The following is a 129,234-nucleotide window of genomic DNA, read 5'->3' as shown; positions in this document are numbered from 1 at the left end:
GGGGAGGGTATAGTAGTGGGACAGGGAAAATGAGCATCAGCAAGTGGTTCCTTGGACCCAGAAACTGCCCAAGTGGACTAGAAATGTCGCAGGTGAACTGGGAAGGCAGACGAGGAGGCTGAGGAGTGGGGATGGCAGCATAAGCAGCGTATTTCTGAGGACTGCTGGGGCTGTCCCTCCCTTTTTCAGACTACCTGCTGCGTACTGCTCTGCTGCAGCTTCTGCTTTCTCAGCTCCCCGTGTACAATTTGCAGGCTGTTGAAGACATACAAAGCAGAAATGAGAAGTTCCCAGATGTGTAAATAAATTCATGCTGTCGGCTCTGTTCCCTGAGAGCATCACCTGCTCCCTCCTGCAAGGGAATGAGTTGAGTTCAGCCGAGCTGGGTACGGAGGCGTACCACGGAGGGTGCTGCCTGCTCACTGCTTGCCACCAAAGGGCTGCTGGAGGCTCTGCCACTACCATGAAACTGCATTTTCTTGCAGAAAATACTCCGTTCACCTCTCTGCAAAAGGTCCTTAAATGATGATACTGTGAAATTTTAAACCCAAAGCATGATTTACTGTCACAGAAAACCATGTTTAAAATTGCTTGATTTTTCCCATTTTCCCATCTAATCTCATCAACCAGCTAGACATTTCAATCAACAACAAATATATATTTTTTTCATTTATTACTCTTCTGGTGTATTTAATTTGTTCTACTAAAACTATTACCCTATATAGTTTTGGTCTATGTAGTTTCTTGTACTAGCCTCACTTCTCTAATGTGTAAACAATTTTGAGTGATTCATCCAATATTATGAATTTGTTCCACGTGCTTGGTTCTTTCTCTCTTACCACAGGGAGAACTGTATGTGAAGTTTTAGCTTTGTTGCTATGTGCTATTGTTTTATTTAAAAAAAAAGTATTTCTATTTATATTAAAAATAAATATATTTAAAATACAGGAAGGCAAAAAAATTCTTGTGCATGAAGGAACATATGGAAAACTGCCTCCCCAACCCCCTATCTTTCTCTATCTTTTTAGAAAGATGCTTTATTCCTGAGGAGCAGAAATATCAAGCTTAAACTTGGAATTTAAGTGATCCTTTGGCCATAGAAGTTTGTTTGTCCTCAAGAGTAAGAGAAAGACTTTGCATTCAAATTGAGATATTTTTTGTTTTTTAATTAATAAAATATCAAATAAATCTGTTGGAATATAATAAGCACTTCAAACTAGGCACACAAACTAATCCACTTTGAGAGCTCTTTGTATGGTGTGTCCCCTCAGCTGTGGAATTTGTAGAAAAAAAGTCCTCTGTTGCTTTGAGACATCCATTCTTTAGGACTGTTGAAAAAGATCTTTGAAATGGTAGGTGATTGTAAGCTGTGACAGCTGTAACACGTGATTTTTCTGCTATTATAAAAAAATATTGAATTTTCTGAAATACTGAAAAAAAAATACTGATTTTTCCATTTCAGAGAGTACTATTATAGAATAGTACTCTCTGAAATGGAAAATTCAGTATTTTTGCTGTGCAATTGACCAATTTTCTGCAGCTAAGCTATGCTACTTTTGTTTTATTTCCCTGCCCTCTAGAATCTGCCTATAGATGCCTGTTGTTTGGGAGCTTTCCTTGCAAGATGAAGGCTGCAGTGTGTGCACTCTGTGCTAGGCAGCTGAGAGAGGAAGAGTTTTGCTTTGTGCTTGAGCTTTGCTTTGTGCTGCTTTCAAAGTCTACTTTTACCTAAGTTTGGACTAGAAGGCCTTGGAAGAACACTGGCATGGAGTGTCAGGTCAGCATGGAGATCACTGTAGTCATCATAAATTGGTGAGGTGCTCCATACCTGCACAGGTCCTCAACACTCAATATGTAATTACATATCTGCCATCATTTGTGCCCATGTGTAACAGTAGTCATTTATTTCATTGAGAAGCCAAAACTACATGCACCAAAGCAGGTAACACCATTCAGATATCCATGTAAGCAGCAGGCTCATAAAAAATAAATATAATAAATATGTATGAAGAGAACACATTTACTTCTGAAAGTATTTGGGATACCATGTTCTATTTTTATTTTATTTTATTATTTTTTTTGGTGATGCATCAATACCACCTGAAATATAAGAATAAGGTATACCCACTGGATTCATTTAGATTCACTGTGATGTTTAACTGTTACTGGATTTGTTATAAAAATGTTAGGTCTTCCACATATTCTAATAACTTTGTGGTTTTGAAAGTTCTATGTTATCAACTGTGTAACTAATATACTTGGTTTCTTCTTTCCAAGTGCAAACACAGTAATGTCCTCTACTTGCTATGGCTATATTGTGGGCAATTTTACTGTTTATTTAAAAACTGTTTATCATTATTATTTTTTCTGCGAAAGTACCATGTAGTTTTCCAAACAATAGTAGATGCATAAGATCTCTACATATTCATGTAGGTGGTCTGAAGTAAGATTACCAAGATGCTGGTGGCAATAGCTATTCTAGTTCTGCAGTCTGAAAATAAATCAACAACTTCATCAGCAAGCCTGAATTTTAAGGACAGCTACACTAGGAACTGATGTCAACAGTGCTGGAAGATGGGCTTTGAGCCTTAAGTGCTGAGGCTATAATTTGCTTCCAGTGAAACCAATGCAGTTTTAGAGAAGACTTAATGGGAAGAGGGGTCTTTATTTGAACTTTTCACTGCTGCTTTTTAATAAACTAGATAGTGTGGCCTCTTTAACACAGTTTCTGCTTCTACTCTCAGCCAAATGTGATGCTATAACAAAATGAAAGTAATAAGAAGACAAAATATTAAGGATTAAGTCAAAGTAACGCAAGTATTTAGTTTCTAGTATGTGTATTTAGTTTATGTGGCTAAAGAATTAGTTAGTATGTTAATAGGCTTGATTTTGTATGTCTTCCTTAAGCAGCTTCCAATTAATTTGGAGTTTTGCTTGCATAAGGAATGCGGGATTTACGTCTAATTCCTTATGTTGGTGTTTTCATTACAGGGAACAGGACCTGTATTACACACAAGGGACGCTCTTATCCCATAACTTGCAAAATTGCTTAAGTTTTCACTTCTGTGCACCATCTGAATTTGAGAACAAATCAAAAGAGAAAAACAAACAAACAATATTGAGGTAAACAAATGGAAAATAAATTAGCTACCCAGGCACCTAAATTTACACAGAGTGGATGTCCTTTTGGAGGCCAGCAGGATACTTACCTCTTTCCAATAATCCCATAGGAAACTATTCCTTTTGAAAGAAGAGCTTAAAAGAGGTGCAGGTTTCATGACTAGATTGTGCTCACTGGATACTCCTGAGTGCTTGTTTTTGGGTTTCTACTTGTAACAGTGAAAGTGCTCTGGGTAACCCTAACACAGCTGCCAATTACTTTTTGGTTGGAATCTGACAGACTGTTTTACACAACGGCTGGGTATGTGAAAACCCAGTGTGTGTCAGAACTGAATAGGACATTTTTTCATCATCAAGTCAGAGGCTTAAAATGGGAAATCTGCCTGACCAAGTCTGTATTATTCAGCATCCCTAAATAAACACCGAAGAGGCTGAAGAAAATCCTTAAACTGCAGTGGGTTTCCTTTAATGCAGACAGAATCGCATTTTTAAAATTTCAGACAATAAGAGATTCTCCTTATAAAAAATATTTTAAATCATCTTTGCCTTACCCTGAATCTGAGAATTAATTCTTTTTGTGGTTCAAAAATAGATAAAAATCATAGATACATGGATTTGACAAGGTTTTATGTGGTTTCATTTTATTTTGCATAGTAACAATTTGGGGGTTAATGAAGATTTTTAATTACCTACAGATCACTTGATAAGAAAGGATCCTATTCTTTAATACTACGCAAGTACAAAATGGATTAATCTCAAAAGAGTATAAGAAATGCAGCAAATATGTTATATGTAACAAATTTTCTTCTTGTAAATTGGTTTAGTGGTAATAATTTCCAAGAAAAGAGAACATCAATATCTATACACATAGACAGCCTGATGAACTGGTTTAGGTGTTTCTGAAGCTCAAAATTTAAATATGGTAAAGATAAACATTACACTAGGAAAAGGAAGAAGGGTTCCTTGTGCAGCAGAATACACTCAGTCTACAGATTAATTCTACTTTCTCAGCCCTGATGCTCAATTTTTCAAATCTTCCCGTCTCTTTGTTTGGAAACAATCAGGCAGTGGCTGAGCTGAAGCTATGTTTATGCTGATCAGCCAGGATGTTTGTGTTAACTGCTTGGTTGCTGCTGCTCTGAAGACAAAACTGGCTGAGTTCTGCTTTTCTTTCCCAGCCTCTCTCTCTCCTCTTTTTTTCCAGGCTCTAATTTCTCAAATTTATGAGAACTTGTTAACAAAGAATTGTAGAATCACAGAATGGTTTGGGTTGGGAGGGACCTTAAAGATCACCCAGTGCCAAGCCCCCTGCCATGGGCAGGGACTCCTCCCACCAGACCAGGTTGCTCAAAGCCCCATCCAGCCTGGCCTTGAACACCTCCAGGGATGGGACATGCATAGCTTCTTGGTCTAGCACTGGTCAAATACTCAAAAATTATCAGTGTTAAAAAAAAAAAAGTCAGAAAACTCCAGAGCCTGAGAATGTCAGGCACAATGTTTTAAAGCACCTGGAACATCTTCTAACATGGTGTACGTGTGGCATCCTTTCAGAGAAGTCTAGCACAGGGACAGAGCAGATCCTTCCTTAATATGTAGCCGGAGAAATGATGGATGCTCAGGGACTGAAAATAAGATATATAATGGAAAAAGGAAGTAGCGAGCATGTTCTCTACTGCATCCTAAACGTACTGAAGAAGATGCATGCAGTGAGAGGCAGACCTGTCAAGATAAATTAAAGATGACTGTGAAGTTTTATCTCTTGTGTACTAGAGATTTGGACAGGGAGGTTGGGAACTAAATCCAGTATCCAAAAGCACAAGTGGAGCCAGAGTGCCTTAGGATGTCACAAGGGATGTAACCTCGCTATTTAAATAAATTAACACCGAGAGACGGAGAATGTGTTCCAAAATAGCCCCCTGAACCTCTCTTCAGTGCATGAGTCATGCTTTACTCACTGTGGAGCCTGAAGGAATGTAAAGGCTAGCACAGAACATTTACCGTGCTATTTATAGTAAATACAGAGGTATCTGTGCATCACAGTCAGAAAAAAAGTCTCAGCATAACCCGGCTGGCAAATATTTAATGAGCCAATATGGAGCAGAGAAAGTTTCTGCAAAACAGTCATCCAAAGGGAAGGTGGATGCATGACACAAATACACCGCAACGGAAGTGTAAACCGGTCAAGACTTCTGGGAAAGCCAGGTCAGTGGAGGAACTGAGTTAAGTGATCTAAAAACTGCGTAAATTAAAGTTTTGAAAAATATTCAAGCAGAATTTTTTACGAAATTGAAACGTAAGAAAACAAGTTATGAAAATATATATAAAGACTAGAATTCAATCAGACTGATGATGCAAGCAGTAAATAAGATTATGGATAAATTAAGTAAGAGCTGGGAGCAGAGAAGGGACATTTTGTGCTAATCCCTGCTATCCACCGAGGTCCAAGCGTCCTAGGATGAATGGGGCAGTCTGAAGGAGAGACAAGATGCTGGCATCACCCCCGTTTACTTTCTTTGTAGGAGCTGTAGATGTGCAAGTAGAAAAGAGCTGGGCTCCAAAGGAGTAGCACTGGACACTGCTAGTTGGCATAACAACAGTGGGAGTAGAAAATGTGCAATCATACATATTTAATGCAAAATAAGAAATCTTTTTGTTTGTTTGTTAATTAGGTAGCACAACAGTAGGAGTTTGGGGTATGCTAGATGGGACTGTGCTTGGATGGGGTGATGGGGACAGTTTGATAGCTGGCCATATGGGTATTGTTGCAAAACATTTGTGAGGTGGGTTGTTGGGAACATCAACCATTCTGTAATAAAATATACTCTAAACCAGACCCTACTGGTCATGTTGCTGTGGAAATGACGAAAATATAAATGAAAAAAAGTAAGCAAAACACTATCATGAGAACTATCACCATCTACAGCTTTTGATAAATAGGTCAGTAAGAATGTTTGGGTCATGACACTGAATTGTGGTTTGGAAACTTTTCCCCCAAGATGATATTTTTTCACTTCTTTGTCTGCTTTCTTTTCCCAATAAAAGTATTTTTGTGTGAAAGGGCTGGCAACCCCCCTCATAAGGTTTTTATACTGTAAGATTTGAGTCTAGTAACATAGATGTTAATTTTGCTTCTAATTCATATGGCGTTTTGGCTTCTTTTCTTTCTTTTTCTTTTCTTTTCTTTTTTCTCTTCTCTTCTCTTCTCTTCTCTTCTCTTCTCTTCTCTTCTCTTCTCTTCTCTTCTCTTCTCTTCTCTTCTCTTCTCTTCTCTTCTCTTCTCTTCTCTTCTCTTCTCTTCTCTTCTCTTCTCTTCTCTTCTCTTCTCTTCTCTTCTCTTCTCTTCTCTTCTCTTCTCTTTTCAGTTATGCCTGTGTAAATAGTTAGTTTTAAAAAAGAAACAGATTAGGTCTTCACCTAACTTCAGACAATTTGAATATCAGTACTCAGCATTAGAAGGAAAAAAAAAATGAGTAGTGCAACAAAGATAGAAAATGGAAGGCACTGACATAGCATCTGACTCGTGAAAAATCAGCAGGACGTGGTTCAACAGAAGAAATGGTGATAGCCAGCTAACTGCATACCATGGGTTCTAAATGTGTGGTACCACTGCTTTTGTGCCAAGCCCATTACTTTAAATTAAAATTAAAAACATTGCTGGTTTCTGCAGAGGGCCCCTCAGCATTGTCAAACTTCTCCCCCTCCTGTCCAGGTCATGTACAGCACTCAAAACAAATGTGCTGGCTCTCACCTTTCTCCTTGACCTGCCCTGGGCCATGTGCTGCCAGTCTGAGTAAGATCTCTTGGGTATTAAACGACTCTTGGGAATCAAACATCACGCTGCCAAAAGCAAAACTTCTGCCCCCTCTTTTTTTTCTCTTTGTGGGTATAAACTGCACAGTAGTTCTGATTTTCCATTCCTTTATTCTCTGGCTTTGTTGCAAGATGATCAACCAACATCTCTGGTTTGGAAGTGGCTGGATGGTAGCATTCAAAGAGTTGTGATCAATGGCTCAGTGTCCAGGTGGAGATCAATGATGAGTGGTATCCCTCAGGGGTTGGTACTAGAACCAGAGCTATTTAATGTCTTTGTTGGTGGCATGGACAGTGGGATTGAGTGCACCCTCAGCAAGTTTGATGATGACATCAAGCTGTGTGGTGCAGTCGACATGCTTGAGGGATGCCATCCAGAGGGACCTGGACAGACTGGAGAGGTGGGCATGTTTGAATCTCATGAGGTTCAACAAGGCCAAGTGCAAGGTCCTGCATCTGGCCCGGGACAATCCTGGCAATAAAACAAAGAGGTTGGGAATTGCGCTCACTTTCTACTATGAAGAGCATTGACCATTTTAAGTGCACCAGAGGACCCCTTGCGTGGATGCCTTAACTTTTGGAGATAACATCTCAGATACCTGAGAGATGATGGATTTATGCACCATGCTTTTATGGCCAGGTCCCCCTGAATGGATATCCAGTGCTGGCTGTGGTCTGGTACTACTGAACAACTCTACCTGGCTCAGTTATTGCTATCTGAAATTACAGGAACTACTCACGATTGCAGTTTGGCTTGTAGGGAATCACCTGATTATACTGATATTCAGCATACAGGACATTGAAAATGTCTCAGGACAGACAAGTAGTGGAAATTACTGCCATGACAGACATGGCATGATGAAGTCATCCATGAGACTTCCTGAAAATTCAGTTTGAAAAAAAAAAAAAAAAAGAAAGAATATTAAAAAAGGGGAAGAATATTTTACATTTTATGGTTTTTATTTATATTTTTTCCCCAGAAATGTGTGTCACTCTGGGTGAGGATGGGGTGGAGGATGCCACCACGGGGCATTCACCTCCTGCCACCATCACCACCACGGGCAGCTGCACAGGGGACGAGGCAAAGCCGCCGTGCAGGACACACACACACACCCTGCTCGACCAAAAATCCTGTCACGACTGCGAAAAAACCCGAGGCCACCGCAGTTAAAGCAACCCCTGTCGGTGCCACCCCCCCGCCACGCCTGCTGAGGCAGCCACCACACAGCTCCCTCAGCGCCTAGAGCGGCTGTAGCCGGGGCCGCCATCTTGAGTCCGGGCAGGGGCGGACGGGGCGGGACGGAAGCGGGCGGGGCGGGCGGTGCGCGGGAAGCCGGAGCGCGGCGGGACCGGAGCGGGACCAGGTGGGGGGGGGGGGGCGCGAAATGGCGGCGGGGATGGGACCGGGGGGGGGAACATGGGACGGGACCCAGGAATTTTTTCTCTGTCCCTGTGAGGGCCTGGGGTCCCCTCCCCGGCCCCCATTTCCCCCCCTGCCCCGTCGCTGAGCGGCCGTGTGTGTCCCGCAGGCTCTCCGGCCGGCGGGGATGGAGTTCAGCAGCAGGGCTCGGCAGCGGCACACGCGGCTGGCCGGGGACCGGCGGGACCCGTACCCACACAGCCTGCAGTTCTACCAGGAGCCCCCCACCGAGAGCATCTCCCTCGCCGAGTTTGAGAGCTTCGCCGTCGACCGCCTGAGGCGTGAGTAGGGTCCCCGGGCAAAGTCTGTCAGCCCCGGGGGTGCCGGCCCAAACCTGCCTCACTTGTTTTTTTTTTTTTTAAGCGTCTCTGTGGGGTTTTGGGTTCTTTTTGGCCTAATTGTGTGCTCCTGACAGACCTGACGTGCCCTGTCTGGCTGCTACTGACAGAAATTAGCAGCCCATGCACACTAAAGTTCACCCCTGTTAACGTAGGACGTGGTGCTGTAGATATTTTGAAGAGCTACAGCTGATTTCACAGTGAAAGTTTGGTATGTAACCAGTCAGGGTTTATGGGTTTGGACTGTAGGGTTGTGTTTTATAAGAATATTTCAGTTTCTGGGTTTCCAGGTGTCTTTACTGGACGTCTCTCAGTGCGGCGATTAAAACTGTTGTGAGCAAGGGTTCCCCTGAACTCCCCCAAATAGTTGAAGCTAAGTTTTTTTTTTATAGCCAGTATCGTGAAAACTGATATTCTTAGGCTGATCCATCAGTCAGGTGTTTCTGCTTCTGTACTGACTGCGTGGGTCTTGGAGTTGGGTGAGCTGCGCAGGTCTTGTGGGCCACGCTCTGTCCTCCATATTTTGTAAGCTTTTGCTCACCTTACCACAAAAAGCAGTTTATGTGGCTTTACCTTTCTGTTCATTTCTCAAGTCATGATATAGTAAGATTTAATTTCAAGGTGTTGTCTCTAATATTAACTCTCTTTTTTTTTTTTCTTTCCTCCCAGTGCTTAAAGTAGTCGAAAACCTTGGTGTGAGCCATGTGAGAAGTAGCGATTCATACAAAACGAAGCTGGAGTCTGAGTTCCGCAGACTTAAGTTTCCCTACAGAGTAAGTATAAATGAGAAAGAGGAACTCTTTTTTTTTTTCCCCACTATTTTCTGCACACCATTGGGAAATTCTGAATAAGGATACAGGTGATGAAATACTATGCCTAAAACTTAAATTCTGGTATTCTGTCAGAGTTCTAGTTTGTCTTCAAGGGTACGGGTGTTTTTCTTCTGTCTATCCTCTTCTTTGATAGTCTTGTGTTTGTTGTCCTAAATGTGAGTGTAAGTATGTTAAGCGGCCGTGATAGATTAATTGTGGATTTTTTAATCTGCAAGAGATCAGTTCTCTGAAATAATGTTTTTTGTAGGCTTTGGCAGAGGATGATTATGATGCAAGAAGAAAGGACCATATCTCTCACTTCATACTACGCCTTGCTTATTGTCAGTCGTAAGTACTTTTTGGATTGCTCTGCAGTCTTATTAATAACTTTAGATGTAGATGTTGCGTTACATTACTTTATCATAGGTTTTACAGATACTACTGAGCTGAGTGGGTACTAAACAGAGAGGTTCAATCATGCTTTTCTTCTAGAAGCATGATTTCAACTGTGATGAAAATGCATATTCAGGGTGAAGATTAATGTCCAGATTTTGAAAGTAATTCTTATTTTTATTTTTTAGTTTTGTAATATATAAACTTGTGGGTTTTACACACTGAGCATTGATTTGAGCCTATTATTTTTGGCATCTCTTTTTGAGAATAAAGTGCAGCAGTTTATTAGTCATTGTTTCAATTATACACAATTTAATTTAACTTAACTGCTGCATATGCTTCAGCTGTTTCTTAGTGATCGAAGAGCTACGTAATAGGTTTTCTAATATTGTCAAAAGAGAGCCTTATTTTTGGGAAGCTAAAAATACTGCTTTAGTTTGAGGCTTTCTCCACTGACTGTTCTTTCCTTCTAAAAGAAAGATGCTTTTTTTTTGGATGCTCGCATACTGTATTTTTTTTTTTTTTTTTTTGGCCACATGTAATCTGAGGCATGTAGTTGGTCCTGTCAAGTACTTTTGTTTTCTTTCAGCTGCAGCCTTTGGATGATGGAGGTTGTTGGTGCTTTATGTCTATTAGCAGCTTTGTTATGCATCAGTATGAACTCCTAACTCCTTGCCATTGCTGTCCTGTTTTTCTAATTAAAACCAGCAAATACAAATGTGTTTGGCTTGAATTACTGATTCAATTGCACTGTAATGAAGTATCATTTCTTTAAATTTGATGAGAGTGGTAGAATGTGTACTGTGTTACTGGGATAGCTGAGGTGACTGAATTGCTGCTGTGGATGCACACAAGCTGTAAGGGAGGACCAGGCCAGGAAAGCGAGGAGGGACTGAGCTCTAGGCAAAGAGATGGAGCTGAAACGGATGGAGATTTGCCTTGGAATAGGTCCTGGGACAGGTGAGAGTTTTGGTGCAGAGTGGTGGAGAACAAACCAGAGCAGACCAGGCACCTTGCACGTAGTTGGCTACAGCCTGCCTGAGCAGAATGGGACATAGCAGAGGCCTCAGAAGCCTCCAGATGGAGAAAACCTCACCATGGCCCGTGGTGAGGCCCTTCTCTGGCATAGTTTATAATCCTGAAAGAAGGAAATGACATGAATAACACAGTTACAAGTGAAATTCCATCTACTGTTCTCTGTTATACATGTATGAGATTCTGAATAACTAGTTGTTCATTTCTAGTGTTTATGTTCTTTTTGATTTTCTCGTAATCTCTTAAAAATTGCTCTGGAATCTCCTGGAATTAACGACAGATGCAGATATTTGGACTGTTTTCTTTTTCTCTGTGACTTTTTAAAAGAAGGTCCTCATCTGTTGTATGATAGCTCATTTGGTTGGGGTGTTTCCTTGGGAAATGGGAGACCTGGTTCAAACCCAGTGTTTGGAGGAAGTATCGTTAAGAGCTGGGCTTATAGGGCAGGTCAGAGGTGAGCAGCTTGTTGAGGGTGAAATGTGGTGCAGAAATGAATATGTATTTTGGTGGGCTGCAGAATCAGCAGGACAGAGCTTGGCTTGGTATGCTAGGGGGAAAAACCCCTTGGGAAGGGGAAGGCTTGGGTGGGGTCCAAGGCACTCTAAACTTTAATTTGCAAATGTATTTTCATATGTTTGTATGCAGGTAGCTTTGGTACAGGGCTGCAGTACAGAAGCTGGCTAAACAGTTTCTGCTTTAAATAGCTTTTTTGTTTTTCTTGAGAAGGTGGACTTAGTGCTTCCTCAGAAAGTGGAAAATGGTATCACAAGCACTGAGGTGACACTGCGTCCTGTATATTCTGTCCTGAAAAGCGGGTATTGCAGGAATGAAATATTTCTATGCTCTAAAACTGTCACGTTCTCCAAAAGAAAAACTTGGGAGGCAAGTAGAATACCTTACTCTGTAGGATTTTGCTGTATTAGGTCAGAAAAAATGAGCTTGGCACAAATCATTAGATTAGGTGGTGAAAGCTACTCATATAGCAAGTGGTGTCTGAAAAGTGTGCTTCAATAGGCGTAACTGCAAACTAGCTTGATTCAATTCCCTGTGGCCTGGCAGAGGGTGTGTTGCCAGGCGTGTGTTTTCTTGCTGCAGCCCCTTTCTAAGTTTCTAGTGGTCCAACAGTGCCACCCAGGGGTACAAGTTTTCATCAGCTTTTCCTGATAGGTGTGCACGTTCCTCCAGCTAGGGGATACCCCAAAAGTAATGTTTAAAAGGAGTAGGCTTTGTAATGCATCCTTAGATGAACTGTGAAGTTAATGGTGCTACCAAAAAATATTGTGCCATGGGGAAGAAGAAAAGCTGTCCTTTAAGGAGAATGTTATCTGTGGGTGGCTATCCTTATCTAGAACAACTAAGAAATGATGAGACTAAAAGAGGTAAGAGATGGTTAATATACCATTTAAAAGAGGCTAACAACTTCAGTACCTGCAGAGCAGTTTTTAGTATTGAGATTGACTACCTCCATTCTTCTGAAATGTGCACAGTCATGCTTCGTTAGGTATCGTCCCTTCAAAAATCTTCTGATTAAGTGCTCCTTCCTGAAGGCTTCTTGCCTTCTCTTTCAAGCTCCTCAGTTTGTGGGTCCCATGACAAAGTCAGCACTGCATTTAACGTTGTGTTCACTGTGCTTGACATCTACTTTATTTTGAAAGAGAGAACACACAATCAGAAAACATATGCTGGTTTTGGTAATTTCTCTGCAGCGAGGAACTCAGGCGTTGGTTTCTTCAACAAGAAATGGATCTCTTTCGATACCGCTTCAATGAACTGACCGAAGGTTTAAGGCAGAAATTCCTGGAGCATGTTAACTTACAATTTGAAGCTGTAAGTATGTTACTTTCTGGATTTGTGTTATGTAGTGTGTGCCTGATGTTTTTAAAACTTTCCTTAAAGGTAGTTTGAACTTGAGGTAGTGAACTTGAGGCTTAAAAAAAACACATACGGAACTCCTTCTGAATGTGGAGAATAGTCTTGGCACAGAAATGAGGATTAATTGATGTAATTTTGTGCTGCAACTGAAGGAGCTCTGTCTGCTTTATCAACCAACATTTAACTGCAAACTGTGTAATTATGAAAACAAGTTAAACATTTTTTACTAAAGCTTATAGGAGGTATCTGAATCAAGATTGTAGATGGGTTACTGTGTCGTTCAGGTAAGGCATTTGTATATTTCAGCTGTCAGTCAGAGCAGCTAACGCTCAGGTTGGAATCGCCCTGCTTTCTTTTGCTTGTTACCAATGAATTGTGTGAAATACGCTTCCCTCTTATTAAAGGTTTCAGTGACAATGTGATGGCTGTGTTTTATTCTAACCAGAAGTATGTACTGTGCAATCCATTCTCATCAGTTTACTTAAATTGGGAAATAGCCTTGGTCAGCATATGTCTTCTGCTAATAAACTTTGTTCTAGAACCTTTGCAGTCTACTAATCTTAAGATGTCAGCTTCTTGCTTTAGCAACCAAAACAAATTACACTGATCTGGAGATTTTGTAAATCTTGCCATTTCATGAATACTGAAACCTGGAAAACTGAAAACTAAAAAGAAATGCTTTCAAGGAATACTTAAGAAAGCTGTCGAGGACATCACTAGAATATTATAATGAAATTAAGAAAATCCTGTATGGATTGCTCAAGCATGCAACTTGCTGCATAAGTGTCCACGTAGGTGAAAAAAACAGGTTTCTGTTGTGCAAGTGGATTTCTAACACGTGGTTGCACATTTGTGCATGCTAAAATCAGTTTGATTCTGCTCATTTGTTGCTTCAAATTACTGGAATGTAGATGTGTAACCAAAGCTATTGTTTACTTTTTATTTAAGCTATTAGATGCAGTTGTTGAAGAATTTATATACAGTTTTAAATCAAATGCTATTAATGTACACATAAATAAGTTTTATACAAACTTTATACCCAGGCATAAATATGAATTATAGGGTATGAATGTACAGATATTTAAAATATTTTAGCAAGTGGGGAACCTTGGAAATCTGACTTGTATATAGTTATTCCTCTTGGTATTAGATACTTGGTAACTTGATATCTTGTTATGGGATGAAATTAATCTTTTGCTGTCTTTCTGTTCTTCTCATTCTTACTCTGAAATGGAAAATGGATATTGCAGTTTCTGGATTAATGATTTCAATAGAATTCTGCATGGCAGCCACAAACTATTTTGTTACAAAGCTCCAGGTTTGCTTGTAGTTCTCAGAATAAATAAAAAAGATGTATCATCGTAGCTACACTGAATAAAAACTCTCTTAAAATACTACTTAATCAAAAAGACAAAAACAACACCCTTAAATATTCTAAGATGTAGCTGACTTTATGTGTAATTGTGTTGCTGAGTTGAAAGATGTGGAACTGGTACGTATTGATGATGAAAGATGACTTGTGTAGTATTGAGAATGAATTTGTTTAGCTAAAGAGTGGCTCATGGGCTTTCCTGGGTCTTTCTGAGACTATGATAAATGTCATTCCTTGGTTCAGCAGACATTTCAGCAAACGCTGTGTTTGTGGAGCTGTATTTCTGCCGCTTATTCCCCAGTCTCATATTGTCCTGTCACAGTTTCAGCACTCAGGTTTGTGAGAATAAATTAATGTTTACAGGCTGCTGGAAATAGCTAGGAGTATGGCTTGATTCTGTGCTATTGAATGTGCCTTCAGTTTATTGAAATGATGAAGAAGGTATTCCTTTCTTATACCTAGCAAGGCAACAAAGCATCAGTTCATTGAAAATCCTCTTCTGTCACGTGTGAAAGGTTGCCATACGTATCTGAGAGAGGTCTAACCTCTGGTGGTATGTAGGAGCCATTAAAAATAAAGCCGCTGTAAAAACTGTGTTCTTGTGTTGTACTTGTAAAAGGCTTTAGAAGGGAATTAAAGATGAACTGTACTGTTCATACTTTTCTGTTGGAAGTTATAATGTTTTCATGCCTTACTGTGCATAGAGCAAGATAAAGCTTTGTATTCCACCGCTTAGAAATAGGGGTCCTCTCTAGTGAAAGGAAGTTCTGAAATTAATACTCAGTTTCTGTCTTGGTACACAGATGGAAATTCTCCTGTTGGATTTTAATAGCTTAAGATATCCTATGAAAGCTAGTTACACTTTTCGAAAGAGAAGACAGCACCTTGCAACTTCTAGATAATGGCTCTGCATTTGAGAATTGTAATCTCAGATAAACCAGAGCTCCTGAAGTTCAGACCTTGATCTAGTCTGGCATAGCAGTGTCTCTAGTTAAACTCCTAAGAACCACTGTAAGAAGCGGTTCCTCAGTATTTAATTGAAGAACCAGTCGTTTTTTATTTTTTATTTTTTTTTGTGGTGGAGTGGGAATGGTTGGATTGTACTGTACAGTTTGGTCCCAGTTGTCTTTGTTTACAGCACAAAGTGAAGCTAAATATAAAGAACTCAGTAGGTGTCACTTATCTCCTTTTCATGTTTGCTTACATGTATAAGGAAACAAGACGTGTGTTCTTACAACTTTCTGCAGAGGTTCTGCAGACTACTTCTTGAGGTTGTGTGAATTTTGGATCGGGAATTACTGCTTTACAGAATCAAGAAGTCTTCAGTCTCAGTCAGAAATAATATTTAAGCAGCTGTTAAGATCTTTGAAGACAGGCACTCTCTAGCTTTCTTTTTTTGAAAAATGAAGATGTTAATAGCTAGGAGAAAAAATACCAGGCTTTCTGAATTTTTTATGACAGCTGTGAAGAGTTTGAAATGATAGGACTGATTTCACGATTAAAGAGAATTTTAATCAAAGCGCAAGAACTTTCTGAAAATAAAAATGGAAATGAAATCTAATGAAAATGAATGTCTTCACTTTAAGTTTTTTTTGTGCATTTTGATTGACACTTATATTGCTAATGGAGCAAAATAGCTGGGAAAAGGTTTATTTCAGTAAGTAAATATTTGCTCTGCGGAATTTTACCTGACTATAAAAAAGCCCATTAGTTATAAATGGGAGACAATAAACTGTTCAAAGTATTCAGAGAAATATAATGACATTGGCATAATGAATTTGTATTTGAACATGCATAGGATTATGATCATTCAAAATTTATACCGTATTTGTGTAAAACAAAACAAACCACAAACATTAACAGTCTGTTATGGAAATTTGGAACGTAATATGTTCTTGAGATGTTTTTACAAAGCTGCCACTGGATTGAGATAGTCCATTCATCCTCAGTGATTCCGTGAGAAACCTCTGAAAACCTCTAGGCTTTCTCAACTCTAAGCTTGCTTTGAGTGTATCTTTGAGACGCTCTTTGTGAACTACTAAAAGGTAGATTGCATTTCCACTTGTTGGAAATAGCTTTGACCAATGTTTTCTGGCAGGTAAGTGTACGAGATCCTGGACTTGCTGCTCAAGCAACTGGAACTGAGCTTTCAGTGATCAACACTTTAAGCACGTAACATTTTGGAGCATTATATATAATCCTGCCTCCTTATGCCGGCATGGGTGAGAGGTAGTGCGTGCGGTTTTGAATAAAACATCAAGAAAGGAGAAGGGTAAAAGGAAGGCAAGAGTCAAAGTGGATGAGCAGGACTGATAGACCTCGTTCTTGCCTTTTTTTTTTTTTTTTTTGGTTAGTGGTGAGCTGTTAACTGGTGTTAAACCATCACGTGAAATGACAGCCTCATTTGGCTCCTTATTACAACCTTTGCATGCTATTAATTAATTGCTTACACTTTTATTTTAAACTCTGTAAATGTTTGTAGGCTTTTATTGTGATTGCGATCCTGCTGGAGCCTTTGACAGCTGACACAGGTCCAGTTAGCTGTGAATGGTAGAGGGGGAAAGCGTTACCTAGATGGCAGCAGTGGCTTACTTCTGTTTAAGCAAGAGGTTGTTAGGTAAAAAGAGATTGTTAGGACTGTGGTGGCAAGGGCTGAGGTTGTGCTCAAGAACAGAGACCGATGAGGAGTATTTGAAACTTTACTATTGTTAGAATTTGTGTTTGAAAAACTCAAACTTAATGGTCTCAGCTTCTGAGAGTCTCTATTCTATGTCTCTGACAATAACTGGCTTCAGCTTTTAGTTCTTGGCATTAGTTTGGGACAGTAATGAAATTGCTTTCTTGTTCTGTTTTGTCTAAAGCTTTCATAGAACCATAGAGTCACTTAGGTTGGAAAAGACCTCTGAGATCATCGAGCACAACCTGTAACCTAGCACTGCCAAGTCCCCCGTTAAACCATGTCACTAAGCTCTACATCTACGTGTTTTTTGAATACCTCCGGGGATGATGACTCAATCATTTCCCTGGGCAGCCTGTTCCAATACTTTACAACCCTTTCAGTGAAGAATTTTTTTCCTAATATCCAACCTAAACCTCCCCTGGTGCAACTTGAGGCCGTTTCCCTTCGCTTGGTGCTGTTTTGTGTAGTGTAACAAGTTTTTGGCTCTTAATCAGAATATAAAACAGCTTATTTGGCAGAAAAAAAGAAAGATTGCTTTAATAAAGTCCTGTTTTGACTGCAAATATTACAAAAATAATAGAAACTAGTGTGCTTTGTAGTATCTGGGAGCAGCTGTCTTAATTGGTTCATTTCCATTATTTATTGTCTAATGTAATACTGACAGCTTTTAGAAAATAAATGATTTCAGATTTGTGCTGTTCAGACACACGAGCTTTGATAGCTATATCTCTGCATTTTCGATTGGTTTTTAAAAATTAAAACTGATTAAATTTTGAAGATTTCTATCTGAAAATCATTTGCATGCCTTTCATGAATAGCTTCACCCACAAAATTGTCTTGACAGCTATCGACTCAATTCAGAATTTAGCCTGTGTTTTCTCAGGAAGCAAGTTCGAGTTGAACCATGGTGTCAAAAGCAATGTTTACAACATAGCCTTCTTTCCAGTGAGGAGAAAGACAAGGAAGAAATCTAGTTTTTGAACTTCAGAAAGTACTTAGAACTTTTAGGGTCGAATATAAATGATTTTATACACATGTACTCACTCTGTGATATGTTGTTGGATAGAAGTTTCATTTTCTTGTGCTCCTGAGAGTGGAAAAACACATGAATACGCACTCAGCCTTTGAGTATGTTGAGATGTGAGAGCTTCTTGCTTGTGTTTTTGTCTATGGCATTTCTTGCCACTTTAGTAGGGGACATTCAATGAGAGAAGAGGATTCTGCAATATAGTTTTCTCCCCCAGTGTACAAGAAATACCTGCTAACCAGTTTCTAAAGCTTGCTTATTTTTAGCCTGTACTCTTTAAGGCTATTCTTCCCTGATGTGTTGAATAGTTGCCACAACAGCAGAAGAATCGCGGAATGATTCAGGGGGTATTTCAGTGTGTTTCGAGTCTGTTCTGTAGACTCACAATGCACATATATTTCATGAATAAAAGAAAGAAAAAAGGTTTTGAAGGGATAGTGCTGTTACCATCATTTAAATAAATGTAGGAGCTTTTTACCTATAGCAGGTAATTTTCAGCTCTCAAGGCACATTAGTCTGTGTGTAAAGTCAGTGACATAGGGAGCATGGGAAACCCTTAAGCAGCACTCGAGGGATCAAGGCTGACATTGAAGGTGACAGAGCCCATCAAAGAGAATACACAAACACAGGTGTGCAGTTCAGATTTATATTAATTTAGGAGATTAAACCATTAGAATCTTACTAGAAATGAATAATTACAGCTGTGATGCCTGACAGTTTCAGGCAGTAAAAGCTATTAATATATTTTAAAGATATTTAAAGGGAAGTGTAGTGAATATTTTAAATACCCTAGCCATGGAAGGAAGTATTTTAATCTCAAAGTTTTTCAGTATATGAAATAATTATATAAAGTATATGGTTTTGCAGGTAAATGATGCTTGGTTGTTAACTGGGATTTTTTTATTTCTTGTGACACCTGAGGTTTTCCTTTATTTAATTTAGGGGTTCCCAATTGTGTTTCTGCCAGATTATGCTATATGACCACTTTAGAGTCAGTTGATGACGTTGTGCCCAGGCCCTGCTTTGTCATGAACCTTTATTGCTGGGGTTTGCTGGCTCTGCTTTTTCACATGCCCTGCTCTCCCTGTGCCCCTCATTCTTCCCCCTTCACCTGCATCAACTTTTTCATATTCTTCTTGTAGATGGTTACGTGTACCTGTATCAGAAACCCTTGAGAAATTACCACTCTGGGACTTTTTTGTTGTAATACTGCTTTTGAACCTTCATAGTGTGAGCTAAATCCTAGTTTATTCATCTGAACTTTTGGTGTTATAAGAATATTTATGGCAATTGTCGTTATACCAAGTTATTGTTGAAGAGCTTTCAGTGTGTCTGTAAGTTTAAGGAAAGCCACAAGGTGTCTGGATCAGCAGTGATCCTAGAAATTCCTGAATTAAGGTGTTGAGCTGGCTGTTGTTCATGTATTTGCTGTTACAGGACTCACAACTGGTTAATTAATTAATCACATTGATGACAACCTGAAGCCATAAAAGTGGAATAATTTCATTTTTTCCTTCACTCTCTGCTGTTGATCTTTTTCTTTCCCTTCAAAGCTGTGTCTGCATGTCACGTTACATGGTAACTCCTAGATCTTAGTCTGGGTGTTTACATGCTTCTGAAATAAAAATAGACCTCTAATATATTCAGCTTCTTTCAGCCACTTAAAGGTGTTTTGTAAGTGATGAGAATACTCTTTTAGAGTATTCTTTGCTCTTTTTATATATGCCAACTTGTCATTTAAAGCATTAAAAGAGAAATTGGGTCAAAAAGTATCTAGCCATACTGGTCTTTTGGGTTTGCTCAGTAGTTAGAAGTAGAGTCCCCTGGATTGGTGACTGACATGTCAGTTACCGTGCATTAGTATTCGAGTAATATTGCCTTAGAAGGAAATGTCACTAGCAGAAGTCTAAATTGGCTTTCTCTTCAGTCCTTGTCCATTTAATTTATATGTTAATTCCTATAATCATTAACACTTCTTTCTTTCCATGCGGTTGACTTTGTCCTCAGCTGTTGCTCGATCCTTCTGTTTGCTAAAGTAACAACGAGCAGAACCTGCCTCTTTGCAGCCCTCTTCATAGAAGTGTCACTGTAGGGGCTGTCACTGAACTGTCTAATTTGTCTTTAGACAACTGCCGTGTTCTGGGGCTTTTAACTTCTAGTTCCTGGAATGGCTCATTTTATCATTCTCTTCTGTTTCTCTTTTTTTCTGTTTTTTTTTAGTTGTGAAGTAACCCTCTGTAACTGACCCAGCTCATTTTTTTGCATTCATCCTTCCTGTGTACAAAGCTCTGTAGCAGCAATGCCCGATTTTGCTCTTAAACTCCAGGAGATTCTTCTGCTCCTGCATGGACTCCTCAGGCTGCAGCGTGGAGATCTGCTCCATGTGGGACCCATGGGCTGCAGGGGGACAGCCTGCTCCACCAGGGGCCTCTCCACAGGCTGCAGGGGAACTGCTGCTGCGTGCCTGGAGCATCTCCTGCCCTCCTGCTGCACTGACCCTGGGGGCTGCAGAGCTGCTTCTCTCTCATTTCTCACTCCTCTCTCCCTGCTACTGTAGCACAGCAGTTTTTTTTTTTTCCTGTTTCTTAAATCTGCTCTACCAGATCACAGTATTCCAGCTGAACCACTACTAATGCTAAAATGATACAGAGACAAAATTCATGTATCGTCCTTATTTTTTTTTTTAAAATCTTCAATATTATAATAGAGCAGCTCCCAACCTTGGAGATGGGGAGTTTTCACTCAACTCCTTTTTTCAGAGCACCCAGTCGATCAGCTTTTCCTGTTTGTACAGAGTTGGCTTAGAGACAGAGCCCTGCAACTTCGGTAGTGAAATACAGCCTTCATTTTTAGTGGAGATTCTCTCTTCTGATCCCGTTCTCTAGAGGCCTTGCAGTATCCCAGGTCTCATGGCAATTAAAGGTGCACCCTGTTCCTGTTGTAATGACCAGGTTGGTAACTAAAATATCAAATAGCAAGTACTGGGCTGGATGCTTGCAGAATTTGGCTTAATCCTCCTTTCTGTTTTTGAGGTCAATTTTTCCATGCATGCTTTTTCCAATTGGTTTTGTGCCCAGGACGTTGATTTGATCTGCTTTATTTGTTTGTGAAAAGTGTCAGATGAGAGTGACTTTAAGGGCTCTGGACACAATATAATGTTTGCATTTTTCCCATCCCGGAGGTTCTGCTGCACTTTCATGGAGGCAGCGAGATTGGCTCAGCACAGGTTGGCTTTGACACATCCAGGTGGGCCGATAATTGTCACCTGTGCTATCAGATACTTTGTTTTATTGCTGTATCTTTCCAAGAATTGAACTTGATATACTGGAATGCAGAATAAAATGTAAAGTTTTATCTCAGAATGTATTTTACTGACATTCTGGTGATTGCCTTGATTATTCTGATCTCCTGTGACCGTTCTTTCATCTTGTCTTCAGGCTATTGGCTCCTTGAAATGTAGCTCCTTGTTGTTGCTTCCTCAGGAAAATGAAAATTAAGAATTACAATCATGTCCTTATCTGCTGTATAAGGATGATGTGTAATTGAATTTAGACTCCCTGTAATGTTTCTATTTTGTATTATTTGTTCTGCACAGTGAAGAAAGATAAACTTCAAAGCGTGCTTTCTTCTCTGATATGTTTTTCTCTGTTGCTGTTACCTCTCCATAGAGCATGAAAGATCCTGTTTAAATCATCTGAGAACTCCTTTACCTCTGAAAAGCCTCTTGAAATCTAAAGAAGGATTACGTCTTTTTTTATAACTTCTAGGATAGATGCTTTAATTTTACCACAACTGGCAGTTTCCCAGAAATAACTATTTTTTTTTTTTTATTGCTGTTATGAAATGCACTGTTTTAACAAAATGCTTTGTATCCCAGTAATGGGGAAGGAACAGCAGGTGGGAGCAGTCAGCTGGGGGAGCCCATGCTCTGTATGCATCGCTGGCATTTGAGAGGAAAGAATAAGAACTGCGAAATAAAAGGAAAGAGCAAAATGCATTAGTGGAGCTAATTTTTTTTTTTTTTTTGCCATTGTGCTTCTTTGATGTTGAAGTTAAAGTGCTTTTTTTAGCAGCTTTAATCGGTAGAAATTAAACTTCTTTAATTTCCATTTTTATGATCACAGCATTCCTGTGAGAGACTTTCTGATTATTACTGTTATGCTTTCTTCAGAAAGCATTTATCTCAGTAGTGGGGCAGATGGATAAATATTTGTGGTGTAGCTTCGTGGAGAAATGTTTAATGGCTGCCTTTTTAGAAGGTAGGGAAGAACCTGAAGTCAGATTTGGATTAATGAGAATGGGACTAGTTTGTGTCCTCAAGTACAGATACAGGTGAAGAAAAATAGTCAATATTGTGTCTGTCTACTGAAAGGTCATGGCTGTAATTAGTCATTTTGATGCCAGGTGTATAAACCATGATGTTCTTCTCTTTGGGTTTATAGCTTTGCATTTCAGAGGCTTCAAATAACATTTCTGCCGTTCCCGAACAGAATGGGGAGGAATGCTTAAAAGTAAAAACTGTCTAAAGCCTAAATTTATGGTATGGAAACATGTCAAGCTCAAACAGTAGCTGTGTTCAAGTAGGCTGCAGTTTGTGCTTGTAAAGGAAATGGCTCAGAATTTTACCTTCGTTTCCTGCTACTTGGATCTTTTTTCCATTTGTGTGAAAGCCAGCAATACTTGTACAGCTGCTAGCAAAGGTCAGAAAAAATACATGGCTGAGTGGGGAACAGTGTCTTATTGTCGTTGTAAGCTAAAAATATATGTTTTCTGCCACACTTAAAGTCATAATAGAAACAAAATTGTATGCGGAAAAGCTTAAGGATGGTTGAAGTGCTGGAGTTTGCTACGGCAGTGAAACCTACACCATGAGCACTTCAAAAAAATGTGACAGGTTACTTTTCATCCTCAAGTACCTCTTTGCAAAGGAAGTAATTTCTCTGTTTAATCATTCGAGGGTCAGAAGATGGATTCGACTTAAATCGAGTGAAAACAACCAGCTCCGTTGTCGCAGACAAAAATTGGTTCTTGGCCCTGATAGAGAGAGAAACGTGCTGATCTCTAAGCCTGTGGCTACTTGCAGTTGACTGAAGTCATGTTTTAGGGGAAGAAGACCCCCAGGAGACCTCCCTCCCTCCTTCCTCAGCACTGTTAGCAGCAGGGGACTCAGCCAGTTCAGCCAGCAGGTGGTACTCTTGGGCTGCTCTGCTGCAGTCCCAGGCTTGGAAGCCCGACTGGCAGCTCTGTTCGCAAAGTAATAGCACAGCAGTGTTTTTTCCAAAGCAGTCTTACTGACCGGCTGTATGCCTTATTCCCAGCTCATCTTAAAATAATTGGCTTGACTGCAAAGCAACTTGAGTTTTTTAGCGAGTTAATGTTATAAGGGTTGGGGAGATGGGGTAAAACATAGATAAAAAATGGCCATGTTTAGACTTAAAGCTAATTGTAGTATTCTCTTACAGACATTTTTAATAGAGCTTAATTCACAGGTGAATATAAGCACATCTCGTAAATCTAAGAGGCAGAATTTTTGAATGGAAGGAGGGCAGAACATGCACTTGCCACTGTTTTTGTATTGACAGGATGAATGAGGAGAGGTCTATATTTATCCTTTTAATGATCCCTTGAACTATAAGCACGGCTTAGCTTCTCCACGACTAAACAAGCATTTTGCTGCAATAATTCTACTTGCATATATTTATTTGCACATATGGTGTTGGTGATGTACTATAAAATGGTGGAATTAAATAAGGAATAAATGTGATTGAGGAATATAGAGCTGCTGGGGACGTCCCTTTTCACCTTCGTAAACATACGAACAACAGTTTATGTAAATTATGCAAAATGCTAATTAAAAGTTTTGATTTGGTAATCATTGAAGTTTGATTGGAAACAGATGCTGATTATCTGCCGAAATCTAAACGGACCCTTGTAAGTTAGCTTTTATTGCTTAAAATTGACTCGTGAAACTAATTAAAGTCAAGCTAAAACAGAAACCGTACAGCTAAGTCACTTATGACCCTCTTAGTGGACCATGATTCTTATTAAACAGCTTCGTGCAGTTCATCATTTCGATTACAGTAGACTCCAAAGGCCTTACTTAAGGTTGAGTTCTTCTGTACTGGATACTGTGCACACTCTTTTTGCTTTGAAATATGGATTTTTCCTGCTTTGAAAAAGTTATGTGCTTGGAAATAAAAATTGCAGAAAAGGCTGCTATAAAAATGAGATGATAAATACATTCTTCCACTTAATCTAGCTGAAAACAACTAGACAGCGGCGTTCGGAGTACAGTTTGAATCCGGAGCTGCCTCGTGTTCTGCTGCAAGCCTGGCATCCTGAAGTGAGGTGAAATGGCAGCTGTGCCAGAAATGCAGGGCAGGATGGGCGTCTTCTGCACCATGTTCTTCAGCTTATAGCAGGAGAGGTGGAAGGGGAACGGGCACTGGTTGTGTGCTGATGTGCTCTAATGCTCTGCGGTTGACCAGGTGACACTTGACTGCCATTATCTGATGGCTTGGAAATGAAAAAACAGCAAGTCCTAACCTGATCCTTGGAGATCCTCAGTTCTTAGCAAGTGGCAATTTTGGATTTTATTGGAAGGAACCTACTCTAGACAAGGAGGAGGATCTCACAAAGTGTCCTCTCTTTCTATAAATATTTTGGTCATTCTGTTTGGCCATAAAGGAAAAGAAAACTGGGTAATCAATAGTGGCTGGTCTCCCCCCGCCCCCAATGGTATCCGTATGTTACTCCAAAACCTTTACTTTCTTCTTAAGTGTCAAGTTGTCAAGTTTTTTTTTGTAGTGGTTAAGAGTGATTCCAAAATGAATGTATTCTTCACGTAGCAGTGAGTGCAGTAAATTTGGAAATGTTTATTTTGTTCTTTGATACAGCTGCGTGAAAGCTGATAGGATAATTTGGGCAGTATGTAATTAAGCTGCAAGTATGACTTACTCACTGGTGTTTTGGATAAAAGCTTCATAAAAGCTTCTGCAAACACAGAAATGCTCTTCCCTGCTAATCCAGTGATTAAATCTAGATAAACATTTGTTAACAAGTTTCTGTAAAATTAGTCTGACGTTAGCTTTCTGATTTGTAAACAGAGGAAAATCTGTTGCCATATTTCTCATAAGTTTTCAACATAAGGTTTTTAACTAAAAGAGGAGAGATTTGCTTTAGAGGTTAGAAGGAAATTTTTCACTGAGAGAAGGATTTTCATAGTTGACAATGGTCCTTAAAATGTCTTTCCATGCCCACTGTTGTCTTTGAAATAAATACAACTGCATGAATGTATGAGAGTACATAAAGCCAAGTGCAGCCCTTTATATTTATACAGATGCCTGCAACTGAACTGGAGCTAAAATAGTAAGTTCGAGTACCATGGGAAATAGAAATTTCTTCTCACTTCATCTGTGTCTGGCCAAAATGGACTTTCTCTCTTAAGAAGCCTTCTTGTGAGATTGGCAAACAGATTTGGGAGCCTCTGGAATGTTTTATTTCAGGCTTTTCATGCTCTAGGACATTTGGGCGTGATTTCCTTCCATAACCAAGTGGAAGTTAATTAACTACTTGAATACACTTTAAACTTAAACTTTAAACAGTATGTAAGCTAGTATGGTGGTATTCTAGTAGTAGCTTACTTTGTGCAGTGCTGTGTGCTAATGGAAAAGATTGACTAAGAAAGATAGTTTTGTCTCTTTGATACTTAAAATCGCAGTATAATAATACCGAGAGACTGACACTATCGCTTTTCGAGAAGGGTATTACGCTATTTAAGCACTACCTGCTCAGTAACTAAAAGCAAGCTTTAAAACTTGCACTCTCCATAGACACCAGTGACATGTGCCTGTAAATACCTGGGGCTGAGTCCTGGAAAAGGAAGAGAAGTTCTTGTTCTCTCTTGGGAGATGTAGTAACAGCACAGTTAGGAAGCGTGGTGCACAGTAGTATAATGGGTGAATGTGTCTTTATCCCTTCCTTAAAACAGTAGGGATGTCACATTTATTTGAAGTTTTTTTTTTTTTTTTTTTTTTTTTTTATAACCTCACTACTAAAGTTTGTCTAACCAAGTTCTACATCTTGAATAATTCATCTTTCGATCTGAGTTTCTGTGTCTCTGTTTCCAGGATAATTCTGTGATCAAAATCAAAGAATAAACTGTATATAGTAAGCAAGAAAACTGGAAGCGATGCAACTTGTCCTAGATCATTGTTTCCTTCCTTATTTCCTTCTCATGCTGCTGCCTTTTTTTGTTTTATGTCTTGTTTTTTCTCATTTTTCCAAGTCTCAAAGACTTGCGATGAGTTGCTGGACCGTTTCAAGCTACGGTATGTGACCTGCTGTCACTGAAAAGGGAAAAGCCTTCTCCTGGCGTTATTGTTCTTGCTTTTGCCTTGGGCAGACTTGGTAATGAGCAGTTGCAGTTTAAGAAACTGGCAATGAGCTCGGCAGGCAAAGCTGGTGAGTTGTTTTCTGTGGGTACACAGGTTGCATCAGGTCCGTGCGGAGGGTGAGCTGGGTGCCAGAGGCAGAGTGAGGAGAGGGCAGAGCTGCGTGGCTATGGGGAGGAGAACAAGCCCTTGGTGCTTTGCTCTTGGGTCAGATTGGGTGCTTTGTGCAACTTAAAATTCAGAATTGCTCAGTAAAATCTGCCCAGTTCTGCTTGCTAATGCCTTTTTTTTTTTTTTTTTTTCCTTTTTGTGCCACCCTCAGAAGACTTCTGTTGATCTTCTTTTATCTCTGGAACATCAGAGTATTTTGTCTGTGAACATCTTTGAGTGCTGTCGAAAGTTAAGCAGTCTGTTTATCTTTCTGATCTTGATTAGAGTCTTAAAAGCTGTATTTAAGTGTCTTAATTTTTTAATGATTACTGGAATGTATTAATGCAGGTGGCGTTTTAGATACAGAATTACTGAACGTACAAAGCATAGTGTTGCTTTAAAAGAAAGAAAAGCTTTTCCAGCCTGCACGAACCAAGAAAAAATGGGATATATGTCTCATGATGCTCCATGTATGGATGTGTATGTATCACCTACATTTTAGATTATAATGTGGTAGTTATTTTCATGACATTACACCTTCAATCAATTTTAAATTATTTTATGTTTTAAAAAAAGTGCAGTCCTTAATGCCTATGCAAGGTTATTTTTAATGTTCCACTCTTTAGGGAAGGAAGTTTTATTTTTATGTGCTTTAACTGCCATTAATGTGTTCTGGAGTTTTCACCCAGCTTTAGTTAAGGGCTTAGGATATCCCTGTTTCCTCTTCTGCTCTCCATTAGCTGAAAAAAGGAGAGCAAGGGGAATTTGGTCACAAAGGGAGGTGGAGTGTTCGTAGGGCTGCTGTAGAATACTGAAATGTTTTTCCTAACCTCCAAGGTATTGGAGGCTCTGAGAAGTAAATTATTTAACAGCTTCATAAGCATTATTTACTATTAAAATAAATATGTTTTATAATAATACTTATTAGTGTTTAAAAAACTATTTTTTACAGTTGTATTTGTGGACAGGGCTGTCAAACTTATCCAAGACTTCAGTCCTGGCCTATTAACCTGTTTTCTTCTGGAGTTTTCACCAGGATCACTCTTACCCAACAGTGTGATTTTTTTTTTTTTGAAGGTGAGATGCAAGAAAATGTGCAATCACTGGGATTTGCATCTGCACAAATTTTAGACAGTTGATTACAAATAAAGAAGGATCACGACAACTCATGAGGCTTGGATGGAGTCAGTATAATTGTTTCAGGAGTATATTAAAAATTAAAATTGAAGGTAATATGGAGTAAGATGGCTCTGTGGATTAAAATCAACTAATTGATTGTTTCAAAAAGCAAAAGAAAGCAGTTACTGCCTTTCCCTGTTTTCAGTCTTCCCCCAGTTTGCAATCCTGACTATAAAACAGTAAGTGCACTGTGTTTTAATGACTTCCTACTTAAACAAATAAAACCAAACCACCACCAAAAAAAACACCCAAAACACCCAAACCAACCAGCCAAACAAAACTTTCTTGGCTTGGCTGCCCCTCCCCTCCCATGAGACTACCCTAGAAGAAGCGATATATTGTCCTGCTTTTTTTCAAAGACTGTTTTACTATGGGGTTGGAATGACATGGACATGGTAGACTGGGCTCTCAAGCTATTTCTATCTGCAAGTGTACCATATATTTAGAAATCACAGAACTGTTAGGTTTGAAAAATGGAAATCACTATTTTGGAACTTTGGTCTATAATGGGTGAAAGCTCGCAGGCCGATATGGTGACTTAGGCTGACACAAGATAATGAGATTTACCCAAGGAATACATCGTTTAAAAGTAATAGAAATGTTTTGGTAGCACGCAGTGACGTTTGTGTATAGTTTCAGAGTGTTGTGCTTTAAAAGCTGGAATTGTTCTTCTCAAAGACTAACAAAAATCAGGTCATTAATGAGAGTATTGTTGTGGACTGTTTTCCTTTATTGTTTCTACAAACTCAATCAATTGGTTTGGTACAGCTACTTTGTTAAAGAAAAGTGATTTACTTACAGGCTCTTTTTTTTCCTGACTATTAGACTTTCATATGCAGAAATATAATGCTACTGCGGATTTCCTCTGCCTTCCAAGTTACATTCTTCTGTCTTGCTGACCACGTTATGGATGGATGGAATCATTAAAATGTTCTAATTTAAGTGTGGCTTTTCTCCCATGTTTTGGTGCTGTTCAAAACCTATGTTATTAAGTAGTTGAAGAACATAATATGTATGTATTTGTATATGTCTGTATTTGCATATTTGTATTCAATAAATTGCTGTTAGGAAATGTAGTATTTTTCATGATTTTTGTTTCAAGTTAGAAATTTTTTCTAAGTACTTCAAGACGTTAAATTAGAGTATTGCTGCATAATTCTCTAAACCTGTGAAAGCACTAACACATGGTGAACAATAAATGTCCCATTGTCCTCATTCTCGAAGAAAAAATCCATACGTATATGATCTTTTAAAACTCTGGTTTTAAAAATGAGCTGATACTGGTACTTTAAAAAATCTAAGATAATTGTTTAGGATTGTAAAACAATTTTGTCTTTCCAATTGCCATTCAGTTACCATGCTTTGTTTTAGTGAATGCAGTAAATCTAGATATAACCAGGGATCATCACAGAGGCTGATTTTAGAGAGGCCAATTTTTGAAAAGCATGCTTTTTTTTTTTTATACTTGTGTTAATGTATAAAGTATTGTTTTTGTATTATACTTTGAAGTCTGTATTACTACTTTAAAAAGAATGTCATTTCACACTTTTGACCACTAATGCTTTGCTGGTTTATGCCTAATTATTAGAGATCACTTTTTGAATATATAATTGTTCATTTTATCTTACCAACTGAAAAAATGATATATTTACAGATCAAGTCATCTTTTAGCTCATTTAAAAAACAAAAAAAAGGTGTATTTGAAGTATTTCAGTGGTTTTAAAAGAAGTTTTTTATTTTAGATTAGTGAAGACCTGAAAAATGAATTGGCAAATGAACTGTTTACATCAACCCCTGGCTTCACTATGACTAAAGTAAAAGAACAAATGTTCTATAAGGTAAGTAGATAATAAATAAGTGCAACAAACTTACGTTCTCTTTAAAACTTCGAGTTACTAATTTTAAGGTTATACAGTACTATTATGAACAGTAAATCAAAATATCTAAATTAACTGAGACTAATGAGAGTTCTTTTTCACGTCAGTATGAGGGTAGAGGGAGAATGAAGGGAGCTTCAGACTACCATTAACATCTTCTGTCAGCCCCTGTCTTTCTTGACAAAGAAGGTCTTCTGTTTTAACGTGTCCCAGACACATCACTTGACTTAACTGGCTGACAGACTGTCGTGACTGAGGCATTCTCAAATACCTGTTACTGAAACTAGGTTTAGTCTGGTATTAGTGTGAAATACTTTATGGAAGCGATCAAGAAGAGAAGAAAGAAGTGATTGAAAGTTACATGATCATAGAATTGTTTAGGTTGGAAAAGACTTCTAGGATCATCAAGTCCAATCGTTAACCTAGCACCACCAAGTCAACCACTAAATCATGTCCATAAGCACCACATCTACACGTCTACACCCAGCCTGTACTGACATTGGGGTTTTCCCCATCCCAGATGCAGGAACTTGCATTTGCCTTTGCTGAACTTAATCTCAGGCTGGTCATTGTAGATACAAATTCTAAGGTAGCTTGTATAGCCTAGTTGTATGACTTTCTGTAAGCAAATAATATTTTTCCATCAGAAATCAACATTTGCTTTCAGAAACCTTTGTGTTTTGCCTAGAGCTTTGTTAAAAGACACAGAATGACCTAAAGCTCTACTGGTCCATATTGAATCCTAGGGTTGTACTAATTGTTACTGCACTGTTTTTGCTATTCTACAGTTGTTTTTTTTTCTTCACTTTCTCAGGTTGGACTTTCAGATGCTGTTGATCTATTCAGAGCCAGAAGAGTGTTTATTAAAGATGGCTTTGCATTTGTGCCTCTTAAGGACATTGATGCTATTGTTTTGAATAACTACAGACAAAAGTTATCTAAAGCACTGGCGGTAAGTCTGATTTTACAAGTTTTGTTGCATTGTTTAATGATGATCTTGAACAGTAGCCATTTGGATTTAAAACATATCAATTTGTTTTTGTCAAACTCTATCAAAAGTGCCTACAGATCAAAACAAAACAAAAAAGCCCTTCAGTAATGAACTGAGAGAATAAGCTGAGTTTCTTAATTTTAAATGGGATTTATCATACCTACAATATTAATTGTAAAGAATTTTCAAGTAAAGGATTTTAAAATTATTTCCTATATACGAGTAATGTGATTCTTCACTCAAAATATTACCCCAGTAACATCTGTTTTCTTTGTATCAATGTTTTCCACAAGATTTTGCAACTTTTTTTTTTTTATTTGATTTGATTGATGCCCCATGAGCCTTTGATTTTCCAGGCTACTTTATAAGGAATTCATTTAATCCAGATTAACTCATTAGAGCCAATAGCTGCTTTATAATAAAGAACTACTTCTTTCTCATCCCCCATAATCATAGTTTAGAAATATTAACATTCTCATGGGTCTTTATCATTATCTTCTATAGAACTGGTATGTTTAAAGTTACTGCATTATTTCAGGCTTGCATTATTTTTTTTGTTTTATGATGTAAGTTTTTTTTTTTTTTTTATTATCATTCCCCATATTTTCAGAGTAAGAAATAATAGATTAGTGATTCCTGTCCTATTTCAAAACTGAAGTCATGGGCTTCTGATTGCTAATTGAGTTTGTGAAAGCACATCGAATAAGCTGTTCCAGCAAATTTTAACCTGTACAGTGCACTGGTGAGGGATGTTGGTGATGCTATTAAATTTAGTCTTTCGGAAATGAAGGCCAAATATCCAACATGTTCTACAGGTGTCAATCTAATGTTATTCTGTCATATCAAACAACTGAATATACAACTGGAGTATTACATTTGGTGGCTGGATAATTAGTGTAGTTTTCAATGGAACAAAACCATAACAGATCAATTACACCCACATAAAATTCTAAGTATTTCTGTTTCAGATTTTGGGGCTACACTATTCTCATTTAAGCATACATTTCTCTCTAACTTGTGATTGGAAGTTGTTTTCTGCAATATCATATGCTTTGTGCAATGCTATGGTTTAAAAAAAAAAACCACAAACATTTCAGTGAAAATGTAAGAATATACTGTTAAAGAAAAGATTGTACATAAAGGGTCTTTTTTGCATAAAAGGCGATAGTAGTTGCTGTTCCACAACAAAGGAATTAAGAGGATAATCTTTAGCAAAGCACCTTTCTTGCTCAGCATTACCTGAAGTGAAGAGATGCATTTCTATTGAAATTATAACAGTCACATGCTTTTAGTAGCATTTGTGAAAAGTAGTTGTTGAAGTATTATTTGGACTGGGCTTAAGTTCTTCCTATATAGCTGGTTTAGTATTGCTTAGCAATGCTTTTTGTAGCACATGGGTGTTTGTATGTCTGCTGCTGCAAAGAAAATGAAGAAACATGCTGAATTCAGGCTCTGTGATTATATGGAGCTCTTCATGACTTGCTACAGAAGTTGTGCATAAAGGCTAGAGTTAGCTAAGAAGCATCACTAAACAGCATCATTGATTTGTCATTTAATCTGTCTGCTAATGAATGGATTTGACAATAGTACTACAATGAGCATATGTATGTATGCTTTTGGGAGTCTCTTTTAGTGTTTTTTTGCATCATCTGGTTATTTATGCTTTGTTCTCAGAACTTTCTTATAGACAATCCTTCTTTGATTAGAATTTGATAATTAAGGACCTTAATGATGCGATAATCCAAATTAGACTCAGATGCTGTTTCTAAAGATGGGATTTGCCATCACTGCGTAACATCAAAAAATTAGGATGAATATTCTATCTTATATGTGGTAGTTGCCTCCTAGGCTTTTGGACTGTCTGTTACAAGCTTCTAAGGGAGAAAATGCCCTCAATATAGGTAGTGGAAAGATGGTCTTTCTTTCAGGTATGTAGTTCTGAGGAATCTTTCTGTGCTTATGGTTCTCATTAGCCATTCAGTTTTTAAATGCTAAAGAAGCACGATTTCTTAATTTTTGGTCGTTTGAATGGTGTTACTGATTATATGTACTCTGTATGTTTTGGAACCAGGAGGTTCTCTGGTGCTACGCGCAAGGAGTTGCATGCATACATTTTTGGAAGGAGATATATACAGCAATTATTTTATGATGAAGGCCTGCCCTGCCTTCTCTAAGATGCTCTGAAGCTGTTATACCCTAAGGTCTTGTAGTATGAACTACATTCTCAGCTCACCAAAGCACTGAACGGTTGGAGTGGTGGCCTAGCCTTACTGTGGTGCCTGCTGAGGCCACTGCCCACCTGTGTGTTACGGAGTGGTTCTGGCCAGGCTTCTGAAGGAAGGGGAATAGCATCTGGGTGAACAGAAGGAATAAATTGTTGGTACTGATGTCTGAGAGAATAGTAAATAACTCACAATACATACTTTTAAAAAGGTTTTATGTTCACACAAATTCGTTTTGGCTGGAGTTGTGCTTCAGTTGCTTACTAGTCAACTCCACAAAGCAGTCATGTGTTGTTTCATTCTGTTAAAAATAAGTTTAACATCTTGAGTATGCCTCCATTCTTTGAGGCTCATCAATAGGGGGAGTTCATACTATTCAAGCCTTCTTGATGGTTGCAAATGCAACTGAAGCTCATTATACGTGCAAAATCAATACTGCAAGGCCCTTCTTTCTGTTTTTTCTGACCCATCCATTGGTAAATGATTGCCTTTGTCCCATTAATGATGATTAAACAGTAGAAAGCCTAAATATTTTCTGTTGTTCCTCTAAGTTGTAATATTAGCTCTACATTTGTTTTATAACTTCAAGCAAACTTTTATTAATTCAAATTGCGTTATGTTTTATTCATGAAGACTTCACTGGGTTTACGCTGACACGCAAATGTTTCTGCAGTAATACTGTGCTGTGTTTTGATTTTCATTTCAGTTACGGTGACGCAGAGAACTTAGGCTCTGAAATTATTAGCAGTGCTGGATCTTTTTTGAGGATAGCAGCTTTAACTTCTGATTTCTTGAATCAAGCAACTTGGAATTTGACTTCATACTGCTTTAGCAGTTGTCTGGCTTGTTTCTACTGGAGCTGATGTTGGACAAGTTTGCCTCCACAATTGCAGTCTTGTGTGATTAACCAAAATATATTTATATTTTATAAATACATCAACACAAAAAGGAGGACTAGGGAGAATCTCCATCCTTTACTGGATGCAGGGGGAAACTTAGTTACAAGAGATGAGGAAAAGGCGGAGGTGCTTAATGCCTTCTTTGCCTCAGCCTTTAGCAGCAAAACCGGTTGCTCTCTGGATACCCAGAACTGGTGGAAGGGGACGGGGAGCAGGATGTGGCCCTCACCATCCACGAAGAACTGGTTGGTGACCTGCTACGGCACCTGGATGTCCACAAATCGATGGGGCCGGATGGGATCCACCGAAGGGTACTGAGAGAACTGGCAGAGGAGCTGGCCAAGCCCCTATCCATCATTTATCAGCAGTCCTGGCTATCGGGGGAGGTCCCAGCTGACTGGCGACTAGCAAATGTGACGCCCATCCAGAAGAAGGGCCGGAGGGCAGACCCGGGGAACTACAGGCCGGTCAGTTTGACCTCAGTACCAGGGAAGCTCATGGAGCAGATCCTCTTGGGAGTCATCATGCGGCACTTGAAGGGCAAGCAGGCGATCAGGCCCAGCCAGCATGGGTTTATGGAAGGCAGGTCCTGCTTGACGAACCTGATCTCCTTCTACGACAAAGTGACGCGCTGGGTGGATGAGGGAAAGGCTGTGGATGTGGTCTACCTTGACTTCAGCAAGGCTTTTGACACCGTCTCCCACAGCATTCTCCTCAAGAAACTGGCTGCTCTTGGCTTGAACTGGCGCACGCTTCGTTGGGTTAGAAACTGGCTGGATAGCCGGGCCCAAAGAGTTGTGGTAAATGGAGCCAAGTCCAGTTGGAGGCCAGTCACTAGTGGCGTCCCCCAGGGCTCGGTGCTGGGGCCGGTCCTCTTTAACATCTTCATCAATGATCTGGATGACGGCATTGAGTGCACCCTCAGTAAGTTTGCAGATGACACCAAGCTAGGTGCGTGTGTCGATCTGCTCGAGGGTAGGAAGGCTCTGCAGGAGGATCTGGATAGGCTGCACCGATGGGCTGAGGTCAACTGTATGAAGTTCAACAAGGCCAAGTGCCGGGTCCTGCACCTGGGGCGCAATAACCCCAAGCAGAGCTACAGGCTGGGAGAGGAATGGTTGGAGAGCTGCCAGGCAGAGAAGGACCTGGGAATGATGGTGGACAGTCGGCTGAATATGAGCCAGCAGTGTGCTCAGGTGGCCAAGAAGGCCAACGGCATCCTGGCTTGTATCAGAAACACTGTGACCAGCAGGGCTAGGGAGGTGATCGTCCCCCTGTACTCGGCTCTGGTGAGGCCGCACCTTGAGTACTGTGTTCAGTTTTGGGCCCCTCGCTACAAGAAGGACATCGAGGTGCTTGAGCGGGTCCAAAGAAGGGCGACGAAGCTGGTGAGGGGCCTGGAGAGCAAGTCCTATGAGGAGCGGCTGAAGGAGCTGGGCTTATTCAGCCTGGAGAAGAGGAGGCTCAGGGGTGACCTTATTGCTCTGTATAAGTACATTAAAGGAGGCTGTAGCGAGGTGGGGGTTGGCCTGTTCTCCCATGTGCCTGGTGACAGGACGAGGGGGAATGGGCTAAAGTTACGCCAGGGGAGTTTTAGGTTAGATGTTAGGAAGAATTTCTTTACTGAAAGGGTTGTTAGGCACTGGAACGGGCTGCCCAGGGAGGTGGTGGAGTCACCATCCCTGGAAGTCTTCAAAAGACGTTTAGATGTAGAGCTTAGGGATATGGTTTAGTGGGGACTGTTAGTGTTAGGTTAGAGGTTGGACTCGATGATCTTGAGGTCTCTTCCAACCTAGAAATTCTGTGATTCTGTGAATTCTGTGATTCTGTGAAAATGGCTGTACGGATGGATGTGTCTCCCACCTGATGAAAGCGTTGCAGTGTTCAATGTGAGCTCCCTTGTCCTTGTCATGTCTCATCCCCAGGACTGACATAATCTTTAAAGGTGCATTTAGTTTTTTTGAACTACTTTTTTAGTAGCACCACTTAGTGTCAGGTATAGCCTGTCTTCCTGTGTGATTGAACAGGATCCTTTATATAGATTATGGTGTTAGATTGAGCATGTAAAATGCTCTTTTCTTTGAAAAGAACAGGGGTAGTCTTGACTAAAGCTGTGAGCTGGGTGTGTGTGTCAGGGTGCTGCGGGGCGGCCTCTGTGAGGAGAGGCCAGGGCTGCCCCGTGCCAACCCCAGCCGGTTCCAGCCGGCTCCAACAGCCCCACCGCAGGGCACAGCAGCCAAAATGGTGGTGCCTCTGGGGAACGTATTTAAGGAAGGGTAAAAGGGAACCAAAAGGCACGAGGGAGGGAATGCCAAGGTCAGAGGACGAGCTTTGTGACACTGCAGCAGATGTTCATGGCACCTATGGAGGACCGCGCTCTGGAGCAGGGGGATACTCCCTGAAGGAACTACAGCTGGTGGAACCCATGCTGTAATAATTACTTCTTAAAAATATTATTCCTGAAGAAACCGTGGCCAGTGGGAGAGAGCCCATGCCAGAGCAAGATTAAAATGTGACGGGGTGGGAGCAGCGGAGAGGAGCTGGTCTGTACTGACCATAACTTCCTCTGCTCTGCTTGGGTCAGGAGTCTGGACTGAAGGAGTGTAGCCCATCTCGAAAGAGAGGGGAGGAAAGGTTTATGGCCTGTCTTTGTTTTTCTATGCAAGTCATTTTTCATTAGCAGTAAACTAAATTAATTTTCCCCAAGTCAAGTCTGTTTCGCCTGTATTGCGATTTCCCTGTCTTTACCCTGACCCACGAGCCTTTTCACAGAATCACAGAGTAGCCGAGGTTGGCTGGGACCTCTGAAGATCACCCAGTTCGACCCTCCTGCTGAGCAGGATCCCCTAGAGCATGTTGAGCAGGATGGCATCCAGGCAGGCTTTGAATATCTCCAGAGAAAGAGACCCCACAGCCTCTCTGGGCAACCTGTTCCAGGGCTCTGTCACCCTCACGGTAGAGCAGTGCCCTCTCATCCTGCTGTCTCCCCTGTCCTGGTGAGGAGGGGGAGTGAGGAGTGGCTGGGTGTGTGGCTGACCTGTAGCTGAGGACAGCCCACCATAACCAAAGGTTTCAGTCCCTGGCCTTGTAGGCCTGCTGAGGTTGGCTACTAGAGAAAAGGAGGCTTGGCACTCTGGTTCCAGCACACATAGCAGTGTTAGTTCAGCTTCCTGGTGTTGTTGACTCCTCTACTGAAGCAGTTCTTTGATAAATTCCAGAGATGGGGATAATAGATACTGTAAAACCTGATTTTGACTGGGATGCTTGTGCTCGTGGCAGATGTTTGCCTGAACTAGAGTGAATCATAATGTAATTTTTATCATAATGAGTGTTACAGCTCAGAGAATGTTTAGTCTTTAAGTTTTAGTGCTTGTTAAATGTTACATTGTTAAGCTATAAGCAAATGCTTGAAAATGTAAATATTCCTGTTTAACATGAATGATTTCATTGTGGGTTTGAAGAGTTTACTTCACAAAGACTTGTAATTATCTTTGGTTGCAATAACCGAGCTTTACACTCATTGCCTGATGGCAGTTTTTCAGTGGAATGCCATATTTGTGTTAAAACCCAGGCCCATTTCCCCCATCTCGAGCCTATCAGTTGAAGATATAGCTTGTGTGGTCTTTGTATTATGAGTCTACTGCAATAAGTTGCTTTTGTGAAAATACTTTGTCAGAACATCACATAGGATCTAACTTTATGCAAATTAAACTATTGACTAAAAATAAACTGCGAGAATTCAAGATTCCTGTTGTGATATGTATAATCTTGATAGCATGTTTTCCTCCTAACTTGATAAGAGCACGCTTTTTACCTTGCAGTGTGACCTTGTTAATCTGATCAAATGTCTACAAATCAATTTTTGAGGGCTTAGTGCAAAAGGAAGGCATCATTGGCTTTTTCCAATTTTTATCTATTTTTTTTTTTTGTTTATTCATTTTGCCGCTTAGGATGTGATCTTCAAAATTGTTAGAAATATTGATCAAGTAAGTTGCTTTTAGTTTTACTAATAATTCTGGTGATTTGTCCTTTAAAATTAAACATCAGTCAAATACACAATTCTGGTTGATGTATGCAGTGTGTTCAAAGAACCTGCTAATCTGGGACTTAGCGGGTTCTTTACACCACCATAACACCACCTGCAAAACATTTTCTTCCTAAAACATGTACGTTTTCAAGCAGTGAAGCAGAAGGCTTTATGTAGTGGCATTAATGCTGAAAAGGTATGATTAATGATGGTCTTGTCACTTGAAATTCATTTCAGGTATTGTGTTCCCAGTGTTAACTTAAAGTAATTCACTGTAACATAAATGGATGATTTTTATAATATGCACATACAAGGTTAGTAAGGTAATAACTTTGGCACCATAGTGTAAAATGTGATTACAGTGACTTTGTCCTCTGAATCTCCCACGTGAAAGTTTTGCTGTGAGAGTTTTGCAGAGAAGAAGCTGGTCTTCGTTTCTTAATATTTTATTGTAAGGTTGTATAAGGAACAGCTCTACTAAAGAAAATAGTGGCGTTTGGGATGAGAGAAAGACAATCAAGGGAAGCAACTTTGCTTGTGTGATTCTGTGTCAGAGACCTCGTTCCTGTATGCAGAATAGATACCTGCAAGGTAGTGAAAACATTGCACTTTTCCTTGTGGACTGACGTTTTACTGTGTCCCCTTAATCGTTCCATTGTTGACTGTTTCTCTGAAATCATTATATGCCATTTTATCCCTTCTACTAATTGAAGGATGTGTTTATTTTAGCAACGTATTGGTTTCTAGCCTAAAGTAACTATTAAAAACATCAGGAGGCTAAATGAAATTGACTTCATTCAGTGTTTTGGCTTCCTAATTCTCCTATCTGCTACTTGCGTTTACTACAAAGTATAAGATTTTTGGTAAATACTAAATGTGCCTTTGCTGTCTAAACCATTGCTGTGGTCTCTTTGCATGGGTCTTGTTTGGTTTGATTCAGATGGAACTAATCCCATCCTCAAATGAACTGAAGTATTTTGTGGTAGTAAAATAGCAAATCAAGGTGTACATGAATTGAAATGCGTGGAAGGTTTGCTTAACTTTTAGTTACTCCTTAAATTTCAGAAAAATATTTTTGGAATAGAATACACAAGCAGGAAATACAATTTATATCTATTTTGTGTAATAGAGGTAATAACCAGGAAATACCTCAGTTAATATAATGTTTGTTTAATGTCACAGGACAACGATTATCTAACAATTTATTAACATGCTGAAACAGTAATTTGAGAGTGATGCACTCTAGTCAGTAAGAATGAAATGTAGAGGCATATGAGGTCAATAAGTAGACCCAAGTGTCTGTTTTTAGTATGATTCTGTGTTAGAAATTGAAGTTTTCTCCTGACTTTTTTTTTTCTTATGGCTGCCTGTGACCCATAGAGAGTATCTAAGTGATAGCAGAAGTAGCGTTTGTTTGGAGTTGGTTTACAGCAGAATTAATGACAAGTTACCTTGTGAACTGCCTGTTTCGTGGAGAAAACTGCTTAACTTTTCAGAAGGGAGCTGACAAGTGATCTAGCTGATGTTTGCTTTGGACCACGAATGGAGCAGGACTCCAGTGACCAGGAGAGCCATCTAAACTGCCAGTGAAGATGTACCTTGTGTCTTCCTCAGCATCCCAGTGTTTCACTGTGGGCTGAGACTGATTTGTGTATGCAGTTGTTTCCACTGGAAAACAATTTGTATGTCTCAACAATGCTAACTGAATCCCTTCCACTCTAGTTGAGCTTTGAATTGCCCATGAGCCTATACGTTAATAGAGATGAGAAATCCCATTATTGAGATCCAAATTTCAACCACTTACCAGTTTTGTATATGATTCAAGAGGCACAATTTAGCTACCATTACCATGTGCAATTAATCATAAAATTCTCTCGGAATGAATATATCAAATCTTTGCATACAACTGCAGAATCCTGTAAAGGAGCATCAATCTTTGATACTCTTTGTCTTAAACAATTCTTTCAAGTGCTGCAGTTGATAGGCTGCTTTTAGAAGAGAACAGTTACTCCCCGGGCTTAAAGAATGGATTCTTAAATCGGTGATTGTTGAAAAGCAGTATTGCTACCTCACTGAAACATTTAAACAAACATGGTCAAGTCCTGACAGTTACTTTTTATGACGTTTTTGAAGTGTGTGCCACTTTTGTCCTAAACTTTCAAGTTGTTTATGGCTTAAATCTTCCAAGTACTTATGCTAGCTTACTTATTCTTTCCCATTCCAAAAGAATGTACGTAATGCTCTTATTCTTGCTTGCTTCTTTGTTTAGTTGCTCGACCAACTCATCTCATCACTTGCCTATTTCTTAAAGCTGGAGTTCTTCCTCCTGCTTCAGCTCATCATCCATTCTGTTCTGCTAATCTCAGTAGTTCACGAGAATTTGTTTTGTGCTTCTGTTTTTCTTCATTATGTTTTGAAGTGCTCACCTTGTGTTTGCTTTTCAAAGCGATTCTTTTCCTGTTTTGCTTATTTGCTAAAAGCTACTCTGAAAAAAACTTTCTGAAAGCTTTGCAACGCAATCCTCAAAAAATCTATAATCACGGGAAAAACATAAAGAGTAGATGCACCTGTATTCATTCATTATTCATCGCCTCTATTGTCTAACCTGTGTTTTTCATGTTCCTCGGTTAGATGTTACATTCTGGGTAGCATATCATGCATTTTTATAAGCCTACCAAACAGGTATCCCCAAAGTTGCACCTTGTTTATAAAAAGTTCTTAATATCCCACCAAATACAGATGCTCATAAGACTGGCTGTTTCAAATAGTCACAGCAAAATGACCAAGTCTTGTAGCTGTACAAATCAACGTGTTCAGCAGTGCGTGTCAGACTGGGCACTGAAGGAAGAGCTGGAGTCCAGGAAGTTACCAGATTTAATATGCAAATTATTTTGAGACCTAAATTCAGCTGTAGTGTTTGCAGTTTTGGTTGCAGTCGTGTTTGTGTGAAGCCAAATTTTCTTGGGTTAAAAGCAAAAAAGGCTGCAATAAACGTAGAATGCAGAAGGACAAGAAGAGGGCATGTTCTGAAACATTTAAGTCTAAGATCAGGCAAAGAGAAATATGCTAAATGTTTAAAAATTGTAGTAACTACCTTTCAGTGAAATATTTTTTTGGCATATATTTCGCCTTGTATTATGGAGAGGGGCTGTTTCCATATGTAATGTTTTATGATATCCCTAACCAGTGAATGCACATTGTATTTGAGATGTTAACGTGTCTTTTTTTGCCATTCCTCCTAATGATAAAGATTGTATGGCTGTGAGAGGACTACAGCCTAAACCCTTCCTTTTTAATCCCCGGGAAGAATGGGAAACTAATGTTAGTAGCTCAAAGTTAGATATGGAATTGAGCAGCTGGTTGTTGTATCAGATGACACTTTAATTAACAAAGTATGTAGGCTTTCCAGAGGTTGGAGCACTTCTTTAAGCAGCAAGTGAAAGGAAAAAATTAAAGTATGCACGAGTCTTATCTCAGAAATGCCTATACCAAGACTTGTTGAAATTTTGCTGTAGGACTTTTTAAGAAAAACACTTTTTAAGGAAAACACTAATTTTACTGATTGCACGGTTCTAGTGTTTTGAACTTTTAAGAAAAACAATAGCTTTTCAAACTTGTTTTTTATTGTTTTAAACTTCTAAATATAGGTGAAATGACTTGTTTTTTTAGAAGTGCTAGTCGCTGTCAGTACTGCTGCAGCAGATTTCTGGGTGGTCTCGTTGTGTGGCTTTCCATTTTACTGCAGTTCCCCACAGGGAGGTTCATCTGTTAATGGATTTCTTCTGCAAATAATTGCTAATCTGCATAGTTAGGCTTGAGAGGAAATGGACCTTTTTTGTGGTTCTTTTAAATGAATATTTGTCAGAATAATTTTGGCTGGTAATAGGAAAGTAGAGTGTTTCAAAGGCCGCATAATTAAACAGAAATTTTACAATAAAAAGGCAAAGCTTGCTGCTGCTGCTTCAAAACAAAGCAAACACAGACCTATTGATATACAGCACTTAACCAGAGTTTTTGCCCCAAGAATAGTTTTAAAACTTGAGCATGCTGTGTAAAAACACACCCCAATGCCTTACAGGCAGCCTGTATGGGCTGTTGTGGGAATCATGGTGTGCCATCTCCCTCTCTTGTATCCATCTCATCCCTCTGGTGCTGCCTCATTGTTCTGAGGGAAGAGGTAAAAAAAAACGAATAAAATATTGTAATATACATGTTCTATAGTAAAAAGGATTTTGAAAGGTAATGAAGGATTATTCTGTATCCAGGGTTACAGGAAAGTTTCCGGATAGAAGTGAAAAATGTGCTCTGTAGATTTTGAAAGGACACTGAATTAGCTGTTCGGCATCTTGAGTTATGGAATAGCAGAAAATATGGGGAAATATCAGGGAAATGGATGAATGCAGATATACGGCTTCAATTTTACATTGTAGCTTGTGAAATATCTTTTTTATTATAATTTTCTGTATTTATGTAAAAAAAGAAAAATCCATTGTATTTAAATAGTTGAATTACCCTAAGGATTGATGTTTAATTTAAATATTCTGTTGTCTTGAACAAATATCAGAATGCAAAGTTTTTTTTTATTATAATCTGTCACGAGTTAAGCAAAATGATATGGTTTGTTATGGACTACAGCCTTTGTTTGTAAAGGTACATGTGAAAGAAAGGGAATAAATGCGGATATAGTGTTTAAAGCTTCTTAAGTCATAGGAAAAAAAAACATGATTTTTTTTTTCTCCTACTGATGCTGCCAAAATGAAGTGAAGGTTGTTTTGTTACCAGCTTTGTTGATCCCAAAGGTTTGGGTTTCTTTTTACTTCAGTCTTTCAATGTGTAGACAATAAAAATACAATAAAAGCCAATCTGAATGTTTGATCTGAAGCTATTTTGGGAGGAAGAAAGGGAAGCATTGTGGGTTATCTGCTGATGGGCAGTTGCTTAAATTTAGACTTGGGTGTAAGGCACAATTCTTGTCATCCACTTGCTAGTGGAAAACTAGTGGGTAGCACTGCTGTTCATCTACGTCTTTCTTATTGCAGGCTTTACCAGCATTATGCTATTGTCAGAAGAGCAGAGATGCTTGAAATAATAATTTGAGGAGCAATTAATGATGAGAAATCCTTCCAAGCTGCAGTGCTTGGAGTCAGCACTGGTTACATCAGTGATTTTGGGTAACAACTTAGAGCTCAGAGGTGACAGTAATTCTTGGGAAGTGTAGTCCACAGCCTACCACCTTTAGTTACGCAGTTTGAGTATTAGTTGGAAATGGTACAGTAATTATAATTCTTTGCATGAGTGGACTAATCTAAAAGCTTCTCTAAATTTGCAGGATCCAAAATGCAAAGGGTGGAAACTGCAAGCTACTTATAGGTAATTCTGTCAAATTTTCTGTTAGCTTTACTTTTTTTTTTTTTTATTAATGTTTTGTCTGCTGTCTTTATTCATTTCTCTGAAGTGAGCTCTGTGAAAGCATCATTTTCTGCATTAGGCATGAATTCAAGGAACCTTTCAGAAAAGCAGATGCAAACCCAGACAAAGACCTGAAAGTTAACGCTACGTACCAGCTTTCTCTTGAGGTCACTGCAGCTCTGTTCTTATCTCTTGCAGTCTAATCAGATATTTTGCTTGCTGAGTGCGGAGTTTTGAACAACTTCATTGGTTTCATGTTTTACAAACTGACTCAAACTGCAGTAGCAAGATTCTGTCTTGCTACTGCATCCAGTCTCACAATCAACCTGCCAACGTATTCTTCTTATGGTTTTCGCCCCTTCCATGATGGTTATTTTGTATGTATGTGTCCAGATGTTTAACTGGCCGGAGGGGTTAAAGCTGCACCTTGTGCCTTGGCCATCAGAGGGCACCGTGAGAGTGCTGAACAAGGTTATACAGAAACATGTGCCTGAAATGTAGCTTTTCTGTGTTGCAACTGCATTGCTACACACAGGGAGAAGGGAAGACATTGCACTAAGTTCCTAATTCTGAAGAAAAATGTGTTTTATTTGGTGTAATGCAGAATGTGTGCAAATGAGGTTGATTTTTTTTTTTTGCATACACTAAATGCAAATAAACATTCCATGAAATGTCAGTAATTTGTTGTTCTGTGATTCATTTCTATGAATCTGTCAGTGTGAGCTAATAAGTAAAAGGATAAGTAAAAGCTTTTTAAAATCTGAATATGTTTTAACTGTATTATCATGAATCTGCTTGCCTCTGTCATTCACGGTTATCAGACTTCTATGTTTTTGTAATGTGTAGCCATTCTATTTTTAAATCTGCTATATCAGATGTTACCTGGTGCATTTGAAGTTTTCCATGTCAGTTAGGTACCAGTGATTTTGTCCAGTTAATGTTATGACGACAGAGGTTAATCCTGGAGTCATGAGATTTCTTTTTATGAGGTTTAACATCAACTAAAATCTGACCATAAATGAGCAATTATGTTTTTCTCTTATTAATTGTCTAGGTTGCTTAGCATTGATTTTATGTGGGCAATTCCAGTTCTTGTTTGTTCTCTTAGTGTCTTACTTAACTTTGTTCCTAGTCTTGTTGCACTCCTGCTAAAAAGGCATTGCTTGTTCCTTTTTTAAGCATTTACATGAGAAGTGTTGTATCATCTTTAAAAAATCACTGATTCTTTCTCTCAGATATTTTTTTCAAACCAGATAATGATTTTTTCCAAATAGCATTAATTTCTTTATCCATAGAGCAGGAAGCTGTGTTACTTAATCAACGAGCAATTCATCTGTTTTGAAAACTCTGGTCTTCTGATTTTCTTGTATGTTGGACTTCTTAAGGTTATTATGTGGACATTTTCCTTCAGTGTCCTTCTGGGTTCCTTCAAGGCTTGTACAACCTGAGATATTCTGTGTTGCAGTGTTATTATTGCTGATGCATCATCATCTGGACATCAGGCTGTAAGGGACATCCTGTGTTTAAAGCTCTGTTCTTGGTCTTGATGTTGTTCTAGTCATCATACCTAAACTTAATCTAACTCATAATCTAGACAATCTTCTGTAACTGCTTAAGGTTTTGTGTGTGTATGTTGTGATGCTCTTGCAAATGTAGCACGTTGTATCCCTACAGATAGCATTTCACCAGTTGGATATTCAGAGATTTACTGCGTTTTATACTGCCTGAAGAACTCAGACTGGTGCTGATGCTCTGGCATCGTGGTGGTTCTGCTCTCAGTGCCAGATCTTTTTATTCTTGTCAGCACAGTTATGAAATTGCCTTTTCTGCAGGAAACATAACATGCAGAAATATTACAGGTTTTAGCTAGAATCACAAAGCTGTGTCTTAGACTTCTCAAGGAGAGGATGTAACATTCATAACCCCAGTTTGAAGCTGTTGTGTTTTTTTCACTGACCTGACCTCCACAGGTCCCCTGTCTTCAACCCATGATGGGCGGGGGCCTTGCAAGCAGTTTGCAAAAGGCCTTCAATTTCAACTGTATCATATGGGGTCATACTGGCAACTGGGGAGGTTTATTAGAGTTTGGGATAGTCTTTTTGGAAACAGTTTATTATGAAAACCAATCTGTTTGTATGTTTCAGTGTTCAATATGGATGTGCGTACCTGTATGCAACCGTATGTTTCCACATGCAGTCTGACTGCATACTTGTACAGTCACTGTTCCTTGTTCTTGTACCTTCACACACATGCAAGAATGTGAGTTAGTAAGTTTTGCACAAGTTCATTTAATTTTCTTGGCTCTTCTATTAACCTTCCCTTATACAATTGCTTCATGTGGCTTCTTCAGCAGTAGACATTTGACGTGCCAGATTATGTGTTTTAGTGGACTTCTCATGCTCAGCTTTGCAAGCCGTTGCTGCAAAGTCCTGCATTTATTCCTCCAAATGTTTTATCACTTTCTCTTGATCGGTTAGTGAAACAGATCTTTTTTCTTTTGCTAGGCCAAGAAGAAGATTTCAGATCAGCTTACCAAGGCAGTTGACAAATAAAGCGTTAATATTAGAATCGTATTTCCCACACGCTCATACCCTGTTTGGAATAGTTCATCAGGTCTGTCCTTGTGTATTTCTCACCTGGCAACAAATCCAATTCTGTTGTAAGCTTTAAGAATTTAAAAAAAATAGAAGTAGCTACATAGGGAGCTGAAAGTAGTAGAGCCACCTCTGTGTTATGTCACGGTCTGGCTGATGACTTTGAGTAGTGAAGGGAAGTAGCAGCAGATAGACTTCCATGCTAACATAACTTTGTCCTTAAGATTTATCTACAATGGTATCCCTAGTGAGGGCTGTACTTGTCTAGCATGGATGGAGGCAGCTGTGTTTCAAGCATGATTCCTTATATAATGGCTTTGCTACATGTAAGCTGAAACATGTGCAAACATTTGCCTTCAATTCAGCTCAGGCCCACCGGATTCAAAAGGCAGTGTAAGTTTAGGTTGTTTTACACATGGGGAGTGGGTTGAAAGCCTGTTACTGCGCATGTTCTAGCTGGTAAACCCAGGAATTGGTAGAAGCTTGAGTAACAAAAATCCATCCGTTTGGAATGTGTTCAGCCGGTTGGGTTTATATATCTTTATCTGATTTTTCAGTTGTCTGCCCTTGTGGCAAGATAAAGCAATGAAATAGACTTGAAAACATATTTGACACATTTGCTGGCATAATTTGTCTGTAAGAAGCACTTCTTATATAGTTCAGTTCTGCAGTTTTCCTCCAGTAATGAAGTTTCCTCCTGCAGTTTGCCATGGTCTTTCTCAGAGTAATGGAAGTAATGAGAGAAATAGTACTTCCTCAGGAACAGAATCTGACTTTATGAATCATAACCAGAAGATCTTAGTGTTACAAGTTGGCTTTCCTTTGTTTTTTCAGTTAGTATCTTGTATTTATAAACCATGTTTGTGACCCTTGAGTCGGATATTAGCTCTGTGTTGCCTACACTTGTGTTCTGCATTGAACTGAAAATACAGCCAGCCCTGTTATGATTCAGTTAAGCAGCATTAGATTAGAAGGACCCAGGTGGGTTCCAAAAACCGTGGTGTCTGGAGATGCTTCAAGCACTTGAAAAGGCTTTTTTATGACCATTGCTGACTACAGACCCATTAATCTGAAAGCCTTTGTTCTTGAAGAGTGGTGTCAGGTGTGATTACTTAATTGTTATTCAAAAGAGAAATTTCCTTTAGCTGCGGGATGAAGTGAAATGTCCTCTGCATACTGAGTGGCTCTAAACCAACCACACAACTGCACCTCACGAGCTGAAACCAGCTTGCAAGCTAGTCCTGGTGAAATGCTGTTTCTGCTTACAGAAAGAGTTAATCACCATTCCTGATACACCTTACAGGGAATTTCAGTGCTTGTAGTATCAGTTGGAGATGTTTTCAACTTGTATGCCAAGGTTTGTTTTTTTTAGTATTTAAAACTTCAATCAAAAGGAAATGCTAATTTAGGAAAATGAAATGTCTCTCGGTATAACAACTGAATTTACTATTAAAGTTGCAGGTATGTGTCACTGCTGGATCAGGCTCTTACTGTGGAGGAGGCAGAAATGCATTTTTACAAATCTGCATGATTTTGTTATTCAGCTGGCCAGAAATTTGTACTTGGTCATCCGAGGCTCAACTATTCAGTCAAGCTCGTGCGATTTCTATCAGCAGTCTGTGTCCAGCCTAAATCCTTGGTGGTACAGTTGAGTTCTGTGACTCTTCTCATGCTTTCTGTTGCTTTTGATCTCTCCCTTGTTTGGTACAAGACTGCAGTGCCTTACTCCCCAGTTGTGTTCACACAGAAGCATTGTTCTTACAGTCCAGCTGAAGGTTAGTTCACTCTGTTGGAAAGTGCTTTAGAGAATTCCAGCTCCAGAGCAAGGCGAATGGTCCTACAACATCACTTTGTGCCCAAAACCTACCTCGTGCTACGTGGTACAAAAGAGCTGCCCATCTTAAATAAAACCAGTTTGTTCATGGGACAGTTTTTGTGCTTTGTGTTTACCTACAGTTTATTTCATTGAAGTTAGCGCTAAAAGATGAGTTGATAAAATCAAACCCCTGCAAAATAGCATAACAATAATACGCCTTTTTGAACACATAGTTAAAAACATCGCAGTATGTTAAATTATTAATACTGCATGCTGACTTTTATTTTCTTCAGTTTTCTGCGGAGGGTATTTGTTCAAACTAATGTGTACAGAGAAATGTTCAGCTGCAGTAAGCTGTCTCTTATGTACATGAACTAGAGGCCTCAGGGTATGGTTATTAGAGAAATGGGAGGGTGATCTGGGACCCTGGGAGGGTCTCCGTTGATGTTTTGGCTTCTAGGTTGAAGAAACACACGAATCACCTCCGCACCCCAGAGTAAGTCAATCTCTTCCCACTTTGCAAAGCATTTTTCCCCTTAATTGAGGAAAATACGTATCCTAGGACTGAGGTAGTTGCAAATGCTGAACTGTACCATTCAGTTGCATAAATATTAAATTGTATTTACTATGTGGGAAGCTTATAGCAGGCAAATAATGATTTCTGTTTGCCCTGGGCGTAGGTGGCAAGGTTTTGGTAGTGGGGAGCCGCTTTCCTGCGAGAAGGGGCTGGGGCCGTCCCATGCCAGACACCAACGGTTCCAGCTGGCTCCAGTGGCCCCACCACTGCCAGCACTTGCATGGGAGTTGAGCATTAGCTGAGGTCGACCCATCACATTGCTTTAGGATTTCTGTTTTGTGACCTACTCTCACATTCTTTGAACAATACAGACTCGCATCAAACCAGGCGGCTTCACCTCAAGTCAAGCTGTCACTGGCACCGTGGTCTCCAAACAGGGCCCTGTAGCTGCTCAAGGGATCCAGGTCTTGGCTGGTGGCCTGGCTTCCGTGCATGCTGCTTCCCCCTGGGCTCAGCCATTTGTGGTGTTGGAGCTGATGGTTATCACCTCCAGGGCTGTTACTTTTCACTTAATTTGTTGTTTTATGATTTAGACACTCGGTGCAAGTTGTCAGTGGCCTGGTTGGGGTGTTGCCTCTTTGCCCTTCTCCATAGCTAAAGCCCACTTGCTGTTTGTTACCTGAGGTGCTATCGGATGTGTTATAAGAACGTAAAGCTGTGAAGAGTTCATCCATACTCCTTCGTTTTTGTTGTGTGAGCACCTAAACCATTAGAGCAAGGCAACGTAGTCCAGAGTTTATTTTTCCAAGCATACCCCATTGTAGTCATCTGTGCTCTCCTCGTTTTCCCAGCATGTGCTCGAATCATCTGATAAATTAGAGCTGGGCAGATGTTAGGCAAGGTCTCAGCTTCTCAGTGATGCTTCCAGGCAGGCTCAGGCAATATACAGCTACTTGCATCTGTCACCCATTAAAGGCATGAGGTGCAGAAGGGTTGAAATAATAATAATAATAATAAAAAATACAGTAGCGTTTTGTTGTGTGTGCCCTTCCATTTTGACTTACCGAGTTGCCCTCTAAGAGCAGAGATAAGCTTTTAGACAAATAATTTCCCATTAATCCTTGCTTTCTTAAACAGTGTCATATATGGACTGTGATTGGCATTTTGTCAGAGCTATTTTCTGTTTTCTCCTAATCTCTTCAATTCTCTCTTGTACAGATTTGAAAACAATTTTATTTTCCCAACCTCAGTAACCTTACTGCTCTTGTCCCAGATGGTTTTTCTCCTGCTTGCATATTCTGTACAGGCTTAGCCTTGAGGAGGTCATAAGTTAGCGTGAAAAGAAGCTACTTTTGTTATGCAGGATGGAGAGTAGGGCTTTTCACACTGTTTTCAGTAACTCTTGGAGCAAAGTAAAAAGAGAAATTAAAGTCCAAAAACAGCGCTGATTTGGAGTCCGGATTTTTACATTCATAGGGATGATGGAACAGAAAACAAAAATTGGAAGGGATCTATGAAGATCATCAAATCCAACTGCAAGAATGTACTAAGTGCTATAGAAAGTATGTTTAGTAGGACTTGTCATCAGTGTATTTCAGGAAATAAGAAAATATTTGGGTATTTAAAAAAAATGAAACACACCTGACAGAATTTAGTGAGAAGTTCACCTGAGCCTTTTTGGTGTCTACTTTTCTAATAATTGCTGTTCTGAAAAGAAAGGTGATGTCTGATTGTCTCAACTGATGTATTTACAGCTTTTTGCTCTTAAATAAAAAACAAAAATAACCCTACTGCTAGATAAATCTTAAAGATGTATGATTTAAAAAAAAATAGTAAGCTAACTTTCATTGTCAAGTGATTATTTGTTACTACGGTGATGATAAACTACAGAGAAAAATGACTGACCCATCAGGTCTAGTCACTTCCCAATTAATTGTATGCAGGCATTATTTTGGATGCTGTATTTAAAAATGACTTTGAACCATCTATAAATCAGTTTGTTTATTTCAGGTAGCCATCCTCTACCCAGGTTATTTTCACAGAGTCGCAGAATGGCTGAGGTGGGAAGGGACCTCTGGAGGTATCTGCTCCAACCCCTACTCAAGCAGGGACACCCAGAGCAGGGTGCCCAGACCATGTCCAGGCGGCTTCTGAAGATCTCCAAGGATTTTCTGTCACGAGAGCTTGCTACGAGGAGTTGTGAGCAGCTTAGATCCTTTGGGGCTTTGTGATTGCTCAGCTGCTCGTGCCCCAGGGGCAGCGAACTGCTGCAATTCAGGAGGAACCAAACTTCTCCTATCTGGTGCCATTGAACACTTTGCCAGTTCTCATGGGCTGTTCCCAAGGGACCGTGAGCTGCAGTTTGATGGGCGCTGAACTAAGAATACAAAAGATACTCACAGCTTTTTGCTCACTGTATGATTACCTTGCTTTTAAAAAGGTGCAGGTGCTGTTCAAAAAGCACAGCGATAATACCTGGCACTTGAGCTGTGTATTCTTTTGCTCCAGTCCCCTGTATCTTTTCTATGCGCTGTTGGTTTACGGGCTGGATAGTCTTCTTACAGCCCTTGTGCTGCAGTCACGATGCACCTGTATTCTTTTGGGGTCTAATTATTTCATCAGTCATCTTACAGTAAGTCAGATACGCTAAAGATGAGATTTCAGGCTTTCTTCCAGATAGCTAATAGTTGCAAAAAGTACAGGCTGGTGAGGGTCAGGGTCCTACACATTGTTTGTAGTGCCCTCTGATGCTTTGCTGGGGTCCTGTTCTTGAAGTTCGTCCTTGAAAAGTGCGAGGTGCACTTCAGGTCCTGGTTAGTTATTCTATTTCTGTCTGCTGTTCTTTGCAGTTATGTGCTATCTGGGCAGGAGGCTGTTTCCTGGGATTGTTAAACTCTGAAGTATCAGCACAAAACCGAACTGTCAGCTCTGAAATTCTCGTCTGTTTGACATAGGATGCGTTTTCCTTTCGGAGTCTGCTGCTCTGCACAGTTTGTGTTTGGTTCTGAGACATGCCGGCGTCTCTCACCTAGTATTTTTCCCAAGAAACTTGTCAGGAGTTGGTCTCTTTTGGGTTCTTTTCTCTCTCAAATCTGGTGGGATTGGGTAAAATGGTCAGAAGTTATTAATTCTAACACTCATCTGTGAGTGTAAATAGCAAGAGCACTCTAGCCTCATTTCTCTGGGAAAAACGTGCAGAATAGTTGTCATGGCATTTACTTCGTGATTTTTCTTGACTTAACTTGACTATTAGCAATGTGTGCTTGTGGCAGAGGGGGCAGAGCATTTTCACTGCCAGCTTCCAGGGCTTTGAGAGGCATCTTCTGGGATTACCACAGCCTGTGGCAGCTACAGGAGGCCACAGAGGTCAGCCACAATGTGCTGATGGATCAGGCTGTTTGTATGGTTTGTATGCACACTGTGTGTGGTGCCTGCTCTGGGGTCTGTGGTGTTCTTCAGTCTTGCTGCTGCCTGGTGTGGGGTCAGGTGCTGGCAGCAGCCTGGCTCTGGTGGGCTGGGAAGGAGAATTCCCTGGGCTTGGGCTGCACTTGAACAGCTTGCTCCCAGGGCAGGGAGGTGATTGTGCTCCTCTGCTCTGCCCTTGTGAGGCCCCTCCTGGAGTGCTGCATCCTGGTCTGGGGCCCCCAGCACAAGAAGGACGTGGGGCTGTTGGAGTGGGTCCAGAGGAGGGCCACAAAGAGGATCAGAAAACTGGAGCACTTCTCCTGTGAAGAAAGGCTGAGAGAGCTGGAGATGTTCAACCTGGAGAAGAGAAGGCTCCGGGGTAACCTTATTGTAGCTTTTCAGTATTTAAAGGGGGCTTATAAAAAGTTGGAATGAGGTGGTCTTTAAGGTCCCTTCCAACCCAGGCCATTCTGTGGTTCTATGCAGTGGAGGTCCTACTACCTTACTTACGTTCTCAGGCAATGCTGTTGTGTTCCATAATACCCGTTAATTAGTTTTTATGAAGTCTTAGTTTTCTGCTTCATGCACTTGAAACCTGGGGGTAGTGTTTCTTACAGCAGCCTGTTTTTATTCAGAAGGAAAATACATGTAGTATTTGTAAACTTGGATAATTAACATTTTAAAAAGGATTTTTTTTTTTTAAATACATGTTTTGTTAGTGATTTTCCGTAATGTGAGTGTCCTTCTTTGATTGGGAGAGAAAATATTTATATGCTAAGTCTTACTCATAGCTGGGAAATGTCATTGCTGGCAACTGAGAGTTGAGATTAAGTAAAACAGTTAAAAATGGTGATAAGTAGGCTCAGATTTATGGTATCTTTTTAGGAGCATGAGATGGGAGTGCCTGTCATGTTTTTAGCTGCATTTACTATAGATAAGAGTGTAGTAGCTGATACTTGAACATATGGGGAGCTGGGGCTTAAAACTCTTTGAAGGGTTGGCAACATTTGAAACTACCACAAAAAAAAAAAAGTCAATATTGTAAAATATGCGTAACTAAGCAAAAATGTACCGAATGCCTTTTTCTTTTAGAAGATGGATGTTTTCTAAATCTTAGCAGTGCAGCAGTTATTTCCAAGCAGTACCCACGTGTGGAGAGGATGAAACACTGAAATTCAAAACTGCCTTCTTTTGAGGTTTGAAAGTAAGAGGCTGGCATTGCGCAGACTGTTAAGGAAAAGTTTGTATTACAAAACATTACTTTCATTTATCTGGAGTGGTGGAGTAACTTTCTCAAGGAAAAAAAAAAGAGTAATTTATGAAGATTTGACCAGCTCATTAAACAGAAAACGATTGGTGGTGGAATCCTTTTTCCTTTGATATTAGGGTCTTCACTGTAATTTAAAGGCAGAATAGGAACATAGCCTCAGGCAGTGTAGACTGGGTAAATAATTCTGGTCCCTAAAAACAAGTATTTTTGTTTTTGTAAACCAATTATTTTTAGTTAATTATTTTTCTCTGAAACCAAACTAAGAGGAAGATGCTGTCTTGTTTCTAACAACTGGTTTCATTTTGTGTTTATAACTCCTGAGTAAGCATTTAACAGCCTTGCTGCAATTGCTGAACATCGGTACCTGTGAAAATTCCTCTGCGTCACAGATGAAAAATGCAGACTTCTGGGGATGCTCTGAGAATCTGCGATCTCGTAAGGAAAGCAGGGATGCTGCTAGCAGTTCAGAAATACTTGCTACTGGGCTAATTTATTACGTAGTGGGTGTTTGGCTTAGACAGCTGGGATTCTGTTTGGCCATCTTTGGTACGTGGGCAGCTGAGATCAGAGGATCAGCAGAACTTGTCTGATCTCCTGTGCTTTTTGTTGTAGAAAAATACTGGGCACAGCTTTTGTTTCTGAGGCTGTTTCCGAAACGGCACAGCTTTCCTTACAGGCTGTAGCTATAAGAAGTCCACACGGTGTCGTAGAGCAAATCGCCGAGAATTCAGGTCAGCTCTGGCATGAGATAACCGGGACCACATTTTGACATGTAAGGAAAACTTTTTTTGAGTGCAGTAATAAGACACAAGGACGGAGTAATTGGTTCCTAGTAGTAAAATCCTATTCAGAAAATGAAATCTCTGAAGATAATAAAACTGTGACTTTTATACAGTGCCTGACCTATTTATTTCCTGCGCTGCCTTCCAAACCACATAGGGCTTTAGTAACAGTTTGGCAAGATTAATGATAAATATGTAATACCTTTTGTCGTGGTTTAACCCGGCCGGCAGCTAAACACCACGCAGCCGTTCGCTCACCCTCCCCCCTCCCTCTCCGGGACGGGGGAGAGAAATGGAAAGTGAAGCCCGTGAGTTGAGATAAAGACAGTTTAATAAGACAGGAAAATAATAATAACAAAAATAATAATAACAATAATAATAATATGGTGATAATAGGGAAATAATAATAATATATACAAACAAGTGATGCACAATGCAATTGCTCACCACTCGCTGACCGATGCCCAGCCTAACCCCGAGCAGTCCGGCCCCCTCCCCCCGGCTAGCCACCCCTATATATTGTTTAGCATGACGTCAGATGGTATGGAATACCCCTTTGGCTAGTTTGGGTCACCTGTCCTGGGTCTGTCCCCTCCCAGCTCTTACTGCACCCCCAGCCTGCCCGTTGGCAGGACAGAGCAAAAGGCTGAGATGTCCTTGGCTTAGTATAAGCACTGCTCTGCAACAATTAAAGCATCGGGGTGTTATCAGTACTCTTCTCATCCTAAGCCAAAACACAGCATTCCACCAGCTACTAGGAAGAAAATTAATTCTGTGCTAACTGAAACCAGGACACCTTTACAACTCTTTTTTTTTTTTTTTTTTTTTTGTGATTTCTTCCTTTGCAGAGCAGTAGATGAAGCCACGTCGTAGTGCTAATGACTATGGAAAATGAGATCTTAATGGTGTGGATTGGATGGGGCTATAGGTGCTAGTTTCTTCTCTTGGTCTTTGCCTTTGGAGAAGCTTTGCTGACATGGATTAGGGTTGTTCTCAAAACAGTTTTAGTGCTACTGAGCGTAGAATTAGTGCTAGACTAATGCAGTTTTTGGTTGAAAAACCTGTCATGATTTCTGATGTGACTTAATGAGGGTGCTTAATGAAGCAATAATGAGTCTTTCGTGCTTTCTGGCTAATTGTTTCCTCTGCGATACTGGTTAGTAAATTTTTTTTTACTGGGTTATGCAAGGATGTTATTTTTCTTAATTTTCTTCTCTTGAATGATGGGAAGAAGGCTCACAATGATAATGTTAAGACCTTGAGGAAATCACTGCCTTGTGAGAGAAACCACCTTTCTCCCCACTGCTTTGACTGCTCTCTTGAAGCAGGTTAATTACAGCAGCAATGAACCAAAGAACAGATCCCAGTACTGGGAGCACTGGGATATTCAGTCTGTGGAACTGGGATCAAGACAGCAAACAGTCAGAAGCTTCTCCTCAGAAATCCTGCTAGAAAAAGAAACAAAATCCGCATGCAGCCAAAGAGCAGTAAGCAATGTTTGAAGATGAGTGAAATGCTTGTATCAAACTGGTGGTGATCTAAAGCAAATTATGTTATTTTCCAGTCTTGCTGTGAAGACCAATGCTCTAGTGCACTCAACTTAGTTTTAAAACCACTAGATACCTGGAACTAGATAGCAGAAAGACTGAGAGCTAAATTAAAAGTTGAGCAAGCTACTGGTAAAGGCCAAATCAGTGGTGAAACGGTTGCTGAAATTCCCAAATCGTCCTAGTTCTGGCAAGCAGCATTACCAGAAGGTTGGGATTTGCTGACAAGGTAGCTTCCTGAGTGGCTACCTCAATCTCCATATAATTAAAGCCTGAAAGACACTGTATTAATTCCATTTTTCCTGCAATATTGTAATCTGTTTTAGGGGAAAAAATATCTAATGAGAATCTCGGTATCTGTCAACTTTAGCTTTACATCAGAATGCAAAAAAATACATGAGATGAGTTAATTTACATACTTGTGCCCAGACATGCAAGCGAAATGAGTATTTCCACAAGTAATGATGCAAAAACCAGCAACAGTTCACTTACCAATTAAACAAGGTTTAATTATTGAAAAAACTCTGCTTTAAAGACTAAATATTAATCTTCAACCCAGATGTTATTTATACCACAATGTGAATATGAAAGCTAGACATTTGCAAATGGAAAAAAAGAAATCAATTTCTTTCAGACGCAAATGCCTCAGGAAAACATTAATTATTATTCTGAACGCATTCGGCAGCTGCTGAGCTGAAATTAGTCGAGTTCGGTCTCTTCAAAGTTCTTCAAGTATTCGGGAAGTATCTAGGACATGCTGGCAATCAAGGTCTTCACGACTGCTGGTTTGTTTCTTCTGCTATGGAGCCACCTGTCCTTTGGCAGCTTGAATTGACTGCCTAAATAAATAGACATTAATTTTATCTGTATATAAGCATGAATTTTAGGCTGTATTTTTTATTTACATATAGCTTTTCAATTCTTAGGTACAGCATTTCAGCACTGTTTGTGGCAACGGTGTTCTCTCCTCCCTCTCCCTTTAAGAGTAAAATAAAAAAATGCTAAGGCCTAGGACCTGAATTTCTTTTTTTAAAGTAAATCTTGAGTTAGCTGTTGCCTTTGCTTTGCTTTCCTCAAAACATCCAAGCCCACTGTACGTTCTGAGTTGCTTTGGGTTGGTTTGTGCTGCTGTGAAGGGACGAGACAGAGGTGTTGGGAGATTTGTTTAATTAAAAAAAACAAACAAACTTCAGCCTCGTATTGATACCTATATCAATCACTGGAGATTCACGAGGAAAATCTTTTTCCCGTCCTTTGAAAATGTCACCGAGTTGTTACATTTGTGCTAAGAGCCCAGGAAGTCCAATCTATATTATTTATTTCCTTTCTTCCGTGCGTTTGGTGGTGCTATATGAAAATAAATGCTTTACGTGCTAAATCCGATTGGCCCCCTGCAAAAACATTTTCTCATGTCAAAAACGTTTTTGTTAGTTTTGAAAAATGTTATCTCCTTCCATGCAGATTGTGCTACCGCTTCCAATGGGATAAATGTGGTATTAATTGTTTGCTTTGCTTTTTATTGAGCATATTTCAGTGGAAGTGCTGTTGAAATAACTTCTAATAGCTGAAAAAGCCTCGGCAAAATTACTTATTAATTTTGTACAACACTTGAGATTTGCAGCCTGTTGTGAAAGGTTAAACCTGAACTTTTTTTCCCGAAGAAAATTGATCAGTGCTAAAATGTCAACTGTCTAGGTGGAGCGGTATGCCAGCATGCAAACGCCGCTCTCCTGGTCCAGGTTCCCTTGCTGCATAGCATTTGCATTGTGACATTTTGTTACAGCATTAGCAGGATAGTTGATGTTTCAGAATCAATCAGGTCTTGTTGATACGAGGCAGCCTGCAACTTTCGTTGGATGTTACAGGGAAACGCAATGAAATGGAGTCCGTGGGTTTTGACAACGTAAGAATCTCGTGGTTTTGTGGTGGTGGTGAAATGGGGTGGTTTTAGAAGACCACATGAAGCTGTCGTTCTGAAATCTCAATTCAAAAGACAATTCAAAACTTCCCCAGAAGTCTGAAGCTTTTCTAGAAATTATGTGGTAACTTAAAACAAATATTTTGATGTCTGATGCACTAAAATACAGCATATAAGAATACTGGAGAGTTCATAAGCTTGAAAACTACTAGGTAAGGGAATCACTATCTAAAATACAGATTTATTAAAAGTGAAGATACTTTAATGTTTATGAATTTCTATTCATTAACAATGTTTTTAATCAAAGAGATTTATTAAGAAGCCTTTTTGTGACTATTAGTCATGAAACGGGACTGTTCAGGCTGTATTCTGGAATAAAAAAGGCACAACAAATAGTATTTGTGTCAGAAAACAGGTTGCAGGGAGAAAGATTTTCATCTGAGAGCTCTGCCTGAAGAAAAATGTCAATATATCATAGTTTCTTCCTTTTTAAACTAAAAGCTATGGTTTTGAATATGTGCATTGAGAAACATACATAGGTAGATTCAGCATAAGGAAAACTGAGATTTAGAGGCCTGGTATTTACTGTAACCATGCTGGGTATGTATGTCATGCATGTCGATCCTAAATACTATGAAATGCACAGAGTACTTTCATCTATAATGCATCAGTAATAATGCAGTGAATGGTATGACAGTCTCTAAAAACAACTTAGATGTTTCCATAGCATTATTCTGAAGCTATTCCGTATCTTAAGATTGAGGCAATGGAGGAAAGGCTCCCAAAAGTGTCTTTAGCATCTCCTGCATATTGTTTTTTCTCTTGGTCAAGCTGAGACTCCAGAGGTAGGTCAGGGGTAAAGAAAAAGTTGCTAAGGTAAGTGACTTTCATGGGAAACATCTTGCTGCCCTCCCTCATTTTTCAGGTATCCCTGGTGAACGGGAAGAGCTGGGTTATGTTCCTACCTCTCTGCTGTACCGTGCTACTGTGCTGTCAGTAACAAACTATGTAGTCTGCTTTTTTTTTATTTTTAGATAAAAGCTGATATTCTGTAGGAATGATTACATCTGAAAACAACTCAAATCAAACCATTTCCTGTGTCTTTCTTTGGAGATGCATCTTTGAATAAAGCTTGTCTCGTATTAATTTAACCGGAACAAGCGATCTCTTTAGTGTGCCATGTAACATTAAATAGGTATCTCTAAACATAATCTCCCTTTGAAAAATTCAAGAGAAAGATATAAATAAGTAAACTGGTGTTGAATTACCAGCCTATAACAGAACTGTTTGATTTCTTGAAAGGTAATTTCTAATTCTCTGCAGCAATGTTGCATGTGTTACTGCTGCAGGTACTACTATAGCGTTGTATTTTACTCTTTTTTTTTTTTTTTTTTTTTTTTACCATTTATCTTTTATCTTCTCTCTCTTCTTCACTTTACTATTCTCCAAGCTTGGACTCATCCGGAACAAATAGGTGTGGGAACAAATAGCTGAGAATCAAAGGTGTAGGAAGGAAGATTTTCTAATAGAGGTACAGGGTAATTAACTGTATTTTTGAGCTTGGCACTTGCAGCAACTTGCTGTCATTTCTTACTATTGTTAATAGTATATCACCTTTGAGCCCACTTTTTTTAATATAAATTTATGTGGGTGGAGAACAAGACTTAGGGATCTTTGGGTGGTTTTCACCTAGGTTTAGAAGCTGTTATTACTACTAATGGTACAAAGCATTCAATGGATAATATCAACCTGGTCTAGTGGAAGGTGTCCCTGCCCAGGGCAGGGGTATTGGATCTGGGTTGTCTTTAAGATCCCTTCCAACCTGAGCAGCTTTATGATTCTGTGATTTACTTGGGAGAAAAGTAGGGCAATGATCCAGGGACTGAGCACTTCTTGAGATTCCTAATGCCTACCCTTTAAATAGGAGTCCTGTGCTTTGTGGTCTTGCCTGTCTGGGTTTGAAAACATCTGAGGAGGCAAAAGGATGCAGAGCCTTGCCTATACAACGTTCGGTTCAACATGAAGGAAACAGCAAGAACAGCAGCACAGGGAGCTCTCAGGTTAAAGGGGGAAAGTTGGACTTGGCTAATGTGTACGGGCAGATCACTGGCGGTGGATATGTGTGCAAACAGCATGTCTTGAGATACCCCTTCTTGTTCTGGGATTACTTACTAGCTGCTAAGACAATACCCTGGGTAATAATGTACACTTCAGGGTCTCTGATGCATCCTCCCAACAGAACTTTATTTTTCTGGCTACTTGTAGAAGGAGCTTGGAGTAATTCAGTAGCTTCAGCTGAAAGTAACCTTTGTCAAAACCCTTCTTGCTGTGCTTTCCTTGTAAGCCTTCCATGTCATTTTGCAAAATAACATCCAATTTAATGTGATTTTTTTAAAAAAATGTATTCATCAAATGGTCTGACAGCATATTAAAATCTTCTTGTGCAATGCAGCTAATTAGGACATCTTGCCTAGAGAGCAAACTCTTTGTGAAAATAAAAATTCTCTTATCTTTTTTGCACAGAAAATCACTTAGAGAGCGAATAGCTCTCACATCGTAACCTCAAAATCAAGAAATTCACACTCATAAAAATGGAGACAAGTTAATTGAGTCATGGTAATCTTGTTCTTAATTGCTGTGTATAAAAACGCCTTCCTGATAGCATGTGGAGCTGCTACTGAACTTCAGGCTTTGTGTCAGTTTTTTTCTGAACTTTGTACAAAGTTTTCAGTAACTTGCTGGTTCAAGTCTGCATGGGGGCAAGAAGAAACTACAAATTCTTTCTTAGATGCCAGCCTATGAGTTGTCATTCTTTTGCCCTTATTTTTGCTTGAAATACCCCCAACCAAATCTGAACTAATTCCTGTATTTATATAGTTTTCCAGTCCTCGCCTCCTTCCTACATTCTCAAATCATTCCCTTCTTGGTGCAGTATGAGAATGTCATTTCGTTCATTTGCTATGAACGTAGCACTGCGCTCGCTGGAGAGGTGGCTGTTGCATGGAGCTCAATAGAAAATAAAAATCAGGTTCTTACTCTTGTGCTTTCACCAGGTCGTATAAAAAGATGACTGAATTTTGTCAAAATTGTAGAAAGCTGCCTCTTTGAAATTCAGGTTATTTCAAATGCCTGAAGATTGTGGTTTCTTTATTGCATTAATGATCTGCGTCTTTCCTGACAGCTTCCATGATTTTAGGTCAGTTGTGAGATGCCCGCATGTCCGAGGCTTGCTCTGCCTGCTCTTCTCATCACCCTGGGCTCTCAGCTGGGAATATCTGAAGTCTGCAGTCTTTTATGTTCTCTCGAAATTAAACTGCTTTCACATGATTAGAGTGGGAGCTATGTTCCTAACTTGACAACGTCTTGATGTCTTTTATGTATATCACATTGAATATCATGTTTTTTCCTCCTCTTTAGATGATCTCTGTGCTCAATGCCTTATGTAGGTGAAAGCAAGGCTGTGCTTGCAAGAATTTGTTGAGATTTGGTTTCAGAGTGATGGAAAAAAGGCTGCAGAATATGTTGGGATTCTGTCGTTGGGATTATGATTTTCTTGTAGCAAATGGCTGTTGAAAAGGGACAGTTCTTAGCTGATCATTTCTTGCTGGGTTAATGGTTGGACTTGATGATCTTGGAGGTCTTTTCCAATCTAAAAGGCTTTGCGTCTCTACGATAATTTTCAGCTGTTCAAAACCACTGGTGTTCATTTGCCACCACCTTTGTAAAACTTAATTGTATTTACAGTGTGGCTCAGAAAAAGATTGTTTGTGGGGAAAGACCTTACACCTTACAAAATTTTCACCTTTTATATTTATAATCCAGGTAAGTTAACGGAAAACGTGCTGTTTCAATAAAAAAATATTTGAAGAGAAATCAACAAAAAAGAACAAACCAAAAAACTTCAGTTGGTTCTTCTGGCAGCTGCAATATAAAGAAATGTGTGTGCTGCTATGTTGACATGAATTACAGTGCTCTTCAGGGGAAAACAAAACAGAACACACAACACAACTAAGCAAAAACACCCAGAACCGAGGATCAGGAAAAAGCCAGGTAACGTGGCCATCTACAAAAGCGTACTGCCTAGCAGCATTTTTCAAAGTTAGGGTGGAAAGAGCAACCTACACCTGGTAGCAGGTGCTCAGATCTTAAGCCTTGGCAAGAAGGAAATGTTTCGCAAGCTAAAATACGTCTCCTGTAGTTTTAAAAGATGCTTTAGTGGTTAAATTAAACTACTGTTTCAAGAAAGGTGATGCTAACAAGATGATTTATTTCTGCAAAGGATGAAACACCTGTAAGCAAACCTGTAAGTGCTCCTTTTCTGACAGTCTGTATGTTTTTATACAGGCATTACTGAGTCATCTGCTCAAAGCAGTGGATGGATTGTTCTACATCAATCTCCTGCTTTTTCCTTCACAATATATTACTCCGATGTGTGAGAATGTTTTACTCAACACTTTAATGCTTTCATTTTTTGTTCTTCGTTTGTGTGATTGAGTAGCAGTTGGGAAATACCAATAGCAAGGGAAATACCTCACTGTCCTGTAAGAGATACAGACAGGAGTGATGGCAGCGCTTCAGGCTGCTAATCTCTTTTAAGTTTCAGCTGAACAAAACAGCTTTGCCTGCAATGGTGTCTCATATGAGAGTCCTCCAGTGGTTTTTCATTTCTTTTCTTCTTTTTTTTTTTCCCACCTTTTGTCCTTATGCAGGATCCATGTGCATCTTCTTTTATTTACTAGAATAAGAAATAAGAGGAAGGCTTGATATCTTGGGGTCTGTTCTCTTTGTCCGTGCAGAATCATCCACAGAAACACCCCTGAGTGGATTTTTTTTCCTCCCTTTTTCTTTTGAAGAAGTGTTCCTGGTGAGGGTAGCATTTAGTGTATCATGTTTAGTTGGTCATATCCATATTCATTATTTTAACATTCTGCATAATTTTGTAATGCCCGATTTTGTAGTAGCTCTTGAGTGCCTCTGTAAAGGAAGAATGTGTAGTGATAGTGGAAAAGCGCTAGAGGCACCGTCCTGTCCTGAACCAAACCTGGCAAACCAAAATGGGCTCCTGGTGGCTGCAGAACGAGTGACTGTGTTGAGGAGATGCTTTAGATGGAAATGTCGTGAGGATCCTCACGACTTCCTGAAAATAAACACTTGAATGAACCTACCAAAATGTGTGTTGTAATCGTGGAAAGATGGATGATCTCATTTTCACAGGAGCATATTCTGCAGAAATCTTTATCCTGACTTTCCAGGCAATATAAAGGAGGAAATCGGGATTTATTTTGCTGCTAACACTTGGGGATTCCATAATCACAGAGGGAAAAATAGACAAGGAAAAAAGAAGAAAACAGTGTTGATGTGGATTTTCTTGTGACTCGAAGGGATTATACTTCACAGTGATAAAGGGATTATGCCCTTTGCAGTGGTTCCTGAAATGGGCTGCACAGGCCACTTCTGTATTCTTTCACTGCAACATCAAAGTAAAATTTGATTAAACCCAGAGATCGCCAGTCCTTGGTTCTACCTCAGTTCCTACAAGGCTCCCAAATGAATTTTAAGACAGTCTCTCTGTTCATCGATAACATTTATATACGACTTAGCTTATGGTATATATAACTTTGACAATATCAATATTTTTTCAGCTTTTGAATTTCACTGTGCTTTGAGAAGTGTTTGCTTCTTACACTACTGTCCAGTGTGACTTTCAAAAACATTGTCTTGTGTTTGTATAAACAAGAAAAAAACGTTTTTTTCCTCATGTAGTATGAAGGATTACTTGTCTAAACAATGATTTAACCAAGCCGTGCCAATATATTCAGTGATGTTTCAGACAAAGAAAATTTGTTCTCCTGGTACAGTATAGAGAAAAACACTATGTGCTTGTCTCAGGTACAAATCTGTGCGTGTGAGTGCGCACACAAATCTTGTTCTGTGTATCAGCTAAGTATTAATAGCAAGAGAAGCAGCTGGTGTTTCAGGCAATTCAGACTCTGTGCTGTTTTTAGCACAGTGTAATAACTCAACCAGCTTTTAGAGGGCTTACAAGTTTTATTCAGAAATTTCTGGTTGTCTGGGTGTGTTTAAACCAAAACTAGATTGTTGTTATAGAAGGCATGAATATGGAATAACTAGTATTTCAGTTAGCACTTTATGGGCCTCTAGCACTCAATAGTAAGAAAATGAGGTTTTTATTCAAAATAAACTTCTGAATAAATAACATAAAGCTTAATGAATTCTTAGCGTGCCGTATGTATCTCAACTTAGCTTAAGAATAATAAAGGAATACAGGTAATGCTTAAATTGCCAAGGTACCAGCCTGTGGTAAAGGTGAATGGATTGCTGAGACTTTGTGACCCCTCTTGATGACAGCAGTTGGACCAGATGTGTGTGCTGGGGTTACACGAGGCTTAGAGGAGCTGCATTTTGGAGAACTCCTACTTCAGTGCTTTGCTTTGTGTGCTGGAGCCAGCAAACACAAATAGAGCTGCATTGCTGGTGCTACAAGTTTGGGTTTGTTTCTAAGGATTTCAAAGGTGTATGGATAACTGTATGTATGTTACTTTAAGTTACCTGTGAAATACTTTAAAGTTGATGGTGATTTATGTAATGTAAAATAAGTTGACATTTTAAATTTGTATGAAGATAGTTTTCAAAATCCAACCCAACTGGGCAGTAATAGAATCACAGAAGGCATATTAATATTATGTTACGTAGACATAAGCATTATAAGAACTATTATCTCGTAGCCTTTACAGGTAAAGGTTGATATATATGTAATATCAGGCAAATTTAATACATGTATTTTTTAATATGCCAATTAACTACTATTATTACATACTACAATGTGTATTTGATCTATATGCTACTAGATATATTTTGTTCAGAAAAAGTTAATGTCTTAACTAGTTATTTGAAATATTTGGAAGAAAAAAAAGCATATTTGGTTTAAAGTGGTGCAATTGCAAAATACACACAATTCCCATAAAAAGCAATAATTGTGCACAGAGAAGCACAGCTATATAAAAGTCATAAAGTGATAAATGTTATGTAAATCTTTATACACATATGTAAACTGTATATAACACAGCTTAATGGACTATATTTACACTACATGATTGCTAGAAGGCTGTCTAGGTAAAATATGACTTTTAGTCCAAAAATGTTTGGAAAAAGAATTCAACTTTCAGTGATGTCTTGCTATTTAATTCAAATAACATTGTAATTTTAGTAAATAAAATAGTAACACTGTTTTTCACTGTTTAACTTGGTTAATTTATAAACATTTCTGCTAACTTCAGATTCTGGAAGGCTGTGCCAATTTTTTTTAGTAGGAGAAAGTATGTTTTAGGAGTGATGTTTAAAGTGGTGGCTATAGAGGGTGATTTCTTGCATTATTCCTGCTTTGTGCTATACTTTTAAAAGTTCTGCTTTATTAATTGAACTTCTCTTTTCTTCTAGCTGACAGCACGATCACTGCCTTCCATACAGTCTGACGAGAGACTACAACCTCTGCTTAATCATCTCAGGTACCATAAACAGAAAGCACTGGGGCTTATTTTACTCATACAGTACAATAACCTACAGCTTTTTTTCAGGTGCTTTATCTGTGTGATTGGTTTTGACTGGGGAAAAAAAAAAATACAACCAAAACTAAGACAAACAAAAAAAGGAAAGGATAGAAGCATTCTAGTTTCTTTGAATGTGTTTGCAGAAGAGTAAGAAAAATTTTTTTAGATATTCTTCAGGTTAAGCATAGATCTGTCTTATAAATGTGATTGCTTTTTACCATGTTATGCTGTTTGGGAGAGTTCTCTTACTATGGTAGTATGGAGGAAGACAAAAACCATACAACGAGAGGGAGTTGCGTTGTTTTAGAATCATCGAATTATTTCACTTGGAGTGAACCTCAGGAGATCGTGTTATCAAACCCCTGCTCAGAGCCAATCCAGTTAGATTGGGTTGCTCAGGTATTTCTGCAGTTCAATTTTTATAATCTCTAAGGGTAGAAATTTAAGGTAGAATATTGAATGTCAGTAATGAAAGCTCTGTTTTTAATGTTATACAGCTCTGCATTAAGGTCACTGAAATGATGCTAAATGAATTAGAAATGGAAGCAGCCAGGCTCCATCATGCCAGCACTGTACCTGAATTAAGATGCAGACCTAGTTAGTATGCTGTTCGTTTCCTGTGGTGCTCTGCTTCTTCAGGTATCTGTACCTAAAAAACACAAGCATTTTATTTTGATTCAAATTTTTTCATCATTTTTATTACTTAAGAACAGCTTCATATTTTATCACTTTAGTGTAAATGAGAATAGGAAAAATAGCTTATTGACATATAACTGAACTTTGTTCAAGAGCAGCGAGTGAAAAAAGTGCAGTGTAACTGTTACTCTGCTGGTTAGGGACTACTTTTGAATGCTAATAACCTTTCATGGATTTATTACTATACATCTTGCTGGGATTTTCCAAAACAAGCCTCAGTGGCATACCTTTATCCATTTGAACCTGAAGAGCTATTAGGTTAACTTTTGATAAATTATGCTCTCTAGGAGTAATTACTGAGGAATCTGAAGTTTAATACAACCTGAAATCCCATGTTTATGCAAAAAGGCATTTTTTGCACATTTTAATGCTAACTTTAATATGAATGTTTCGTACCTGGTGATGTAATCTTATTTTACATTTATGAAAACAGAGGAGCTATTCCCAGTACATTTTGTCCCCAGTTGAAAAAAAAAACACAACACAAATGTGTCCTCATTGTCTTCTGGCAAGTTCCTCTAAAATAAATAAGGTACATTAAACCTTACAACTTGAAAAATAGGCTTTGGCAGTGAACAAACAGATGACCGAATAGGCGTTTTCTGTTACTTATTTCCATGAATCTGTGATTCATGTTTTCTGTATCTTGCTCATAGAAAAGGAGAATATTAGTTAGTTGCAGGCTTTTGTTTTCTTTCAGTGTGTGAATTCTTAGAGCAGTATTTTACTTTCGGCACATGCCAATTGTGCTTTATCGGGGGAGCAAAAGCTTAGATAAAAACATATGAAAAGAGCAGACAATTGAAAGTTAGAGAACATTGTTTGGTTATTAACACAGTGCACATTTGTTGGCAGCTGTTCATATCTGCTTGTGATTTTTTAAATTAGCTAGTCCTCAAAAGAGGTTACCTTACTGTGGATTAAGTCTGCGTAGGCATTTTAATCCATGCTGCTTTTTTTTTTTTTATTTAAATGGGCATAATGTTTTGTGATTGGACTAGTTTAGACTAAATACATATTTTATCTGTGACCTAGGTGCTGTTTTTGTCATATTCTGTTTCACTGGCGCTCTTTAATACTGATTGTACTAGACTGGGGCGGGTGGGTGGGGAAGAGAACATTTTAGTTAAAATACTTTTAGATAAAAAGTTAAATTATTTGATTTTTAGGGATTTCATGTGCTCACAGTAGGTTGTACAAGGAGATTTGAATTGCTAAAACTAGCTATTTTAATAGAAAGGGGAACTTTGACGAAATGCAGAAGAACACTTTTGTAGCTCCTATATTCAAAGGAATTTCTATGGTAAAATTACAGGGTTATGATGGTACTGTTTAAAACCTTCAGCAGGCATAGTTTCAAAGACAGACAAAAGTTGTGATATGTAATCCCATCAAACTACTGTAGGACTGTGCCTGTACATGTATTAAAAGGAGAGGCTGAATTGGCTTTGTTTAATCTGGTGGAAGGGAGGCTTAGCGATAATCACATAGCAGCCTACAGCTCTAAGGGCAAACAGCACAGTATGGAATTTTTGATGGTGTTATCGGTATAACAAATGTCAGTGGTCACATGAAGCAGCTTGGGGAGTTCAGATCTGGCATCAGGAAGAATCTTTCTACTAGGGTTATGATGCAGCACATTGCCCAGAGATTGGCAATCTTACTCTTGGAAATTCTTAGGACCTAGCTAGAAAAAGCCAAGGCTGACCTGACTGGTGTTGGCCATAGTCCTGCTTAAAGTTGGCTGTGGAACTAAATGGTCTTCTAACATCCTTTACAACCAACATTTATATGTTTCTATTAGTTCTGTTCTCGAATAACAGTTTTCAAAGGCAGTGTAGAAACTAATTATTTTGCAAGACTAGATTTAAAAAAAAAAAAAAAAAAAGAATAGCACAGTATTTATGTCCCCACATCCACCCTCCTTCTCACTTATGCTCATCTCATAAGTAGAGAAGGATGCACACTGTAAGAGACTGGTGTCATTTCCTATCATTAACATATGCAGTGTGTCCTTCATATCCTCACTACATCTTGTGGTGTCATAAACACTGTACTTGCCAGAATGGTCCTACAGGTGTTCATTTGAAAGACAGAAATTCCACTGTTGGATATGTGGACACAGTGGGAGATTTCTGCTTGGTCAAGAAGATACAAATGGATGTTTGAGCAGTCACTGAGAATTTGACTCCCAGCAAATGGAATGCTTAGGTCATGAAATAAAGCAAGAAGTAAGCAAATGTAGCACTTCTCTTCCTTCACCTGCAGCAGTGTCCTGAACTCCAGCCATTGCTAGCTAAGGGTCTTTGCCTTTCCTTAAGTGTTCCCAGGCACCCTCCGAAATGTTTTCTGTCGTTAGACTCCTCAGGGGTTCTCTTTCATGAACTGCACCTGACTTTGTCACAACAAAACTGGCATTAGGTAGTCTTGCAAATTTTTTAATGCCCACATATTTTGTTTGGCTTAGTGGAACTTTAAATTGTTTAACGTGCAGTATCACAGGAAATGTAATTCAGTATTACAGGAGAATTTTACCCTACAACGGTAGCATTAGTTATCAGTTTTATTCTTCTTGGCTTACCTACCATAAATACATCTGTAACTATATGAATATTAAGCATTGCCACCTTATCTTTTATGACAGTTTGGCTTTGTGTGTCTTACTGTTTTAAACATATTGGATATTAGTCATGAATTATGAATAATTTTGATTTCCCCCCTATTTCTTGAATTCCTAAAGGCAGACACAAAGAATAATATGGATCACACAGATATGACCAGTTTTGTGTGAATTGCGTAAATTAAAAAAATACTTGTAAGCTTTTCTTCCTTTGTATTCTTAAAATTATTTTGCAGATGGTGTTGCATTAATGGCTTAAATGTTTCCTAGCATTGTTTGCCCAAACCAGCATCACTACTATTCTAATAATTCTGCAGGATGTGACCCGCTTCCCAAAGCCATTACAAAACTTAATATCTTTTTGTCTCCTAAAATGCTTACAAAATATGTATCTGTAATTGCTTTCCTGTGTAAAATGTATTTAGAATGTATTTAGAGCTGGGTCCTGTGCAAGAACATAAATTTACAATGAAAAAATGTGTAAATGCTAATAGAAGCAGTTTTGTTCCTTGTAACTACTGAGTGTGCCTGCTTTTTGACCCCAAATTGCAGTACTTTGTTCCTGTACAGGACTTTGCATTTTCTTTCCTTCTTCTTTTTCAATCTGCCTAAAGGCAGGCTTTGAATCAGTTGTATTATTATCCTTATATTCTATACAATTTTAATAGAAAAGAATGCCTGTTTTTATTCTACGTGTCCTGGGAGTACTTTTGAAAGAAAGTCTAAAAATAGATTACATCTAAAAACATTACATATGTTAATTAAAAAGAAAAAAAAAAAGAACAAAACTTCACTGAAGAATTACAAAAAAACTCAAACCATTCAGAATTGTTATTTGAACTTGGTATTGATCTTTAGTTGCAAGGTAAGTTTAGAATTCTTTTGGTTACTAGGTTTTTGGATTTCAGACAGTTTTTGTGTGATTGAATCAGGCAGAATGGAGAGATGCAGGAATTTCTCTATGGAGGAAAAATAAAGCTATTTTAAAGTGAAAGGAGAAGACATTGCCTGCTTATGTTCCAGCAAGCCACAAAAAGAAATTACGAAGAGCTATAAATATTTCTAGGTGAGTAAAACCTGATCAGAAAGTACCCATATAAACTATATGGTATTTTAAAAAAAGTTTAGAACAAGAGCTAAGAAAACTGGAAGAAAAAAAAAAAGAAGAGAGGGTGATTGGAAGCCTGATTGGTTTGTGTTGCTTTTTCAAACCAGCTGTGGGAGGCTGTTTGGTGATATTTAGTGGTGTGAAAAAATGACCATTATTCATAGAACAAGGGATATTTTTAAATTTTTTTTTTTGGAAGGTTGTTGAGGCTTTCAGTAGGAACGTAGAGAAAATGATGGCAATCAATGAAGACAGTAAAGCGTTGTTTTCTTGTGATGAAGTCAAGGGACCGGCAGAAGTTCGGCTGTAGAAAATCAGACCTGTTACGTAAAGCTGCAAATCCAAAAGCTCTGGTGTGTTGTGCTTCCTCGAGACAGGTGTTTTTATCATGTAAAAACTTGGTGGTTTTACCATGGCTGGCCTTGAGTCAGGAAGTTTCAAAGAATATTCACTCTTCAGTATTCTCTCTTCAGCAGTGACTTCTGAAGCCTCTCTTCCCGAGGCTGATCTTTTCTAGCTTGCTAGGAAGTGGTTATCTTTAGCTGGGTAATTTTTATGCCTCTGCTGGTATGATCCTAGTAAGTACTGTAGGGTACAAGGAGATAATCAAAAAGGATAATGGTAGAGCAGTTGAGGTTACCAGCACTCATGTGAGGATGTGAGAAGTGACTGAGTGGTCACTTTCCTAACTGGTTGTAATACAAAACAAAACGAGGTTGCCAAAGCGACAGCAGTTTTTTGTTGTTCAGTGCTTAGATTGTAATAACTTTGGGACCGTGATTTTTGTTGTGTTTGTAGCTTGTCTAAGAAAAGTGATGCAGATGTGGTTCTACAAGGAAATGCAGCTACTGCGTCAGTAACATCAGTAATAATAGGCATACACAGCTCAAGTTCTTTTTACATTATTTATCTGCTGTTGTGTAATGAAAAACAACAACTATTAAGGACAATAAGCTTGTCTAGTGCTCCAATTTATACTGAAACAAGATTAAAGAACCAATGAATACACATACAATTAAGCAAGTGATTTGCACTGTGGTAAAATCAACCCTCAGCTGTATGTTTTTCATGCATTACAATGTAGAAGGGTTGCAAAATAATCAGTAACACCTAGGAGCATCATTTAGCTGAATTCCTTGAATCTTTGCAAATTATTTACAAAATCAAAGGAATGTGTTCTTATCCAGAGTGTGCACTGTTTTTTTAGTCCAGTATACTGTATCCAAAGACATGTTATGGTTGCTTTATTGCCTGCTGTATTGTCAGCTCAGGATTTCTGTTGGATTCTGCTGTGGCCATCTCTCCTGGCCTATTCTGCAGCACTGCACATCCTCGCTCAAGAAGTCTGTATGGTTAAAAGCAAAAGCTGGGCACCTAATGGTGCTTGTGTTTGATTTGAAATGACTTCAGCAATGGTGTCTACGTGCCTGATATAATGTAGAGTTACTTGAGCTTAGCTCGGGTATCAGAAGTAGCTTTGCTAGAATATGATTGAAAGATGAGGGATGTTGTACCACGTCCTGTGCTATCTTGGCCAGTGAGCTGCTATCAGAAGTTAACGTGGTTTTATGTCAGTACTGCAGTAAAAGCCTTCTCAGCTTTTTATTGGTACACTTAAGAAGCAGATGCTTAGTTTTTATTTTTCCATCCCAGTAGATGATCATAGCAATAGATAAGTGTTTTTTAATGCTGCACAAGTAGCAAGGTAGCAGGCAGAAGAATTTCAGAGCGACTTGGACAGGCTGGGGAAATGACAGCAATCCCCTCAAGGTCAACAGTTCAACAAAAGGAAATGCCAGGCACTGCATCTGGGGAGGAATAACCCCATAGACCAGTACAGGCTGCTGTGAAGCAGGTTTGCAGAAGAGGACCTTGGGGTCACGATAGACATCAAGCTGATTGTAAACCAGCAATGTACCTTGAAGTGAGGAAAGCTGTCTCCTAGTGGCATTGGGCAGAGCACTGCCAACAGGTCAAGGGAGCAGGTCCTTCATTTTTGCTCAGCACTGTTCAGGCCGCTTCTGGAGAGTTGAGTCCAATCCTGGGCTTCCCAATGTACATCAGGAAAGGCTGAGAGCACTGGGATTGTTCAGCATGGATGAGAGAGGGTCCAGGGTGTCTGTGTGTGTCTTGCTGATATGTATAAATAGATGCTTTTTATGGGGGTGTAAAGAAGACAGAGCCAGATGCTTCTCAGTGGTAGCCACTGATAGGCCAGGAGGCAAGAGGCACAAACCAAAATAAAGGAAATTCCCTTTAAACATAAGAAAACACTTTACATGAGAGGGTTGTCAAACACTGGAACAGGTTGCCCAAAAGGCTGGGGAGTCTGTCCTTGGAGCTGCACAAAACTCAGCTGGATGAGACGCTGAGCAACCAGCTCTAATTAATTCTGATTTGAGCAGGGGAGTTGCACTGGATGATCCTCAGAAGTCTCAAATTCAACAACAGTGTGATTCTGTGATCTAAATTCTGAATGACCCCTCACCACTCCCTTCAGATAGAGGAAGGGACTGACTGGTTGTATGGACTTTTAATTCTGATTCTGTAAATACAAACTACTTACATAACTGTCTATTACTTTGTTCCTGTTTTTGTCTGCTGTAAAATATTTGTAGCCCTTAATTGGTAAAATAATTTCTTCCTAAATTTGTAAACTTTTTTTTGAACAGTGAAAGCTTTAATTGATGCTATACTGTTTGCTTTTTTTTTTTTTTTTTTTTTTTTCAGCCATTCTTACATTGGCCCAGATTACAGTGCACAAAAAACCACTGGAAAAATCTCCCTAGAACACATCGATGCTGTAAGTCCTCTGTGCTTATTGAGTTATAATATAAGTTGAATATGTTTTAAGGTCGAACTCCTTATGTACAGGCAATATAGCTCTTTTTTTTTTTTAATTCAGTATTTGTTGTGTAACTGTTGAGAATGGCTTAAATGAAGTTGAGATAAATTTTAAAAGGGAAGAGTTAACTGAAAGTGCATCTAATCAGAATTTAGACTGGAGCTATAGTGAATTTGCTTAATTTGCTGCTTAATTTTGTGTACTTTCACAAATACCTAACATAATCACAGAGATTAACAAAATTTTCATACTTAACAATATTGCAACTTAAATTTATTCCTAGTCTTTTTTTTTATCTGAACTTAGAAATAGTTTGTTTTCAGTACCCATCTTAAGCATAACAGGGTTCCTTTGGTGGTGCAAAACCCCAGTAAACCTGAATGTCACATTTTTTCATCTCTGAGGTCTTGCTTTATAAGAAATAATATTCTTCAGATAAAAAAATCTGCAGATGAGTTGCAATGGATTTGACTCTTGCTTGTAGTTTCTAAAAGACGTTTAAACAAACACAGCATCAAAACAAACAAACAAACCAACCAAATAAACAAACAAAAAAAACAAAAATCTCAAACACAGGTCACCTTGCCATTCCAGAAACTGAATAAGGAAGAAGCAAGAAGCATCGAAGTAGAACTGTGAATGTATCTTTCCTGACAGCAATTATGCCTTTGTTACATTGGACAGAAGATATTCTGGTATTACCACCAGTGCTACTGTCTTTTGGATTTTCTTTTCAAGAGGATTGTTGTATTTGATAGCTTAATGGCACTTTGGTGTTATCATTAGTTCCTAGGCACCCTGCACATCCGTATCTTCTCAGCCATTGGCATTTTCAAGTGGAGCTAATGATTCATCACAATAAGCTTATATCCTAAAAATGATCGGTATGTCTTAAACCATTTTTTCTCTTGACAGCTTTCTGTGAAATCGTTCCCACTTTGCATGCGGCAGTTGCACAGAGCCCTGCGTGATAACCACCATCTCCGGCACGGAGGCCGTATGCAGTATGGGCTCTTCCTGAAAGGCATCGGTTTGACTCTGGAGCAGGCACTGGAGTTCTGGAAGAAGGAATTTATCAGGGGGAAAGTAGATGCAGACAAGGTAATTCAACAAATGAAAAACACATATGAATGTGAGGATGTAGTTATTGTGCATGTCTGCTAGATATTTGTATAGGTGCTTGTTAAAGAAGATAATTTTACAAAAGGTTCAGTGTTGTCTTTTAAAATAGTTCTTCCCTTTTTTGTTACGGTTTTATTAAGTTTTTGGTCGTTCTCCTGAAGCATGGCAAAAGCAAGCTAGCCACAAAGCCAGAGGCTTTTTTAGATGAGAACTAGAAAATCTTGTTTTTCCACTTAATCACTGGGAAACCAGTGTTGTGTATGAAATCCAAGTACTGTGTGACTAAATTGATTCACTTCCCCATGCAGGTGAGTGACCAGAAACAGTACTGTCTGCAAGGAGAGGTTAGCCTCTTTTATTGGCTAATCAAAATAAAATCAGTTGGACAGTTGTGTGAGTTAAGATTACATCAGCGAGTTTATAGTCTAAAAAGAAACTGTGGGTGAAAGAAAGGTATGCTTAAAGAAATAGTGAGAAAACACCGTTCAGTGCCATAGGCTGTGTTGCTGACAAATTAGGGGCCTAACTCTTGCCAATAATTCTGAGATTATCATGAAGGAGGAAAGTGTGACATACATGTGCTTTGAGAGCATGACAAAAATATGGTAATTTTTGGAGGTTTGTGACCTGCTCCTTGTTTTACTCAGTCTAGAGTTTACACAGGTAAAAGCAAGCAGGTGTCCTGACTTACCTGTATGCTTGGCCTGTGGCATGTAGTATTCAGGATTTGAGAGTGTGATCTTAGAGCAGATGTTTTACACCTTATGTCAGTCTTGTTTGGACTATGTTACTTTGCATTTAATGTTGTGAGATCGTAGCTTTCCAGAATACTATGAAGTATTTGGGAGTGTTTGACAGATTATTTTTTGTTAGCTTAAGTTCTTCGAACTTGTCTCTTTAAAAAATGTACAGGGCAAACCAGGAGTGCTGGCTATAATGAATTCTGGTTTTCATCTTTTCTTTCAAGTCCCGGAAGATAGGTCAACTGGTCTGCAGATCTTTTCGGAAAGGGGAGGGGATGTGCAGACAGGATTTTAATAAGGACTTACATCTCCATAAATCTGTCTCCCTTATTGGGACATGATTTAAGAGGAAATATGTGTATTATTAAAAGAGAAGAAATCCAGGATGTAATCCTGTACAAAGGGTTCAATAAAAGATTTCAAGATAGGTAATAACTAATTTTGCAGGTGAATGCCAATTAACTACTAGTTGAATTCAGGAAAATGCAGACTTCTCATTTGCAGTTTCCTGTGTTTAAAGGAAATTGATAAAATCAAGCCATCAGAAGCAAAAACACGGTGGAAATGCGTATATTCTGACTTAAATACTGTGTAAACAGTGGAATGTCTGATTCCACCTGCTTGTGCTTTGATACCAGACACGTGCACATGTATGAAGACATGCATGCATCTTGTGTCCTGTTTTCAGTCAAGTTTTATGACCCTGGGTTTACCTATGGAAGTTGGAAAGCATGTTATGAATGAAGCAAGGGGTTATAATTACTCAATTTTTCACAAGCAGGCTGCTATTTCATAATTCTGCTCATGTTCTACGTACCAACTTCAGACTGGGGTGGAAAGAAAAAGCTGACTTTTCACACCCATAACTGAAGTCAGTGGTCTGAGATTTTCGTAGTAAAATGTTATATAATGTTTAATGTTCTAGAAAAAATGAAGATGAATGCCATTCTAATCAGTATTCTCTTCTTTTGACATTTTTATTTCCTGAATCATGGTATATTTCCTTTCCTGTTGAATAGAGGTAATTATACTGTTTTGTCCTAGTGGAGCATTTTGAAGACATATGAATGGTATCCTGCTAGAGATTAAGGTCAATTATTCATAACTGGGTGGTGGATTGCAAAGAGGGGAATGTTCGATTCTCTGCAAATGGTTATGATTTCAAAATTGTGAGTTCACATGAATCTTGAAGAGGCAGTAACATTTACACTATGTTTCAATCCTGAGTTTCCTTTCTCACAGCTTGTAGAAACTACATTCTTGTACTTCGTGTAGAAACTCCAAGGAATGAGCTGAAACAGGTAGTGATCCTCTGTGTGGGGGAAAGTGATGGAGTAGTAGCATGGTCACAACGGAGACAAATGCAGAGCACAAAATAAAATATGCTTTTGCTTTAGGCACTGTAATTAAAATTATTCTGCAAATTGCTAGGCTAAGAGTGCCTAAATGGTAAATTATTATTGTTCAGATAATCAGGTCAGCTGTCAAATGGTGGTAGCTGCGTTACTTCTGACTGAACAGCTACGCCATTTGGTTCCAGTCATCTGATTTTCCTGGCTCTTTCATGTTTTTTTTTCCAGGTGATCTTAGGAGGTCCTTGGATCTGGATTCCAGAATGAGGGCTTTACCTTGACTGCAGGCAGCTGGTGGGGAACGTTACCACCAGAGCCAACCAGAAATGCCATGAAGGGGTTCCTTAGGGTGGATTATGATCTCTGATCCTCTTTGAATTCACTCCTCTTGCCTCTTTAAAAAGCCTGTTACATACCTTTCATATACTCCTATTGTCAGAGGTTACAGTCAAAATGAGGACTGTTTGTGGCATGCAGTCCCTATGCTTGGAAGTTTTGAAGACCCAACTGGACAAAGACTTGAGCAGCCTGGTCTGATCCCTTGGCTGCCCTGCTATGAGCAGGAGCTTGGAGTAGAGATCTTCTGAGATCCCTTCCAGGCTGAAGTACCCTGTGATTCTGCACACATACCTGATCAAAGGGAGAAGTAAATTTTTGCGAGGGCCAGCCACTAGAGGGAGACAAGAGCATAAGGAATAAGCAAATAAAACATTCAGATCCAAGGTGTGTATGCTAGGACGCTTTGTAGGTCTGTACATTTTTAATATAAAAACAAAACCATATTTTTGCATGGAAATAGAAGTAGGCATCTGATAATGTGCTGAGCAGTGCTTTTTAAGCATGCACAACTCTTCACAGTGGAATTTGTAATGCACAGAATGACGTGGTGGGTCTTTAAAACAACCTCTGCCTCCTTAAATCCCCTGGAATATATTCTTTATCAGTAAGTTGATTGCATTTGATTTTGGTATTTTACTTTCTCATTTGCTTGAGATTTGAGGGTTGATTTGCAGCTAGATTCCTCTTTTTTTTTTTTTTTTACTTGTCCCTTTTATACTGGGTAATGGAGCCTACTATTTTGGGAACATGTTTTGATTCACAAATCTGAAAAGGATCTCTATTCTGTCATGTTCAATTATAATTCTCTAATTGGATGTCATTTGCTTTTATTCTTGAGTTATTTAAACTTTACAAATCTGCCAGAGCCCAGTGATATGTTTAACAGCAAGCCACAATATTGGGCATCTAAGAGAAAAACAAAAATAAGATGGAAATTCTTCTATACAGATTGAAATTTGATCTTTTCTCTTTCCTTGTACATCAGTAGTACTGATGCAAATAGATGGCTAAGCTTGCATTCCCCGGAGGTGTGTGAAGGCTACTACAGAACTTGAAGAGAATGTTTGCTGTATTTTTGGGTACCAAAAATGTAATAAGTGTTGCATATATTACCTGTAAAGTCTTACCCCTGTGAAATCTGTGGAAAATGCACGAGTTTATTGTGGTAACAAAGTATTGATGATATAGCTAAGTGTGGTGCTCTTGCTTGCATTGGCTATTGGAGGAGTAGGTGGTCAAGCTCTTTATTGAACTATATTTTTGGGTTAAACTCCCACAAATTCCTACTAGTGACTGCAGAAATGATCTTCATTATAACCACTTACTATCTGTATTCCTCTCTCATTATTTAGAAATGATCATTTAATATTCTAGCTGTAGTGAGACAGAGCATACGAGCTTTAAAGATTTTGGGTGAATCATTTTTATTCTGTATTGGCAAAAATGACATTGTAGTCATAACACTATTATATGAACAGCTATGCTTACATGGTATAACTCAGCATAAAGAAAGTCAAAACACTCCTATATGCTTTCAGACGCTTTTTGTGTTCTACAAAGTTAGCTCTTGAAGCTGCTTTAATAATAGGCTAAGTGATTTAATTGCCAGAAGAAACATGAAAATGTATTTTCAGTTAAATGTCTCATTTTGATTCTCAAACTTAGTGTTGAATTTGCACTGTCTTTTCTTTCAAATCAAGTTTAAAGAAGAAAGAAAACAAAACATCCCACAGTAGCATACAACTGTTAGGGGGGTTTGAGAAAGCAGATGCTCCAACTGCATCTTGTGCATTTAGGCTTGAAGTTTAATAAATAAATAAATAAACATTCAATTTAAATTTCAACCTCAAAGGATGAAGAAAAGGACCTTCAGATTTCTCTATTCCTGAGTTCTTTTGTGTATTTGTCTTTTTTTTTTCCTTTTCTTTAGTATATCTCTTTGTGGCATTCTTCTAAACAGCCAGATCTACGAGATCAGAGAACTTTTGCAAAACTGGAGTGAACAAACAGACCAAGATTCCTGTTTAATGCTGCAGAGGCTGTTCAGCTTCTGATGTACTAAACACCAAGAGAGAGATGTCCATAGTCTGAATGCTCAGGGGTTGTTATTTTCTGGAAAACAGCTTCACGGCAGTGAATCAATCGAGATCTCCTTTCATATAGCTCACTTAATCTTTTCTGCATATTAATTGAAGCCTGGAGGTTAACAGGTGCATTGTTTGAATGGGACCGTGCTAGCATTGAAGGTGATACTCAGGTGAAAAGAGAGATACAGCTGCTGGGATCGATTAGCTGGTGTGATCTCAGCTGAAGAAGAGAGTCTGGGTTGGTTTTATAATAAACAATAAACAGGAGAGGTATTGTCTGTGAGTTTGTCTTGTAGTCAGAATTTATACAGCTAGACACGAGAATGAAAAGCATGACTTGAAACCACAAATGCAGGGATTGCTGTTGTTGCATCTGAATCAAGGTGAATTAATACAACATCCCTGTTGGCTGTAGTTGGAAGAGGATTTTGTTTTCTTGCCTTTGTCTCTGGTTACTTTCTAATAAGAAGCAGTGAGCAGTTCCACACAAATAATTGAAAATCCTCAAGTCGAACTAGGAATTTCTTGCAAAACCTCTGTTGTGTGGCCATGAAGTTTAGTCCAAAGAATCATAATATCCTCCTTAAGCTGAATGGAAGTGTTTCAATTGCCATTACTACGTGGTTATTTTTGGCGATAAGCATATCAAAATTAATATGTTAAATCTGTGCGGGATTCCTGCTGTTGTATATAATTTTTATCTAAAGTTTTGTTTTATCAGAGGGGATTTTTGCCCTTCCTGTCCTGTGAGCCCTCATTTACGCTGTCTGGCATTCTGCTCCGTTCTCTCTTGTGGAGCAGTGTTTGAAACACTCAGATGAGTGCTGTTTGTGCATTTCTGACAGACCAGTCTACATGGTTTGATTTCTTCAGTTTGTTTTGTATACCTGTTGAAGAAAGTAGTCAGAAAAAGATCTGTTGTGGGCTCTGGAAGTAGGAGGACCAAGGAGGCATGCTCCTGGCGCTTGCCTTTGATTATTTCTCAGAAGCGTGGTGAAATGTGAATGACTTCTTGCAAATTCTGCTAAGTCATAGGAAGGAAAAGATTCCTTACTGACTGTATCAGATGTTGTAAAGTGTATTAGCAGTGGCTATAAACATAAATCACTGGCCTGTGGCTGGAAGGAAGTCACTGTCAGTGTTGTCTTTGTTATTTATTTCTCTTCAGTGTTGTGGACAGCGTCGTTCTGCAAAGACTCCAGAATACCAGCTCGTCTAGTTAGGGCCAGAGGTAGCTCTTTGCTTCCCATTTAATTAAACGTTGTGAGATCAAATCAAAATAGTTTCAGGTTGTTTGCTTCGGATGGCAATTTTTATTAAAACTTTAGGAGTTAACAAGTAGAGAATTGCTATTCTTTAAATAACGTGCCTGGTTGCATTTATGGACATTACTACATGCTTACTGAATGCACGAGTCGTAATTCAGATAATGCAAAGCCATTGATACAGTGTCTGTTTTTCTGACATACATGTATAAGAAATCCTGACTTTGCTGCAAAGGAATTTAACAGTAACGTCTACGTTGTTCACAACCCTCACACAAATATATGCAAGCTTGTAGGTATTGCTGCTCTGACCTTTTTATTAAACTAGTAATACAGATGGGTTCTGTGGCTCTCTCTCTCTTAGTCTTTTACTTTTTTTTTTTTTTTTTCAAATTGAGCAACTAAACGAAGTACGTCATAGCTGCGGCTGACATATAAGAAGTCAGTTGATGAGAAATGAGACATGAATATAAAATTAGGTGTCTAAGCCCTGTATAGCTTTTGTGATACATGGTAGGAAAGTCCCACCGCTTATTTCAGCAAAGCAAGATGAAAGTAATCAATCTTTCACCATTCCTGCCAGTATATAACGTATGTGCTCATCACTGAACTGTTAACCTACAACTAACACTATATACATGAATATATCTATATATAATGACTTTTATATACATATATCGATATATATGAATGGTACATGATTCAATTACATTCAGAAGTTTTTAAAATTCCAGTAAGAATGGCCATACAGGGTAAGTGGTGCATGGTGGTGTACTATTAAATTGAACTAGTTAGCCTTGATGTTATTAAATTTGCTGTTGGGATATACACTGGTAATGGGACAGTCCCCCTAGTGAATTAATGGCTCATTTTCATATCAGTTAAAGGAGTTACTGATGTTTCCAAAATTAGCCACCTTCAATTTCGTTTTTCCCAGTGGTAGCTGTTGTGTCAATTCCCTGTACCTTTGATGGGGAATAGCCTGCAACCTCACTTGGTGTTGTTTTTTTTCAAGGTGCAGTAAACTTTTGTTTTGCCTACTGTGTATTTGGACTTGTGAACACTAAAAGGAATAGATCCAAACAAAAAGCTGACTTCTTTGGTTCTTTTGAACCCTTTTAAGGGTGTATTTTAAACATTACTGTGTGACCTTTTAAACCTAAGGACTTTCCTGGTTTAACAATAAAGTTACGGATACTAAAGGGAAGGTGTCTTTGGGACATAATTATGTAGATTTGAGAGAGAGATGTAGTTTTAATTATGCCCTGTAGCAAACGTAGAAGCATATTAAACTCAATCATGCTTCTGTGTGTTTTCCTCTGAAACTTGCTTTACTCAGGCCTTAAATTACTCATCAGCACATTGGTGTACCCTAAGGTTGTCTAAGCTAACTGAATATTGACAAGAATCTGATTCATTATTTGTCATTTTATATTTAACATGTCTTTTTTATGGCAGTATTTTTTTACACAGTCTTTGTTTAAAAAAACAACAATTTAGAAATAAATAAATTTGTGTAATAAATTAAAAATTTTAAGGCAATACGCTCAAGTGAAGTGGAGCTGGTACAAAAATACATTATTTTTCAGCATATTTTTGTTTCACGGATGGTATTCAAAAAGATCATGACTGATGAGGATATACTAGAAAACAAAATACTTTTTGGAGATGCTACCAGGTATCTTAATTTAATTCTTTTAAAACTAACATTTTTCAGTCTTTCTTGTGAGGCCAAAGGTATGGTGACATTTTCCTGTGATTGCTCAATTTAAAGTATTTTTTTTTAATCTGTTAAAAACGTATCCACCTTACTTCTGCTTTTCAGTTTTCATCATTTAACTTACATTACAAGGGAAAACTTCAGATTGTCTTTCAGCCTGTGGCATGTCCTAGGGGCAGAGAAGAATGTAATTTCAGGATACTAATTATTCTACTGGCATAGTGTTTTTTTTAATTGGTCTTTCTACTGTAAAGAGGGATAGGGTTGGTTTTCTTTATTACCTATTAGGCACTGAAATTATTTGCTAGATTATTTGCTAATCTAGCATGTGAACAGGTTAGTGATACAGTTCCTGCACTGACAAGAATGAAAGCAACAAAAATCTTTCCTGTACTAAAACTAATTTAGAACCAAATCCGGTCTTTTTGACATATTTCCAGGGAATAAACATTTTGGGGCATTTCTGTCCCTACTGTGTTATCTTTTCTGAATTGTGTGAATAGAAATGGATGTTAAAACCAGACTTTTAATTTTCTGAGATTTTGTAGCCTCAAACCACTTGTCAGACCTGTGCTTTATTATCACTGTAGAAAGACTGTGTACTTGTTAGAAGAGGATTCCATCTGATTAGCCATTACAGCAGCAGCAAGTTAGTACGTCGGTGACATTTCAAGGAAAGTGATAGATCTGTCTGTCTGGTTGCCATAAGTTCAGTGATTGTGAAATATCCGAGTATCACTAAGTAAGTTCTTTGGCAGGCTGTCTTGAATACCTTCCTAACAGTACAGCTTTATCTTTAGAGCAATCGGCTGAAAAATACCTGCTGCATGTTTCCGTAATGCATTGAGCCTTTCTGGCTGTTTACCCCAATTTCTGAGACAGACATTCATGTCTTTTGAGATGCAAATCTATTCACCTGTATCTTCTTATTAATGTCCAGGAGGAACTGAGTGACATGCCAGATCTCTTCCAGTTGTGTTCCTGTGGTTTTTTGAACAGAAAAATACTGGTTTGGTAGAGTATTTTATTAATCTTGATATAATTGCTTGAAACTAATTTAAAATCATTTTATTAGATGTTCAGTTTTGCTGTAATTGTATATATTGGCTTCCAAAACAAAAGCCAGAGTCCTGTGTACCGTCTCGTCTGATAATGTCCACGTCATTGCTGTAACATCACATAACTGTCATATTCCATACGTCTGTATTCAACCAGCAAATCGTGGCTGTGTTTCCTATTCAGTCATCATGAAAAGCAGCGTGTTGTACGTATCCAGTGTGCAATCTGCTGATATACCACATAAGCTTAGATGTAAATAAGAAGGTATTTTTTACTTTCAGGATTGATTTAACAATTGTGCCTTGTGTCTTCTGAAATGTAATGAAGCTCATGAATAAAGACAAGACAGTTCTTTTAAATGTGACTTGTGCTGTGCACTATTTATGTTTCAGAAATTTTCTATATCAGTCTGAGAAAGGTAAATTACTAGGATCAGGATATTTCAAGATGAGAGAGGTTACTACTTCTTGAAAGTAAGACACTGATTTGATATTGTAATGTACAGTGCTGTTTAGCTGAAAAGCAAAATTCTGCATAACGTGTTATGCTCTGGCTTTTCCTGTTGTGTCCCTTCTGTAGTCCACTCATACAGCAAGGAAAACACAGTGTTTCTCTCGAATATATGTACTTTTTAACCCCCTGTACATAGGGGAACAGAAGCTAGTGGTCTTTCTATAGTCCATATTCCTTTGGATTTGGTGTAAATTTGGATTTAAATTCCTATTTTTTTCTGATGGATTTTATTGGAGTTAGTCTTAAGGCTTGAGAACTGGGCCAATAACAGTGAGGAAATAGTTTTGTTTAAAAAGAAAGGCTGTTTTTTTTTTTAGCTGTGTTACAGTAATTAGGCTGTCTTTCCTGTACTTTAGTTATTTCCAAGAAATTGTATTCTCCTGTTTGTAGGACCTTGAAGCAGGCACTAAGAAATCAGATGTATGTTGCTTCTGAAACACTTCAGAGCAGTCTGTCAGTAGAGTTTCTTTACCTTTCCGTTTGCATTTTTCTCTGTAGTCAAGTCATCTTTTAATGAATGATGAATTAACAAAATAAAAGGATGGAAAAATAGTCGTGAGTGGTTTAAAACAAGCTTTCTTCTGTCAGTCAATGCACCAAATTGTCCCGCAAAGTCTAGAGTTCAGCTCTTGGTTCCAATGCTTTGCACATCAGATAGACGAGAGAGAGGTTTGTATATGTAAGCAGTTGTGCTGCTTATGACAGTAAGGACTAACATCGGTGGTTTTGAACACTTCAGTCTCCTTTGATCATCATCTTATATGTGATTTTTGTCTTTTGGTGTCCTGCTAGTAAAGGAATCTGTTTTCACAGGGAGAATGCCCGCATTGTTGAGCCAAACCGTGCTGTTTGGAGGGCTCTGATGGCTGGTTTAATCTGCTCAGAAGGGCTGGCAAATAGCAAATCTCTAAGCCCCTTGTTTTTCTCAGTCTTTTATGTCTCTATAAAAAAAAAAAGGTAAGCCTACATGTTGCAAGGGTAGACATAAGGCTTACATATCTATCTGAGGAAACACAGTCGGTAGTTAGCTTCCTCATAGTTTTAAGAATTATTTGATTTTTTTCCCCATTTTTGTAATGTGTGCTTATACTAGGGATTTGCTGGTATCTTGGGATGTTACGTGTTTGAGCATATGATGCCCTTCTGTTCTGATGCTATTGTCCATGTCTAAGAGGTATAACAGTAACTGCAAAGATGTGGGTTGCATTTTTTTATTTATTTTTTGCCACAGCTGTAGCACGTTTTGATAACTTTGTTACTTGGGTTGACAGAAAGGATATTCTCCATCCCAAGGCACTGGATCTTGCTGCTGCCGCTTTGGCAGATCTGAGGCTTACAGTAACATTCAGTCTCCTAGGTTTTCTTGCATATCACTTGATTGGGTCACTCATAGATTTCTAATGAATGAGCACTGCTTTGCTGGCAGGCTTGTTTTTACTCGATGGTAGCAGCAACGTACCACTCAATCTCATGATCAATGAAGAGAGCACACTTTCATTTTGCATTGCTTCTTGTGTGTCTTTGTCAGCCAGTTCGGAAGTTGTCTTCTGATATCTTTCTGGTCTGAGTGTACATATGTAAAGGATTCCTAAAACATAAGACATAAAGAGCGTAGATATATAAAAGATTTGATTGCTGTACCGCAAGGATGCTTGCAAGGAAATCCGGTAATAATTTAATGAAGTAATTCAGTAATATCTTATCCTGTCAATTTTGATTGACTGGAGTGGCTGAGACAGCTTTTCCTCAAAGCTTCTCTCATTTGTGAGTTGTTTTTTGTTATCCTCACACTCTGGGAGTCATCATAACCTTGTAAAGTTCCAGTTTGTGGTGTGGCTGCTTGGGAGACTTTGCTTTCTGGTATGCTCTTTCTCCTTCCTGAAATTATTATTAGAACAAAGGAGCTTGCCACACATTTTGCGTTAAATGCTAACTTTTTGTTCAGTATCCACGTTGGACTATTCTCTGTGAAGCAGAAGGACACTCCAGATATCTTGGGTGCTGGCTGGAGCTGAGAGTAGTGGCTCTCCTCTGAATCTCTTCTGAGGTCTGCTTGGCTGCCATGCTGGCATAGTGAGTGCAGTCTGCTCTGCCGAACGCCTTCTCATCCCCAGCTTTAAAGTGTTCTGACAGGCTACTGGGAATATTCCCTCTGTCAGAGTGCAGTCTGAACCTCCTGTCCCAGTCCTGCGTTTTACTTCTGGCCTGTCTTATAACCCGTTCAGAAAGAGAATCCATTTGGACACCTTTCAGGATTCCTCACAGAATGGCAATGTGGCTCTGTGCTGACAGATCTACAAAAAAAAAAATCTGTTCTCTTCACCATTTCTTCCCTAAAAGTTAAAGTTTTTATTGTATGTGCTCATCCAGGTCACAGTATATGTTATAAGAAATCATGAGCTATATGAGACTAAATGCTTTACGTGTTTACTATGCTTAAGTAAAACATAAATAATAATAATAATAATAAAAAAAAGCGCTGTTGATTATAGAGCACTGGTAGAGCTTGGATGAGCAGTAGGAATTCAGTTTTTAGACTTTGCGAGGGGCCCTGGCCCTTCATCCATCTTCTTCTAAAACCTGTAATACGTGCTACAGCGGTATACATGTAAGTATGGATTTCTCCTAGTTGTGATAGAAACTTGCTGAATTTATTTTTTCCTTGGTATAGGTATTCTTTACACTAGGATCCTAAGCTGCCATTATGATCAATAGGGATCTAGCCAATACGGTCAGTGGTGTCTGGAGATGATTCATTTAATGAGCCTCTGGGTGCCTAGGGTAGGGTGAATCGAATTGCTCCCCAGGCTCCTGATTGCATCGACCTCCATCGACAGCAATGGGAGATGTCTGGATTTAGATGTCTGGAGCTGGATCTTATTCCTATAGATGCACACCAAGTCAGCTACTATTCTACTTCGCTTTAACTTGCTTCGGCCTTTTTACATGCCACATTTCTGTCCGCTTTGCAGTCTCTCAAGGCTTACATCTCTTCCAGTGATAATGCTTTCTGTGTTCTCTGCCATGGAGTGTTTTGGGGAAGATTATTCTCTGATGACCACTTCCGATAAAATTAACAATGCTCTTGGTTTACTGCTTACCTTCTGCTGAAAGAAACACTCAGAAATTCCGTCAGCTGACATCTCTGAACATCAAAATGCAAGAAACACTGATTGAAAGAACATCAGAAAAATCAGTGAATGGCATTGCTGTGCTTGTAAATCATGGAGTACTGGAAAAGTGTTTTTTTTTTTTTCTGTAACTGAATGGATTCCCTTGATTTAGAAGCTTATTTTTGTATAAAAGATGAAACACACAAATTTTCTTCAGCTGCTCCCTTTTACCACCTTCACCCTCACAAACAAAGCATCCCTAATTACACTAGCCTCCATTTAGCTACCAAAATGTGAAGTTTCTGGTGGAACTACATAGATGATCTCAGCCTCATGTGGTACGATGGATGTGGCTATGTGGGTGCTGCTGGCTTTGAGACATTCTGCTCCCCAGAAGGTCCCCAATACTTCAGTCAACTGTGATATTTGGCTATTATGTAGCTCTGCTTTAACCACCAGTGAAGTCACTGTAAGATTTGTTACCTTCTGATTTTTTTCTGATATTCAGGAAGTATTTATATTTATCTATATGTTTATAAACACATAATTATGTTCATATATTTCTCACGTCATGACCAGTGGTTTCTCACATCCTTTCAGACAGCTCAGCCTTGGGCCAGGACTACAGCTTGTACAGGACCTAGGAAAGAGAGACCTGTCATTGCTCTTTGTAGGTTGGAAAACCTTTGTGTTTTGAGACATGGTTAATATATAGCCACATAAAACATAAGTGTACACACAAAATGCTGTGGTAAATTCTGTCCGACAGAAAGATAAAATCCTTTCATAAAAAGAAGGGATTATTTTTCATCCCATTTTAAGCTTTCTTAAATAAGCCTTTTGTGGAGTAAATATTTGGTAACTGATTCAGGATTGTTCTCTAATATTAAAAGGACTTGAGAGTTCCTTTTAAAACACAGGGAACGGCCTACAGAAATCTGCTGATTAAAAAAAAAAATATAATAATGAGGTTTATTGAGTGTTCATTTGTTTGAATGTATTGGTACTATACGTTGTACTGATGTATAGTACAATGTATTTTTATAGATGCTTAAGAAGAGCATGTTATCTGTGGTGGTGCTGTCAGATACTGCCATTTTAATACAGCAGATTCATTCATGTTTAAAATAAGATTTATTTAATGTTTTCTATTTAAAAACAAAGAACAAAACTTACCACTAACTGTTTAGCGTTAATTATCATTTTATAATTTGATTTTTTGTTATTTTTATTTTCCTATTTTCTTAATTTTAATTCACAAACGACATTATTTCTTATTGTGGTTATTTCATTTACATTAGCAAAGAGCTTACACCTCTATGTTCAGTAGCATATGTTTAGCTAAGTTGTTAAAGCAAACTTAGATTACTGCTAAAAAGACTGCATGGACATATCTTTGCCTGAGTAGCCTGGGGTAGCCCAAAAACTAGTTCATGAGTCATGCAGCTTACACTCATAGGCACTACACAAGGAATTTAATTGATCGTAAACTTCTTGATTTCCTTCTAGCAGATGAAGGCACCTCCAGGGCAGAGCATTTCTTGCCTCATCAGATATGGAAAACCTGAAATGGGAGGGGAAGAGGGGTCTCGTACTTGATGTGAATCAATCTGTAATGACTGCCTCACAGCATATTCAAAATTTCCAGCTCAATTTTAGCTGAGGTTTCTGATCTGTACCTTAAAGCATAGAAATTGCGCTACAGGTTGAGAATTTAGCATAAATGGAACCTTTCTGTAGTTGGCAGATGGCGAAATACCTATTTATGTTCCTAAATGAAAGCCATGCCTGGGAAAAGATAACCTCAAATTGAGGTTATTTTAAGAATGAGCTTAAAGAAAAAAAAAAAAAAAAAAGGGACAAAGATGTGCCAGCTAAGCAGCGTCAACAGTAATGATTTGAGTGACTGCCTAGGGAATGGATGAAAAGTGAATCAATTATTTCACAAGATACACAAGTTTGTGCGATAAATTTATGAATTTGAAGCTGTTATCCATACGGGCTCAACAATTTTAGACAAGAAGTTACCCAACGGCTGCTTAACAAAATGGTTTAACAGCATTACTACTTCGAATTTTGCAGAGCTGGAACTAATCTGGTGGTCAGCCAAGAAGCCAGACAAAATTGCTGCGGTCATTTTGCTTAGTTGTGAGATTTTTAAATAAATAAATATCCCAGGACTTTAAGGAATAAACTCATAAAGACTCACATGAGTATATAGAAGTAGTTAAACTGAAACATGAAAGTTTTGCTGAAGTGTGAACATGAGCATGCAGTGCTCGGAACACCTGTCAGCAAATTATTTCTCGTATTAATATGCATGCTGAATACCTGAATTGGTAACCTAGTTTGCAAATGACAACATTTATGGAGGACTTTGTGCTATTTCTGGATATTCTTAATGCAAATATGACAAGTGACATAAGCCAAGTAACTTGCGGTTATGACATGATACTTACTCTGCAGTGGCTGAAATGCTTTGCAAGTGTTGTATATAATTGTTCTGCTCTTTTGAAGTTGTCTTCAGTTGTATCTAATTGATAACTAAGGCACACGTGAGCCATGCTTCTCTGTTTTGTTTTAACAAAGCTTTTCTTCAAAGGAAAGTGTGTACCTGCCATATGGTCTGTATGATGGACATTGCCATTCCACACCCTGGTATCTCATGTTTATGTGATCAAACCTAATGAAAATAACATTTCCATAAATTCTTACCTAGAACATAGGAATCTGATATTAGGCTTTACCAGTTGCAAACTTGTAGTTTGTGTATGTGTGTGTGTGTGTATATATATATATATATATATATATATATATATAAAATCAGGTTTTTATCATCTTACATATACCTTGTTTATACCTTAACTTAAAACATACAGATCTTCTCGTGTAGGAAATCTAATACAGCATGGATGCCTTAACTAACAGTTTTAAGGCAAATTCATCTGCCTTAGTCTGATGCCTCTGTAAATATACAACATGAAAGCAAAATGTGAGTTCCTTGCTGTATTACACACACACCCCCAGTGAAATGTCCTCCAGCCTCCTGGATTCTGGCTTGTGGACCATGGGTTTAGCCTTGCCCATCAGTGCTAAGAGCTTACTTTCCTGTAGGAAGAAGTCTAAGAATGTTTCAGAGTCACTTGTGTTAGGATGCCTGGTATGATCATTCAGCACCATACACTGGATACCACAGCTCATCACAACAAATACTGATGCATAAAAACATGCACTGCAGAACATAGGTGGGCAGCTTTATCTCAGACCAGACATCACATGCATCCTACAGCTATGTCTAGAGAGAAGAGCTGTCCCCAGAAATTTTTATATCTTAGGAAACGAGTTAAACATCAGGCAATTGATTTGCACTCTTCTGAAATTAAAAATAAATAAATAAATGCATGCAGCTGTTAATCCAGAGGTTTGTGCATGCCAGCACCAAAGTGACAAATTTGATAAAGGTTGTCTTTGGTTCGTCTTCTTGGCTTTAGGGTGAAGCAGTTTGCTATTTAAATGAGACATACTTCTCGATTGCTTCCTCTGCCACTAAAACCATGACCCATCGACCCAGCACTTGGAAATAAATCACAAATGCCTTGCAGATTTTGGAAAGCTCAGGGCTAAGTAAACTAAATAGAGGAAAAAATAGTTTAGGTAGTTGAATTGTGGGCCATACTGTAAAAAGTTGCAGAGAATCCCCATTCTAAAGTAATACCCAACAGTAGGTGGTCTAGTGTATGTAGTTACTCGATAATATAACAGTGTTACTTCAGTGTTACTGCTCTGTTGTTTCTTTTGTCTCGGTGGAAACTGTCACACAGTAGGAGGTGATGTACCCACTTGTGCAGCGTCATTATTGTCGAGCAACTTCATCTCAGGCTTCAATAAAAACCTTGAGAGTTTTTATAGGGCCATCACTAAAAAAGTGGTTTTTCAAATCACTTTGAGTTTTCGCCTTTCATAGTTTTCTGTCATAATGACCTTTTGGTAGATTGCGTACTTGGTCTGTACCGTAATAGTAGCTTTACAATTTTGGCATGTTTATTTCTGAAATAGTTTAAAAATGAGTTATCTATAAGCAATTAGAATGACCCTGCAAACACTGACATGCACGGTGTGTTCTGCACATACCCTGTTTTGTTGAAGGAACTGGGAGCATCGTACAGCATCTGTTTGGGGGTTTGGAATAAATAGGAAGGGACAATTCCTTTGCCTTCTCATTTCTTTCCTTCCCTGTGCTGCTGCAAAGGCTCTGAGGACAGGTGACAGTTATGAATGTGCATAAGCAAGTGCACAGTTGGGCAAGTGTTTGTCACTATCAATTGTCTTCTCTTACAGACAAGAAGTAGATTTGCCAGCCATTGCTATGGGACAGATTCCTTCTCCTTCAGAGAAACAACTGGTTTGCACGTGAAGGCTCTGTAGAGTGGAGGATGGATATTGAAAGGGGCTGTTCAGGAGCACTGAGGTGCTTGTGGTTAATTCCAGGAGTGTCACATAGTAAAGGTGGATCAAGAAGTACGATATTGGTGTTGGACAGCTTTACATCTGCCAAGTAGCCACAAAAATACTTTGCGTTCTCTGAAATTTAAAAATAGTTTTAGAACAATACTTATTTTAAGCAGTTTGTAATGAATTCAAGAGATTGAGCATTGCCAGCAGTTGCCCGTTACCATTACAGCATTAATTTCAGAAGAATGGCCGCTACTGAAAAAAAAGCAAGCAAAAATGTCTTTGCACATTTTCTTTCTCTTTTTCTTATCACTAGCGTTTCCATTAAAAAAGTGGCACGATTACAATGGCAAAATAAAATGAGATTTATAAAGTTGCCTTTTTTAAAAAGCATTTTATGTCGCTCTGTTCAGCACCGAGAGGATTCTCACCTGCATAAGTAAATGACTCAGTCTTCTGATATCTTAAGCTTCACATGCTATGTGTATTTCTATACATTTTAATTTTCCAATTACTATTCTACTATAATATTACTAAAAAATAAAAGTAACCCTGGCCCAAAGCACATATAGGTGTAATGAAACTGATATCAAATGGCCTCAAAAGATCCGAACAGGGTTACAAGAAAGCAATGAGAAAATCCCCAACCTGTCCCAAGGCCATGTTGTGTTATTATGTAGTTGTTGTTTCTATTTACCGCAAAAGCTGCTTCTCAGCATAAAATAATGAGTTAGGTAGTAAAAGTAGTTTCTGTGGGCATTAAGACAAGTGATGTGAAAAGTATAGCTCGAGATTTTAGTATACAGCGCTGTTAGAGGGTTGTTAATTTTCTGGCAAACTAAGCAATACATCCGGAAGCAGGCAAGATTTGCTTTTGCCTTACAAAAACATATCTGCTTTGCTTACTCAAATACCCTGTGTTAAGCAAATGAAACGTGCATTCATCCAATCTTTGCAAAGAAAGCGGAAAGGTTCCAGAGTTTCTGGATGGAAGAATATGTGGTTGTGTGATCACAAACTTGACATTTAGCTTAACAGATTCTCTCAGAGGTTGGGAATTAAAACGTGCACATCTTTGTGTCTGATATTTGCTGCTTTTCAGGAGTTTTGAAAGAGTAAGTATACCAATTCCCAGCTCCCAATGAGGTTTCCTGCAGTGATACATATGTAGTAGCATGTGTGTATTTATATCTAAGTGTATATGCACGTATGTAAGTGCTAACATCACGTTTTCACCATCATAATGCTGTCTTTTGCTGTATTAGGCTTTCCTGAAGCTGCCAGCTGCAAAGGCTGTATTTTGCTTTTGCAGCTCCTGCAGGAGCAGCAGCACTCAGCCAGCAGCTGCTGCTTGCACTGCTAAGGTGAGGGAGTCCTCCTGCACCTGCCCTTCCTGAGGGCATGCACATGCCTACAGCACATCCTCCTACAGCCTTCCTCTTCTGCCTCAATAATTACTGTTGGTAAACCCAGCGCTTCACCGTAAGCAAAAATTTCTCCCCTGGATAGAAAGGTTGACTAGATGGGATATCCCTACGTGCTGCAGCCTGCCTTGGCTGTGCTGGAAAACACAACGTTATGTATTTGATATATCAGTGGTTTTTGGTGCTCTTTTAAAATAAAGTCACTTTGTCAAATGTATAGTGAGGATTAATTAGTTTGTTCAGTGGTTTGGATGCCTTAAGCCTGATTTGGAATGAGTGCTGTATATTGTTATAGTAACTCGACTACAGCAATGCCTAGGTAAAGAAGTTCCTTTTTTTACCCACCCAAAATCAAGTGCAACTTAGGTTTTTTATCCTCAAAGGTTGTGTATATGTTTCAACATATTTATTATATATTTCTGTATTACGTTATAGGTTTTCCATCATATATAGTTAGATTTTGTCAAAAGCATTCAAATATTATATTAAGAAAAGCATACATACCTCTTCTTTTCTATTTTTATGAGTTTTAGCAGGTCAAGAGAATTTCACAGATGTCTGAATATTCTGAATTACCACTGGAAATCCACAGACCAAGCAGGGAATTGCTCTTATCTGTTAAATAAACAGAGTTAACCAGTTATGTGCTTGAATAATTTTTGTCTGTATTGACCTACGTTAGTAAAATATTGGAGTTAAAATGGTTTTTAAGTTGTTTTTGACAAGAAAACAAGTTGTTATGGGAATTGTGTTTGTGAAGTTCTGTGTCTGAATTAAATGTAAAGTTAATGCTGGAGCATTAAAGAGCACAGTTGTTCTTTTATGTATTGTAGCTTTTTTGAGGAGGCAGAAGGAGGCTTTTTTGAGAGGCAGAAGTGAATTCTGCACACAGAGCTTCATTATTTCATCCTATTTATTTTTTAAGAACTATTTTGTGATACTTTGGGCAAAATCCTGTAAAAAAAAAAAAGTTGCTAACGAGAAGTCTCTAACTTGTACTTTAGTTCCTTTAGGAGTGTGTATTTGAACAGATGTTCCTTGGTGGCTCACAGTAGCTAATAAAGCTTCCTGGAAACCGTGTGTGAAATTATTCTGATTCTACCACAGATCCTACGTCAGCTACGGCCATATGTAAAATAGCATGAGCTTGTGTTATTGAGTCTTCACAGGACCTACCTAAAATGATATACTGAGAGCAACGTACTTGGCTGTCAAGATAAATGTTTGTTTACCCCTATATTTCTTTAGAACTTTTAATTTTATTTCAGGAGTTGGTATGAGTTGAGAGTTGATTTTGGGACAAAAGATATGCTAAAAATTTGTTTTTCTCAAGCAAGTACTCTTAATTTTAGACTCTAACAAACTGAACTAGTGCTGAAACAAAGTATAGGTGAAGCATTATGCTTTGGGGGAACAGGAATGTGAACCTGAGTAAGGAAATCTGAATTTCTATTATTTTTCCATGATAAAACAATTATTTTATGGCCATTTATGAAAGGTTTTTAGTTGCCATGTCTTCACCATTTACTAACGTCTTCGGGTTCAGAATTTTGATCTTTAAATCATCTTTAATGATTACTGCCTCAGCTTGAAAGATCTTAATTCTTATCTTTCTTCTGATGAGTATGATGTGTATATGTGGCTTCATGTAATATAAAAATCAAAGCTAGCAGCAAACAAATCTTGTTTTAATTTTTCCCAATTTGAGTAGGTTTGGAGGATTGACTTCATAATCCAGCATTTCTATATGCAGAGTGAGGAACCTGGAACAGGATATAAGTATATATACTTTTTTTTTTTTTTTTTTTAGTTTGACAAAGGATATGCTTACAGCATTCGCCACAGCTATGGGAAAGAAGGAAGGAGAACGGATTATACCCCGTACAGCTGCATGAAGATTATCATGTCCAATCCACCGAGTCAAGGCGATTATCATGGTGAGTTCTCAAAACAAAGAGAAAAGGAAATCTTTAGCCTTTTCTTTGGCTAAAGAAGAGAGTCAAATGGATTTCATTTTTTTCCAGCGGTAGTGAGTTTGGACTACTAACCAAGATAGTCACTGCTGTTCTCTGTTACTCTTGTGATTAGTCTTACTTGCTTAATGGTATCAGTCAACAGAAGTTCTGTTTTGTACTCTTAATTCTTTTTCCTTCACTACCCTTCTTCCTGCTTTGTGTGCCAGAAAAAAAAGTTAAATTCCTTTAAAGCTGTGCTTTCAACCTGGCAACTTTGTTCTACTTATATTAATTAATTTGGTTTTCGGAATTTTAGGGCATTCAGGGCTCTTCTGGATTCTTCATTTCTAGTTGTAGGATAGTGTAAATTTATAAATGACCCAGTATTAATATTTGTAACTCTTAGGGACTGTCAGCATTAAAGTTATCACTGTAGAAGTGATGGCTTATATACACATCCCAGGCAACATTAGATACTGCAAAGGGAAGCCTAAGAAGGACTGAATTTGCAATGTTTTCCAACATTTTGAAGAAATGAATACTTAAGCAATTTGTTCTGCTATCATTTGTAATGCTAAACTGCATTGTTTATCCTTTTACAAACAGAGGTCATAATAGTGATTTTATAGGGTACGTAGTATTAGGCTCAAATATCGTTTATACTGAAGTAATTTGAAAAATCACTTTTATAAAACTTGTGTCCTTACTCAAACAGAATTTACAGTTGGAATTTACTTCTTGAAACTCTTGCTTCAGAGTAAAATCATGTTTTCCATAAACATTATAGTTTTCCATTGGCAAATTATCTGGCAAAGTATCTGACAAATTTGAGTATTGTGTCTGTCATGTTACTCCTGTAACCTCTTAAATTATGTATTTGTTTTCAAGATCAAGGTCTTCAAGTGTTCTCTTTACATTGCATTTGATAGCTTTTGGCTCTATATGTATTGTGTTGCATGGTGCAAGGAGACTTTAAATATATAGATGTTATAAAAGGTAAGCAATTGGAGGGGTTCTAAGATATGGATTAAATTGAACAGAAATTCCTAAGCTTGTTGGGGTACTTTAAAACTTCCTATCTTGGTGTGAGTAAACCAGGAAAAGCTGCAGCAGTGTTATTAGTGTTATTATTCTAGTTATTTCTTCAATTGTCGCTCAGAACTAATTCTGGGACAAAAAAAAAAAAAAACAATAAACTGTTATTCAAGGTGGTGGAACTTTCTAAAGTAATATTTTAGAAGGAACTGTGCTTTAAAGACAAGTTAACTATCATTGTCTTTTCTGTTTTTTTTTTTTTTTCACAGCTCTTAAATGTACCAGTGCTATCGTTGTCAGTAAAGAACTAAAAATCTCTTTTCCTGTCACAGAATGAGAACTGTGGCCTGTTTATGTTTAGATATTTTGTGTAACTTTTGAGAGTCTGGTGCCCTACTAAGTATGCAGTGGACTAATTAATTAAAAAAATAAAAAAAAGAAGAAAAAAGTAAGCAATTGCACATATGGGCAATTAACTTTTTTATTAATAAGCTGTTAGACAATTAGAAACAGTTTAGTTGGTCTCTTGAGTGTGTTACTCTGCTAACTCCTGGGTAAACAACCTTGTTTGTGAGCTTCCTTGTTTTTACTGTCAGGGTGCCCATTCCGCCACAGTGAGCCCGAACTACTGAAGCAGAAGCTGCAGTCATACAAGATCCCTCCCAGTGGAATAGCTCAGGTAAGGCATTTTTGGTTTGGAACTTCCTTTAATGAGGCCCTGTTTTTCATTTGTACTTTATATCGGTGTAGAAACACTGCATGCAATTTGTCAGTATGTTTGTAAAATATCTCTTCTTAAAGAAGGCTTAAGCCAGAATCTTGTCTTTCTTGCTTCAGTGCTCCCATTGATGTGTTGACTGTTGTCATCACCTTTTTCTTTTGCTTAATATTATGAGTTGGTTTATTACTGTAGTGGATGTTAGTTACAGTTTCCTATAATAAACATTAAAAAAAAAAACAACCCATGCATCCGTTGTGCTGACTTCCCCTAGACAACAACAGCTCGTGAGATGCCTAGTGAAATTTAACACATTTTAGCAGCTTTTTAAAAGGTAACAGTAAACTGATAACCTGCCATCTATAGAAAGGGCAGTGCAGAAAATGGAACTTTTTCACGTGCGTACTGAAGGACCTTGACCTCCCGTTCATGGTTCTTTTAGGAGGTTTAAGGATATAAAAGAATGCTGTCGTCTTCACTGGAGGGAGACGTACAGGTTAGAGCTCAGCTGAGACAATTCAGGAAAAAGTCATGTATATTAACTGCCTGAAATCTACATTAAGTCTGTAGAAAAGTATCTTCTGTTCACGTGGAGTATCACCATTGCTGGTCAGGCACCAACAGAGTGTTGAACTAGTTAGAAAAAAATGTGCAATTTCATTTAAAGTAATTTCCCTTGGAAGAAGTAATCAGGATATAGATTAAAAGAGAATACTTTAAGAGATTGTATTGTTCATGGGAGGTCATTCTTCACAAATTCTAGAAATCCCCAGACTTTTTTTCTTGGATTTTTTTTCCTTTCTTTCTCTCCTGGACCGTATTAACTGTCATTCATATATCTGACAGGCACTAGAGATACCTTTTGGCTTTTTCTCTCTTTTATATGCATCAAAAATCATGCTGCTCTGAGATTTTTATCCTGCTAATCATTGGAAAGATTGGTATGGATTTCCTGTTTTTGCTATGCGTAGATAGGATTCAGTTGAGGCTATTTCTTCAGTGCATTTGCACAATGAGGTGTAGGATCTTTATATTTAACATGATTCCTTAGCTCATTTGTGAATTTTTTGTTTGTTTGTAAAGTATGATTGGGACTCATTATGAATCTTAAATTTTCTTATCAAAACTGAGTAAGAGAAACCATCTCTGTCAGTGGCTGGAAAAGGACACAGTGCTGTCTAGGAACTCTGTGGGGTGAGTTTAAGTGCATTGAGATTACAGGGCTCTGCAGTGGCCACTCTTAGTAATAAAAACAAAACAAAATCCACTAATAAAGCTGGCTCTGCCTGGGTTTTCAGAAATTGATATTTTACATCAGTCAGTCTGAGATATTCAGGAGGAGGATGAAGATTGCTTCACATCTGTCTCCAAGAGCTTTTACCTATCTTAAAATTGCTACCCCCCATTGCACGTGACCAATAACTCAGTCTTTCAGTCTAGACTGCAACTTCACAGAGTCTTCTCCACTGCTGGTGGTCATTGCTGACGTTCCAGTGGAGTCAGAAATTATTTTTTCCTTTAGTGCAGTGAATGGTTAGGAGGGGTGAATGGTTTGTCGATCCTCTGAAACCTCTGATATAGTTGCTTTTCCAGTGTCTCAGCCTCAAGATTGACATTCACTCAAACTGTATGTACTCACTGAGTCTGTTAGACATTCTGCTAGCTCCAGATCAGTCAGAGCTTTCTTAAAACTCAACAGATTTATGTTTTTAATGAATGATTCAGAGCTTGACCTTTCAGATACATATTTTAATAAACAATGTCTTTCCTGTGGCTCATGGCTTCTTACACTTGTTCCTTGCTTTGTTTCAGAATTTTTGGCTGTCTTTAAATGTCTTCATTTATTTTTTTCTGCTGCTTTGTGTGTTCTAGACGAACAGGTTGTCACAATGTGAAAAATTCCCTTCAGTGATGTCAAAACCAGATCAATGCACGTATTGCGGTGCTCTTTCAGTTCTCTCTGCATGGTTTATGGTAGTACTCAATGCCTTATTCTGGGCTGAGAGGATACTAAAGTGGCCTCACACAGAGGACAGCAAACTCGAGAGGAGTCAGAGTTGTACGTCAGTGTTCCAGGACTCAGGTGCCTGCAGTGTACGAAAGTCTCTTGCATCCATTTAATGACAGCGTGCACAGGAGTAGAGTCATCAGCTGATGTGTGTGCTGGTGCCACAGGTGAGACACGGTAAATAACCTGTAGTGGATATGGAAACCTTTCAGAGTCAAGGAGATCAGAATTATACCTGTGCTTGATTATCTCATGTGAGCCCTCTTTTGCTCCCCACTCTGGTGTTGTGTTTAGTCAGGTCAGGGAAATCATTGCTGGTCTGGGAGGATCAGGCAGAAAGCCACGTCAATACCGGTTTTGTAGCTGCTTGCATTTGAGAGTCTCAGGCACTACAAGCTGTGATCCCAGAGAATTCTTTAGCATTTATCACCATGCATCTTTGATCTCTAGAATAATCCCCAATTTCCCAGGGTCTTCACCCTCTTCTTTCTGCGTTCCCAAGTCCCTATTTTTCTTCATCTTAATAGTCTGCCTGCGAAATATGCAATCAGCTTCCTAACTGGTGGTTCTGTGTCATGTCTCTTTATTAACTGGAAAATTGGAACGTGTCACTTCTGTTTAGTTCAAATGTTATCAAAATTCACAGCCGGCTCATACCAGTTGCAGCTAGCTAGGTTTGTGCTTGACAGTTTGGAAGTTCAGTTTTGGAGGTTTACCTCCCACCCCCTTATCCCTGCCCCTGCACACGCACACCATTGTCTGCCACCCCTCAGTTTTTATGGTTTCAACTATTTTTTTTGCCTCCACACGTGGAAGGACATGATACCTGTTTTTGTTAGAAAATGACTGCACTTCATACAAGTCTGTTGCTCTTTTTATGTGGATGTGGCACCCATCTGTCAGCAATTCATCATTAGGACTCTAGTTATTTAGCAGACAAATTAATGCAATTGTCTTTCTCAGCCACTCATGGGTGATCCAATCCAGTGACATCCTGGAGAGTTTTTGGGAATGGGATTATCCCATAACAGACTTTTTTTTTTATCTAACCCAGATCAATAGGATGTGTTGACGAAGTTGTTTGAGGATGAGTTGGCATGTCAATGAGAATTCAGCCCCAAAGGCCTCATTGCTTGGTTGAAGTGGGTAATGCAAATATAATAACCACCCGCTCCATTGCCAAGGTCCTGCAGATCCCCACTTCCCCAGACAAGTCTAGTATTAAAATTTTCTCCCTTTCCCAAAACACGTACCTGTACTTCGTGTTCTCAATGTCAAAAGTAGCTCCTTCTTTTTATATTCAGAGTTTTATTGGTTCAACTAATAAGTAACCTTCCTACCATTTCTAGAAGGGGTTAGCAATGTAGTGGCTTAGCAGATCCCTGTGGAGGTCAAGGAATCGTTCTCCGCTGTGCTGTGTGTGAGGAGAATTAATTGGATTATCACAAGAGCTAGTAGGATCTACAGCTATGAGCTCCTTACCCTATGTAAAAGAGAAGGTTTTCTGTTTGCAGCCTCCTCTGAGGAGTAGAGGGAAGGATGCATCACTACGAACCTGAAAAGCAAGGTAGTAACTATCACCGCTGCAGCAAGTGATACTCCCTCAGCATCACCATCAAGATGTAAGCTGGGAGAACACTTGAGTAAATAAAAGTTGGTTCAAGCTAACGTGAGATTAACCTTTTTTTTTTTTTAGTTAATACATTTTTCACCTAAACAAAATGTTTCCAGAGCTAGATTCCTTACATGCTATCAGTGTAAGACGTGCTTCTTTTCAAGAATGTGTCTGCTTATACCCAGGAGACCTCTTGGGTGGATGGTTTGTGCTGTAAAATGTTTCCTATGTTTATCTGACAATGTGTGAATCTGTTATGCAGCCATTGTCATGGAAACAGATGAGATTTTCAAAAGGCATCTCCATGCATGGTCTCAGGCAGCATCTCTGTGTATAGGGGCACGAGGTCTGCCGAGCTTGCCTCCTAGAGTTCTTTTCACGTGCTCACCAAGCATTTTGTGACATACTGTCCTGTATTTCTTCTTGAACTTGACGCTCCGGGGCACTCCCTCTCCTGGGTAAATGGTGTTTGTGAGAGGAGTATGTCTCGGTAGTAGATGTTTCTCTCCTGAACGCAGAAGCTCGCTTTAAGGGGTTGACAGTTCGAGAGTTTCTGTTCCCTACTGAGATCAACTTCTCATTGTGAAACTAAGGTTGGTTGGAAACCCATCAGGCCTGCCGTAAGTATCAGCTTCCCTCATCAGGAGGTGCCAGAGAAGCTGTGGCAGCCCAGGACATGCACAAAGAATTTTCGTACCCAAAATGAAATAGAGCTGCTGTCTTAGCTTTAATTTGTTCAGGTATGAATACAGATGTTAAAGCTTGAATTTGATGGAGACCTAGCTGACATCTTTGTTAGCAGCGCATGGAGGTTTGCAGTTCTTAGTTGGGGGACTCTTACTTTTTCATAGCTGTCTGCTGAACCCTTATTATCTCCAGTTCATGCACAGTGATCTGGATCAGAGCTGTTGTTGTTTGGGGTTATTCCTTTCCATTTGTTCAAACATTTTTTAGTGTTCATCAAGCTCCTGGTGACAAGCTAATCTTCAGGACATTTTTTGCTGATTAGGGTCCCAGGGGTTGTTACATCCCATGCTCTTTTGATGTTTGAAGTGTTTCTCTTCGATAATCTTTGTGCCATCTGTCAACACAAAACTATGATTTATTCCTGAATATGCTGGGTTCAACGAGGGGATGTAGGCTCCTGGATGGTGGTGGTTTATCTTCCACAAAGTGAGTTAACAGTGCTTTAGACCATCAGATGTGGATTTGTGGTACACCAACAGCCACATCAGTGAGTTTTTTCCCTAGTTCTCCTGTAACTTTCACAGTTTATCTAAAGAGGTCCTTGAATCATGAACGCCAGGCTGCCTAGTTGGTCCCAAGTTGCTCAGAGATGGCTGCAGGTGGGTGTTGTTTTTTTCAGAAATAAATGCAAGCAGCAGCCGTTTGGATGCGTTTCCCATCCTGTATCTGGTTTATGCCTTCTGTTTTATAGGTTCTTTCCAAATCACCTGTGCTCCAACTTGATTTTAGTTCTGGGATTTTAATCTGCTGTTTTAGAGTGCTCATCTGTCTTAACTTCAAGCCCATGAATTATTGTCCGTGTCTTTGTTTAAGAAGCTTGTTCCTTATGGCTATTGTATGAGCCAGAAGGTAAGCTATTGTCATGCCTGTATGGCTGAGATTTTACTCAGAAGGTTGGTTTTCCAGTGCTGTTCTCAATCTTTTTTTTCTAGGGCTGTCTATCATACTCTTGTGATAAGTACTCTTTTTCCTAAAAGGTTCATAAGACCAGGAAATTCCTGAGGTTTTTCATATGAATAAAGCATTCAGCTGGTCTGTGGTGGGAACAAAAGCCGTCCTCACAGTGCTTTCCTGAAGGGCTCACATGGACAAGGTGTGAAACAGGAAAGCTGGACTTTGGGACCGTGGTGCAGAGTAACTACTGCCAGACCTGACATGAGTCGGTGATCAGTCTGAGCCTTGCTTCCATTGCAGTCATTTTGTGGCAGAGCTGGTAGTGATGGAGACATTGAATGTGTAAATCTGCTTGATGCGAGGTTCCTCGGTCCAGCCAGCCATCTGAGGTTGGATTTTCTGAGGCTGTCTTCAGCAGAGACAATCTCAGAAAAATGATCTTTCTGAAGTAATACAGGAAGTGACTCCCAGGTCTTGCCTACTTATTATATACCCTGAAGCAGAAAGAATTAATCCTGATGTTTATTCCAAGAACCAAATTATTTGACTTGTATTTAGTTCCCATTTTCCTTGGGATAAGCTATTTCTTTATTTGTGAAATTAGATTTTTTGTTTGTTTAAAAATTGCTTCTTGGAGAAGTAATATGGTTAGCTGACAATCTAATGTGTGATTGCATAGTATTTGCATTATATTTTGGACCACATTTCATTTCTGTCTTTTGGTATACTGCTAATCAGGTAAAATCTTTATAAAACCGCTTCTGAGAAAAGCTAATCAATTTGAAGAATACGAAGATTAAAGCATATGCAAGATAAACGCATCTGTTGTGGTGCAATGCTAAATGCACTATAATACGTTGCTGACATATCTCAAATGGAAAAATAGTGGTGATAGGCTTTGAATTTAGACTTGTTTTAAAAATATATATTCTTGAAGAAATTGCTCAGGTCTTTTTCCCAATTCACTGCTATCACAATAGCAAAAGGTGATAAAACTTGTGGTTCTGCAGTAAGGAGAAACAGGAGACCTACATTCATTTTTGCTTTTGCTCCAATTACTACTTTTTTTTTTTTTTTTAGAAAAAATGCTGATGTAAATGAATAGAAGATAGATAACTTTAAGAAGAAAGAATGTTCTTTCTAGTAGAATTATTCTCTTAATTTAAAAAGCTTTTTTCCGTAATTGGATTAAATTAAAGATTCTAAACGAGTCATTGAACTTTGGCCAATGTTTTCTGACAAGTTTGATGTTTTGGGGGATTGGGGAGTGTTAAAAGGGAGAGAAATGAATTAGTTAAGCCATGGCTGGGCAAACCACACTCCCCCTTCTGACAATTTAATATTAGAAAAGTTTCAGATCATTCCTAGCTGTAAAAATGTTTTCCCTTGCAGCTGAAGAATTTTGCCCTAACCGCAGTTAGTGCTGGCAGTGTTTCTGTGAGTTTTGAGGATATAATTCAAGTAAGAATTACTGATAGTTATTAACCTATTATTTATTGTGGAGATTTATAAAAACAGGAACAAAACCACAAGAACCATTGATACTCTTGATACAGACAAATCTCATGTAAGACTGGTTTTGCTATCACAGTGAAGTTTGGTGCATTAAAGTTCCTCAAAAATTCTCTTAGCAATTGCAATATTAAGTCTTTTTCGACTTGTGGCTATAATAAATATTTAATTAATGATGATATCATATGGGACTTTATATTTATTAATTTAACTCTTTTCAAATATTCACATTTTTACTTGGAGCACAGATATAGTGAGATTTTTTTTTTTTTTTTTTTGTGGCAGGATTCTTCCCCAGTAAATTAACCAGTTAAAATTCAAGTCCTAAAATAGGGTATCCTTACATACTGGCTGCCAAGAAATTTTTAAAAGGCATTAGACCTTTGATCTAGAAGTTGTACATCATTTGCATCTCTCAAAAGATGAGTTAAGGCTGCTTGTTTGCTTTCCAGAATTGCTCACATGGTTATTGTCTTTACTATATCAAAATCTGCAAATGTTTTGAAACAATTAAATCTTTCCAGGTGGGCAGTTTAAGAGTCTGAGAATATGATTATGTCAAGGAAACCTCGTTAGTGAAAATAAATCTTTGTGGCAATCTGGTGTGGATTTGTGTAAATACGAATGATGAAAGTTTCCATATATTTTCCATATACGGCGACCAGTTATTGATAGGAGACAGCATTCAGCCTTTCCATTATTTTGAAAATAAGAGCTTTATGTTAGATGAAATGCGGGAGACATACTCCTGAGATTATACTTTCTCTGATTTACTCTATAGACATGGTATTTTGAAACTGTACTTTGCTTGTGGTTCCTCAGCTAAACTATGTGCCCTGTCTTTATTTAGTTTTCAAGCGTGAACATACTTATTGATTTCGTTAGGACTACTTTGGCATAAGCTGAACAAATACAAATACAAATCTATCTAGGCAATACTACGTAAGTTTTGTTTTCCATTATTAAAACTCTCTTCTATTCTTACCATTCAGGTATAATGTGTCTTGATCAACTTCCTTGACTTTTCTTGTATATGTTTGTTGGTGTTGTGGTGTTAGTATTACTGACACCATCGATGGAGAGTATTAGCATGACATAATTTAATGTCTTAAGTGTTTCATGACATGGGTTAAAGCTATTCTAAACATTTCAGTTGACAGTATTTCTTAGTTTTCCCAATCTTCATTTTTTTTTCTGCTAAGTTGAAACAAATATTAGGAGTGAGAAGGTACATATGGCTATTGGCAGGTGAGGGTGAGATTGTTGTTGTTAAAAAGGGTGTATGCAATGAAATAAGAGTGGGTTGTTCTAAAATCTGGTTGAAGGACTGGTAACTGACAGCAAGTGTCAAACTGAGGGACTGATGAACTGGCTTGTGTGAGTGAAACGGCATAGAAAAAGAAAACTTAAGAGAATGCAAGAAAGGTACAGAAACACAGTGAGGAGCGTAGCTAATCTGTTTGATATCAAAAAGCTCTAAGAATACAGCGTAGTCAGTATATGCGTGGATTTCATTCTACATAGAACATGGTTTTAAGTACTTAAGACCAATGTTTTATTATATTGGAAACCAGTAAAGGTTGGATTAGAAAATACACTTTTTAAAACTTGGATTTGATATTCTAACCACCAGAATAATGTAATAAAAACTCATGGTCAGTAGGTATGAGAGTGTCTATGACTGAATCACAGAATGGTTGAGGTTGGCCGGGACCTCTGGAGGCATCTGGTCCAACCTCTGCTCGAGCAGGGTGCCCATGCCCACGTCCAGGTGGCTTCTGAAGATCTCCAGGAAGACTCCTCAGCCTCTCTGGGCAACCTCTGCTAGCACATAATCAAATTTGTCTTTTAGAGTAATAGAATTACATGCTGTTTAGGGTGAATAATAATAAAATTAGAGTAAAAAGCACACTTTCTCCCACTGTTGGAGAAGAATGTCATTAGTTTCAGCAAGTTCAATTTAAAGTATTTAAATTCACTAGTCAAATCTTAGACTTCAGAACCACGTGCTTATTAGCCTAAATTAGTCCTGCTGCTATGGAAGACAGTTTTACCCTCTGTTTGTCTGTGCTTCTTGAGTTTCCATTCCTTCCCTCATGCTGGCCTTATGACTACATGGTAAAATAGATGAAAAAATTATCCTTTACCTGGGCAAAGGGAAGAGGACTGAGTTTCACATTCAGCCTGTCATTAAAATGGAGATGGCAGGAATGAGGGGGCAGAATTAGGATCTGTCTCTACACTTCAGCAGCTTCAATTTATGGAGTATTAAACTGCTCGTGACATTTTTATTTAGACCAGAAAGGAGGAACAAGGAATCGCACAGAAGATATCAAAGGTTTAAATGCACTGTTCAGGATGAGAGTACAGGTAAACATGAAAACACAACAATACGTGTGAAGCAAGTTGTCTTAGGTCATTGTTCTTGAAACTGCTGCTTTGTAAACTTAGAATGTACATGAAGTAAAAATTTTATTTTGTAAAGTGTTTTGATTTTGAAGTATTTCAGATGCTTGCTTTCACACTAGATAACAGTCCAGGCTTTGACCGAGCTTTTCCTTGCTATACAGGAATATGGGTTATCTATCAAGTCTAAAAACAGGCAGCACTGGCTTTTAAAATAAGTGGCTGTGAACACATACAGGATTTGTCAAGTTGAATGAAAATGTGTCACTGAAACATAGCCTCAAATTTTTGATTAAAAGTGTCCATTATAAAATGTGCTATTCCAAAACTTTTCTTTTTGAAATCGGAGAAATGAAATGCTCAAATGCAGAAGGGTTAATGCACCTGATGTTCACACCGTTATCTTTCAGCAGGAGGCTGTGTAAAACTTTGGAAAAGTAAGCAAGCAAACAAACACAACTGGCATTAGAGCTGTTTCCTTTTAAGATGATTAACTCGGTTTAAATTAATGTCTGTCTTCATTAAAGAAGCTGCCCAGGGGTTGCTGCAACAAATATAGTCACATATTGATGTTTTCTTCTCATTCAGACATTCATTTATTCTTAAGTGTTTAATGAGTTCCCCACTGTCATACATAAAACAAGAACTTAAGACTGGAAAGCCTGTACATTAAAAATGGAGGGGGGAAAACTACAGGTATTTTAAAAGAGATGTTAATAAAATACCTCCATCAAGGTCATGACTGCCTTCTATTTTTACCTTTGCAAAGCATACTGGGTTAGGTTTTGTTACTTCATGGTTGGGATGCAAGTGGCAGGGGAGAAGCTGAGCTGTTGTGTGATGCTGAGTGCCATGAGATTAGGTATTTTGACTGCAAAAGGACAAGTGACAGAGTGTAAGAGGAACAGGAGCTCTGGCAAGGATGTAGCAATGGTCTTCCAGCCTGCGAGGGAGTCCTAGAGGGAAAACAGAACTTAAACGTGAGAAAATTTATGCTACATTACACAAACAAAACCTTCAAAAATTGCTGGTGATCAGTTTAAAATATAAAAGAAGTATTAAAAAATGGAGAAGAGATTTTTCTGTGAAGTGCATTGTGGAGTCTTGGGGCAGGACTGATGCTCAGGTGGTCACAAACTGACCTGAAACAGAAGAAAACGTGAATGTATTCAGATATGTTCCAGCAGTTGCCCCCCGTCATATCTTCAGTCACCTTTGAAATAAAATGAAGGTTAGAAATGAGTCACGCTTAACTGAATCTACAGCAGAAGGACTTCGGTTTTGGAAAATATAAGGTAATTCAGCCGTTTTCAGATAAAATGAACTAACTTTGAATAAGTGAAATTAACAATGGATAATTGCAGAGCTCAAACTACCCAGCTCTGCAGCATCTTAGCTGTAAAAGCTGAAGGTCCATAAAGCAGGTGGCTGCATGCAGCTGCCAAACATCATCTTAACCTCATTAGTAGTCAGTAAAGCACCATCACAAAAGCAAGTTGCAGATGGCGGGGAAAGAAAAGGCACATAAGAACTAACAAAAGGAGTCCTTGAGTATGTACCGTTACTTGCAAAATAAAGCAATTTAGTGTAAATGTCTGAATATATGTGGAGGCAAAAGATTGCTGCTGGTAATTAAGGTAGTTTTGAGTGGAGGTCTGTTTCTGGGTAGCACCAGCGAAAAGCAGCTGCAAGTTTGCTTTCATTACGAGCACAATCGTAGTAGGAACGATAATATTTATTATGAATGATAATTCTGTTTTATTTAAATAGAGCATTGCTTGTTCCTCTCCCATAGAGCACTCTTTCCTAGCTGGTTCTGCTGTTGCCATTATTAACTCTTTATTTCGACTTAGAATACCCAGTTGATCTACTAGAGCTGTTCTTCTTCTGGTATGTTTATTGTAATCTTTACTTCTCAACCCCATCATATACAAAAAAAAAAGTTAATCTGTTTTCATGTGATGTGACTGATGTAAAGCTATGTGCCAATTATCAGATTTATGCTTTGTGTGCCTTCTGTGTGCCTCTCAGAAGGGATGGGAGCTGAATTACAACTGCTGTTCCCTGACTGAGTCACAAATGTTTGTCTGGCTTTTCCACCCAGCCACAGTTTTTAATCACCACGTAGGAATTGTCTAGCTTTGTCATCTCTACCTGTCAAATTTGGCTGAAATTTTGCTAACCAGCCAAAGATGAGGAGGTTATGTGATGGAGAGGGGAAAGGAGTAGGAATAATGCAAGGTGAGTGCACCTACTGGTGCAACCAGGTACATTGATTTGAGAAATTGGATGGAAGTCCCTGCTCTCTTCTGGCCTGCGTGCTGATCTGTGGAGCACTGGCAGTGGTGAGAAGAGCTGTGAAGACCTAATTGCCAACTTCAACAGCGAGGTGAAGGTAGGGGTTCCCCTAACAGCTGTACTCCAAGCTGCATGTGTCTTTGTATTAGTGCAGCAAAAAAAAATAAAAATAAATGTGTGTGGTGACAGAATAGCAGCCTCTGGGAGGTTTGAGGAGGAGACTGGAGGGAGTGAGGACAGTAGGTCCTTGGTGAAAGTGCAGTGAAGGTGGGAAGTGATGATTGAAATTGCAAAATCATTCCTTAAGAGTTTTAGGTTCCTCAAGGCCAACTCTGGTAATGCTACGTGTCGGCAGTATCGATTCGATGGAGTACTCTTCTCCACTCTAAAGGTGGGTCAAGATTTTCCCGAGGATGGGTCAGGGCTTAAATGGGCCTGGTTTCAGAATGGTTTGTTCTGGATAATCTCTCCTGCAAAAGTGGAATTTATTTATAAGTGCCGCTTCATTCTCTCGTCATCCGTACCGTGTCAGTGATCCCTCTTCTGATGTCTGTCACTTGAAGTCATTTTTGCACTGAACCGTCAGAGACAACAACAGCAGCTTGATCTCACATCCTGTGAATCACCGAGTTAGTGAATCAAAAGCCAGCTTTGATAATTCTTGCCTTTTCTGCTTTTCAGGAGAGTTGGTAATGGTAGCATCGATGCAAAAAGCAGCTGTAGCTGTGGTCTGGAATTGAAAAGTTAAGCTGCAGTATGACTAGTAGCCTTGTAACCGAGCAACTTTTCTTAAAAGTTCTCTTAAATTAGAAGATAACCTCCATATCTTTAAACTTGGAGGTTTTATACTCAGAAGTCGCTGATACTTCAGAAAGCTTCTGTTGGCTCACTCGGTTCTGAGTCTTACAATGCCTTTCCACCTGAGGTTTTGAACTGTTTACTTACACTGAGGTGTAATCTTGGGTAAATGAATAATTCTTAGGAGACCTTAAGGGTTCATGAGCTAGATTGAATTAGTTGACTTATGCCAGCCGGAAGGTTTAGTTGAGAAAAATCTGAATGCTAGGAAATAACTCGGGGCAAATGTTTCTTTCTGCTAGCCAGTGGACCCGTAGGTCTTACGATCATGACTCTGAATCAGGAGGAAAATACAGTGGGGCACAATGGCTTTTCGGTGTAATGAAACCTGCTCTAACAACTCTGTCCTGTTGGAATACACATAAATGTAAAAATCTGGGATTTTTACTTAAAACCCCTTTTTTTCATTTTTAAATACATGCATGCATACAATGTTGTGAGCATTTACTTGAAGATAGAGAGAGCTCTTTTGCACGGTAGGGATTTCATTGTAAGGAACAGGCAGAGGAAGACGTAAGGCAAAATGGAATTGAAGGGTTTCGAAGGGACGAATTTTCTTCAGCCCTTTGCGTAATGTGACACGGATTTTTTCAGTTGTTTTTAAAGGGAGGGATATATATATGTGTGTATATTTGTATGTGTATATGTGTGTGTGTATTAAGAGTGCCGAATTTCAGACTTCATTGCCTGGCTGGCCTTGGTCTTGATCTTTTACAGAAGATTTAACAGGAAGTGGCAAGAGGCATAGAAATGTAATCAGTTGAACTATAACAGAGAAACAATGCAGTTAAGTACTTTCTTGGCAGTGTGTTGCCATTTTTATCCATTCAGCAAATGTAATTTATTTATATATCTGTCAATAAATACAAGGCGGCATCCAATAATGAGTGCAGCAGGGATTTAAGCCGGAGTGTATTGCTGTGTTTGACACAAAGGTCAAACCTGGGAAAGGGCCTCGAAATTAACATTTCTTGAAAACTATTTTTCCTTCCAGTGAGGTTATCTCTTAATTCCAGCAATCTTCTCTGTTTGATAAGCAGAGCGCGCATACGTTTTGCTTCTGTGAAGGAGGGAGGAGGTGATGAAACTTAAATAAATAAATAAAAATTCGGGCGGCATTGCGTGCTGCTGATAAGAATGGAACTTTATACAGCACAGAAGAGATTACATGCGGTAGAATTGGGAAGCAAATTGTATTTACAAAAGATGGCATGATTTTCCTAATAGGTGTTGAAAACAGGCTATTCACTCATGTATTCTGCTGAGCCTGGCTAGAAATAACTACATTTCAAAAAGGACAAATCTGATTGAAGGTAGAAGCATTCCCCTCTCACAGACACTTGTCTAAAGGGTTTGCATTAAATTTTCTTGATGGGAGCGCAGTTGCGTTTCATTCTGCATCTGTACAAGCTGGTAATGTGGAAAATAAAAATACAAATAGTGTACTCTTGATTGCTTCATGCTTCAACCACTTGAATTACTAGATTTATGTCTGCAATTATGGAAGAGATGTTGCAATATGATAGTTCGGCAATAACTGTCACAATTGTATTACCAAAATATATATACAACTCATTTTTGAAGTTAAGGGTATTAAAATTAAGTTTTAGAGACCAGACGTATCTTCCTGGGGTTTTATCTTGTTTTTAATGTGGCCGGGGTGTTTTTAAAGAACTATGCAGTGTGTCTAAATGCTGTCACTTATTAATAGAATACACGAGTCAAAGATGTCATGTGCTGCAGCATCCTGCGAGGTATTATACATGTCTGCTGAGAAGAGTGATATTTACCTTGTCATGGTAACATCAACAAGATGCAGAATTCTCTGGTTCTATGTCTGTGCTACCTATGAAGCTTTAAATTTTTTTTCTTCCTCTGTTTAGATCCTGGATTTGGTGAAGGGCATGCATTTCCAGTTGGCCTGTCAGAAGTACTTTGAATTGACACACGATGTAAGTAGCTACTAATTTTTGTTATGCTATAATCACCGTTTTTGTCTCAAGGAAGGCTATGGAAATCGTGCATGAAATCCAGAGGCTTTTTGCAGCTTTCACATCCATCAGCTGTCTTGCCTTGTTGGCTTTCATTTCAATAATTTCTCATATTCCTGTGTAATTTTCTACATTTACATATTGATGTTATTTGCTATCCTGAATGTTACGAGATACAGTAAAAGGTTATGATTTCTTCCTAAAAATGTCAAAAATGTTAAATTTTGTCTATTTTAAGCCCTTCAACTTTTTCAATACCCTGTTTTTAAACAAACTGTTCTTTTTAACCCGTAATGCGTGTTTGGTATTTTGAGATACACCTTAAAAAATAAACAGAATAGATCTAACAAATGTAACTGAAACTCTAATCTTCCACCACTTACAGAGTTAATATTGTTTATTTTCGTTTGATATTTTATCATGTCTTTGGTCACATGTGATGATTTTTTAAAGCAAACTGAACATTCACAGACCTTTCCCACTTGCTTAATCATAAGCTTCTATAAAATATTAAAGCAAGATCCACAAAACTGTAAGACAGAGAATGGCAGTAACATACCTCCTGCATGATTTCTTGATTCAAAAAATAGTTTTCTCATTGGTTTGAGGTTCCTTATTGTCAAGAAAAAGCAACAGAGAGCAGTCTTTCTTATAAATTTGTCCTCTCCACAGCTGAAAAACACCCCCTTTCAAATATCAGAATGTGGAACAGTATTGTTCAAAATCTGGTTGAGGATTAGATGACCTACCCAGAGGCATTTGCTGTTGACTTCTTTTGTTCTTATTGGTTTTCACATTTGATTTAGATGGAACTGCTTGTTTCCTCAAATTCCCAGCAATCATTAGGATGAATATGTAGCATAAGTGTACTTTGAAGCCATATGCAGTATTGGCAGTTTGGCAGCTGTAATTTGAGAGGAACACTTTATCTTACCGTCAAAGATGATAAAATGGCTGTAATGATCTGAAAGGAAATTCAAAATTATGTATTATTTCAAATTTAGATAATATGTACCCTGTGTATAGCTAAGGCGGTAGAAATAATATTCCCAAGATGATTGTGAACCCAAGGTCGGTATTCACTGAAGAATAAATCAACACGGTGCTGAATATGTGTTGTGTTTTAGTAAAGCTGTCTTTCCGTTGTCCTATGGTAAATTCCCACAAAGCTTTATTTTTTTCAGTACTGGGTAATATGAATGTGTGTCTTCGCTGCTTGCACTAAGGAAATCATCATTCTGCTTTGCTGTTGTTTCATACTTTAGCTAGAGATTCATCTTATTTGTTCTGTTTTCATTCATTTCATGTAGAAATGAAACTGTCATCTAACAACAGCTCCGTCCTGAAGGCTATCAAAATCTTCCCAAGAAACAATAGGAAGCATTACGATTGTTCTTTTTCATGCATTCAACTTTCCTGAGAATTTCTGCATAGGTTGGATGTAAATGTAGCCTCCAGGGAATAAGTGCATTTTATGTATAGGTTTCAAGCCACAGGCACAATTTCTTTTAATATGGGTTATTTTTTTGAACAAGAACTGTAGTTTTTTTGTCATGTTTTGTTTTTGGGGAAGAAGGAACTAGAATCTCTAGATGATGAGCTTCTAAAAGTCCTGCCATCCCAAAGCCTGCATGCCATCATTTTCAGCCCAGGTGATCAACCTAGTGAAAAAAGATTTTGTCAAGTTCTTTGTCCAGCTGGGTGCCCTAGTAACCCTTACTACAAAATCATGTTTAATAGACATGGAATAACTTACTGCTTTCTAAATCCCCCTGTGAAGACCCTCTGACATGTAAAAGCTTATAAATGCAGATATTGGGAATGCTGTCCACATAAGTAAATGGAACAATTTAATGTGGAACAATATGGTGTGTTAGGTCCCCTTCTATTGTTTACTTCTTAAGGTGGCTTGAATGGGTTTGAGGCGATAGGGCTTTGAATTTTTAATCCTGATAATTTTTCTATAATCCACTAAGTAATTTTACTGAACTTGGGCAATTTGCTTGAAGTTCACTTAAGAGAATGCAGTGAAAGCAGTGGCTTCAAAACTGGTAGAGGCAGAACATGGACAGATGCTGTTGGGGTTCCTGCTGTTAGTTCCTGTCATTGTTGTTCCAGCACCGAAAGCTGAATGCACAGAAAGTCACTTTCAGCAGTTTGCATGTCACATGCTTATGTGGGCATATCTATCTATTTATTTATTTATTTATTTGGAGAATTTAACTGCTAAATTCATTAACAATATGCTGAGAACGATTTTTCTGTCCTGTAACTACATGTTTTAGTAACTTTATTTTCATGGGGAGGATTAAAAAAAAAAAAAAGTGTCTCTGTAATTGATGATAGCTAACCGAGCAATATAACCTTTGCTTTCCTGTATATGAAGAGCAGAGCTATTCGGTGGAAGAAGTTTCTGAAGAATCAAGGGTATAAGGTTGATTGTTATCGTTTTGTCAAATAGGTGAACAGTCTTGAGTAAAACTTTTCCAGAAATAATGGACTGGTTTACCTGGAGAATTCTCAGCTTCAATTTTGTAATCTGTTCAGAATTTTATAAAGGAAGTTTTTGATGTATTTTAGGCAAAGCTGTTGTGTAACCTATGATTTTTGAAAGAGTTTATAGTTCTTACATAGCTTAAACTTATACCATAAATGTCTTTGTATTAGAGACTTGCATAATTAAGGTGATGTTTTTCTAAGTTTACAGAGTCAGTCTCACACTATGTCTACTTAAGAGCTCTCTGCATTTCTTCTCCATCATCATTTATCAGGCTTATATTGCACTTTATTCTCATGCTGGCAGCAGTTTTGCTGTTGGCTTCAGTAGTGTAGTGCTTGACACTAAGTCAGTCCTAGTAAGTCCAGCTGAACTATGGGAATGGGAATGTTCACAACTAATTGGGGAGAATGGGGGAGGTGCTTTGCACCTCAACATTTGGTTATGGCATACCTAAATGCTGCTTTTTTACCCAAAGTAAGTAGTCACAGTAATGAGGAATTCCTTTCACAGTTACAATAGCAGATAGATTTTATTTTAATTTTGTTGATAGAGTTGAATAATAATTCAAAATAGAGAAAAATATTTCCACAACGAACAATTTTGATCTGGACTACATACATATACTCAAGTAAGAGACTGAAGATATGAAATCAGCTGTGAACTACTAGTGGGTTAAATTAATGTTCTTGTGTCAGCTTGCCTGTAGAAATAATTAGTGCTTTGAAACTTGATTGCAAATAAGTCGCAGTTGTACTGATCTGAGACTGACTATTATGAAAAAGAAAACCTACCTGGCTAGTGTCTGCGTTACTAAGTTGGATTCCAAATGAATTAGTTAAGCTCATTTGCACGAGTGTTGCTGTGCTAGTCACTTGCTGTACAGCTGATTATTTATATGTTAACATTCATCTTTCAACATTTTATTCCTGAGTACTGATGTTTTGCAGTCTTGGTGCATTTTTAAAGAGCAAATGAAATCTGGCACACTTAGCGACCTTTCTGGTGCCAAGGAATCACTTCTGAATAGTTTATTAAAAAAAAAAAAAAAGGAAAAAAATTGAAGTCAAAGACCATTTTTCTTAGTTTGTGATCAAATCACAAGAACATTGGACTTTTTTTAAAAATAGAAAGGGTTTGGATGATTGATATCATTTACAGTAACACCGTGATTGCTCCATGTTTTCTCTGTAATGTCAGCTATCGTTTTAAAAGTTCTTGGTTAAAAAAACAAAGATACCATAGCTACAAAGCGATTGCTTCAATTTCTTTCAAAACAACATTTGCTATAGCAGAACTGTAAAACTGGAATTTGGATGAAGGTCAGTATGTGCAAAATGTGTTGAATCCAAGAACAGTCTTGTGATAGCATCAGCTCCTGGATGGAATAAAGAGTTCTGTCTGAAGTGACAGGTCTTTTCACTTGGATCGATAGACTCTGCGAGCTTAAATTTCTGACTGCCCAGAAAATACATTTTTCTTTGGGCATAGTGGCTTCCAGATGGATTTACAGGTGTGAATGGATAAACTGATAGAGAAATCTAGTTTCTCTGCTTCTGGTAGCTGTAAGTTACCAGAAATTTACTAAGTTAACGATGAAGGTTTTCAACCTGCTGTATTTTCTTTTTGGTGTATGTTACCTAAAACACTAAAACCTGCATGAGCAAATCTAATGTAAGAAATCAAGAAAATTTCTGTATGCTTCACCTCCATTTTTGTAGTCAAGATTTATTGTGTACTTCAGTCAGAGCAGAATATTTTTGTTTGGAGACGTATTCACTGAAACCTGCTGGAAATTACGCAAAATTATTTAACACTATCACAAAGGATAATGATGATTACAAGCAAAACTTCCACTCTTCCATCTCAAGAAAAAAAAAAAAGGTGTTGGGCAGAATCCTTTTAATTAAAATAGCATTGTCTAAACTTCATCCACTAGAGCTTTATTTTAGCAGCAATTAGATGCAGAAAGGAGAAATGGTACGTGGGATCATACGACAATTTTAACTAACAGTCAGTAAGTAGCTTTTAGACAAATGCCATCAGTCACCTCTGGAAATGTGGCTGTGGGTTTTATTTATACAACGAGCTGCTTCTACAGCTCCTTCTAATTTGTTGGGTAAAGTGCCACGGAACAGAATTAGAGCTACAAAATGAGTCTTAAATTGGTCTGAAGAAAACTGAGATTTTAAGGAAAAAAAGATAATTAAGAGCTTTTCCTAAGAAAACCAGCTTTTCACTGTATTGCGTATTTTTAAGCCTTTTTGGTGTAAAGACGTAATTTAGTTCCCAGATAATGGAAATTGGGATGTGGATGAAAGCTGGCTGGATGAAACTCATCCAGATAAGATTGAAATGAAATCCAGTATTGGTTTTAGGTTTCTTTTTTGCTATGTGCCTTTTAGTTTGAGTTCCAAATGAGTGTGCTAGGCCCGCCACTTATTTTTAGAGTTTTTCAGCCAAGGTCACTTACTACAGTTGCTAATATCTTTTTTTTTTCATGCTTAAATTAGATTTTGTTGTACGTGCAGCCATTTTCTGATGGTGCTAAGATAGGCTGCAGTAATACGTTTAATCAGGAGCCCATTTAGGACGCACATTGATTCTCTGCTTTATGATTTTTCACAAGTGGCTGAAATTTAGGCTGATGGTTTTGCATATTAAATCAGCCACCGCACGTATCCTCATGCGGGGTGTGTGCGTGTGCACGTGCAAAGTTGCTCGTTAACCTGCAATCGACTCCACCTTTCTGGGAAAATGGGAAGATTGTGGCAGCAGAAAATCCCTGGTCTCTGGCTTGTTGTGTCCCATGATTGGGAATTTTTACAGATTTCCTCAGTCTTTGTCACTGGAAGGACTGTGGTGGCTTAACACTGGTAACTACTGTGGTGGGAGCTCAGCACCGCCACACCACCCTCTCACTCCCCCTCTGCAACAGAGCCGGGGGGAGAAAACAGAATGAAAATCTCATGGATTGAGATAAGGACAGGGAGATCACTCGCTAATTATCATCACAGGTAAAACAGACTCATTGTAGAGAGGTTAATGTAATTTATTACCTATTAGTAACGGACTAGAGCAGTGAGAAAATAAAAGCAAACCAAAAATATCTTACCTCCCTATCCCCTCTCTTCCACCTCCTTAATGGTCGTTCTCTGCCCCTACTCCCTGTGGGGTCCCTCCCACGGGATGCCGTCCTTCCCGAAATGAGCCTGCAGGGGCTGCCCACAGGCAGCAGTTCTTCAAGAACTGCTCCCACACGGCTCCGTCCCACGGGGTCCCTCCCCCAGGAGCAAACTGCTCCAGCACGGGTCCCCCACGGGTGGGCAGCAGCTCCCAGACCCCCTGCTCCTGCGTGGGCTCCTCTCCAACAACTGCTCCAACACACAGGAACAGTCTTAATCTGCTGCCTTGTAAATATTGCTTTTGTGGCTGCCGAGGGAAAAAAGGGGAAGAGGCAAAGCTACGGGTTTCTATTGAGAGTTTCACATTGATGCTCAAGCTCTACATTTCTATTGTTCAGTAGTAACAAGTTCCGTTTATATTCCCTACTGCTGTTTGCATTCTAGACTTCCTGTAGTCCATTTCTTAGTGTAGGAAGATAAAGATTTAGGTATAGGTTTGGATGTCCTAAATTTGTAAAGGTATACTATTTTACCTGTATTGTTTTATGGGTTTGTTTGTTTTTAGTACAGGAAAGACTGTCTAAAATACTGTCTGATTATGTCAAAGCAGTAATTTTATTCCCGGTGTGAAGGAAGAAATTTTGTGATGAAAATAAATCTGTGGTATCCTAATATTTCTTCCACTAGTATTGACAAACGGATGTATTTTTCTTCAACAATATAGAAACTTATTAAGTTTCTATATTTAGTTTATTAATAATGAAACTTATTATTAAGTTGCTAATTAAATTATTCTTGAATATGAAAAAAACCTTTTTTTCAGAAATATAATAACTTTTCCTTTCATTTTGTGCAGCTCGACGACATTGGATTTTCTTTGAATCATCCTAATCAGTATTTTGCAGAGAGTCAAAAGCTATTAACTGGTGGTAGAGAGCTGAAGAAGGAACCAAGTCATCTAGGCAACTCTCAACAAAAAAGCAATAGTCAGGAAAGCATGACTTCAACTTCTACTCCCAGCTCTTCAAATACAACAGCTGATGCAGAACTGGAGGGACTGGAGGCATACTTCACTGAAGATTAAGCAGCTATGTTTTTTTTTGTCTTCCTTTCTTTCTTCTTTAGCTGAATGTGTCCTTATACTAAGGAATATGCACTTCACTACCTAGAAGACGCAGGCATTTAGTGCTTTGAATGGGCTGATGAAAAGAAACTTACCAAGGCTGTAATCATATCCAGTGCTTATAGTTGCTGGTTTAGGATACTGGTGTATAGAGTGTGTCGAAGGATGGGAAATGAAAATTCATTCCCAATTCTTAAAGTGATTTTTGCCTGACTTGTGTTTTTTGAGTTTGTTCAAAATGTTTAATTGTTATATACCATTTTCTGGTCACTTTTATATGATTCTTATTAATAAATAAATTGTAAAATACAAGGTTGTGGTATTTCCTTTTTATCTGTCTTTGTATGGTAGTTAAGTAGGAGTTCTTGTGATCCAAGTTGTCCTCTGAAGGGGGTGAGCCAGTCTCTGTTTTCTACATGAGGAACCTGAGGGAAATCAACTCCCTTATTTGTGTATCTTGTCGCCAAATTTCGAGGGCCTTTTTGGTGCTTGAAATAGAACCAAGCAGAGTTTAGACAACCATACGAAGAAGGTAATCCAAAAAAGTGACACCACCAGCTGACTAATCTTGAAGAAGCCAAAGACTTTTTCCCTTTTCTGGAGAGTGACCTAGCTGCTGGTAAGGCCCTGTAAGCAAATACAATGTTGTTGCTAGTGACAGGCCACAGGCTTTGTAGAAACTCCGCAAACCCTCAGTACCAAGATTTCCTGGGCTTGTTTTCTCTAGACTTGGCCTACCTGGAGCTTTGTCTTAGCTCTAACAGCAACTGCCTAATAGCAGCCTTGCTTTGTACAATTGTCTGCTGTACTGCCTCCGTTTGTAACAGTTTGGGTGTGTTTCTGTAGCTAATGGCTAGTAATAAGCAGCTATTGCTCGCAGAATGATTGGATCTGTGACCTGAGGTGCTGGATAGGAACAACTCACCAGTGGCCAGCTGCTGATACTTGAAGAAATACAACATAAAGACTGGTGCAAAACAGGTTTTAGAGATAAGAGAATAAAATAGAAGAATCCAACATGAGTAAACCACACTATATAGAATGTATTTGAGTGTAATTTGCTAGAATTGCTAGACCAATGAAGAAGTCTGCAGAGCATTTTGGGAAATGTGTAACGTTACCCCCAAGTGAAGGCTGAAGAGGAGAAGGACCAACCCCCACCATCAGCATCCTGCTATTGCTGACGAACAACTTGGGACCCTGACAATTTGCTGCGTGCAGGAGGATGCTGCTGACCTTAGGACCCCAAGGGGCAATGGCAAGGTGCGTGTACCACTGAAAACAGGGAGAGATGCAAAGAAATACGTATATAACCAATATCTTGTGCTAGAGGTTTTATTTTCTCTGCAATGTTTAACTATTAATGGTGTGGCTGGACTAATGATTATTTGTTTAAATTTTGGACTAGCTGTCAATCTTTTTGCATCTTTTGCTGTTAGAAGACCATTCACAACCAGGATTCGCTGTTTCTTGAATTACTCCCTTATTTAGTGTCTGCTTTGTGTAAACTACCAAAAAACGTTACTCCTTTTAATACATGGTATCCAAAGGAATTACAGAAGTCCATCCTGAGAAAAGGCTCTGCCTGCTGGGTCCTGAAGGGCAGTTTTTGCTCTGGGCCCAAGCAGCGGGGAGGCACAGACACCTGTGGATGTTGATCTCCAGTTAATCTCTGTATGGAAGTGTTGGGCTCCACTGGTTGCATTAGATGGTTAAGAAACTGGACCTTAGGGATTTAAGTGTGCTCGTGAGTGCTAACTATCCTCTGAATTACTGAATATTGCAGTTGGAAGTGCCTTAATGAACATTGTGGATCCCTTTGGTGGAACTGAAACTGTTTCAGCCCTCCAAAGTGACTCGTGCTCCTCATGCTCCTGGTGGAACAGCTGATCGAGCAGGTCAAGGTGTACTGGATGCAGGTGGTGTGTCCCTGTCCAAGACCCACAAATGGTAATTTATGATTGAGCAGAAACATTTCTGTTTGGCCCTAGCCCTGCTAATGATGACATTTGTCACCTGCTCTATGAGTAAAACTCTTAGTGCTTCGTTTGTGAGCTCTCTCTGTGCTTTGAAATCTGTTACGGTGGGAGTGGGCTTCTTGCTCACCTATCTACATTGATTGTAACATTAGCAGCATAACGTTATTTTTAGGAACTCAAACACAGAATTTAAAAGTAATTCTCTTGTTACAGGGAGGAGAATATAAGCTCACAAATCATCTGTTGAATGAAAAATCTTCATCTGAATTGCAGCAAACAGCAATGATTTGACAAAGCCTTTGTCCTCCACTGGTTTACATCATTATCGCCAGTTTGCCTCTCTGGAGGTACTAGAAATTGCTTTGAACTGTATTTTCTTCCCTTTTATTACCTGTCAGGGGGATTGTAATAAAAATATATAATAGAAAACATACAAATCAGTGCATACAGTTACAAGTAACTAGCAAAAGTTTGTAATTTGTTTTTTTTTTTTTTTTTTTTTCTCTCTCTCTTTGAAAGCAGCTGAAGGTGATTTATTTTCATATTTCACACATTTTGACCATCTTGGCTTTGAAAGCAGAATATTTTGAATTTGATCCTTTGTAAAAACCCAAAATGAGAATCCTCCTTCGTAACAGCTGGACACTGAAGAATTATTTGTCTCCTAGAGCTTTAAACTCTTACTGCCTTGTAATTTGAATAAGAATCACTTGTTCCTTGATTACAGAGCTCTTTGAGACTGGAAAGGCAAAATCAGTAAGAATATGCAAATCAATCATTTGGAAAACTCATCCTGCATTGTCGTAACGCTATTTAAAAATTGCAGTTAGCCAGAAGATAAGGATTCTGAAAGCCATTGACTGATACGATTATGCAGTAGTCAAAAACAAAATAAAACAAACACCACCAACCAGAATACAAAAGAAACAAACCCTGCTCTTTTACAAATTGGAAATAATTTATTTCTAAAGTATTTCAGATGGATCTATTTACGAGCATCAGCTGTCTTAGCTCTCCTACCACGTGGCTCTTTCAACTTCCATTGTATTTTGTAGCTTTAAGGAAAGGGAGACACACACACACCTCTGCATTTGGAAAATGTTCTGTACAAGAACACCTTTTTTTTTTTATTATTATTATTTTTACAAAATGTCATCCTAAATGTATAGCAATTACACGTAGAGGAGGGTGCTTCAAAAGGAACATGGGTTGTCCTTTAGTGCACTCATTTGCTAGGATTTGTTTGAATCTCTTAAATGCTGGAGGACCTGGGGCATTTGAATTGGACAAGGGTTACGAATGGGGGGTGCAAAAGGAACCTGAAGCATCTATGGAGGTAAATCGATTGGAAAACTGGTTAAAAAAAAAAAAAAGCTGGAATAATGTCACATGAATTATAGCTGGGAAACGAACAGGAATAGATGCCTAAGCTGTAACTTGATAACAGAGAGGAAGCACTAGAAATCTTTAGAAGTGTTTTTGGGTAGATGAAAAGTAGGTCAATAACTGGAGCTAGGAAGGTGCTGCTGAGAGCTCTGTCACCTGTCAGGGGAGAGCAGGAGTTGGTGATTGGGCTGCAACCAGCAGAAAGACAAATGATCTCTCGACATCTCTTGAAGCAGAAGTGGATGCCACAATGAAAGCATCGCAAGATGCTGTTCCTAGCTGAAACAAAAGGACTCGGACGAACTGAAGCTGTTCTGTCATATAATTAGACACCTTAATTAAGATGAAAATTTGATAACGACAAGGACATGAATACAGCAGAGTCAGATATAGCGTAACCTTACTATTTATTTATGTTGCAGGAGAGCATTACATTCTGCTCGGCGTCAGAATTGTACCGTGGGAGGTGTTACATAAAGGGAAGACAAGTCTGTGCCATGCTGAATGGCAGCACTTTAAATGTGAACCAGTAAAAATCAAGTAAGGTCAGTTCAGAAGAAATATCTTTGCTCAACCTTCAAGTCAACTTGATGCTTGCACTACTGGATGAAATGCACTGGTCTGTCTTGTACTCTTCAAAGGGGACGATCCAAGTGGTCCTTTTGGCCTTTGAAGTCCATGACACTCAGTTTTATTTTTAATATTTAATAAGAATTGAATCCTAGCAGCTGCAGAGCACCCTTGGTTCAGAGGCAGTGTGTTTGGGTAGAGTGCAGAGGAAACCTAAAGTTTAGAAAGAAAAAGCTTCATGCAGCCACTCGGTCTTTGGGGTTTCAGTACTTTGCCCAACTACAGTTTTCGGAGAAATGTTTTTCTGGGGAAAAATACCACAAAACCTGCTTAATGGCCTAAGTTCTGCTTTGATCTCTGCCACTAGAACGTAAATAGAAATACTTAAAGAGCTCTTCATGTCCCGTAGGTAAGGGATGGTTGTAGTTGCTGTAGGGTTTTGAAGAGGAGCCGTATCACTGTGACTTGGAACAGGGGTTAGGGGATGCTTACACTGTCTCTGTTTTGTTAGGAGGCACTGTTGGGTAGAATAGTTTCACCTACAGCTGATTACATTTTTCTTTTTAATTGATTGTGATGTCCCAAGCAGTAATTACATGACTGTGTTTTTCAGGATCTGGTATTAACAGAAGTACAGTTTCTGACAGTCGAGGGAACTTCTCGTTTCAATTTACGTAGCTGTAACCTTGCTCCTTAAAATTTCATCATTATGATAACAAATCAAGAAGAACAAGTATAAATACCTGCATCAACATACAAATAGGAAAAGGAAATTGTATTAAGTCCATTTCAAATCAGTTGTAGGATTTGTAATATGAGTTTAATAATAATATAATATAGTAATATGGTTGAATGTGTTGGTATTGCACATATATATTAATTTGTTGAATGTAAGCATCTATGAGGATGTACAGTACTCCTCTCTCTGCTTGTTTCTACTCATTTTTAGAAGCAATACTTGAAAAAATATTTCTCACCTTTTAAACATTCAGGTGAAGAAAATTAGACTTCTGTACTGTAAACATTTCAAATGTGTTATTCATTGGAAAATACATTTAAATGTCCTTTTAAACTAAATCACTTATTTTTGTGGACTTTCTATGCATTTCCATGCTATTGCTTAAACTGAATTTTATGACAGATATAAGGCGCCCTCCCCCTTGAAACCTTAGGGTTTTGTAACTGTGGATTAAAAAATGCCATTTCATTCATTTGATCCCCAAGCACCAGTTCGAAAAAACCCTCACACAATAAAAATTTAAGGATCTCCAAAATTGTTCACACACCATATGAAATTAACTCCTCTCTTTGCCTACCTAACATCCTCCCCCAAGTGAAATGATGAGTGCATGCACATTAAAAAAGCATCGGAGTAAAATTTGATCTACTCTCTGCAGAAGTAAAATTTTGTAAAAAATGCAAGAAGATTGTAAAATGCAGAAGAAAATTTTGGAGCAAAAAACAAACAAACAAACCAAACTTGCTGTTCTCATCAGACATGCAGACAGTACAATGCTCAGCTGCTTTAATTGCTTCCACGATGAAGGCCAAATTTAACCCAAAGCAGGGCCATGGAGCTGGTGTATCCAAACTGGTTATCAGGGAGACTCGATGGGAAATTTACTCTTCTCTAGGGTCCTCCCTGGGCTCCTAGCAAGTGTGAAGCCAGCTTGCTGAGCAGAGAAGAGCCACTCGCTTCCTACAGGTAGCTGATTTTTTTTCTTTTTTTTAAAGCAGTTCACCTGCGTGACACTTACTTATGAGATTTAAACAGAGCTCCGAGAGGGCAAAATCATCCCTCTCTATATCATATGGATGTATGCCAGCTATAACTGGGTCTGATAACGTGCTTTTGATAAACAGTTTTCATGACTGAAAAAACAATAGCGGTGGTGGTAACGGGCCTTCGATATTTTTGCAGGCAATGTACTTGCCATGTGATTGTCTTATTCCACGCTAGGTTCAATACTTATTATAATAATTGCCTGTTGTGCAGAATTTAAAACATGCTAAATCTGTTCCTCAAGGATTGCTGCTCAAATCTTTGCAGTAAACCCGGCAGCCAGAACTCTTGGTTCACATCCAGGTTATCAAAGGGCTGGTAGTCGCTCTCATCTTTGAATGTGTAGCAAACTCCAGAGATGCTTTATTCCCTTCTTAGAATTTAGTGCTGGCTCAAAAATTTTATTCGCACCCCTTAGCTGTAGTGGTCCAGTATTTCTAGGTAATGCTTTAAGATTAAAAAAAAAAAAAAACTTTGTGAAAGTGCCTTTAAGCACATATAAATTACTTTAATGAACGCTGCATTTCTTAGTGACAGTTTCACAGAATTTCTTAAAGCCATTTGGAGCCTGTTGCCAATGATGAAGGTTGTTCCCAAGAAGCTAATTATTTTCCCCTTGTGTTAGTAGTCCTGCACCTGTCCAAGTTGCTATTTTCCTCATTGATAATGGCTCCAAGATGCCTTTTCTATACCAAAAATTAACCTGAGGGATATTTCTGTAGCCTGCAAGAACAGTAACTTAAAAAAAAGAAAAAGTGGTACTCCTGTATCTAATGTTACTCGTTCAGCTGTCACCTTCAACCATTGTAACTAGACTAATTGCTAAGACTTGAAGTAGTCCATAAACCTGGAAGATTCGTCTAAATACATTCTAGGTTTTAGTAAAAATGGGTTTTGACAAAAGTTATTAAGCTGATGTTATGAAGGAGTAGGTGTGGGCTCTTTCTACTTTGCCCAGCCTGAGCAGCCGACTGAAGAGCCTGTTCTTCATCATCCTTCTCCACTGAGCCATGTTCAGTCAGGTCAGGCAGGTGGGCCTGCCTTGACCAACTGCTTATGAAACGCAGAGATACTACAGGAAGCCAAATGCTCAATATATAGCTACACCAGGAGCCTTCTTTGGGACTTACGTTTTTATTTGTGTGAAGTAAAAGTAAGCGGTAGGAATACACCAGAAATATTTTACCACGTCTTCCTACCAGTAAGTTGAAAGATGTTGTAATTTCTTCCAATTCCAGATGTCTACGTATTTTCATTAAAAACATCAGCATTGCATGCTATTCCCGAGTTTTTTCAGAGCCTTGTATCTGTAGTTTTAATTTTCAGCTGTTGCTGACGGATTGTTTCGTGAGTGAGGCGTTGGCTCTTTGCTCCCCAAATGAGTAAATACACTCAGCGAATCTTTTCCACATATCGTGGTGTTAACGTCTTCGCGGTTCGCTGTGGTGAGAGTCTTGCATGCAAACATGGGGACGATACTTAACCTAAATCTCCTCTCTGGAAATGGTTTTTAGCTTGTGAGCATCCATCGCCATGCTTCACTGGGCAGAACCTGCGGCATAAATGAGCTGCACAGCAGGATGGTGTCTGCGGAGGAAAAATGAGTAAAGCCAGGGGTTACCCTGTACCTGTCTGCTCTGCCAGGTGGGGGACTAATGCCTAATACATGTTGTGCTGTGCTCTCTTGGACATCTGTGACTGGTAAAGCCTTAACTTCCCGTGGGGGAAGAGAGAGAGGCGTGTAGGGTTTCTGTTGGTAATCACTTCAGTTCTTGCTTATGATTTGGGGTACGTGGTAGTACTGAAAGGTGCCCAGCCTGGCCTTTGGGGTCATGGGATGGCTTTGGAATGGGGCAGGGAAGGATAGAAGCATCAATGTATTAATTGTATGTGTGGAAGAACTGGTTGTGGGGTAGTGAGCTAAGAGGGTTGGATGTTGGCTGGTAGCTGCATGCATCAAAAAGCTGTCGCAGCCCTAGGAAAACAGCAGTCCTCCTGGATGACTTCTTAGGGGTGTTGTTTGTAACTTGCTAGCATACAGATATCTCAAAATAAATACATTTCCTGTGCAGGCTTTCATTTCTATGAACTCACAGAGTCACGCTATCAAAAGGATCGTGACGTTCAACCTGGTTGTTTAGTCTTCAAAACCCCAAATGATTACAGGCTGCTGTTACTACTCACAGCAACTAATAGATGTGCGGTGCGGCCCCGAGAGCTTTTTTCCTTTGGCAGGCAGCAAGCCTTTCCATTTGTGCATGCTCTCTGAGAGGGGTTTCGGTCGGAAAAGGTCCCCAGATGGGTTTTTGATGTCAGGTTTGCTCTTCAGAATAGGTCTGGCTTAATGGAAGCACTCCTACTTCATGCTGTCCCTGTCTAGGTTTGTGCGTTTTGCGTTCAGGGAATCTGTGAGAGGGAAAATACGCCCCAGGAAAGTGTGAAGGCCCATCTGCTTCCTTCATCAGTCTGTAGGAAGTCAAAGGCTGCTTAGACGACGACTGCTTAGTAGAGCTGCAGTGTTTTGGTCAACAGATACTGCCTGAAAGTCTCGTTATTCCCCAACAGCAGCATTTCCATTGCCAATCTGCAGCGCCATACTGAGGTGCCGAGGGCTGGGAATTGCTTTGCTGTGTCTTCAGAGCACTGACAGTCTGGAGCATGACAAAACCAAAGGATCTTTCTGGATCAAAAGGATTAAAACCGTCTGGATTCATTTAATCTGCTGCTGCTACACCACGCTTTTCTCTATAGAAAAGCACATGCAGTAAGGAGCGCACGGTGCAAAGAGGTGCAGTGCTTGGCATTTGGAAGTCGGCGTTTGGACACGAATCAAGCAGCTGCCATCACTCTGCTTAAAAAATAATAAGGCAAAAAATATACTTGGAAATGATAAGGAAATGGTTGGAAGAATACAGCGTTATTACCATGTATATTAATTTCCAGAGGCGCAGTTGTGACGGTGTCTCATTGGTCATGGTCTCATTGCAGAATATAGAGAGGCCTTTTTTTTCCCTCAAAGCTTACAGTTTTAAATTATGCAATGTTGTGGTGAGTGAATGTAACAGATACAAGGGGCAGAAGAGGAAAACAAACAAACAAAGGACTGTGACTAGAAGATGTTTTTACATAGATGCATTGTATAAAAACTGAAGGTTTGGGGTGAATTGCTAAAATGGCCACGTTAATTATGTCCACAGTCTCAGCTGGCCACTTGCCTAGCCAATAAAAGCTGGCAATTTACCATAGCTATTGTGGCAGAAATGGGTACTGAGGAAGGATTGCAAATCAATGAATACAAAGCAGGAAAACGGACGAAATCATATTAAATGCTAAATAACCCTGAGCTGACGTCTGTGCCTCCCGTACTGGAGGCCGTTCTCTTGCTGCCCACAGACTTTGCAGCATCTTTGACAACGCAGAAGCTCTTGTTTGAACATGGGCCCTCGTGTTCCAGCTCTTCATTTGTTATCACTGCAACATCGCATCAATAAGGCAAAAACCAGAAAGACACCGATTGCAGCCTGTTCCTTGAAACCAGAACCAGCTGGGCCTTCCTGAATTTTAGGCAGCTGTACAGGCTGTGCTGCAAACTGTTTGCACCTTTCCAGCTGGTGATAACAACCTTAAGAACGGTCATTTTAAGGTGTCATTGATTGGTGCATGGAAATGAAAATTCATCCACCATCTTGGGTCTGTCATGCACTGTATTGCTTCATAGACTTGATTTCAACTAGCAATGGCTGGAGAAGAATAACTGTTGTCTCTGTTGCTGCTCTGTCATACATTATGTTGAAAGCAGACGTCCGTGAGTTATAGCAATTCAAAAATCACTGCCCGGAAAGCTGGATGAAATCTTAGGCATCTGAGAAAACAATGCAGATGTGGTGAGATCTGCCAGGGGAAAGGAGGAGTTTAAGATGATTAACTGAGAAGGAGGCTCAGCCAGCAAAGGGCTGATTGCAGGTGGACCAAAAGGTAGAAAGAGATGAAAGGCTTCTTTTTTTTATTTTATTTTTTCCCCCCAAAGATCATACTCTACCTCCTGAACCTACATGAATACGTGAAAAGGATGCGTTGGTGTTTGACAAGACCTTCATTTGCGATCTTGCCCTTTTTGGAATTAGTCTTTATATTTTGGTTTCTGAAGACACACTTCTGCCAGGTGAGCCTCGTGACAAACAACCACCCCGCTCCTATGTCCAACATTAATCACACAGGCAGATGATTTATGGATCGCTCCCTAATAAATGCTTTAGAGTCAGGTTTCTGTTTGCAGAGCTCTCAGCTGTACCTTGTCCAAGGAAAAATCCACAGTAGCTGGCAATTCTAATTTGATGTGGGTAAAAATACATTGGCTTTGAGTGACACTAGGCGAACGTGCGTAGAGAGATGACATTTCTAATTTGTCATTTCAGCTACGTCAGCTCTCAGGTTTTCAGTTCCTAATTATTTGTCAAGATTGTTTTAATGCGTTGGGTTTTGGTGTGCTTGGGGTTGCATTTATGACCAAGCAAGAGCATCTAGAGCCTGGATTTCTCTGGTGGTCTCAATCCAAGTAAAAATATGTAAATTTTATGCACACCAAATAGTCATGACTCCTTCTGTTTTGAAAGACTTGCTTGAAAGAGGCTCCGTGTTTCATGCGAGCAATACTGGAGGTGCATGCAACCACTCAATCCCAGCTCTTAAGTCTCATAGCATAAAAAGGCAACAACAAGCTTGATGTGTACTTACTGCCTGTTCAGAGTACTTTTTTATTTTGATGGACAAATCTTAAATTTTCACTGTGATTGCTTTGAACTCCCTGAGCGTTTTGAACTGAGATGAGTGCTTTCCACCTGATAAAGCTAAGCTTTGCCATTGTGTGTGAGCCCTATAACATCTCATCCCTGGCAGCTGCCCCTGGCTGGGTGCTTAGGAAAAGGAAGAGGGCAGCGATCCTGCTCCAGGCAGGATCCTGCCTCCTAGTGATCATTCCTGGACTAAACCCTGGGATCCAGATTCATAGGGTGTAGTAGATGCCATAGATAGCCACAGATTGCTATTCCTGGACCTGTCTTCCATTAATTGCTGCAAAAGTTTTCGAAGTCGTTCATATTTTTGACCTTCAGACACTTCTGTAATAATAGTTTCCAGGATGTGATTAGGTATTATGTGAGAAAACAAAACAAAACACCTTCTTTTTTGTTATTTTAAGCTTTGTGCCTGATTATATCATTATGTTGTATGACGAGAAGCAGCAGCTAATTGTTCTTTTCACCTTCACAACGTCACATGGCCCAGCTGTATCCTTCCTCAGTTATTGCTTTTCTAAACCAAAGCGTCGTCCTGCATTTCTGCATGTGGTTGTTATTCCATGCCTCTGATATTCCTTCTTCCTGGGCCTTTTTTTAGGAGGTTCCTCTCTACTCCAGGTGGTGCCCTGGTGCTCCTGAGGCTCATCCAGTCTCTGTTGCAACGTGGCCAATGAGTCTCAGTGCGCATCCAGAGGTAGGGGTTCACATCTCACACTGGACCTGCATGAAAGCTGCTCCCAATTAGCTCACCTCTAATTGCGAACCCCGTAATTTCAGTGGGGGGCATCCAAAGATGTCTGGGCATGATGTGGAGAAACGATTCTTGTGTTTTGTTAGCTCCAGAAACTGAGATGCCTCAAACACCTTTGCCTGGTAAGGGTCTGTATTGGTGACTGATCTGGCTGAATATTGATCAGGGTATATAGATCAGTGAGTTATTGAGGCAATGCAGCAGAAACAAGTAATTCTCTAACTAAGAGTTCGCAACAGCACACATTTTTTCTAATTTAATCTCTCATGTTCTAATATTTACTAATAAAGAAAACAAACATGCCTTGTAACTAGAAAACACATGCAGGAGATAGTAAATTAAACAGACGTAATGGGAAGGATTTTTCATAATACCTTTTTTCATAACAAATCTGAGGCATTTTAAACTTTGTCATACTTCATGATGAATGCTGAGATTAATATAACTTCATTTGTATGAAGTATAATCGAGGCCACTCCATGGAGCCCAGAGTGCTCTGCTTCAAACATCATCTGCCTCGGCTGAAGCTTCAGCTGCAGTGAGAAATCTACTGCTAAAAAAAAAGTCTGGTCTATTAAAAAAGATGCTTATAAAAAAAAAAAAGGTGGTGGTGGGAAGGTGGATTCTGTCTTCACATCTAGCAAAAGATAAATATAGAGCATCCAAGGGTCTGTAAATTGTTACATCTTTTGTTTTCAGAAAATTGGTTGTAGGTGTGACAAACACGATTTATTGTCCCTTTGGCCTGCATACAGATACTTGATTGATTTCAGTGTTGCAAGAGCTAAAGTAAGCCCCGTGTTTTATCACCATAGTCCTCTACGAGAGATCTTGAAGATGAGATGAAATGCCCCAAATATAAACTGTTCTTATAATTACTGATCGACCAAGGAATTGGATTGTGTATACTTTGTACCAGCCTTCTCTTGTTCCAAGCATCACACATCTCGTACTCTCTAAAAACAGGTATTTAGGCTTCATAAACGTGTTTGAATTTGGAAGGCTGCATTTTGTATTCCAGTCTTGTGAGTTTACAGCCAGGGAAACTTCAGCTTCAGCAAATTTCATGCACTGGCTTATGTGCTGCAGCAAATGATTTTGAACTGATGCCATCAAACTGGCCTGTTTCATATTTTAATTATTATTTTATAATCATAAGTAACTATTTACATTTTTGATATGCAAATTATTATACGATCAAACAAAGCAACAAAAATATCTTTTGCTTGGCAGCTTTGGTTGGAATAGGAAAACTTCCCCCGTTAGCTTATCAGTTTATAATGCAACCTGATTGTTTATGACAAATAATCTTTGGCTACTTGGATATCCAACAGGGACAACGGGATACTTGATTCCTTTTTGACATAATGGCTGAACTATTCATTATCTTCCTTCCTCTAGATATGGTCCTCCTAATAGGTTAAGGTTAAAGACATGCATGGAGCAAAGAGAAGCGTGTGCTGTCTCCTGTTAATAAAATTAAGTTATTATTTTACAAAGCTGTGGGTTGAATATGTTCAATATATTTCATAAGCACTGAAAAATGGTTCAAAGCTGCACTCCAGTTACTTTATTAATTTCTTTCTGCCATTCTAGGATTGCTGTAAAGGAGAAATGTATTTTTTTTTAATGGTATTTTCAGGAACAGGAGCTTGTCAGAGTAATGGAGTCACAGAAGGAAGTTTATGATCCTTTGAGCGGGCTCCCAGTTGTATGACTTTTACCTCGTGTTTCTGATTTGCGGTGAGTGATTGAAATACTGCTTTGTGTTTCTCCACATGTAGTTCGATAAGCAAACGCTTTTCTTCCTGACAAAAGGCTGGAGGAAAACAAAAATTCTGAGTTTCCTGTAGCTGCTTTTTGAGCATTCAGTTCCAAGGACACAATATCAAAGAGCCGAAAAAGATACCAAACAAGGAACTAAAAGAGACAAAGTATTTTTTTTTGACCTTCCTCCCCTCAGTACCACCTGAAGCCTACACTGGAGGGAAGGCACTTTCCATTATCCATAAACCCAGCCTTTGAGAGAGTTTTCTTTGCCTGCAGAAGAGCATCCAGGCTCAGGAGCTTCCTTGCCTTTCACTGGGGCTGCTCCTGCATGCAGAGCAACACGCTCTCTGTTCCTTTCCAGAGTACGACTATATTCTTGCAATCTCTGCTGATTTGGAAGAAGTCAATTTTCCATTTTCCAGAATGCGTTTTATTTGCTCTCTGCAGCTGATTAACATATAAAATATGTTGACATCTCTGTCTTTTGCCCTCTCCCTCGAATTTTAGCTGTTAGGA

General features: G+C 38.8%; 1 protein-coding gene across 2 annotated transcripts; it reads left to right on the top strand.

The window, feature by feature from the left end:
- Window positions 1-8,120: 8,120 nt before the first annotated feature.
- PRIM2 (DNA primase subunit 2) lies at window positions 8,121-115,995 on the top strand. 2 transcript variants are annotated; one of them, XM_068678287.1, is made up of 14 exons: window positions 8,121-8,203; window positions 8,460-8,631; window positions 9,358-9,461; window positions 9,769-9,848; window positions 12,635-12,755; window positions 29,344-29,439; window positions 30,293-30,430; window positions 64,334-64,401; window positions 71,598-71,670; window positions 72,628-72,813; window positions 92,712-92,838; window positions 94,488-94,570; window positions 108,831-108,899; window positions 115,417-115,995. In XM_068678287.1, the coding sequence occupies exons 2-14, from the start codon at window positions 8,478-8,480 to the stop codon at window positions 115,642-115,644; spliced, it is 1,527 nt and encodes a 508-aa protein (XP_068534388.1). In that variant the 5' UTR covers window positions 8,121-8,203; window positions 8,460-8,477; the 3' UTR covers window positions 115,645-115,995. The 2 variants fall into 2 exon arrangements, with proteins under 2 accessions (XP_068534388.1, XP_068534387.1); XM_068678286.1 differs by having other exon boundaries at window positions 8,200-8,294.
- Window positions 115,996-129,234: the final 13,239 nt, after the last annotated feature.

This window comes from Anas acuta, chromosome 3 (genome assembly GCF_963932015.1).
Source record: "Anas acuta chromosome 3, bAnaAcu1.1, whole genome shotgun sequence".
Lineage (NCBI taxonomy): Eukaryota > Metazoa > Chordata > Aves > Anseriformes > Anatidae > Anas > Anas acuta.
The sequence above is the reverse complement of the archived record's forward strand: the minus strand, read 5'-3'. Positions and strand labels throughout refer to the sequence as shown.

What these genes read in the sequence shown, in the direction of transcription:
- PRIM2 (XM_068678287.1), top strand. Translation starts at nt 8,478, where the DNA reads ATGGAGTTCAGCAGCAGGGCTCGGCAGCGGCACACGCGGCTGGCCGGG. An exon ending in GGAAAGTAGATGCAGACAAG is followed by an intron (nt 72,814 to 92,711) that starts GTAATTCAACAA and finishes TTTTTTTTTTAG; the next exon opens with TTTGACAAAGGATATGCTTA. An exon ending in GAGTCAAGGCGATTATCATG is followed by an intron (nt 92,839 to 94,487) that starts GTGAGTTCTCAA and finishes TTTTACTGTCAG; the next exon opens with GGTGCCCATTCCGCCACAGT.